At 42.0% G+C, this 137,216-nt stretch overlaps 1 protein-coding gene across 3 annotated transcripts; it reads left to right on the top strand.

The window, feature by feature from the left end:
* Positions 1-29,926: 29,926 nt before the first annotated feature.
* Positions 29,927-132,880, top strand: CDC42SE2 (CDC42 small effector 2). Of its 3 annotated transcripts, none has more exons than XM_080672899.1 (6): positions 29,927-30,004; positions 72,736-72,903; positions 94,474-94,802; positions 125,463-125,564; positions 129,228-129,338; positions 130,449-132,880. In XM_080672899.1, the coding sequence occupies exons 3-5, from the start codon at positions 94,749-94,751 to the stop codon at positions 129,324-129,326; spliced, it is 255 nt and encodes an 84-aa protein (XP_080529025.1). In that variant the 5' UTR covers positions 29,927-30,004; positions 72,736-72,903; positions 94,474-94,748; the 3' UTR covers positions 129,327-129,338; positions 130,449-132,880. The 3 variants fall into 3 exon arrangements, with proteins under 3 accessions (XP_080529025.1, XP_080529024.1, XP_080529026.1); XM_080672898.1 differs by lacking the exon at positions 29,927-30,004 and adding an exon at positions 43,979-44,111; XM_080672900.1 differs by lacking the exon at positions 29,927-30,004 and adding an exon at positions 43,979-44,111 and having other exon boundaries at positions 130,369-132,880.
* The last annotated feature ends 4,336 nt before the right edge of the window (positions 132,881-137,216 follow it).

The following is a 137,216-nucleotide window of genomic DNA, read 5'->3' as shown; positions in this document are numbered from 1 at the left end:
CTGGCCAGAGATCAAAAGGAAGGAGGATGTGTTCTTAAGCCATAAACTTAAAAACATGTAACGAGGAACTAAAACTTGTGGAACATCATTTCTTTCCTGGCCTTGGAGCACAGAAACTGCTAAGGCAGTGGTCGGCAAACTCATTAGTCAACAGAGCCAAATATCAACATTACAACGATTGAAATTTCTTTTGAGAGCCAAATTTTTTAAACTTAAACTTCTTCTAACGCCACTTCTTCAAAATAGACTCGCCCAGGCCGTGGTATTTTGTGGAAGAGCCACACTCAAGGGGCCAAAGAGCCACATGTGGCTCGCGAGCCGCAGTTTGCCGACCACGGTGCTAAGGAAATTAAAGCAGGTTGACACAACTCTTAAATCCTCACTACCTCTCCCCTCCCCCCACCAACTTAGAAGCATACAGAGGAGTTATTATACCACCCAGGGAGACATGTCAAAGGAACAAAACAGCAGAATGGAGCCTCTTCATGGCACCACTGGACCTCAGCAAAAATCCCCAGGAGTGGGATGCCCTGACTGGGCTCCAACATAAAACATTAAAAGATCTCAGAAGAGATCAGAGTCTAGGTCATCAGCAGTCTTCCTCGGCCCAGCAGGAAGTCCTCCTGCCCCATGCCCTTCAGGGTACAGAAAAAAAGGCAGAAAAGCAACTCCTATATCTCGAACTATCTGGAAAGAAATGCAAGTCCTTGATGACAAGAGAATATATAATAGAATAAGGGGGGAAAGGTGTTTTGTATACTGGAGAGAAATTTCAAAATATATGCAGCCAGTTTATAAAAGAAGCTCAAAGAATAGATAAACCAAGAATGAAATGAAAAGGCAGGAAACAAAATATACAAGGATCATAATAGACACAAAAAATAGGGAATTATTAGCACAAAGGAAAATCTGAGATACAGAAAAAGCAACAGAAAGAGATCAAGATGACTAAAGTAATTATAAGGTAACAGACATGGAAGACAGAGACTATCCAGCAAAAAGATAATCATGTTTCTGGAATGGAAAGCCTAACAGAGACAGAAAATAACTCAGTGGACTACTTAAAATAACACTTCCCCAGGTATAAAAATCTACCTGAAAATGCGCACACCCTCCTGTGATCAGGAGAATCTAATACAGAATGATGAATATTAACACAGGCTGATAGTTAATTTATGGAAACTGAGGAAAAGAGGATTCGTCAGACACAAATTGTCACCTACCAACATGGGGCCAGGTTGGGGGCCACCTCTGGCCTTATTTCTTATATAACAACTAGAGGCCCGGTGCATGAAATTCGTGTACGGGTAGGGTCCCTAGGCCTGGCCAGTGATCAGGGCCAATCGGGGCCTTCCTCCAGCTGCAGGCCGGGGGCCTCCCTTCCCCAGCTGCCGGCTGCCAGCCGGGCCTTTCTTTGTTCTGCGCCTCCCCCTGGTGGTCAGTGCACGTCATAGCAAGTGATAGAACTCCAGGTCTCCCAGTCAAACTCCTGTGGGGACACTTTGCATATTAGCCTTTTATAAATATAGATGAATGCCAGAAAAAAGTAAGTCTAGAGGATGTTTAGAGAAAAGTATGTGTTGAGAATATTATAACCTGCCAAGCTGTCATTTCAAAGATAAAGGCAACAAAAAGACATTCTCTAGCATGAAATTTCTTGGACTATAGCATCCTCTCTGAGAAAATGGAGTGTGAAAAACTCACTTAAAGAAATGCCATAACAAAAAGATGATACAACCAGGGTAATTATAATTGTGTAATAGTCACCAAGATTATAACCTTAAAATACACTCACACTAAAATCAATGAAAATCAAAGGTAAAAGCAGGAAGGGGAAGACAAAACTCATCTTTCAGAGCAGGAAGTGAATCCACTTTGTCCTAAAATTAATATACGTGGGTAAAAACAATAAAACCTCTAATCTCTCTAAGCTTTTCTTAACCTTAGTGAGATCTTTTCCTTGAAAACAACAGAAAAATAAACCTGAACTAAACCTGAAATAATGGTGATCTTCAGGTAATTTTTTAAGAATAAGAGAAATTCTCAAAAGATTAAGAAAAAGGGTTATAAATAAACATTGAAAGCTTAGAAAAATAAAAAAGGGAGGAGGAGAGTGAAGAGTATTTCTTTTACTGGCCCTATCCTGAAAGGTTGCCTCAAGCTGGCAGTGTCCCTCAAAGTTTATCTCACAATGACCTCCGCACAGTTCTTTATTTGCACGTTGGGCAGGAGCTGCCCTCCCCTCCTTAGGTCTGGGGTAGCAATAACTCATTTGCTGCTATCCATGTGGATTCCCCTTTACCCACAGTCTTGTAAATAGAATCCCTTTATAAATACACTAGAGGCCCGATGCACGAAATTCATGCAAGAGGCTCGGCCCTCGCAGCCCTGGTTGCCTCAGCTGGCCCTCACTGCCTCAGCTGGCCCTTGCAGCCCTGGCTTCATCCGGAAGGACGTCCGGAAGGTCATTCGGCTGTTCGGTCTAATAAGCATATTAGCTCTTTATTATATAGGATCTTTCTCAAACTATCATACTTTAAATGTATCATGTATTTCCTGTTGGGACTCTCACTAATCCACTGCCCTGGGGGAACTTACTTTCTACAAGTGAGAGACAAACAATAAACATAATTTAAAAGTAAATTAGGGAATCAAGATGGTGGCGTAGGTAAATGCTGGTACTTGCTGCCTCCCACAACCACATCAAAATTACAGCTAAAATATAAAACAACCATTATTCAGAAACACCTGAAAGTGGGCTGAATGGAAGTCCTACAACTAATAATTAAAAAAAAAATTTTAAACAATAGACATAAAGTACATAAAATCATGACATTGGATGAAATCACCAAGAAGCTGGTTATATATGAAGAAGAAAAATGATTTGCATTCTGGGACACGCCAGTGTTAAGCGATTAAGGAGATAACGAACAACAAGAACAAGAGACAGAAGTTTTCACTAAGGTAGGATGAAAATAAGGAGAATGTAGAGCAGACATTGGTAAACTATGGCTCACACTGGTCAAATTTGACCCATTTACTTTTTCTTTTCCTTTTTTCGTTTTTTTTTTAAGCCTCACCCGAGGATTACTTTCCATTGATTTTTAGAGAGAGTGGAAGAGAGGAGGAAAGACAGAGAGAAATATCGATGTGAGAGAAACACATCAATTGGTTGCCTCCTGCACAAGACCTGCCCTGAATCGAACCAAGGTACATGTCCTTGACCCAAATCAAACCCAAACCCGGAACCTTCAGTCCACAGGCCGAGGCCCTATCCACTGAGCCAAAGAGGCTAGGGTCCATTGCCTTTTTCTGTAAATAAATTTTTATAGGAACACTAGTGACCCTGTGCACGAAATTTGTGCACATTAAAAGGGAATTAGAGAAAATAATTTAATATTGCTATTTGCACTTTCTCTATAATAGAAGTGTTAGAGATGAAAGAAAATTAGTAAAATGTATATGAAAACCTTCCTCCTGTCAGAGTCTGGGGCACACCACGGGACCCAGAGTCAAGTCCCCACCCACCCACATGCACCCACATGCACCCACATGCACCCCGGCCACCCTCCCCCCCATTGGGTTAGATCCAGACCTGGCCAGTCCCACCCTTGTCAAGCCCTGCCGGGCAGGGTGTGTAACCTCAGGTCCCCTGACCCAGTGCCAGGATGGGGGGTGTGGCCTGAGGTCCCCCAGCCCAGACCAGGGCGGAGGGCGTGCCTTGAGGTCGTCCATCAAGCCCTGCCAGGTGGGGGACACAACCTGAGATCCCCTGTCAAGCCCTGCCAGGCAGGGGGGCGCAGCCTCAGGTCCCCGGCCCAGCACCAGGAGGGGCACAGCCTCAGGTCCCCCGTCAAGCCCCGCTGGGCGGGGGCGCGGCCTGAGTTCCCCCAACCCAGCACTGGGGGTGCACCTTGAGGTCCCCCATCAAGCCCCGCCAGGAGGGGGGTGGGATCTGAGGTCCCCCAGTCTGGTGCCAGGGTAGGGGGCGCGGCCTGAAGTCCCCTGTCAAGCCTCACCTGGTGGGGGGGCCCAGCCTGAGGTCCCCCACCCTGGCACTGGGACAGGAGGAGCAGCCTAAGGTCCCTTGCCCAGCACCAGGACAGGAAGCGCACCTTGAGGTCCCCCGTCAAGCCCTGCCGGGTGGGGGGCATGGCCTCAGATCTCCTGGCCTGGCACTGGGGTGGGGGCTGCAGCCTGAGGTCCCCCAGCCTGATGCTAGGGCAGGGGGCGCAGCCTGAGGTTCCCTATCAAGCCTTGCCAGGTGGGGGGGGGGGGGCATCGCCTGAGGTCTCCTGTCAAGCCCTGCCAGGTGGGGCGGGGGCGCGGCCTAAGGTCAAGCCCTGCTGGGTGGGGGACTCAGCCTGAGGTTCCCTGTCAAGCCCCAGGTGGGGCAGGGGAGGGCGTAGCCTCAGGTCCCTGCTGATTGCTTGTTAAGGCTCCTTATGGGAACTTGGCCTCAGCTGTGGGTGCAGCCATCTTTGTGATGGAGTGATAGTCAATTAGCATATTCCCTCTTCATTAGATAGGATTATCACACTCAATTCATTTATATATTGTCTATGGCTGCTATCACACTACCATGGCATAGTTGAGTAATTACATCAGAAACTATTCCACAAAGCCTAAAATTGCTATCTGGCTCCTTTACAGAAAAAGTTTGTGACCCCTGGTATGTGGAGTCCTGGAAGCCAAGTCAGAAAAAAGTGTTTCACTTAAGAGGCAGGGATTACATTGCAATTGTGGTTGAAATTCCAGTAGGCTTAGAAAAAATGGAGGTTTTGTCAAGAGTTTCAGTGAATGCCCTAGCTCAGCCTTGGGCAAACTACGGCCCGCGGGCCGGATCCGGCTGTTCTATCCGGTTCTCTTGCTCCCCCCTCCACTCCTTTACTTTGAATTTATATTAGTTCACACAAACACTCCATCCATGCTTTTGTTCCGGCCCTCCGGTCCAGTTTAAGAACCCATTGTGGCCCTCGAGTCAAAAAGTTTGCCCACCCCTGCCCTAGCTGGTTTGGCTCAGTGGATAGAGTGTCAGCCTATGGACTGAAGAGTCCCAGGTTCGATTCTGGTCAAGGGCACATGCCTAGGTTGCAGGCTCAATCCCCAGTGTGGGGCATGCAGGAGGTAGCCGATCAATGATTCTCTCGCATCATTGATGTTTCTATCTCTCCCTCTCCCTCTCCCTCTCTCTTCCTCTCTGAAATCAATAAAAACATTTTTTTAAAGAATTCCAGTGAAATAATTGGAGAAACATGTGCTCATGTCGATTCTACCCAAATTGATCTTTAAATTCATTCTAATTACAGTTAAAATTGTAGTAGGATTTTTTAAAGAACTAATATAATTCACACAAATGTGTGAGGATAATAAAGGTCCATAGGTAGCTGTATCAGCTATCACAAAAGAGTAAAATTGATTGTCTAATTTTAAAAAATGGAACTTTGACTCATACCTCACACCATATACAAAAATTAACTCAATATTGATCATAGACCTAAATGTAAAACCTAAAACTATAAAACTTCTTGAAGTAACAGGAAAAAATCTTTGTGACTTTGGGTTAGGCAAAGATTTCTTAGATAAGGAACCAAAAGTACAATACATTAAAAAAATTAATAAACTAGGCTTTATCAAAATGAAAAAACCCTTGCTCTGTGAAAAGTAATGAAAAGACAAGCTATAGACTTGGAGAAAGTATTTACAAATCACAAACTGCGAAAGAACTTTTATCTAGATTATATAAAGAACTTTTTTAAAAAATATATTTTATTGATTTTTTACAGAGAGGAATAGAGAGTTAGAAACATCAATGAGAGAGAAACATCGATCAGCTGCCTCCTGCACACCTCCTACTGGGGATGTGCCCGCAACCAAGGTACATGCCTTTGACCAGAATCGAACCTGGGACCTTTCAGTCCGCAGGCCGACGCTCTATCCACTGAGCCAAACCGGTTTCGGCATGACCCAATTTTTTAAATAGATAAATATTTGAACACTTTATTAAAAGAGATATACAAATGGAAAATAAGCACTCATTAGTCACTGGAAATTAAAAGGTATGAGATGCTACTGTATACCTAAAATTAGAGTGACTGACCATACCAAGTGTTGGCAAGGATGTAAAATGGCAGAACAACTTTGGAAAATGGTTCAGCAGTATCTTAAAAAGTTAAACATATACTCCACGTATACCAGACTTTCCACTCTTAGATATTTACCTAAGAGAAATAAAAGCATTTATCTATACAAAGACTTATTTATATTGCACAGTAAAAGAAACTATCAACAAAATGAAAAGGCAGCCTATAGACTGGGAGGAAATATTTGCAAATTATATATCTGATAAGGAGTTAATAACAAAAATGCATAAAGAATTCATGTGACTCAATGGCAAAACAACAACAACAAGCAATCTACTTTTAAAATGGGCAGAGAATCTGAATAGACATTTTTCCAAAGAATACATACAGATGGCCAACAAGACATGCAAAGATGCTCAACATCAGTAATCATCATGGAAATGCAAATCAAAACCACAATGAGATATCACCTCTCACCTGTTAGTATGTCTGTTATTAAAAAGATAAATGACAAGTATTAGAGAAGATATGGAAAAAAGGGAACCCTATGCACTATTGGTCGTAATGTAAATTGGTTCAGCCACCATGGAAAACAGTGTGGAGATTCCTCAAAAAAATTAAAAATAGAAGTACCTTATGATTCCACTTTGGGGTATTTATCCGAAGGTAATGGAAACACTAATTGGAAAAGATATATGTATCCCCTGTGTTCACTGCAGCATTGTTTACAATAGCCAAGATACGGAAGCAACCTAAGTGTCCATCAGTAGGATGAGTGGATAAATAAAATGTGATTACACACACACACACACACACACACACACACAGGAATATTATTCAGCGATAAAAAAAGTAAATTTTGCCATTTGCAACAACATGGGTGGACCTTAAGGGCATTCTTCTAAGTGAAATAAGTAAGACAGAGAGAGACAAGTACTGGATGATCTCATATGTGGAATCTAAAAAGAAAACAAAAAACCTGAACTTGTAGTAAAAGAACAGATATCAGTTCTACTTCCTGCTACACCCAAGTCCAAGACTCATCACCTGTTGATATGTGAGAGTTAAATTCTAAGTCCCTAGGTATTAACAGTCTATTTTCAGGTCCCTCACAGCCTCCAGAACTATCTCAGTGTCAGCCTACAGTTACATTTTACTTTGGCTTTCAGATCTCTTTTCATTCTGGCATCTGGGAATTTGCTTTATTTCTTGTGAACTCTGCCATGTAGTATAAGCCAGAATGCAAAGAAGTGCTGAAATATTATTGGGGTAATAATGAAACAGGGGTCAAATTGAGGGGGCTCTTACTGGTAAAATTTGTGACAACCTATGCATCAAAAATGATAACTATAATAAGCTAACACATTAAAGAAAATAAAGTAACCCTTAAATTCATGAAGATACTCAGAGAAAGGGAGCCTGGTTAGCGTGGCTCAGTGGTTGAGCGTCGACCAGGAGGTCCGGGTTGGATTCCTGGTCAGGGCACATGCCTGGGTTGCAGGCTCGATCCCCAGTGTGGAGCATGCAGGAGGCAGCTGATCAATGCTTCTCTGTCATCATTGATGTTTTTATCTCTCTCTCCCTCTCCCTTCCTCTCTGAAATCAATAAAAATATATATTTTTAAAAAAGAAAATGGCCCTGGCTGGTTTGGCTCAGTGGATAAAGCCTGCGGTCTGAAAGGTCCCGGGTTCGATTCCGGTCAAGAGCATGTACCTTGGTTGCGGGCACATCCCCAGTGGGAGGTGTGTAGGAGGCAGCTGATCGATGTTTCTCTCTCATCGATGTTTCTAGCTCTCTATCCTTCTCCCTTCCTCTCTGTAAAAAAATCAATAGCCGAAACCGGTTTGGCTCAGTGGATAGAGCGTCGGCCTGCGGATGAAGGGTCCCGGGTTCGATTCCGGTCAAGGGCATGTACCTTGGTTGCGGGCACATCCCCAGTGGGAGGTGTGCAGGAGGCAGCTGATCGATGTTTCTCTCTCATCGATGTTTCTGGCTCTCTATCCCTCTCCTCTCTCTTCCTCTCTGTAAAAAATTAATAAAATATATTTTTAAAAAATCAATAAAATATATATATTTTTTAAAAGAAAATGATCATAAATTACAAAATGAAAGAAGATATTTGCAATACATGTATCTGATTTATATCCAGAATATGTAAAAAATTCCTCCAAATCAATACACAAAGACTTACATTAGAAAAATGGAGATAAGACTTGATTAGACATCTCCAAAGGGGAATATCTAATTATCCAATAAACCTGTGAAAAAGGTGTTCAACTATATTATTCATCATGGAAATGGGAAATACTAGTAAAAGTGCAAGGCAATATGATGCCCACTAGAATGGCTAAAATGTAAATGACAGACAATACCAAGAGTTGGCAAGGGTGGGGATCATCAGGAATGCAAATTGGTACCATTTTGGGAACCTGTTTGACAGTATCTGCCAAAACTGGACATATGCATATCCTATCACCCAGCATTTGTACTCTGAAGTTATGGAACTATGTTTACCAAAAGACATGTACAAAAACAGTGACAGCATTACTATTTATATTAGCCCAAACTGAAAACAATCTACGAAGGTATTAGTAATGTTTTCTGTTTTGATCCAAGGGGGATTGCACAGTGTTAACTTTATAAAACTATATTGAGCTTACACACTTGTGATTTGTATGCCTTTCTCTTTATATGTATACTAGAGGCCCAATGCACGAAATTCGTGCAACGGGCTTGGCCCTCGCAGCCACGGCTTCGTCCAGAAGGTCATCCAGAAGGATGTCCGGAAGGTCGTTCGGCTGTCTGGCCTAATAAGCATATTATGATTTTATTATTATAGATTGTGCTACAATAAAACATTTTATTTTTAAAAAGTGCAATTTATATTCCATTGTTAGCTGCTGTGATCTTGGCATAGTGAGTTGAACAAAAATTACATCAGTAAGTAGTAAGCCCACAATACTGTTATCCTATATAATAAAAGCCTAATATGCTAAGTGTCCGGTCATCCGATCAGCTGTTCAACCAATCAAAGCGTAATGTGCTAATGATATGCTAAGGCCGCTCAACCACTTGCTCTGACGTGCACTGACCACCAGGGGGCAGACAGTCGACCGGTCGACCAGTTGCTATGGTGTGCACTGACCACCAGGGGGTAGATGCTCTGACTGGTAGGTTAGCTTGCTGCTGGGGTCTGGCCAATCAGGACACACCCTGGGTGGGCCAGACACACCCTGGAGCAGTCCCTTCCCGGCTGGCTAACCTCCTATGTCCCTCCCCAGCCCCAATTGTGCACCGGTGGGGTCCCTCGGCCTGGCCTGTGCCCTCTTGCAATCCAGGACTCCTCAGGGGATGTTGGAGAACCGGTTTCGGCCCAATCCCACAGGCCAGAACGAGAGACCCTACTGGCGCATGAATTCATGCACCGGGCCTCTAGTATTTTAATATTTAAAAATCATTAATTACCATTTAATTAAGTTTGGTACTAGGAAGCTTCTTGATAACAGCTTTTATTTAAATCCACATTTGTTGCTTATTCTGAATGTACTTCAGTATCTTTTTCAGAAGAATAAAATTCTGATTCTTTTTTTTTTAATCCTCACCCAAGGAGTGAGGATATTTTTTCCATTGATTTTTTAGAGACAGTGGAAGGGGAGAGAAAGAGAGAGAGAGAGATTGGTTGCCTCCCGCATGCGCCCCGACTGAGGCAGGGATTGAACCTGCAACCTAGGCATGTGCCCTTAACCAGGAAACGAACCCGAGACCTTCTGGTGCACAGGCCGACACTCTAACCACTAAGCAACACCAACCATGGCAAAATTCTGATTCTTTATACTAAAAATAAAGTCTGGCCATTTTTTCGAGGAACTGTAGCGCTTTATTATTTCCCTCCACCAGAGTGAACACATAAGACTGAAAATACAATTCAATGAGATGGGTTATTAACTATTGTACTCAGAACTGAGGCTGCTATAACGTCATTTGCAAAAACATCATTTTGTGGCTTTTATACACACACAATGCAGAAAAGAAAAGTTGTGGGTTGCCACAGCAACTGTAATGTAGGTATCTATTGGAATAAGGTTTTGATTATTTCTGCTTTTAATCACTATAATTCCTCTAAATTTTATATCAGTGTGGCTGAGTAATGGTTGATACAGGAATTACTTAGAAGTATTGAATTTCTATAAATGTAAGCTGTCAGCACTTTATGCTCTGCTCATGCACTTGCATTTAATTGTCATTTGTTTTAGGAATAATCCTGTTCTAAAAAATACTTTTGAGTTTTTTCTCAGAAAATATATTTCCAAGCAAGCAGCACATTAACACTTATTTTCATAAGCAACAGCATATTTAGCTAATGTGACCCTATGGCACCTTGGTAGAATATTCTATTATAGATGTAGGAAATGAAGTAGAATGACAGAAGATAATAAATTATTTAAGATCACAAAGCAAATCAAGGTAGAACTATTACTGGAATTGTACTCAGGATGAGTCATTCACAAAGTGGTATTTTCATGGAAGGATTGTGGTGGCCTCAGCACTTTCCTCTGTGCTTCTGCGGAGCACAGTTCTACATTATCAGGGCCTGTGAGTATTTGACTCTAATCTCCCAAGCTACACACACTTGTTTGTGTGTCTCCAAGGCCAGAATGTTTTCAGGAGTATCTCATCTGAGACTAAATTTTCTGCTTGTCCATTCTGTCACTCAGTGTGTTAGTTAGGGTTCTCCAGAGAAGCAGAACAAATAGAATATTTACATTTATTATAGGAATTGGCTCATGCTGTTTATGGAGGCCAAGAAGTTCCACAATCTGCCATCTCCAAGCTGGAGAACCAGGAAAGCCTGTGGTGTAATTCAGCCCCAGTCTGAAGGCCTGCGAGTGAGAGTGTGGGTTGGGGAGCTTGGTGGTGTCAGTCCTGCTCTGAGTCTGAAAGCCCCAGGATTGAAAGCACCAATGTCTGAGGACAAAAATGGATGTCTCAACTCAAACCAAAGGCAAATTGACCTTTCTTCCACCTTTTCGTTGTATTCAGGCCCTCAGTGGATTAGATGATGCCCATTGGTAAGGGAGATAGATGAACACGAATAATCATCTATGATAATAGCCCATTTCGGGGGAGTTTTTGTTTTATGTAGAAATTAGCATTTTTATTTGATTTACAATATTGATAAGAAAGCAGAGTGTTTGTCAGATCAATGAAAAGTCAGCTTTCCAAGATGGCATCTGTGCCCCCCTCCAGAAATCCTCCCCCACTACTCATCCTGCAGACACATGAGCAATCTCAAGAGGGGAGGTCCATGCCCAGGTACATTTAGGGAAGACAAAAAAGGAAGCAATCTTTCTGATGGTTGTTGACATTCAATTGAAGATGCTACAAATTAAATGAGAACAGAGGAAAGAAAGAATCATATGTTACTGTCAATTGGGTTCCATTTAGAACTAGAAAGAAAGAAGAAAGAAACAATTTCCTATTTTAAGTAAATGGATAGGGTAATGACGAGTCAATTAGATTAGCTAAGAAATTATGCTAGGAAGGAGAGAAAATAATCTACTATTTTTAAAAAATGGGTGGGGTGACAATTATTTGATTCCGTAAGTGAAAAAACGAGTCAGTACTTATTATACCTTTTAGGGGAAGAGGCCTGAAGACTTGAATCTGGGACAAATCTGGAAGCTTGGCAACAAGCAAAGAAACAAAGACTGGATAAGAAGTGGGATGAAGGTAAAAAATGATGTTGTCATCTGTATCTGCCTTTCTGAGGGGATCGCCAGACATGGTATGGAGAAGTTCAGGGTCCTGTGTCCATGCCAGTGCACACGTCACACTGAAACCTGCTGAGATAAAACAACTGGACGAGGAGAAGATAGTGTGTCATCTGAGGCCAAAACAGGATTGTGGGGTCCTCATCTGCAATAGACACGCACCAGAAATGGAAAGGCAAGTGCAGTGATGTGTGAGTCCTCACCTCCGTTCATTTCGTGTGTTTTAAATTCCATTTATCAATATCTCTGGTTTCTTTGATTCAGGTCATTATCAAATAATGCAAATAATAACTAGCATATTAATAACTTATAATGTGCAGACACTGTTGTTAAATAGTTAAAATGTGTCAGTTTCAAGTAGGGACAATTATTGTTCCTTTACAGATGAAGAAACGGAAGCCCAGAGAGGCTAGATAACCTGACCCTGCACACAACCTAGGCTTATAGAGGCAAAAGCCTGGGTTCTCATCTACTCTAGAATCCTCTATCTCCGGATTAGGGACTTTTGGGTTACTAAAAACTGAACTCCTTACCGATTTTATGCGTGTGTGTGAAAAGTTTGTTTTATTTTTGCATTATAAGAGTCTATACCAATACTGAAATTTTTTTTAATTCAATAAATCTTTATTGTTCAGATTATTACAATTGTTCCTCTTTTTCCCCCCATAGTCCCCCTCCACCCGGTTTCCACCCCACCCTCTGCCCTTACCTTCCCCCGACTGTCCTCATCTATAGGTGTACGATTTTTGTCCAGTCTCTTCCCGCATCCCCCACACTCCTTTCCCACAGAGAATTGTCAGTCCACTCCCCTTCTATGCCCCTGATTCTATTATATTCACCAGTTTGTTCGGTTCATCAGATTTTTTATTCACTTGATTTTTAGATTCACTTGTTGATGGACATGTATTTGTTGTTCATAATTTTTATCTTTACCTTTTTCTTCTTCTTCCTCTTCTTAAAGAATACCTTCAGCATTTCATATAATACTGGTTTGGTGGTGATGAATTCTTTAGCTTTTTCTTATCTGTGAAGCTCTTTATCTGACCTTCAATTCTGAATGATAGCTTTGCTGGGTAGAGTAATCTTGGTTGTAGGTTCTTGCTATTCATCACTTTGAAAATTTCTTGCCACTCCCGTCTGGCCTGCATAGTTTCTGTTGAGAAATCAACTGACAATCGTATGGGTGCTCCCTTGTAGGTAATTAACTGTTTTTCTCTTGCTGCTTTTAATATTCTCTCTTTGTCTTTTGCTCTTGGCATTTTAATTATGATGTGTCTTGGTGTGGTCCTCTTTGGATTCCTTTTGTTTGGGGTTCTGTGGGCTTCCTGGACTTGTAAGTCTATTTCTTTCACCAGGTTGGGGAAGTTTTCGGTCATTATTTCTTCAAATAGGTTTTCAGTATCTTGCTCTCTCTCTTCTTCTGGCACCCCATAATTCTGATGTTGGTACACTTGAGGTTGTCCCAGCGGTTTCTTATACTATCTTCATATTTTTGGATTCTTTTTTCTTTTCCGGTTGGGTATTTTTTGCTTCTTTGTATTTCAAATCTTTGACTTGATTCTTACAGTCCTCTAGTCTGCTGTTAGGTCTCTGTATAATATTTTTTATTTCAGTCAGTGTATGTTTAATTTCTAGTTGGTCCTTTTTCATATCCTTGAGGGTCTTGCTAAATTTATCGGCCTTTTCTAGAAAATTCTTGAAAAACCTTATAACTGTGGTTTTGAACTCTACATCCAGTCGTTTGCTTTCCTCCATTTCTTGCATTTGTGACCTGTTTCTTTGTCTCCACATTTTGGCTGCTTCCCTGAGTTGGTAGAGTAGCTTTGTGTGGTAGGTGTCCTATAGGGCCCAGTGGCTCAGCATCCCCCAGTTACTTGAGGTGGACAATTTTGGTGCACCCCTTTGCGGGCTGTGTGCACAGCCTTGTTGTAGTTAAGTCTTGATTGTTGTTGGTATCACTGGGAGGAACTGACCTCCAGGCCAATTGGCTGTGAGGATCAGCTGTGTCTACGCTGGGAGAACTTCTGTGCTGGAGACAACCTTTTGAGATAAGACTTGCAAAATTGCAAAAGCCTCTGTGTTCAGCTTGGATGGGGCAGAGTCTCAGGGTGGAGCAAGCAGCCTTGGCTTCCCATCAGCCCTGCCCTATGAGGCCCCTGGGTCTCAGTGTCCCATGATAATCGGTGCAAGCACCTCTGAGAGAAAGCCGCCCTCGATTTTCGCCCACTGCCAGACAGTCCAGTTTCTCCCTGAATGAGTCTGGATTCCCAGAAACTCTCACGGAACTGGAGTTCAGCATAATTGGGAGCTTTTTTCTCCCTCCCGCTTTAGAAAGCCAGTCACGCACTCAGCCGCTCTTGCACTCAGCAGTCAGTCCTTCTGCATGGATGCGCCTCTGGACTTCTACCTTTTGCAGCTCCCCTGAGTCTCAGTGTGCTTTCTCTTTTCCTGACAGTCCAGATTCCCCCCAAATGGGTCTGGGTTCCCAGAGTCTTGCCCGGGACTGGAGTTCTGCGCAGTCAGGAGCTTCTGTCTCCCTCCCACTTTAGAAAGCCAGCCGCGCACTCAGCCGCCCTTACACTCAGCCACCCGTCCTCTCCACACACGCACGTCCCGTATCTCAGCCTTTTGCAGCTCCTCTGAGTCCCAATGTGCTTTCCTCTTTCCTTCTAGTTGTAGAATTTCCTCTTTCGTTCTAGTTGTAGAATTTCCACAGCTTTCCTGTGGTTCTAGATGGTGTCCATTTTGTCTTTTAGTTGTAATTTTGATATTGTTGTGCGAGGCAGCAGTTTAGGAGTTTAACTATGCCACCATCTTGGTTTCTTCCCAATACTGAAATTTGATTAATTGAGAATTTCTTGTCTACACAGATATACTAAATAGAAAAACTTAGCTACTCTTTCTTATGACTTCAAACAATTTTTGGTAGACGTCATGCATGTGAGCATTATGTAATGATAAGTCAGAGCTGTTTGAAAGGTTTGGGAGTGATACACTGCTAATATTGCTAATTATCTTATCAATAAAGTTATAACCTTACACAATGTTTATTGTAAATATTCTTCAGGGGGAGTTTGATTATTTAAATGATTTCTGACTGTGTATTCATTCAAGTCAAGGGTGATTTGCCATGTTCTTTTCAATACTAATACTTAATAAAATATTAAATTCACATAATTCACCTACATTCCTCTTTTTTAATTTATTGATTTTCGTGATGGGTGGGTAAGAGGGAGAGAGAGAAACATCAGTCTGTTGTTCCACTTATCCATGCATTTCCTGATTGATTCTTGCATGTGCTCTGACCGGGATCAAACCCGCAACCTCAGTGCATCAGATGACGTTCCAACCAACCGAGCTACCCACCCTGTTTCCATCTCCTCCCACCCCAACTGATGGGAAGTAGGACAGAAAGAGGGCTGCAAATAGAGAAAAATGAAGAACTCATTTTTACAAGTAAGTAGAAACAGTTTCCTCTCTATTTTAGAAATTGTTTGTGAAAGTCAGAGGATATTCTGTTAGACATGAAACTTCTCTATCCTGCTAGTGTGCTCACACAAGAGAATATACACAGTGGGGTCCCAGTTCTGATTTCTTTTGTATTTTGCATTTGTACTGCTGTGCTTTGCATAGTGGAGAATGTAAATGCATATTGACTTGCCTGGGTGTGATGGTGAATTTATATGTGTCAATTTGACTGGCTAAAGGATGCCCAGATAGCTAGTTAAATATTATTCCTGGGTGTGGCTATGAGGCATCACCAGAAGAGATTAGCATTTAAATCATTAGACAGTAAAGTTGCTCCAATTGTTCCTGCTCTCTAGCCCATGATATTAATTTTTCACTCTCCATCAGCCTACAAGCATGCTATTATTTCTACTGTCTTTAATAAAATGAACAAAAAACTCCTTTTGACGTGCTCTCCCCTTCATCTACTGCATAATATCTTTACAATTAAACTCCTTAATAGCCATCATAAATTCTGTCTCCAATTTTTCCCTTCTGTCTCCTGAACCTACTCCAATAAGGCTTTTGCCCACACCATTCCACCAAAATAGTGCTTGTCGAGACCATCAAGTGACCTCATATTGATCATTACAATGGTCAGTTTTTAGACCTCCTCTTACCCGACCAGCACCATGTTATGGTATTGATCACTCTCTCCTCCTTGGTGTACTTTCTTCGCTTGGCTTCCAGTGTACTGTACTCTTTTGATTTTCCTCCCACCTCCCTGTCTCTGGCTGACCTGGTCTCCTCGCTCCAGCCTCCTATGTTGAAGGACCACAGGCTCAGTCCTGGGCCCTCTCTTATTTTCTATCCACACTTACTTGGTTGTTCACTGACACCTAGGACCAAAAGTTCCAGAGGTGTCCAGGACCGTGGCAGTACTTAATGGCCAAAGACAAGGTGGGTGTGGTTAAGGTAATGGACAGCAGAGCCAAAGTAATAACTCAGAACAAGTCGATCCATGGAGATCTTGGGTGTTGGCTAATTGCGCATGGTGTCCCCAGGTCTGAATTGGATAAGCAGTCTTCCAAAGTCTTGCTTATTTAGTATAGTAATTTAGTGTCATTTACTTTTAGTATAATTTGAATAAGCCTGAAACTCTACTCTAGTTCAGAGGAGCAGAAGTATGACTTGAATCACAATAGAGAGTCTTGACCCCTGGAACAATTCCCAGACTTGAGCCAATTCAATGAGAAAGAAACATTAATCCTCTGCCTCCTGCATGCCCCCCTACTGAGGATCAAGCCTGCAATCCGGGCATGTGCCCTGACTGGGAATAGAACCTGCGACCTCCTGGTGCATAGGACAATGCTCAACCAACTGAGTCACACTGGCCAGGCTATTATTATTATTATTCTTTTAAAATTAATTTTCTTTAATTTTTAAAATAACTTGAAAGATAATTAGTTTGCAGAAATATTTTTTATAACTAACTTTTTGAGGTTGCTTATCCTCCTCTTTATTGGGTTTTTGTGGACTGTAATCTAATCTCCTACATTTTGTCATGTTTACTGTGTATCTTGAGTGAGTGTCATTTTTTTATTGTGAACCTTGAGTGTGGAATTTTGTGTCCATTGTTGAAGTAGCATCCCTATAGAGCAGTGTTGGATTAGCTACTGCCAGGCACCCTGGGTGTTTTTCATTGGGGTCCAGCACCAGTTAATATTAATGTCTCAGCTGGACGTTCCCTCACCGTAGGGGCAGAATAAATTCAGATTCCACATCTGAGAGAGGCTTAACTTTAGGTTTTGTTACTCAGTGGGGAAGTGGGGATATCTATGCCAGAGTCTTGCTCAGCGCAAACTTCCCCAACTCCTCTGTGATTTGACAGAGTTTTTCTACTCAGAGGAGAACCCTTTCACAGGCCATTGCTTTTTATGGGAAGTACTAGTATCAGTTCCATATCTCTGCTTTGAAAGGTTCAAGACTGTAGGTTATGTTCTCCTATGATTATTAAACCCCAGTCTCAACATTTGTATTCAGTAATCTGCCTTAGTATCAGTTGAAATCACAAAACAAGTAACCTAGATTCTTGTTTACCATTCCCACTTTAGAATGGACTTAACTTTCATTTCTGGCATCTGGGGAATTTTTCTCTCTTCTGGCTTAGTTGCAGATTTTATATATTTCTTTATGTTTTATGCAACATTTTTCTGAATTTCAAACTTAATGTTATGAATTTTTGTTATGTTCTGTCTTAGCTCAGAATCTAAATTACTTTTCCATTCAATTCTTTTATTCATAAACATAGCAGTATCAGGTTTCTCTACTCCTAACGTTCCTTTGTATGTTTATTTTTCCTGGTTACTTCTCAAACTGTAAATCTAATTTTTACTGACCATTTATTTTAGGACTTTGTAAAAGCTATTAGGAAAGTGTGCATATATATATAGTGAGATGCAATCAAGCATAACTCTTAACCTTCTGTAGATAACTCTTAACTCTAGGCAAATCTTACTCAGAACTTAAGTGAGATTCTTTAAGATAAACATCCCTGTATTGTGAGATCATACCCTTGTTTACCTGTGATCTCATGTTATGCCCTCTGGTTTATAAAATTTTGAATAGCAGCAATTCCTGTTTTAACAAAATCATGGTAAAAATATTATCTATTATGTTATCTGATTTCCCTTAAACATCAAAGGGCTTATGGTAAATTTGTCCTAAAGTTAGTTCTGGAAAAGTCAATGCCCATATCAATGATTTTGTATGCATTTTTATGTCAGAAATGAACAATATATGCCATAATGTAACTCATTTTTGCCTTTTTTGCCAAGGAACATAAAATCTAAACCATGTTTATTGACAATAAAAAATTTCTGGTGCATGCTAGATAATTTCTACACGCCCTCCCCCCCCCCCCCCCGCCCCGAATTTCCTTCATTTATTTTACATTTTTTCAAGATTATAAAATTATTATCTAATTTTGCATGGCACTTCGTTTATAAGCTGTGATATTAATAACTCATTAAACATTGTCTTCCTATATTTTATCCTAAATAAGCTTGTTTTTCCATATTTCATACTTCAGCTCTCAATTTATATATTCTTAGCTTTCTATACTATGCACTTTCTTTTCTCTACTAATCACAACTATTTCTTTAGATTTTGTCATATGCCACACATGATCTAAGATTGCTAATATCATTTTCACTTTGCAGAAAAGTCAACAATTTGCAGTGCCCTTTTATTCTGAATTCATTTTTGTTTTGTTTTGTTTTGTTATTCCTCCCCCAAGGATATTTCCCATTGATTTTTTAAAAAATATATTTTATTGATTTTTTTTAAAATATATTTTATTGATTTTTTACAGAGAGGAAGGAAGAGTGATAGATAGTCAGAAACATCGATGAGAGAGAAACATCGACCAGCTGCCCCCTGCACACCTCCCACTGGGGATGTGCCCGCAACCAAGTTACATGCCCTTGACCGGAATCGAACCTGGGACCCCTCAGTCCGCAGGCTGACGCTCTATCCACTGAGCCAAACCGGCTTTGGCTATATTTTATTGATTTTTTTACAGTGAAGGAGAGAGAGGGATAGAGAGTTAGAAACATCGATGAGAGAGAAACATTGATCAGCTGCCTCCTGAACACCCCATACTGGGGATGTGCCCGCAACCAAGGTACATGCCCTTGACCTGAATCAAACCTGGGACCCTTCAGTCCACAGGCCAATGCTCTATCCACTGAGCCAAACTGGTCAGGGCCCCATTGATTTTTAAAGAGAGTGGAAGGGAAGGGGAGAGACAGAGAGAGAGAAACATCAATGTGAGAGAGACACATCAATTGGTTGCCTCCCACACACAGCTCTGGCCAGAGATGTGGTACATGCCCTTGATTGGAATCGAACCCATGTTCCTTCAGTCCATGGGCTGATGCTCTATCCACTGAGCCAAACAGGTTAGGGTACTCTGAATTCATTTTTAAGTCATTTTCTCTGATCTCAGAAAGCATATTGTCTTTTCCCTTTACAGGGCCCCTTGCCCATGTCCCTTGATCTACCCTCTTATCACCTCCCAGATCATCTCATCATTTATATCTTCTTTATTTTCAATATTTTCATGTCCACAAACATACTAAAAGCTGTCACAATACCTGAATCTTCTTCAAGAATTTCCTCAAATGTCATCTTCTCAGTAAAATCCACCTTGACCACTACCCCTTTAAAATGTTGACCCCTCTCTGCTTTCTATTCCTATTACTTTTTTCTCTTTAGCATTAATCTTTGATATATATGCATAGATATATAATCATGTTTTTTTTACTATCTCTCTACTTGACATATAGTAGGCACTCAATAAACACTTGTTGAATGAATAACATTATTGCTTTTCATTTTTCCAACGTAATGTAAGCATAATATCTTATTAGATATTCAAGTTTGATTTAACTTGAAATCCTCCCATTTATCATCACACAACTATTTTTTACTTCCTGGCATGCATTTATTTTATTTAAGTTATTTTTTCCAAAGTGAAATCTAAAGGGTGGGTCGTGGCTATGAAAAAATGTTCAGTAAACAGAATTGGCCCTAGCCGATTTGGCTCAGTGGATAGAGCGTTGGCCTGCAGATTGAAGGGTTCTGGGTTCAACTCTGGTCAAGGACATGTATTTCAGTTGCAGGCTCTGCCCCAGCCCAGGCCCTGGTCAGGGTGTGTGCAGGAGACAACCAATGAATGTGTTTCTCTCACATGGATATTTCTCTCTTTCTTTCCCTTTCTCTCTAAAAATCAATGGAAAAATATCCTTGGGTGAGGATTAAAAAAACAAACAAACAAAACAAAAACAAAAAGAAAATAGAATTGAATTCTGGATTTTTTTTCCTTCTGCCTCAATACTACCTTCTTCGAAGTGGTAATAGTTGTGGTACATAAGCCAAAATGAGTATCTTTACACTTCTTCTTGCTTATTATATAATTAGGGTAAGTTGTCTTCTGAAATTAATAGCTGAGAATTGTAAATTCATTGTTCATATATTCTTTCTTGAAAGAGTCTATATATTTTTACAAGAAGATTATCAATTTCTAAAGTTTTATGACTCATTTCTTAGCTTTCATCTTTGAGTTTCACTGCAGTACTAATGGAACAAATGGATCTATTGTGCAGAAAAATAATAGATCAGGTCAGCAAAGCAGAGTCGACCTCATGCAGGGCCAGTTTCATGGGTGAGCAACCCCTGTCATTGTGCAAAGTCCAACACTCAGAAGGACCTTAAACTTGGCTTACTGTTCAGCTATTGTTGTCTTGATATTCTTAATATTTTTTAAAACAAGAAGCTACACATTTTCAATTTGCACAGGGCAGCACAAATTATGTGGTTAATCCTGATCTTAGAACTTGGTCATTTCTAAAGCAAAGATTCTTGGTGAAATGAAGAGGTTCTGATGTCAATAAGAAGTTAGAGCTCCTCAGAAATTAAGTTTGTGTTTTGGGGTAGCCCAGGAGGCTCATAATCTCAGTCCCTGAGAAAGAGGACTTCGATCTAGAACAGTTGTTCTAAATTGTCTGCGCTGGAGTTCCTGCTTCCCAGGCTCATATCTGCAGCGTATGCCTTTAAAGGAGCCAAACATCCAGCAACAACAATAGAAGCCAGAAAACAATGGAGTTATTCAATGTGCCGACTAAAATGGCTTTCGCATTAGAATTCAACAAACTCTCATTGTTTTGAGTGGATATCTTGAAATTGAAAGCAAAAGAATGGAAAAAATTATATCATACTAACAAAAAAGGAAGCAGATGTACTTTAATAATATCAGGCTCTAATACTACTAGAGACAGAGAAACATTTTGTAATGATAAAAGGTCCCATTCCAATTCACCACTGAAATATAAATTTCAAATTTGTATGGACTTAACAGGGTCCCTTCATTTAAAAGGCAAAAATTGACTCCCTGGCCAGTGTTGCTCAGTTGGTTGAGAGTCATCCTATGTACCAAGAGGTCCCTGGTTGATTTCCAGGCAGGGCACATGCCTAGGTTGCGGGCTTGACCCCAGTAGGGGACATGCAGGAGGCAGCCAATCAATGATTTTCTTTCATCAATGTTCCTCTCTCCCTCTCTCTTCCTCTTTCTCTCTAAAGTCAATTTAAAAAACATATTTAAGGGGAGAAACCAAGATGGCGGCATAGGTAAGCACCTAAACTGCTGCCCTGCACAACAATTTCAAAACTACAACTAAAAGACAGAATGGACACCATCCAGAACCACAGGAAGGCTGGCTGAGTGGAAATTCTACAACTAGAACAGCCGTGGGCAAACTACGGCCCGCGGGCCGGATCCAGCCCGTTTGGCTGTTCTATCTGGCCCGCGGAGCTGAAAGAGCGGAGGGTTCTCTTGCTCTCCCTTCCGCTCCTTTACTTTGAATTTATATTAGTTCACACAAACACTCCATCCATGCTTTTGTTCCAGCCCTCCGGTCCAGTTTAAGAACCCATTGTGGCCCTCGAGTCAAAAAGTTTGCCCACCCCTGAACTAGAAGGAAAGAGGAAAGCTCACGGAGAAGGAGCGGCAAAGAGCTGAGGTATGGAGACACGCGCACGCAGAGAGGAAGGGCGGCGGAGTGCCTGGCTGGCTTTCCCTGGCGGGAGGGGGAAGGAAGCCCCCGACTGCACTGAACCCCAGTTCCGATTGCACTGAACCTCAGTTCTGGGCGAAACCCTGTGGACCCAGGATCATACAGGGGGAGTTTGGACTGTCAGGTAGAGAGAAAGGCACACGGAGACTCGGAGACTCAGGGGAGCCGCGGCAGCAGGGGTCTGGAGGCACGAGTGCGCACAAAGACTGACTGCGGAGGTTACCACAGGCTATCCCTAGCGGAAGGGAGTTGGAAGCTCCTGACTGCACTGAACCCCAGTTCCGGGCAAGCCCCTGGGGACCCACACTCCTATGGGGGAAATCTGGACTGTAAGGCGAAAACTTGGGAACCGCGGAAGGCAAAGGTCTGGAGACTCGCGCGCAAGGGCAGGGCTGACGGGAAGCCAAGACTGTCTGCTCCGCCCTGAGACTCCACCCCATCCAAGCTGAGCACAGAGGCTTTTGCAATCTGGCAAGACTAATCATATAAGGCTGTCTCCAGCATCAAAAATCTCCCAGTGTAGACACAGCTGATCCTCACAGCCAACTGGCCTGCAGGTCAATTCCTCCCAGTGATACCAACAACAATCAAGACTTAACTACAACAAGGCTGTACACACAGTCCACAAAGGGGTGCACCAAGAGTGTCCACCTCAGGTTAACTGGGAAGGCCGACCCACTGGACCATATAGGAAACCTAGCACACAAAGCTACCCTACCAACTTAGGGAAGCAGTGAAAAATGGGGAGATGAAGAAACAGGTCACAAATGAAAGAAACGGAGGAAAACAAATGATTGGATATAGAATTCAAAACCACGGTTATAAGACTTTTCAAGAATATCCTAGAAAAGGCCGATAAATATAACAAGACCCTCGAAGATATGAAAAAGGACCAACTAGAAATTAAACATACACTGACGGAAATAAAAAATATTATACAGAGACCCAACAGCAGACTAGAGGATCGCAAGAATCAAGTCAAAGATTTGAAATACAAAAGAAGCAAAAAACACTCAACCAGAAAAGCAAAAAAAAAGAAAAAAGAATCCAAAAAGTTGAAGATAGTGTAAGAAGACTCTGGGACAACTTCAAGCGTACCAACATCAGAATTATGGGGGTGCCAGAAGAAGAGAGAGAGCAAGATACTGAAAACCTATTTGAAGAAATAATGACCGAAAACTTCCCCAACCTGGTGAAAGAAATAGACTTACAAGTCCAGGAAGCGCAGAGAACCCCAAACAAAAGGAATCCAAAGAGGACCACACCAAGACACATCATAATTAAAATGCCAAGAGCAAAAGACAAAGAGAGAAGCCGAAACCGGTTTGGCTCAGTGGATAGAGCATCGGCCTGCGGACTGAAAGGTCCCGGGTTCGATTCCGGTCAAGGGCATGTACCTTGGTTGCGGGCACATCCCCAGTGGGAGGTGTGCAGGAGGCAGCTGATCGATGTTTCTCTCTCATCGATGTTTCTAGCTCTCTATCCCTCTCCCTTCCTCTCTGTGAAATATCAATAAAACATATTTAAAAAAAAAAAAAAGAAATTAAAAAAAAAAAAAAAGACAAAGAGAGAATATTAAAAGCAGCAAGAGAAAAACAGTTAATTACCTACAAGGGAGCACCCATACGATTGTCAGTTGATTTCTCAACAGAAACTATGCAGGCCAGATGGGAGTGGCAAGAAATATTCAAAGTGATGAATAGCAAGAACCTACAACCAAGATTACTCTACCCAGCAAAGCTATCATTCAGAATTGAAGGTCAGATAAAGAGCTTCACAGATAAGAAAAAGCTAAAGGAGTTCATCACCACCAAACCAGTATTATATGAAATGCTGAAAGGTATTCTTTAAGAAGAGGAAGAAGAAAAAAGTAAAGAGAAAAATTATGAATAACAAATACATATCTATCAACAAGTGAACCTAAAAATCAAGTGAATTAAGAATCTGAGGAACAGAATAAACTGGTGAATATAATAGAATCAGGGGCATAGAAAGGGAGTGGACTGATAATTCTCAGGGGGAAAGGGGTATGGGGGGTTCATGAAGAGACTGGACAAAAATCGTATACCTATGGATGAGGACAGTGTGGGGGAAGCTAAGGGCAAAGGGTGGGATGGGAACCGGGTGGAGGGGAGCTATGGGGGGAAAAAGGAGAAACAATTGTAATAATCTGAACAATAAAAATTTATTAAATTAAAAAATAAAATATATAAAAATAAATAAAATAAAAAACATATTTAAGAAATAAATATATAAAATGCAAAAATTAACATAAGTACAAGTAGAATTAGACAAAATTATAACCATAGTGGGTGATAAGAAGACACCTCTTTCAATATTGATATAATAAACAGACTAAAAAAATGAAAAAAGTGAAGAAGATCTAAACAATGTGATTAACAAGCTTGACTTAAAGGACATATGGTGAAAACTGTATTCACACCTGCAGAAAACACATTCATTTCAAGCACACAAAGAACTTTATTAAAAATTGAAAAGGTGTCTAAAGCCCCAGAGGGGTAAGGTCAAGGTGTCTGCTAACCCAGAAGTGAGTGGGGTGGCCACAGGTTTCTATGATCCCAAGATCAAGAGAGGCTCCTGAGGAATCTGCTCCCCGCCTGGAGAGGTTAGGTCACAGCCGCAAGATCTACTGGTCCTCAAAACCTAAAACAAGCAGGTCACCCTGCAGAACAGTGGATTCATTGGAAAAGGGAAACTTCAGGTAGTTTTCCCACCAGAAAAACAATCAAAGTGAATGTGTATTCTTTATGGCTATAAAGCTAGGGACTCAAAATTATGAGGTGGGTGGGGTGGGGTGGGCAGGGACCATAATAAGGGACAGCAGGAGCTGTTCCTATAGTGTACGGAGAAGATGTCAAAGAAAAGCCAAGATACTGGCTACCAATGGCTTAGAATTGCAACCAGCCTGATAGGCTGATACGAAAGCCTGGAATGTATCTCGCTGCTTCTGTGGAGCAAAAAAAAAAAACTACAAACAAGCAAATAGGCTGATGGGAAAAACCCAGAATGAAATACGAAAATTATGGGAACAGGAAAGAAAGGACAAGGTTTATGTCAGTTCCCAACTCCTCTTCTCCCAAGGAAGAGACCCCAAGCATCCTCAAATTTGCTGGATACCAGAGCTTATAGTAGTTATTTCTATTTGGGTTGTTTTGTGTGTGTGTGTGTGTGTGTTTATTTTCCAATGTATTTGTGTTTAGTCTGTACTGTGCTTACCGTTCTTTCATCAGTCTCCATGATTGATATGGATGCTCCAGGAGCAGGGCATGATGATTGCATTTATTCATTGTACCCTTGTGGGTGACTTCTATAACCATTAGCCAGATTTGTGGTCAAGAATAACCTGTTCTTCCCAAGATTGTACGTTGAAACAATGTGTTATACCAACATGAAGAAGAACACTTGGTTTTCTCATACAAGATTTAACATATAGATTCTTGTCCGCTGCTGTTTCCTTGTTCAACAGGCCTGACATTGGTAGAAGTCAATAGTGTTTGGTATACTTACTATGCACAACTGAGGCTTAAACAGGAGAGTAACTGTCATTAGTCTCATACTGCAGTGGTTCCTAAATTTTGCTGTATATTAGAATCACTTGGAGGGATTTATTTTATTTTATTTTTTATTTTTTTTAATATATTTTATTGATTTTTTACAGAGAGGAAGGGAGAGGGATAGAGAGTTAGAAACATCAATGAGAGAGAAACACCGATCAGCTGCCTCCTGCACACCTCCTACTGGGGATGTGCCCGCAACCAAGGTACATGCCCTTGACCGGAATCGAACCTGGGACCTTTCAGTCCTCAGGCTGATGCTCTATCCACTGAGCCAAACCGGTTAGGGCTAGAGGGATTTTTTTAAACTCCCAATACCAAATGAGTTTTCTTATATATATTATATGAGCCTTTACTTTTTTTCTTCCTGCACCAGCTTTTGTTAACAGTAAAATTTCTTTAATAACAGAACTTACGACATTTACATTTTAACCACAAACCTGATTTAATTTTGTTCTATTCTCCAAGTTAGAAGAATTTAATATTGCATACTTTGTCCTTTTGCTATAGTTTCCTCATTTATCTCTCAGTTGATTGAAAGTGAAGAACTCATGGGAATTATATTCCCTGAATTCTTCCATATTCAGAATTGTACTTATATTGCTCTTATACCTGAGAAGCAATTTACTGAGTATAAAATTCTTATGTCACACGTTCTATCCTTGAGGACTTAGAGTTCTTTGAGGACATTATTCTACTGACTTCTAATCAGGGCTATGAGGAAATATGAAATACAAACTTTGACAATCTTGTGCCTGGCCAATCAGAGTTTTCTTTCTTTATCTTTGATGCTCAGTAAGTTTCTTGCCAGGATATGTTTCATGTTGGTTAGTTCATAGTAGAGTCAAGTTACCTTTTATATGGAGAAGAAGTTTTCTTGGTTTATGTCTTTAAATATGTAAGTTGATCCTTTCTGGGGGAAGGGTTCATATGTTTGAGGACACTATTTATATTTTGGATCTACTTTCTCATCTTCCTTAATGTGATTAAGAGTTATCTGTAGATAATCTAAAACAAACATCATTTTAAAAAATTTATTGATTTTAGGGAGAGGAATGGATAGAGAGAAATATCGGTTTGTTGCTCCACATATTTATGCATATGTTGGTTGATTCTTGTATGTATGTGCCCTGACCAGGGATCGAACCCACAGCCGTGGCATATCAGGATGATGCTATAATCAACTGAATTACCCAGACAGGGCCAGCAAAAATCATTTTAAGGGGGAAAATATTAGAAGCATTCCCTATAAAAACAGAAATGAGACAAAGATTCCTCTATCATCTTTTCTATTAAACCTTACATTAAGGTCCTAACCAGTGTATAGGCATAAGGTTTGGTGAGAAGGAAATAAAATGGTCATTATTTGTGGTAGATATTGTTTACAAAGAAAACCCCAAGTAATCTACAAAGTAACAAATATCCAAATATGTCTTACAAAATATGTAAGACAAAGTCAGTTGCATTCCTATACTAACACTAAACAACTAGAAAACATAATTAAACAGAAGAAACTATTTACAATAATATTAGAAAATATCAAGCCCTTAGGAATAATCTAACATAAGATATTCAAGACTTCTTTAAAAGAAAGTTTAAAACTTTGTTAAAAATATGAATTAGAACAAATATACCACACTAATGTGAGATGTTAATAATAGGGGAACTTTGGGGTGAGGGATGAGGGCTATATGGTAATTCTCTGTATCTGCCACCCAATTTTTTGTAAACCCAAAACTATTAAAAAAAAGTCCATTAAATTAAAAAAATGTACTTCAAAAATGCATATAGATGTAATAAAACTATGTAAAAATAAGTGAAGATGCAGGGGTGGATAAAAGTAGGTTTATAGTTGATAATATGTAAAACACAGAGTTTGTTCTTATATTATTATTTATTAACTAGAGGCCCAGTGCATGAAATTCGTGCACGGGGGGGAGGGGGTGTCCCTCAGCCCAGCCTGTACCCTCTCCAATCTGGGACCCCTCAAGGGATGTCCAACTGCCTGTTTAGGCCCGATCCCATGGACATCCCTTTCACAATCCAGGACTACTGGTTCCCAACTGCTCACCTGTCTGCCTGCCTGATTGCCCCTAACTGTTTCTGCCTGCCAGCCTGATCACCCCCTAACCACTCCCCTGCCAGCCTGATCGATGCCTAACTGCTCCCCTGCCAGCCCGATTGCCCCTAACTGCCCTCCCCTGCTGGCCTGGTCACCCCTAACTGCCCTTCCCTGCAGGCCTGTTTGCCCCCAACTGCCCTCCCCTGCTGGCCCGGTCACCCCTAGCTTCCCTCCCTTGCCATCCTGGTCGCCCCTAACTGCCTTCCCCTGCCAGCCTGGGTCCCCTGCAACTGCCCTCCCCTGCAGGCCTGGTCACCCCCAACTGCCCTCCCTTGCAGGCCTGGTCCCTCCCACCTGCCCTCCCCTGCTGGCTTGATGGCCCACAACTGCCCTCTCCTGCCGGCCATCTTGTGGCAGCCATCTTGTGTCCACATGGGGGCGGTCATCTTTGACCACATGGGGGTGGCCATCTTGTGTGTAGGAGTGATGGTCAATTTGCATATTACCTCTATATTATATAGGATTATTGTAGTATATTCCATATGAACAGGGAATAACACTATAGCTATTTATCAGAATTCTTAACAAATACATGACTTACTTTAATATTTTGTATATCTGTATTATTGATTCACACTTTATCAGTTAATGGAATACAAAATTAGAATTGAAATTGTTTCTTGGTGGGCAAAAGAATATGTTGGGAAGGTCTTGCTGGAGCAAGAAACTGTAATTAGCCTCTTTAGTCCTTTTCACCTTTCTAAACCAATACGTCACTGTAGAGATCATTCTTTATACTAAAGGTAATTATTTTTAAAAAACCACACACAACAAAGCAAACGTTCATCTTTTCCCCATTTAAGAAATTCCCATTAACTTGTCAAATGATCAAAATGTTAATTTCCCCCTCCCCCAAATAAGTTAATTTTCTCTCTCTTAAGACATCTGCCTCTTCTAAGAATTTCTCATAATTTTTCTCTTTAGATTTAACCTAGAGTAGAATATGCAGTTCTATCTGTGAGAACAAGAGCAGAGAGGAAAAAAATGTCTAGGAAACAATAAATAAATAGCAGAATAAGTCATGGAATTGATATTGCTCATTGAATCTCATCTGTGTGCCATTATCCTATCGAATAAAGAGGGAATATGCTAATTGACCCTCATGCCATCGCAAAGATGGCAGCACCCACAGCCAATAAGGAGGGAATATGCTAATTGACTGCCATGCCCTCAAAGATGGCAGCGCCCACAGCCACAAGATGGCAGTGCCCCTCCCCTCAGCCCCACCAGGATGGCAGGCGCGCACCTGCCTCTCGAGTCCCCCAGTTCCTTCAGCCCCCCAGCTGCCCAGGGCCGCCTGAGGTGCAGGCAAGCCTCAGATGGCAGCTGCGCAGCCACCCATGGCCGCCCAAGGCTCAGGTAACCAGGGCCAGCTGAGGCTTGCGCTGCCGGCAGTGGCAGCAGCAGAGGTGTGATGAAGTGTCGCCTTCCCCTGATTGCCGGGTCGCCTCCTGCCTCTGAGGGCTCCCGGACTGTGAGAGGGGGCAGGCCAGGCTGAGAGACCCACCTCCAGTGCATGAATTTTCATGCGCCGGGCCTCTAGTTGTTTATAAAAAGATAATTCTAGTTAATAAAAAACTGCTCAGATCAATGAAAAATTAACTAGGAAGAAATTAACCTCTACAATACTGATGATTTCTTAAAAATAAAGAGATGAACATGAAATAATCATGTAGGTACTATATTCCATTTCCATTTTTCATATACTGCCCTTTATGGAATGAATGTCACCTGGAACTTCTCAAGGAAGTAATCGAAGCAAGAATATTTTTAAGTTCAAAGGTTATATATGATGCATTAATGATATGTCCATATAAGCTTTATTCTTAAATCAACATCATTAGTACATTTTGTCTTTCTGCCTACTTATTGTCATCTTCTAAATAAAGCCATACTCCTTAGTATGACCTAGTCTCTTCCTGCAGGTCCAGCATCATTTCCTCTCCATGCCCATGTGTACCCTTCTCCAACCCTGTACTCATCCTCCAGTTCCCTAAGGGCACCACACTCCCATTTCTCCCTGATTTCTTACATGTTCTTTAATGCCCCAAAAATTTCATCCTTCCTTTTATTTTTGGATAATTTCTCTCAAGCACCTGCTCTTTTGGGAATCCTTTTTGGATCTCCACAGGCTGAGTTAAATACCCTACCCTAGAACTATCTCTATGATAATACTCAGCAAACTGTGCCCAACTTCCTCTTCACACTAGAGTAATGCTGGAGCCGGAAGCTGTGGTGGCAGCATCTTGATTCAGCAGCTTCCTGACTAGCCCTAGAGCCAGAGCAGGGGCTGGGCTGAGTCTTGTGGCTGCATGGTAGAAGCCAGAGAATGAAACATGCATCCCAAGGCCAGGCTGGCCTGAGAACAAGGTAAGACCAAGATTTGTATTCTAAAGGGGGGTCAGAAATAGAGAAGAAGCAAGATGTTGTGGGTACAAGAGGGAGAACCTGGAAAGACTTCAGAGGCAGAGGGATGTCAGAGGTGCAAAGAGCTGCTGAAATCCTACAGCCTTGTCTTGCTGGTTTACTTGTCTTTTTACCAGTCTCCATCCCCATCCCAATAGCTTAGGTGCCTAGGTTGTAAATCTCCCCTGCCTGTGTTGGGGTCTGCCACTCGGTAGGTAAGCAGCATATATCTGTTGAGTTGAATTGAGCCCTATGAACCATACTTTAAAGACCATTCTTCAGAACCTCTCACAAAGGACATTTTTCTAGGCAACCTTCCCTCATCCCCACTAAAAGGATTCTGTTCTTATAGATATTTGTTGTATACTTTTTGGTATCTCTTTCATATCCCACCTTGTGTTACACGTTTTTGGATGTGTCCTATTTTTTTCTATCTGAGTGTATTTACCCTAGGGCCAAGATCACTGCCTGAACCATCTTTGAAGATCCCAGTAGAAGTATCACAGATTTTGTGTGAGTCTTTATGTGGCTGCTGTGCATTGCTCCTATTTCCTGCAAGTTCTGGTTTGCTTTAGTCCTAATTCTCACATAATGGAGATGTTGTCTTAGAAAGGAAAAACAAGCTTATGTAGACTCCACAAATCTAGTCCAATGTCTTCAAAGAAAAAGCAAAGGAAATAAATATATAATCCTCTACTAAAGTTACTTTAAAAACTAATGTGTATTCTTTTGTGCAAGATAGGTTTTTGTTTAACCTAGCTATCATGGTTCCTAGTATTACTTTACTTTGGCTATGTAGCTCTGATTTGTGGTATGTTGTGGAATTTGAAATTGGAAACCCATGTACCACTTATACCCTGATTCCCTAACCGAAGTGTGACTCACCGTAACTAAATGATGGTAAACAAAAGAAAACCATTTGGGTTCGGTATGTGCCAGAGAGCGGTGTGTTTGAATGTGTGTTCTCATGTATCCATAATTATCTATTTACCACCTACTTATACTTGTTTTATAATTAACAGAGAGTAAAGGAGAACGTATTGAGATATTTATTTAGAGGTCTAGTGCTGAACTGTCCAATGCCGTAGCCACTAACTACATGTTGCTCTTGAGCTCTTGAAACATGACTATATAGAACTGAGATGTGCTATAAGTATAAAAAATACAAACAATTTTGAAGGCTTAGTTATAAAAAGCAAAATATGTCAATATTATTTGATATTGATTGTATGTTGAGATGACAATATTTTGATATATTTGGGTCATGTAAAATATATTATTAAAATTTGTTTCCTGTGTTTATTTTTACTTTTTTTATATGGCTCCTAGAAAATTTTTAATTACACGTGTGGCATGCATTATATTGCTATAGGATAGCTCTGTTCCAGTATATGCTATAATTTAGTTACTTTTGCTTTAAAAACATTGCAAGGAAGCTGTGAAAACAATTCTGCGCTATTTTAGAATAAGTAGTCTGGGGCTCAGAGGAGGTTAAGAAATTTCCCACAGTCCTATCCAGTTTGGTTCAGTGGATAGAGCATTGGCCCGAGGACCGAACAGTTTTGGGTTTGATTTCCGTCAAGAGCGCATACCACAGTTGCAGGCTCAATCCCCGGCCCTGGTTGGGGCATGTGCAGGAGGCAACCAATCGATGTGTCTCTATCACATTGATGTTTCTATCTCTCTGTCTCTCCCTCTTTCTTCCACTCTTTCTTAAAAAAAAAAAAATCAATGGAAAAATATGCTTGGGTGAGGATTAACAAACATATAAAAAGAAATTTCCTACAAGCCCATGATCAGACAGCCAGCAATCTGCAGAGCATACTCATATCCACCTTATCCTAGAGATCATCCTCTTTTCACTAGAGGACACTGCCTTTCCTTTTCAGAGACTGGCACCATATGCTACCAGAAATTCTGCCACCCACAATTGTGAGGTCTCACCCATCTGTTACTTCAAACTAATGTCTATTTTCCAAAAGAAAATGTAAGTCCCTCACATATCAGAAATTCCAGTCTTTTCTCATGGTTCCCCTCCCCACAGAATCACAAACAACCCAGGCTTGTTTACTACTGCTTGAGAATTGATCCATTTGTCTTTGTGGATTGAGAAGAGTGGATGCTCAGCTACACTCGAGGCTATAGGGCCACCTCACAGCCTATCAAGAGAAGGGTTAATTCAGTGACAGTGTTTGTGTAAGTTTCCTTTTGCCGTGTAACAAGTGACTATTAGTGGCTTAAAACAACACCCATTTATTAGCTTATATTATCTATAGGTCAGAAGTCCAGCATGGTGTTGCTGAATTCAATGCTCACAGTATCACATGGCTGACATCTAGGTGCCTGGAAGTCTGAGTTCTCATCTGGAAACTGGGAGAAAAATCTGCTTCCAAGTGCAGTTTTGTTGTTGGCAGAACTCAGTTCCTTGTGGGTACAGGACTTAGGCCCCTGTTTCCTTGCTGGCTGTCGGCCAGGGGCCACTCTCTGCTTTCAGAGGCCAGCTGTAGTCCTAGTCATGTGCCCCATGCCCCATCTACAAGCCAGCAATGGCACATCAAATCCTTTTCATGCTTTAAATGTCTCTAACTTCTACTTCTGCCAACAGCCTGCAGCACAGTAGACTATCAATAGGTTGTCTCCATAGCAATAGAAAACTGTCCTTTTAAGGGCCCATGTAATGAGATCAGACCCACCCCCAGATAACTTATTTTAAGGTCAACTATGACATATAAGGTAACATAATCATGGGGATGATATGTCATCCTTTTCGCAGGTTCCAGGGGTGAGGGCATGGGATATTGGAGGGAGTGGATGGTGCATTTCAGCAATCTGCTCACTACAGTCCTAGGGATACACAGGGCATGTACCACATAGGGGCAAAGTATCAGAATCCTCCAGCTGCTTAGCTTAGCTAGTTGTGGGGACAAAAGCAGGCACTACAACACCAACTAGGGTTGCCCTAACCGGTTTGGCTCAGTGACTAGAGTGTCAGCCTTCAGACTGAAGGGTCCCAGGTTGGATTCCGGTCAAGAGCATGTACCTTGGTTGCGGGCACATCCCCAGTAGGGAGTGTGCAGGAGGCAGCTGAATCGATGTTTCTCTGTCATTGATGTTTCTAACTCTCTATCCCTCTCCCTCTGCCTTCCTCTCTGTAAAAAGTCAGTAAAATATATTTAAATAAATAAAAATAAATAAAACACCAACTAGGGGGAGGAGTGGAAGATGGGATGGGAAGAAGCCTGGTTTGTCATCTTCCCTCTCTTCCAACTTTCCCTCTGAATTTTACTCATCTTTTGCGTTCTTTGTGAAAACAACATGTAGATCTCTACGCTAGGAGGAAGTATAAAGTTTCTGTGCTGCCTGTTTACATATATTTTTATTTCAGAGAGGAAGGGGGAGAGAGATAGACATATCAATGAGAGAAAATAATTGATTGGCTGCCTCCTGCACACCCAGGAGATGGAGCTGGCAAACCAAGCATATGCCCTGACCTGGAATCGAACTGTGACCTCCTGGTTCATAGGTCGATGCTCAGCCACTGACTGGGCTGTCCTGCCTGTTTTAAGGCCTCAATGTCCAGGCACCTGGAGGTACATTGGAGCCTCCATGTTTTCTCTTGCTGGAGCCCTTGTAAATCATGGAGATGGAAGTCCTGCTGACGCCTGCTACATGGCTTCCTAACAGGACACTCGGGCCTATTCTGCTGTGACTGAAGCAGCCAAAGGTAGGAGAGGGAACCTAAGTCAAACTTGATACTTTTACCCAGAGCTGACCCTTTTCCGGTCAAGGGCATGTACCTTGGTTGCAGGCACATCCCCAGTAGGTTCCTCTGGGCCAGGGAGCTTCCTCAAGGTGCAGGGCAGAGCACCTTCCCCTTGCCTGAGGCCCAGTGCCAACTCCACTCCTCATGTTTACCTGCCTCTCGGACTCTTTCCTTTCCCTTCTCTCAGCCGTCGGCCAGTACTCAGCTCAACATCCATTGAGGCTCTTGCTCCCCCTGGGAACTCACCTGTTATGTGCCAGTTACTGAAGCTTTGCTCGCCAAGCTATGTGTTCCCTAAAGTGCCACGTCCCTTCTCTCTTTACTGCCACTACGGTTTACTTGAGAGGTTTGTTTTAGCTGACTCATATTTTTAACTTTAACTTTAAATATGAATTACCTGACACATAACTATTTAGAAAAATGAAATTCTTTTTTTTTAATATTTTATTGATATTTTACAGAGAGGAAGGGAGAGGGATAGAGAGCTAGAAACATCGATGAGAGAGAAACATCGATCAGCTGCCTCCTGCACACCTCCCACTGGGGATGCGCCCGCAACCAAGGCACATGCCCCTGACCGGAATCGAACCTGGGACCCTTACAGTCCTCAGGCCAACGCTCCATCCACTGAGCCAAACCGGTCTCGGCTAGAAAAATGAAATTCTTAATCACGGGTGGTCTGTAACCTGACATAGCAAAATGATCCTCAAAAAGGCTCCTGGTTGTGCCCAGAGGCATTTTTTTATTACAAATCCTAACTCTTTTCCTGCTTTGTTTTGTTGTTTGTTTTTTAGCTGAGGGCCTACAGTGCGATTGTATCACAGGCAATGTGTTGAAGCTAGGCAAGCTGCATGTACCCCAAGTTACCACTCTCCGTCCTTGCCCCACCTCAGCTCCTCTGAAGTGTAGCATTACCTATTACCTAAAACCATCTCTCTCACCACAAGAGGTGTGCACATCCATAGTTTAGAAAACACTGATCTGACTCCCTTCTTCCCAGAGACCCACTTCCAATTCCTCTCCAAGACACTTTTCTGATCAGTACAGACCCCCTCCACTGCATTCGCAGGGCTACGGTGTCTAATTATTCACGTGTTGCTGTGTGACATTTCATTAAGGACAAAGGCCATGCTTTATGTGAAGTTTTCCCACAGCACTTGGTATGCTACCTGGCAAACAGCAGACATTCAATGAATATTTGTGGTTTGATGAGCAGCAAGGGTCATCTCTGGGTAAAAGTATCAAGTTTGACTTAGGTTCCCTCTCCTACCTTTGGCTGCTTCAGTCACAGAAAGGGCCATGGACTACAGTTCTCTGAGTTGGTCAACCACTTGTCCAAATCATACTAGTACTTCAAGTGCTATGTGTCTCATTATCTGGTTGAATAATTAGCTAAGATACTTGGTGTTTGCCACTGGATGTTACGATGCTTCCCTGGGTCTTATACATTTTTTTTTTTTTTTGTATATTCTGTCACACTGAAAACAGACCATGTATACATAATAGATGTTCAATAGATATTTACTGTATAAATAAATGAATACATGCTGTATTATTTGTGTCTTGGAGTGCCCCTGTTACATCATCAGGAAAAAATAATGAAATCCCTAAACTATTTACATAACATTGATCAAGGGGTTTTACTTAGTTTCTTAAGTATAGAAAAACTTTGGTTTTGATTCAGAATAATAAAAATGAAATATTCTGCCTTTCTTCTTTCTTTTGGTCTGCTTGGCCAATTTATTTATTTATTTGTATTTTAAAATATTATTCTTAATTTTTCAATTACAGTTGACATGTGATATTATATTAGTTTCAGATGTATAGCATAGTGATTGGACATTTATATAACTTGCTAAATGATCACCCCGATAAGTCTAGTACCCTTCTGACACCATACATAGTTATTTCAATAATATTAACTACATTCACTATGCTGTATTTTACATCCCTATGACTATTTTTATAACTGGCAATTTGCACCTATTAATTCCTTCCCCTTTTTTACCCATCCCTCAACCCCCTCTAATCTGGCAATCATCAGTTTGTTCTCTGTGTCTATGAGTTTGTATTGTTTATTAATTTGGTTTTTAGACCCCACCTATTCCTCTTTCTGACTCACTTCACTTAGCATAATAACTTTAGGTTATCATGTTGTCCTGACGACAAGATTTCACTCTTCTTACAGCTGAACAATATTCCATTGTACCATACCTTCCTTATCCAATCATCTATTGATGGACACTTAGGTTGCTTCAGTATCTTGGCTATTTATACTAATAATAGCCTGGGTGATCATCATGCCCTCACGTCATCACAAGATGGCCATCACAAGATGGCTGCGTGCACAGCAGAGGCGGGGCCCGGCAACCGCTCCACATGGTGAGGCCTGTGGGTCCCACGGCTCCGTGCTGCATGGAGAAGGCCGGTCCTAGCGTCTCTGCTGCCTCATGCGGAGGAGGCGGGTCCAGTGGAGGAGGTGGATCGCGGTAGGGGAGGGCAGTTGTGGGTGATCATGCTGGTGGGGGAGGGCAGTTGGGGGCAATCAGGCCGGTGGGGGCGGGGAGCAGTGAGGCATCGATCAGGCCGGCAGGGGAGCAATGGTTAGGGGGTGATTAGGCAGGCAGGCAGGTGAGCAGTTAGGAGCTAGTGGTCCCAGATTGTGAGAGGGATGTCCGACTGCCACAGGAATCGGGCCTAAACCAGCAGTTGGACATCCTCCGAGGGGTCCCAGATTGGAGAGGGTGCAGGCTAGGCTGAGGGATACTCCCCTCCCATGCACGAATTTTGTGAACTGGGCCTCTAGTTAGAAATAATGCTGCAATCGCCGAAACCGGTTTGGCTCAGTGGATAGAGCGTCGGCCTGCGGACTGAGGGGTCCCAGGTTCGATTCCGGTCAAGGGCATGTACCTTGGTTGCGGGCATGTCCCCAGTAGCGGGTGTGCGGGAGGCAGCTGATCGACGTTTCTCTCTCATCGATGTTTCTAACTCTCTATCCCTCTTCCTTCCTTTCTGTAAAAAATCAATAAAATATATTTAAAAAAAAAAAGAAAGAAATAATGCTGCAATGAACATAGGGATGCACATGTGTTTTCAAATTAGTATTTTGGGTTTCTTCAGATAAATACCCAGAAATAGAATTTTGGGTCCTTTGTGATCTTTTGGTGTAGACTTTGTTTTAAAGTCTATTTTGTCTAGTATAAGTATTACTACCTCAGCTTGTTGCTTTTTTTCCATTTCCATTTGCATGAAGTATCTTTTTCCATACTTTTACTTTCAGTCTGTGTGTGTCTTTTGGTCTTTTGTAGGCAGCATATGCATGGGTCTTGTCCATTTCTTATCCTCTCAGTCAGTCTCTGTCTTTTGATTGGAGCATTTAATCTGTTTAAATGTAAAGTAATTATTGAAAGGTATATAATTAATATCATTTTATTATTCATATTTATCTGTCCTTTGATTATAAATGATAGTCTTGCTGGATAGAGTAATCTTGGTTGTAGGTCCCTGTTTTTAATCACTTTTAATATTTCATACCAATTCCTTCTGGCCTGCAAAATTTCTGTTGAGAAATTAGCAGACAGCCTTATGGAAACTCCATTGTAGGTAACTAATTACTTTTCTCTTGCTTCTTTTAAGATACTCTTTGTCTTTAACATTTGGCATTTTACTTATGATGTGTCTTGGTGTGGGCGTCTTTGGGTTCATCTTGTTTGGGACTCTCTGTACTTCTTGGACTTGTAGGTCTATTTCCTTCATCAGGTTAGGGAAGTTTTCCATCATTATTTCTTCAACTAGTTTCTCAATTCCTTGCTCTCTCTTCTACTTCTGGTACCCCTCTGATGCAAATGTTGGTGCTTTTGATTATTATCCCAGAGGTCCTTTAACCCTATTCTGTTATTTTTTAATTATTTTTTTCTTTTTGATGTTCTGACTGGGTGTTTCTGCTACCTTGTCTTCTAAATTGTTGATTCTGTCCTCTGCTTCATATTATCTACTGCTGATTGCCTCTAAGGTATTCTTTATTTCAGTTATTGTATTTTCATTTTTGACCATCCTTTTTTATTTTTTCTATCTCTATTTTTGTGTTTCCTATTTATTTGTTGAAGTTCTCACTAAGTTAATCTACTCTTCCACTAAGTTCATTGAACATCCTTAAAATCAGTGTTTTGAACTCTGCATTGATAGATTGCTTGTCTCCATTTTGTTTAGTTCTTTTTCTGGAGTTTTATTATGTTCTAACATTTGTTACGTGTTTGTCTCCTCATTTTGCCCCCCCCCTGCCCCCCGTGTTTGTTTCTGTGTATTAGGTAGAGAGCTGCTATGTCTCCCAGTCTTGATAGAATGGCACTTGGCAAATTTAAATGTTCCTTTCAAGGAGCAATTTAAGTCTCAATAGCAGTACACAGAGCTGATAATTCTTTCTCTGTACCTCAATCACTGTACACATACTTCTATCTAGAGGTGACCACATAATTAGTCATCCAAACCTGGACACATTGAGAATAAAAGGGGGCACAAATAACCATTAAGCCAGGACAAGAGGCGTCCCTGACAAACAAGAAGTATGGTCATACTACTTTAAAAATAATTGTTTACTAACTATATGTCTCTTGTCATTCAACTATAAAGCTATCCTTGGTCTTGGCCTACTTCACTTAGCTTCCTTTGCTGCCTAAAATTGTGCCTGGCACATAGTGGCAGTAGAAAAAAATGTTAGTGCCACTTAAAAAATATTCAGTTAATTGCATATTATACTATCTTGGTGTAGAACTCAAGCCATCCCATTTGTGGCCTATTATGAGCTATTTTCTCAGAATTGCAAATATAGGGCAATGAGCTTAATTATATGCTTGTGAAATGATAATGCTAGTATTTACCAGCACTTAACATGTGCCAGCGCCAGGACTAAGAACTTTGCTTGAGTTGTCTCACTGATTTCTTCCAACAATTCATGGAGGTATTATTATGGACTCATTAAGTGAGAAGAAAAGACAGGTTTAGAAACATTAAGAACCTTGCTCAGGGTCACCCAACTAATTATCCAGTAGAGTTTGAACTCTAGCCTCTGACTCCATTTACCATCTCTCCTGTATGTGAAAAGTAGCTGGTATCAAATTTTAGAAAGAAGTTTTAGTAAAATATTAATAGCATATATTTAAGAAAAAAATACATTTGCTTTAAAATTTTTGAAGGAAAATATATTTAAGTAAAAGATGAGAAAATCAGGCCAGGGTGACAGCTACATGAACTCATGAGTAGTGATAGCAGTTGGTTAGACCAACACATTGCTTACTGTTGTCCTCAGTGTTCATGTTTCCATTCTTTGTTACAATACGGATGTACCATGTTATTTTTGTGGAGGTCATTTTTTTGTTTATGAACTAGTAAATGTGCAAAACAGTTTCTTTTGTTTTATTTTATTTTTTTTAAATAAATCTGTATTGTTCAGATTATTACAATTGTTCCTCTTTTTTCCCCCCATAGCTCCCCTCCACCCAGTTCCCACCCCACCCTCTGCCCTTACCAACCCCCCCACTGTCCTCATCCATAGGTGTATGATTTTTGTCCAGTTTCTTCCTGCACCCCCACACCCCTTTCCCCCCGAGAATTGTCATCCACTCCCTTTCTATGCCCCTGATTCTATTATATTCACCAGTTTATTCTGTTCATCAGATTTTTTATTCACTTGATTTTCAGATTCACTTGTTGATAGATAAGAATTTGTTGTTCATAATTTTGATCTTTACCTTTTTCTTCTTCTTCCTCTTCTTAAAGAATACCTTTCAGCATTTCATATAATACTGGTTTGGTGGTGATGAACTCCTTTAGCTTTTTCTTATCTGTGAAGCTCTTTATCTGCCCTTCAATTCTGAATGATGGCTTTGCTGGGTAGAGTAATCTTGGTTGTAGGTTCTTGCTATTCATCACTTTGAATATTTCTTGCCATTCCCGTCTGGCCTGCATAGTTTCTGTTGAGAAATCAGCTGACAATTGTATGGGTGCTCCCTTGTAGGTAACTGTTTTTCTCTTGCTGCTTTTAATATTCTCTCTTTGTCTTTTGCTCTTGGCATTTTATTTTTATTTATTTTTTAAATACATTTTATTGATTTTTTACAGAGAGGAAGGGAGAGGGATAGAGAGCTAGAAACATCGATGAGAGAGAAACATCGATCAGCTGCCTCCTGCACACCTCCCAATGGGGATGTGCCCGCAACCAAGGTACATGCCCTTGACCGAAATCGAACCCAGGACCCTTCAGTCCGCAGGCCGATGCTCTATCCACTGAGCCAAACTGGTTTTGGCATGCTCTTGGCATTTTAATTATGATGTGTCTTGGTGTGGTCCTCTTTGGATTCCTTTTGTTTGGGGTTCTCTGCGCTTCCTGGACTTGTAAGTCTATTTCTTTCACCAGGTGGGGGAAGTTTTCTGTCATTATTTCTTCAAATAGGTTTTCAGTATCTTGCTCTTTCTCTTCTGGCACCCCCATAATTCTGATGTTGGTACGCTTGAAGTTGTCCCAGAGTCTTCTTACACTATCTTCAACTTTTTGGATTCTTTTTTCTTTTCCCGTTGAGTGTTTTTTGCTTCTTTGTATTTCAAATCTTTGACTTGATTCTTGCGATCCTCTAGTCTGCTGTTGGATCTCTGTATATTATTTTTTATTTCAGTCAGTGTATGCTTAATTTCTAGTTGGTCCTTTTTCATATCTTCAAGGGTCTCGCTAAATTTATCGGCCTTTTCTAGAAAATTCTTGGAAAACCTTATAACTGTGGTTTTGAACTCTATATTCAGTCATTTGCTTTCCTCCATTTCTTTCATTTGTGACCTGTTTCTTTGTCTCTGCATTTTGGCTGCTTCCCTGAATTGATAGAGTGGCTTTGTGTGGTAGGTGTCCTATAGGGCCCAGTGGCTCAGCCTCCCCAGTCACCTGAGGTGGACACTCTTGGTGCACCCCTTTGTGGGCTGTGTGCACAGTCTTGTTGTAGTTAAGCCTTGATTGTTGTTGGTATCACTGGGAGGAACTGACCTCCAGGCCTATTGGCTGTGAGGATCAGCTGTGTCTACACTGGGAGAACTTTGGTGCTGGAGACACCCTTATAAGACTTTCAAAAGCCTCTGTGTTCAGCTTGGATGGGGCAGAGTCTCAGGGTGGAGCAAACAGCAATGGCTTCCCGTCAGCCCTGCCCTAAGAGGCCCTGGGTCTCAGTGTCCCGTGGTAATCGCTGCAAGGAACTCTGAGAGAAAGCCGCCCTCGAGTTTCGCCCACTGCCAGACAGTCCAGTTTCTCCCCGTATGATTCTGCATCCCCAGAGTCTCGCCTGGAACTGGAGTTCAGAGCAGTCAGGAGCTTTTGTCTCCCTCCCGATTGAGAAAGCCAGCCGTATACTCAGTTGCCAGCCCTCTCCGCGCGCGCACCTCCGCATCTCTGCCTTCCGCAGCTCCTGTGAGTCTCAGTGTGCTTTTCTCTTTCCTTCTAGTTGTAGAATTTCCACTCAGCCAGCTTTCCTGTGGTTCTGGATGATGTCCATTTTGTCTTTTAGTTGTGGTTTTGAAATTGTTGTGCGAGGCAGCAGTTTAGGTGTTTACCTATGCCGCTATCTTGGTTTCTCTAAAACAGTTTCTTTTGTACTATAACAGTTGCCATGTACTTTTAGTAGCATGTTCAATGTATACTTTGTGAATAGTGTCTGTTTTTTACCCTGTCCTTTTGTAAGAAGATTTTATTTGGTAACAATTTTAAGGACAGCCCTTAAAATTGTTTCTTTCAAAGAGCAATAATTTTGACTCTGAAAAATTATTATTTTATATTATTGTAATTCATATTTTGACATTGTGAAACACATTGTCAATGTTTTTTTTTTAAACAAAAGTAGTCTATTTAATTTTATAAAAAATAATCCAAATTGTAAGGGATAATCTGTAGCCTTAAATTGTTTTAAATCATAAAGGACAAATTAAATATGTAAAGAGACTATGCTATAAATATAATACTGAGCAAATGATTATAATACAGACTTTTATATAAAAAATATCCTTCCACTAAATGAAATTGTCTTCTGAATTGATTTTTCTTTTTTTATACTGACAGGAGGGGTTATGAATAGCAACTGAAATGAGATATTATCAAGGTATTCAATTACATATGATAAGTTATACACAAAATATGAAAAATATTAAAATAAATATTTACTTAATGAATATTAACCTTTATGAATAAATAATAGGAACTTAAAGCATTCACACATGATGACTACATTTGTAATTCAAAGGAAAGTTTACAAAGACATATATCACATTCAGAATTTTCTGTTTTGTATGTACTAGGAAATTTCTAGAATTAATATAGCTTTGGGTTTCCTCTAGTTTATCACATTATTCCCACTAAGTGAAATAGAATACCAGGATATCATTGGTTAGAAAAATTTCATTAAGTGTCAAGTTATCACTGTACTCAGGACAACTAGGAAATCAATTATAATATAGGTAAGGCTTTTATGGTAAACATAGAAATTGGAACCAAGAGGAAGTTTAAAATAAAAAATTGGTTTTTGTTTGTCTGTTTTGAACTTTTTATTATCTCGAGGGACTTAAAATTTTTTCCATTTACTGTAGGCACTTGGGATACATCAATTGAACAAAACACAAAAAAATCCCTTTTCTAATTGGGAAGACAGACACTAAAAGGTAAACAGACAAAATAAATAAAAGATTGTTACAAGGTTTGAAGAGTCATGGGAAGAAAACAAAAGCAAGGATTAAGAGTTGGGGTTTGGACAGTTGCAATTTTAGATAGCGTGGTCAGGCTAAGCATTATTATTAAGGTGAGATATGTGCAAGGAGGTAGTAGAAGTGAAGGTGGACATTGGGGAAGAATGTTCCCAGCAGAGGGAATGGCTCTGGCAAAGGCCCTAAATATTAGTCTGTCTGGAATATTTCACGGACAATGAGCCGTTGGAGCTGGAGTCAGAGAGGGATAGGGAAAGGCACACCCAAGAGCTTTGTAGGACACTGTAAAGACCCTGGCTTTAGCAAGGAATGAATAGGGAGCCATTGGAGGATTTTGACTGGATGAGATGGGAGCTGACTTCTTATTAAGAGGATATGCTCACTGTTGTTTTGACAATAGACTGAACTGATGGTAGGCAGGGAGACCATAGGCTAGTGAAGGCCAGAGAAGATGGAAGTAATGCAGGTAACCGGTGGTCTGATTCTGATTTATTTTGAAGTTGCAACCACCAACAGGTTTGCTTAACAGATTGGAGGTGAAGATGAGAGAATGAGAGGAGCCAGGGATGACTGCAGTTTTTGGCCTGAGCAACTAACTATGAGGACTGTGGCATGGTCTTGAGTTGCTTTTTGTGCAAGGGAGAACTCTAAACATAGGGGAAAGAGAAAACGAATGTAGCACTGATATAGTCAATGGAGATGTGGAAGATGTACATGACTATATCCCAAGTATTGTAGGCTTGAAAACTTATAGGCATTTTAGCAAAGTCTTGGCTACTAGATGGGGGCACTCGTGTGTTTCTGATTTTGGGGATATGTAACATGTACAACTAAAGGAGTCTCAGCGATCCAGTAGACAACTAATTTCATACATTTCAAATGCCAGGTGGATGGTCTCGGCCCTAAGCCAGCTGATGACGGATTCAACGACTCTGATATTCGCTTTAAAAAAGGGGGGAAGGGGGAAGGCATGGTCCGATGATATCAGGGCATCTCTTAACTGCCACCAACTGACAGACAACTAACTAGTCGGAAGACTCAGCACCAGCCTCGCTCGCCTCGGGGAGTCCATGGCTCCGCTCTGAGCGCAGGCACCACCCCTCCGCGCGGTTCTGGGAGGGGGCGCGGGCCGCCGCCTCGGGTGGGAAAGGGCTCCCGCGCGCCCCCACCAGCCCCGGCCGCCATCTTCTGGCGCGTCCCTTCCCGCGCGTGCTCCATCCCCAGCTCCCGGCCTCGGCTCCCCTCGCCTCGGAGGGGATTCCTACCCCGCGGCGCGCCAGGGAGCGGCGCGCCGCCGGGTGCGGGCAAAGGCCACGCCCCGGGCCGGCGGGGGCGGGGCCGGCGGACAAGGGGCGGGGCCGGCGCTGCGGCAGCTGCGCGGCCCTCCGGCGGCTCTAAGAGCGCGCCCGCCCCTCGCCCCGCCCCTCGCCCTGCCTTCGCGGGAGCCCGGGCGGGGAGGGCGGGGCCAGGAAGCGGCGAGTGCGCCGGGGAGCGCAGCTGCGGGCGTGGGGGTGGTAGCAGCCGCGGAGCCGGCGCTGAGAGCGGCTGCGGCCGGAGCGGGCGGCCGAGACAAAGACGACGGTGAGTGCCGCGCGGCGCCGGTGGTGCACCGGCCCCCACGCCTCGCGGTGGCGGCCTGCTGGGCGGGGGTCCGAAGCCCCGAATCCCTGCCGCCGAGGGCTCAGGGGCGAGCGCGGCCCGGTCCTGCCCGCCGCGCGCTGCGGGCTGCGGGCTGAGCCTGCGGCTCCATTTTCAGGTCTGGGTGAGGTCCTCATGCAGCCCTTGCCTTGGGGTTTTCCTCCTTCACCTCCGGGAAGTGGTTGCTCAGTTCAGAATTCACGGCCGGCGGGCGGCTGAGGGAGCCCCCCGCCAGCCGGTGTAAAATGGAAATGAAGACCCCTCCCCCCAACTTTGCGGGTCTGGGAGTCGGGAGGGTGGAGCCGGGGGAGGGCGGAGAGGGCCGGGTGCTGCAGGTGAGGGCTGGGGAGGGGCGGGGACCCCTGCCCCGGATCTGGGACGCTCGCCTGGGGCGTCAGGCGTGTTCCGCCCGCGGGTCTCGCCGCGGCTCAGTTTTGGGCCGGAGAGAACCCGACCACCTCCCCGGAGGAGCTCGTGCTACTCGTACAGGTTGTTGTACCAGCGCTTGCTGCTTTGGTTGCGATTTTTGGTAACGTGTGTGGTAGGTAGGGCTCGCTGGATGCCGCATTAAAAGCTGAAAAGCCCCAGTGGGCTGACTTCTTGCTTGCAAGAAACAACGTTGGCATTACTCTTCAGCTGCAATTATTGTAAATGATAAGCTTTTGTAGGGGAATTTGGTGATGATGGTCAGTGCACAGAAAGTGTACAGAATTTACGCGTTTTGTGTAAAGGGCCTAGTAGATGCTCAGTAAAATATGTAAATGAATGAATGAATCTTGAAACATCAGACAAAGCTGATCTCACATCTAGGAAAATTTAGACACATATTCTCTTAACTAAGGAAAAAACCATTCGCAAACAACATGTAGTTTGTTTTATGCTTGTTTTTTGTTTTTACCCAACATATACATATTGTTGAGTGAGCGATCAGTTGTTACCACCAATATTTCAGGCGTGGAAGATGTTTGAAATGTAGAATTTTTCATCTTGAGGAAAGTTGGTAGTCATTTTCTGTTTCTTAAAAATAAGCCTTCTTTCTTTCTTTTTTTAAAGAATGTAGACGATCCAGAGGTGCTTGGATATTTTGTTATTCTTTTGAGACCCAGCTTTCAATTTCATTATGAATAAAGAAGTTCATGTGCTTTTAGAGGACCTTGGTATGATCTCGAGTTGCTTTTTGAACAAGGGAGAACTCTAAACTTAAGGGACAAAAAAAAAAAATACTGATGTTGCACTAATATAATTAAATCTCTATTTACTCAACAGATACTCATTAAGCGCCTTTTATGTACTGACACCTGTGTTGGATGCTGGGTTTCTAGGGGCAAACAAAACCCACAATTATTCTTTTTTTAAACTTGAGTGTGAAGTTCTTTCCTCATTATCGATGCTGCAAGTGGGGACTGTCTTACCCCTAGTTCCTACTGAAAGTTGGGGAAGATGACAGGTGAAGCTCCATGGAAGTGTAGATCCGTAACAGTCTGTTGGAAGGTAACTTTATAGGGCTAAGATTATTTGGTTAATTTTCATGTTATCAGTTTAATAATGTAAACCTCTCTGCAATTTAAAACGAAGGGTGGGAGAGTTTTAGCAAACTAGTATTTTTATTGTCTCTCTCCCATATTAGATGAATTTGGTACAGTGTATTGATTGAGAGAGTAATGCACTTCTGGTTCTGTTTTCTTAAATAATCTTTGCTATGGAACATTTTCTATTTTAAAATCTCCAAGGAGAAACAGTGGATTCCATGTCTATAAGAAATGTGTTTTTGTTTTGTCTTGTTTTTTATTGATTTCAGAGAGGAAGGGAGAGGGAGAGATAGAAACATCAATGATGAGAGAGAAGCATTGATTGGATGCCTCCTGCACTCCCCACGCTGGGGATGGAGCCTGCAATCCTGGCATATGCCCTGACTGGGAATCGAACCCGCGACCCCCTGGTTCATAGGTTAACGCTCAACCACTGAGCCACACGGGCTAGGCAGAAATGTTTTTAAATATTTAAAATAAAGCACCTTTTCAGAAATTTCATTTTGACCTTTTATTCACCATGTACAAATAATATAGTATTGACTTGATAATGCTGAAAAGGGAAGAACTTAATAATAATTTGTGGTTCCATAGTTGGATTTTTCCCTCCAGTATTACAAATGAAATGAAGAGAGAATGGGATTGTAGTATTTATTAATTCTGAACATATATGATTAATAAAACCTTTATTTGGCTTCAGAAGTCAAATTAATGTGCTCTAAAGTCAATCCTGATCATGATAAAATAATGTAGATTAATAATTTTTTTACAGATAGCTTTTGAATTTAGAGTGAACCCTTTTGACTTAACAATGTTTATAAGGTAATGTGTACATGCAGATATACGGTCAGATCTTTAGATTTACTGGCTGTTAGCTTTGTATGGTTGTTTCTAGGAATAATAGTAGAGGAAGTAATCCCTCAAATTTTAGTAATAGTTTTTCTTGAAATGTACATTTTTTATAGAGTTATTTGACAGTATACTCGTGATAGTCTGGTGTTGAGAAATCTATCATTTTCTTTCTTTTTTTTTTTTTTTTAAATATATTTTATTAATTTTTTACAGAGAGGAAGAGAGAGGAGAGGGATAGACAGCTAGAAACATCGATGAGAGAGAAACATTGATCAGCTGCCTCCTGCACACTCCCTACTGGGTATGTGCCCTTGACCGGAATCGAACCTGGGACCTTTCAGTCCGAAGGCCGACGCTCTATCCACTGAGCCAAACCGGTTTCGGTTCTATCATTTTCTGATGAGAAATCTAAAAGTAAATGAGAATAGTGATGGTGAAGAACAATGTAAGCAAGCTGTGATATGTTGAATAAAAAATGCTTGGCATGTTTTATTTGGATAAGAACTTCATCAGAATTCTTGACAATCAACAGCACTGGCACATGTTAGAATATCTTATCCAAGAAATTAGAACCCATGGTGACTAATTTTTTTGTACCTTAAAAAGTACCAAAAGTCTTTTTAAATTATTCCTACCTTGGAGTAGTTCATAATGTCCTCAGGCTAAATAAATTCCAGGATCCTCCTATTTTATAATTGTTTGAATATCTGAAATGTTCATCAGGGTATGTGTGAGTATTTGGGGGAGAGGTTTTTGTTTTTTGTATGTTTTGTTTGGTTTAAAATCTCCAAGGAGAAACAGTGGATTTCTTTTCTATAAGAAATGTGTTTTTGTTTTGTCTTGTTTTTTATTGATTTCAGAGAGGAAGGGAGAGGGAGAGAGAGAGAGAAACATTAATGATGAGAGAGAATTATTGACCCTCTAGATGTCTAGAATAACTTAGAAAGTATTTATTTAGTCAGATATAATAAAGTGATTACAAATGATGCTGATAATGGTACGTTGTAGCTGTGTCCAATTTGGTTGTATAGATTGTGAGAGAACATCAATTAACATTAGTATAAAACAGTTCCAAAGTGCTTTATAACTGATTTCTCACATTTATTCTACAGGATAGGTTGCTATTGTGCTTTTAGGTCCCACTTGTCTTTTTTTCCTTGTGTTTTTTTTTTTTTTTAATTTTTTATCATGAAAGTGTTTAGGTTTCTCATTTGCTTTAGGATGAATCTGAGATACTTTGTTAAGGCTTTATAAGATTTTTCTCACAATTGCAAATGCATATTGATTTTGATCTGTTACAATGTTCTTAATCTCAGTTCTCACAAAAGAAACATTTCAATATTATATTGAATATTAAATGTTAGATCTGTTTCAGAGTGGGACATTATGGGTTCCCTCTGCATTCTTGAGAGGAACTGAGTGAAACGTGCTTATCCTTAATACTTACTAGTGAGGTGAGGACATTTATTCTGATTTGTTTTTTTTCATACTACCTGAGAAAACTTGGAATTTAGCTTATTAATAATTAACTTTATCCTGCTTCTTCAGTTCAAAGCTTAAGTATACTTGAACCTTTCAGTAATACTAGCAAATAATGAACAGAGCAGGGTTTAGCTGAAACTACTCTGGGGCCCCATCCAAAGGGAGTTTCTGAACTGAAAGCCAAAGATGTAATAAATTGTCTTTATCCTGGCACTTTAAAATACTTGTAAGTGTATTTTAGTCAAAATGGATTATGGTAAAAAACAACAACTCCCTCTTTTTCCTAGAAAGCATTAGATAACTCCATGTTAAATTTAGGTGTCTTTGAACACGACTAAATGATGAGCACTGATACTTCTATGTTGTAGCTTACCCTCTTAGAAATTCATGCTAAGGTTTCTTATTAAATCTTAATGATTGAATGTTTGTAAGCATCTTCTACTAAAACAAAATCATCTTGTTTCATTTGACTTTATTTTCAGTTTTTGTTTTTCAAAGCAAAAATGAATAGTGTGTATATATATATATTATATATATTTTATATATTTTATTGATTTTTTTTACAGAGAGGAAGGGAGAGGGATAGAGCGTTAGAAACATCGATGAGAGAGAAACATCAATCAGCTGCCTCCTGCACACTCCCTACTGGGTATGTGCCTGCAACCAAGGTACATGCCCTTGACTGGAAATGAACCTGGGACCCTTAAGTCCACAGGCCGACGCTCTATCCACTGAGCCAAACCATTTAGGGCTGAGTTGTGTATATTTTGCACCTTACATGTAGTGGAAATTCGTGGATATTCGTGGAACTGGTGTGTTCAATGGGTGGAACTTGATACAAGTCCAAGCAGAAAATTTTCGACTGACTTTCTCTCACCATACCTTGGAACCCTCCCTGTAGATTAAAGTCTTTGCCTGTCTCTCAGGTTCTTAGGAAAATTAGGTAGCTTTTCTAGTTATTTTTAGGTAATAAAAAGAGTTCTGCTTAGTTGCCAATACTAGTCTTATTTTAGTCATTAGTAGTCTTATTTTAGTCATACCTCTTTTTATTTTGCCAGCTCCTCTTCAGTATGCCATCCTCACCTGTCCAGGGTTCAGCTCGTGGGGACAGGAGGTTGGGGATGTGGCTCATGCTGTCATGATCTGGTATTGGTGCCTTCAGTTGGTCAGGTTGTTCAAAGCTGACTCTTTCTCCAGGAGTGCTGGAAATGGTTTTCATGGGGACTCTATGTCTGGAAACCTCCAGCTGCAATTCCTATGATTCATTCTGCTCTAGTCCCTTAGCCTTCCAGTTTCCTTCCTCTTCAGGCTCACTTTGCTCAGGAAGAGGTTTTGCTTTAGTCTTGTAGCTCTATAGCATTAAAAAAAAAAATATATATATATATATTTATTAATTTCAGAGAGGAAGGGAGAGGGAGAGAGAGCTAGAAACATCAATGATGAGAGAAACATCAATCATTGATTGGCTGCCTCCTGCATGCCCCACACTGGGGATCAAACCATAATCTCCTGGTTCATAGGTCAGCACTCAAACCACTGGGCCATGCCAGCCAGGCTCGTTCTATAGCATTTTAACCAGACCTGCCTGTACTTTATTAAGGTTACTAGAGGCCCGGTGCATGAAATTTGTGCACGGGGGGGGGGTATCTCTCAGCCCAGCCTGCACACTCTTCAATCTGGGACCCATCGAGGGATGTCCGACTGCCCGTTTAGGCCCGATCCTAGGGCCTAAACGGGCAGTCAGACATCCCTCTCACAATCCAGGACTACTGGCTCCCAACTGCTCGCTCGCCTGCCTGCCTTCCTGATTGCTCCTAACCGCTTCTGCCTGCCAGCCTGATCACCCCCTAACCACTCCCCTGCCAGCCTGATTGATGCCTAACTGCTACCCTGCCAGCCTGTTTGCCCCTAACTGCCCTCCCCTGCAGGCCTGGTCACCCCTAACTGCCCTCCCCTACAGGCTTGGTCACCCTAACTGCCCTCCCCTGTAGGCCTGGTCCCCCCAAACTGCTCTCCCCTGCAGGCCTGAGTCCCCCCTAACTGCCCTTCTCTGCAGGCCCGGTCACCCCCAACTTCCCTCCTCTGCTGTCCTTGTCACCTGTAACAGCCCTCCCCTGCAGGCTTGATCGCCCCCAACTGCCCTCCCTTGAAGGCCCGGTCCCTCCCAACTGCCCTTCCCTGCTGGCCTGATCACCCCCAACTGCCCTCCCTTGCAGGCCTGGTCTCTCCCAACTGCCCTCCCCTGCGGGCCATCTTGTGGCGGCCAAGTTGTGTCCACATGGGGGCAGCCATCTTGTGTGTTGGAGTGACGGTCAATTTGCATATTACTCTTTTATTAGATAGGATTTCATACAACGCAGTTTCAAGCATTTCACCAGGACCTCCTCATCCAGTTTTCCAGCTCATTCTGTAAAGTATCCTACTGAATGGTACTTTCATGTTTGGGACCTACACTCCATTGCTGCTACCACCTTTTTTACTGTTCCGTGTCCACCATTATGATTTCCCCCATTTACACACCCTCAGGTCCCTGGTAGCACTTATCCTTTCATTGTACTCACCTAGCAAACTCCAATTCACCATCTAGTCTGGCCTGCACCTGTACCTGGCAGTGGAGTGTGTCTTGAGAAAAACACACCCATGCTGACCTGGTCCTCTTTTAAATTCATGACACTGGCTTCAGGAGGGCCCTTCCTGCTTCCCACAGTCTGTCCCACTCCCCGGAATGACTGCTTTAGACCTCCTCAAGCCTCCTGCACAAATTTTCTCCTCTTCATTTTCAACTGATGACCTTGTTTCCTGTGTATTAAAAATGAAAGCAATCAAAAGAAAACCTGTGCCTGTCTCCTTGCATCTGTGCCCATGCTCTGCATTTCCTGTTTTGCTGTGATCATTGCCGCAATCTGCTTTTACCCCTTCTCTTGTCAAGGACTTTGTATTGCTTCAGTATGTACCCCGTTTGCCTGCCTGCCAATGCACTGAATCATCAGTGTTTACCATTGCTACTGGATTATTCCTATCAGCATATTCTTATGCTGAAATATTGCCCATCTTTAAAAATAATGACAAAAACCTCCCCAGCACCGCATCTTTCTTCAGCTACTGCTCTCCAAAGGTGTTATTTGTGGTCACGAGTACTCCCAATCCCTTTGGGTCTCCTACAATCCCGTTTTTTCTTTTCTGCTCTACTATAACTGCTCTTGTTGAGATTACTAGTGACCTCCTTGGTGATAAATTCCCTAGTCAGCTCTCAATCCTTATCTCACTGGAATTAGCAACAGCAGCCTTTGACGTGGTTGATAATTTATCTTCTTTGAAACCTTTACTTTGCTTCCGAGACACTATGCTTATTTTCAGTTTGTTTTGCTGGTTCAATTTTGTTGCCCCAACTTAGAAAACACGAGGCTGTGTTCCAGAGCTCCATGTTTAGAGCTCTTCTCTACTTATATGTAGTCTCTGGTGAACTCATCTGTCTGTCTTCTAGCTGGAATTATCCTATTTCAGACTAAAAATGTTATTTTTAGTCTGGATCTGTTTCCTACCTCCAGACTTGTATACCCAACTACCTAATCAGCATTTCCAATTAGACATCCCAAATTTAACCTGTCAAAACTGAACTATCCTCCTTTCTTCCTCCCTCATCCCAATGATTGTTCCTTTTCCACTCTTACTCATCTTATGAAACGTCAGCTGCATCTTTCACTTTCTCTGGCTGAAACCTCATAGATACTCTTTTTTTTTAAAAATATAATTTTATTACTTTCAGAGAGGAAGGGGGAAAGAGAGAGAGAGAGAGAGAGAGAGAGAGAGAGAGAGAGAGAGGAACCAATGATGAGAGAGAATCATGGATTGGCTGCTGCCTCCTGCACACCCCACACTGGGGACCGAGCTCACAACCTGGGCATGTGCTCTCACCAGGAATCCATCCGTGACCTCCTGGTTCATAGGTAGATGCTCAACCACTGAGCCACGCTGGCCTGATTATTTTTATGTTCAGTGACTTTCCATATCATTTTTAGAGTAAAAGCTAGAATACAGCAGTGCGAACAGTGATCTGTCTCTTCTGCCTCTGTCACATGTCCTACTGACTCCTCCGTGGCTTACTCCACACCAGGCACATAGGTCTCCTTGAAGTTTCTTAAACCTACCAAACACAATCTTGTATTCATGTCCTTAGGGTAAGAACTTTGTTTTATTCACTGCAGAATCCCCAGGATTCATAAGAGTGACTGGCACATGGTAGGCATTCATATCTGCTAAATGAATGGCTGCTTATCTTGTTATTCATGTCTTTGGTAACAGCTTATATGTATGTCTCTGTAACTAGAAGTATTTCACCTAAACCATATAGTCCCATAAGAATTAAGTAAAAACATATTTAGAGGATAAGGTAAGTTTCAAATCAATTTTTGTATATGGAAAGTGAAAATACACAAGGAAAATGGTAAGGGTTGTAGGAAAGGAACACAGAGGCAAGTAAGATAATGGAATAGAGAAGAAGAAAAAAAAGCCTGATTTGTAAGTGGGGTAACAACATTTAAAAAACACACAAAAAACTATTTTTGACTTGCCCAGATTTCTTTTAGGCTATGTTTTTTGCATTCTGAGTGCCGATGGTTTACATGGACTTAAGGCACTCAAGTTGGATTATATTATACTTTTCTTTTGTCAGGGTTATGGGATCCAAAGAGATGCTATTTATTTACTGCCCCCTCAAAAAATGGGTGGCATTTATTGTATTTCTGTGGTAAGCTAGCAGCTAGCTACATTAATGTACACAAGTCTATGGAGAGTAATATATGCATGTAAATATTGTGTTCTTAAGTGAAAAATGCTTGAATATATTTAAGTGCTTTTTAAAAACTGCAATGTAAGTGTTTTTTAGGTGGGAAATCAGAGTGTAAGGGAAATTAATGATATGCAAACGTTCAGTATTTCATTCTGCTGAGACAAAATTTTTTTAAACTTTTTTTCTGAGCTATATGTCTCATTTCTTGTTGGTTAATTTAAAAAATCTTTTAAATAAATTATTGAAATAGGTGGCTTAGTAGAAGTTTCTGAATGAATACATAATTGTTTATGTGTAAGCATAAATTATTCTCTATGAACCAGTTTAAACATTTCCCTATTTTTGTGCAATATGTAGTAATTTATGTCTTGGTTGGCTTGTCCGAAGGACTTTCATGTGACCATAATGTGGACCTAATTTTCATGGCCGTCAGAGGTGTGGACATATATGTGTTTATATATATATCTTTACAGTTTATGGTATGCAAATATAATTTAAAGTTGCATATGCTTGCTATTTTATTTTCACTTCTTAAGCAATAATATTTATAAATCAGATGTAGTATATTTTTTCACTTTAAAATATGAGATTAAAATATAAAATTTTCATATTAAAACACAATGATAATTTTTAAAAAGTTTACATACCATGTGAAGTTATTTTGGATGACAACACTACAAGTGTTTGCCTATGATTTTGAATTAATCTATTTTGTACACTAATTGGGTCAAATTAATTGGAATATTTTTTTCTTATCTTTAATGGAATTTGTCATTGATCTACCTGAATTCATATTAGCATTTCACATTTAAAACACCCATCTTGGACTAATAAGATCCTTATTTCTGAGCTGACATGCAGTCCTACCACTAAGTTTATTTTAGCTATATCCATTGTGTGAGGTCTACCATACCATGCTGCTTTAACTTAATAATGTTCTAGATAGTGAGGCAACCAAAATGATCATATTGAGAAAAGTGAATTCAGTTCATAGCTGTGACCTAAGTCTCATAAGAGGTCATGAAAATAATGCGTTAAAGTATACATTCAGCCCTGGCCAGGTGGCTCAGTTGATTGGGGCATTGTCCTGCACACCAAATGGTTTCAGATTCAATGCCTAGTTAGGGCACACTAGTATACCTAGGTTGCAGGTTTGATCCCCAGTCAGGGTGCAAATAGGAGGCAACTGCAATTGGTCAATGTTTCTCTCCCTCCCCCTCTCCCCCTCTCCCCCTCTCCCCCTCTCCCCCTCTCCCCCTCTCCCCCCTCCCTTCCCCCTCCCCCTCCCCCCCTCTCCCCCCCTCTCCCTCCTCTCCCCCTCTCCCCCTCTCCCCCTTTCCCCCTTTCCCCTTCCCTCTTCTCTCTCCCCCTCACTCTCAAATCAATAAACATTTTTGGGTGAGGATTTTAAAGTATGCATTCACTCAACACATTTATCAAGCTACTCTTCCCAATCCACTCAGAATAAAATACAAACTATAGTCATCCAGAAAATAAAAATTTATAAACTTCTAGGAGTATCTCACCTTTGCTCACCACTGCTAGGCACATTCGCTGTTCAGTTTCTCAAACATGCCATGCTTGTTCTTGCACTAGGGCTTTTACACAAGTTGTTTCCGTTCCCCCAGATCTTTGAAAGGTTGGCTTCTTATCTTTAAGATCTCACCTTAAATATTACCTAATTTCTTAACACTCAGTTTATGATAGCTGCTCCCCCTACCCCCATCACCTTCATAGCATTTGTCAGTCCTTGAAATTGTGTATTTTAAATTTTTTATTGTGTCCTCAAATAGATTATAAGCTTTATGAGATCTGGGAGCTCCTTTATCTTGTTCCTTGCACCTGGCTATGGCGGGACTATTTACAGCAGGAGAATCAGCAAAAGCTACAAATGAAGGTCTTTATTCCAGAGAGGTGGCTGTTAAATATTGATTAGCCGATCCCTGTGACCATATGAAATTATTGTTTTTATGGGCAAAAAAGTCTTGAAATATTGGCAGTTTCTCATGGTTTCACCTAGTAGTTACTTACTTTCGTTTAATGATAATTTCCTCATAGAAGTTGGTGAAATTACCTCAGTGATCTCCATACCTTGTTTGTTTTTTCGAAGTCGCATTCACTTCACATCTCATGATTACTTCTAGATATATTTAATGTGTAAAAATTGGCCGTTTATGTGTTTGTATATGAATTGCTTAACTGTATACCTAATTGTTTAACTTGTTCATTCCACAGCAGGCACAGAAGACCTTGAGATGACTCTAAGGGTGTTCTTTTTTTTTTAATCCTCACCTGAGGATAGGTTTTTATTGATTTGAGAGCAAAACATCAATCTCTTGCCTCCCAAACGCACCCCAAATGGGATCAAACCCCTGACCAGGAATTGAACTTGCAACTTTGTCGTGTGCAGGACAGCGCTCCACCCAACTGAGCCATACGGCAGGGCAAAGGTGTTCCTGGTTTTGCTATTGAGTGCTATTAAGCCCATTGAAAGGTGTTCTTTTCTAGTGAAGAAAGCAGAGCTGGTTCAATGTGAGTCATATACTGATAGATACTTTTTAAAATATTCTTTTCAGAATGTTTTTTTCCATAAATACACCTGAGTTCAGTTTTGGGGGGCATGGGGTTTTTTTCTTTTCTTCTTTTGCCTGTCATTATCCTCTAAAGTGTTTACATATGCTCTCTGATCATTTACTTTCTGCTACTCTGTGATACCTTCTATTAGTCGGTGTCTCTAAGTCAGTAAAATGATTTTGTCTTGTTTCTCAACTTTATCTGAGGAAATTGTTTAAAAATTGAACTTTGTTGGCTCAGGCAATTTCATTAACATTTTTTGAGCAACATTTGCATACTGAGTAAGTGGATTTGAATTGATGACAGTACACCTAGATTTCTTTTTAAAAAAATAAATTTTATTGATTTTTTTTTTACAGAGAGGAAGGGAGAGGGATAGAGAGTTAGAAACATCAATGAGAGAGAAACATCAATCAGCTGCCTCCTGCACACCTCCCACTGGGGATGTGCCTGCAACGAGGGTACATGCCCTTGACTGGAATCGAACCTGGGACCTTTCAGTCTGCAGGCCGATGCTCTATCCACTGAGCCAAACTGGTTAGGGCTACACCTAGATTACTTATACTGTAACTCAAATTGTTCTGTCTCAGCTTGTGTTTAATGCAAAAAATCAGATAATACATTTATGCCAAAGAAAAGAAAAAAAAAATCCATAATCCCACCACCCTAAGATAACCATTGGTAATGTTTTGATGAATGTCCTTCCAGACAAATCAATGAATAAATGTGTGTGTTTTTTTGTGTTTTGTTTTTTTTTTCTTCTCACAAAAGTAAGGTCTTAGTACACATACTATAATTTCTCCTTTAGCAAATATGGTGATCATAAGAGCATTACTTTTTATCACTTCAGTTTGAAAGGATCTTATTGAAAAGTGAAAATATTTTTTGACTGAGGGTAAAGCTGTAAGTAAAGTTGTGATTAAAAACAGTGGTGTTTATGGAGAGTAGAATGTGGTAAGTCACCTCGAGACAAGAATTACTTCAGCAGTAATTTTTTCTTAAGAGCCTTCTTACCATTGCACAATAGCCTGATTGTAGTATACCAGCTAAGGAAAACAGTACATGGTTCTATGTACAGTAGAATAATCTTAATAATAGCTCCAGGGTAAAATATGGGGTTGTAGATAACTTTGCATTTTTTGGTCTACCCCAGGTCCTCCTGATACCTTAATATTAAAATAATTTTATTTTATTTAATTATTTTTTAAAAATATATTTTATTTATTTTTTACAGAGAGGAAGGGAGAGGGATAGAGAGCCAGAAACATCGATCAGCTGCCTCCTGCACACCCCCTACTGGGGATGTGCCCGCAACCAAGGTACATGCCCTTGACCGGAATCGAACCTGGGACCACTCAGTCCACAGGCCGACGTTCCATCCACTGAGCCTAACCGGTTAGGGCAGTATTAAAATAATTTTAGAAGAAAAATGTGTTTTATTGAAGGCCTTCATCTCAAATTATGACACTTTTATTAGATGCTGCTACCCTTTTTATATGTCAGAATGAGGAGTGAGGGCATTCTTGGAAAAAGAAAATTTCAGCATAAGAATTCTTGTATTAATGTTTGAGTTGATTTTTTGTTTCATGAATGTGAAAATTCTTGTGGAGAATTGCAAATATATATAGGTGTATTGCATTCTTTGGAAATCAGTCCCAATCTTGTCAAGTAGTTGGGTATTAAAATAGCAGTTTTTAAAGCTAATCAAGAGTCCTTTAAGGGTTGTGTAATTAATGAGTTAATTTATTTAATTTTATTTTTTGTTAATCCTCACCTGAGGATATTTTTCCATTGATTATTAGAGAGAGTGGAAGGGGCTGGGAGAGACAAACATTGATGTGAGAGATTGCCTTTGGTACCCCAACCTCGGCGGGGGATCTAACCTGCAACCAAGGTACCTGCACTTGACTGGAATCGAACCTCGGATCTTTTAGTTCGAAGCTGATGTTCTATCCATTGAGCCAAACTGGCTAGGGCAAGGGCTGTGTAATTTAAATAACTTCTTTTACCACAATGGTATCCAATACCTAGAATAGACTGCTGCTTTCTTGCTTTGTTTTTATTGTTCTTGACCTTGTGTTTTTCTGTGCTGTATTACTGCTTGCTCACAAGCCTCTGCAGTCTTTATCTCTTAAGTAGCTAAAGTAGCCATTTCTCTTACCCCTCATTGCTACTTCCCCGATGGTGCATATATGGCTGAACACATTTCTTGTGTGGTAAAGAAGAATAAAAAGCAATCTATATATATAAAAGGCTAATATGCTAAGTGTTCATCCAGGTAATGACGTCACATTGCAATGCCAGGCTTCCTCTCCCTGGCGACTAGTCTAGCAGTTTCTTCAGCCCAGGAACATGACTTCTCTTTATAGCCAGGTGCAAACACTTTACACTGTAACCAAATGTCTGTGAAGCGTTTTCCCATGCCTCATCTTATTTGATCCTCACAGAAGTCCTGGAGTAGGTAGATAGGAGACTTGGTGGAATCCTATTTTCTTTTCATTAGCCGGAAAATGGAGATTGAGAAAGTTTAGAAACTTGACCCAACTGAAAAGAAGTAAGAAACGGTGGACCTTGAAAATGACCAAGTTTTCTCACTGCGCAGAATATAGTCAAACACTGCTGCAGTTAAATATTTTACCCTTTGTTCTCCCTGTGTGATCTACAATAATAATCTGCTTCATGTTGATATTTACTGCTGTGTTGCTGACAATTACCTGAAAGAGAAGTTGTGGTGTTTTACTGGGCTGGAAAAAGTTTAGCTACATCAGAAAGCAGGTCTAATTAAGCAAGTTTATTCTATATATGTAAAAGGCTAAGTTGACTTGCGCATGCACGATACATATAATGCTCTCGCTGGCGCCAATTGCACATGTGTGTTTCGATCTGTCATTGTCGATCATGAATTTGGTTGACACTTCTATTATAGAGAAAGGGTGAATAGAGATATTAAAATATTTCTGCTAATTAATTTTCTTTCAGTATGCACGAATTCATGCACCAGGCCACTACTGTAGTTGATATGACCTTTTCTACTGAGAAATGATGCTGCTGTTGTCTAAAATGGAAACTGACAGCCCCTAAAAAAGGTTCTCACCTAGTGATTTCTCACATGTTTGTAAAAGGATATGCACATGCCTCTGCTAGTTGGAAGGTAAAGTGAATCTTGATATAAATTCAAGAAAAGTATTTAGAATTATTTCATACATTTTGCTCTTTTAAAAATTGGTATTTAAAAAATTTTATTTTGCAGTGAATTTTTAGCTTCCCATTTTTTTAAAATATTATTGATTTTTTACAGAGAGGAAGGAAGAGTGATAGATAGTCAGAAACATCGATGAGAGAGAAACATCGATCAGCTGCCTCCTGCACACCTCCCACTGGGGATGTGCCCGCAACCAAGGTACATGCCCTTGACCGGAATCGAACCTGGGACCCTTCAGTCCTCAGGCCGACGCTCTATCCACTGAGCCAAGCCGGTTTTGGCTAGCTTCCCATTTTTAATTATTTTGTGAATAATGGTCTTAGAGTTTTCTTACCTGCTCTAGCAAATTAATCCAATCTGAGAAGAGGGGCTAATGGGAACTCAAGAAGCACAGGTAGCAACCTGCATTTATGATTGACTTCTGAAGGGGAAGTGATGTAGTCTTGTAGGACTGAGCCCTTAACCTGTGTGGGATCTGATGCTGTCTTTAAGTGGATAGTGTCACATAATCATAATTCGCCTTTTTAAAGTACAATGGAACCTTGCTTCTTGAACGTCTCCCAGACCACAAAGGTGAATTATGATATGTGAATTACAATTTTGACACTAATTCCAATGTGTGGGACACACCAAGCCATTCTCTGACACCTGCTAGGTGTACTAAAATTCATCTCATTTCTGACACTATCCACTTAAAGATAGCATCAGATCCCACACAGGTTAAGGGCTCAGTGTATGTAGTAATGGGGGATGATGAGTATAAAATTTTAAAAACATTTTTGTATTTTTCTATACTTTTCACAGCAAGCATTTATTTCTTTTATAATCAGAGTTTAAAATAATTTTTAAATGACCATAGCTATAGTTTTATATATTACTGACATAAATTTATTAAGCCAAGAAAAGCAAGGTCATTCAGTGTTAAGCGTAGTGCTATTTTATGTTGATCTAATAACCTATAATAATCTATACTACTAATAGAGGAATATGCAAATTAGCTGGGATGCTGTCACATAACAACTATTCAGCAGGGTGAGTGCGGCTGCAGGGCCACGTGATGGGACTCTGGGTCTCGCACGATTTCGTCCTGCCCAGGCGGTCTCCCCCATGGCCCCGCAGCCGAATCCTGACGCGGACCCGGGGTTTACTAAACTTTACTGGAGCTGCTTCCCACACCTCCACCCCCTGCCCCAGGACCATGCTGTCCGCAGCAGGGTGCCCTGGCAGCCTCCTGACAGGTGGGCGGCCGGGGAGAGCCGAGTAGGGTGGGGGCGGCAGGGAGCCACGGTGGGGCGGAGTGGCTGGAGCCAAGTTCCTGGGCGTCTAAGGAGAGCGCCTGACAGGAGCCTGGACTGCAAAGAAGAAACAGGAAGCAGTCACGGGGAGCTCTTCCAATCCCCCTGCACGGACACCCTACCCCAACCCCTGCATCTCCGGGGGGTCGGGGAGGCTGACTGGACGAGAAGAAGAACGAGCCTCAGGGGTAGCCACAGCCCACACCTCTGACTCCCGATCTCTTCCCCTGCCACCCCTGCCAAGGGTGCCCACAACAATAGCACGCCGGCGACAACCCGTCAGCACCCCTGAGGCACCTGGGGCCCGAGGCCCACCGCTGCTGGGCCCCCTCTGCTGGGGCAGAGCATGCCTCTCCTCCCTACAACTCCAGACCCGGGTGGAGGCAGGCTTGAGTGACCCCCAGGGTCAGACCCATACCTCCGACAAGCAGCGCTGTCTCCACAGCAGAAGTGCGCTGAACTTCGCTGGGCACCATGGCTAAACCCGACTTCCTAGCCTGCCTGGCCCTGCCCTAGCCCAGCCCCGCTCACCCCTCCACCTCCCCGGCCCCTGCCCCACTCCAGGAGATTGGAGCCCCGCCCTGAGCACATACAGCTGCAGAATGGCCACATAAAATTTAAAGAATAGTGCCAAGTGGGGAGGTTTGACGGTTACTCCCCCTTACCCCCTAGCGCCCCCCCAGCCAGCGCCTCCAGGGATGACCACCGCTACAGGGCTGCTGGCCAGAGCCCGCCCCTCCAAGGCCTGCGGAACCCTCTGCAAAGCTTCCATAGCTACAGTCCCAGGAAATAATCATGCCCTCCTCCTCTAATCAACACCTGCTACCTGCAAGGGTACCCGTGGACTTAAAAATAACAACCCTTCCCGTTTAGACATCACTTACTTGAAACATTTCTAGATTTATTAGCTCAGAACCACCTCATGACAACCCAGTGAGGTAGGCGGAGAAGAGATTACAATTCCCATGGTATATGCGTATGTATTCAGAAATGAAGCTCAGAGAGGGGAAAGTGTCAAGCCCAGTGGTTCGGGGGGGGGGGGGAGGCAATTTGATTTTAAGTGGGACAATTTGAGAATGAGTTAACTGAATTTTTTGCATTTTTATGGTTCTAGGGGGCCTCATCTATAGCATATCCTACATAATCCTAGATAATAAAAGGTTAATATGCAAATGACCGAATGGTAGAATGACCGGTGACTATGGTTTGCACTGACCACCAGGGGGCAGACACTCAACGGAGGAGCTGCCCCCTGGTGGTCAGTGTGCTCCCACAGGGGAGCGCTGCTCAGCCAGAAGCCGGGCTCACGGCTGGGGAGCACAGCAGCAGTGGTGGGAGCCTCTCCCGCTTCCGTGGCGATGCTAAGGATGTCCGACTGATGGCTTAGTGGGCCTAAGCCTTCAGTCGTATATCCCCCAGACCTCCTGGACTGCGATAGGGCTCAGGCCAGGCTGGGGGACCCCCCCCCCCCCGCAAATGCACGAATTTCGTGGCCCAGGCCTCTAGTAAAAACATAATATGCAAATCGACCGAATAGCAGAAGGACCTTCTGGACGACCATGCGATGACACACACTGGCGCCAGGCCAGCCAAGGCGGGTGCAATGTGATTTGTCGAGGGGGCCCCGCCATCACCCCATGATCGCCCCAAAGAGGGAGGCCAGGCTACCTGGCTGGCGGTGCTGCGGTGGGTGGGCGGGGCCTTCCTCTGCACGGCAATCTATCAGGGGGCCCCGTGATCGATCGCCCCACAGAGGGAGGCCCAGGCCAGCCGAGCTATCACACCCCACGCCTGTCGCCCACAGAGGGAGACGACCGGTGGCGGGGGAAAGGGGGTTAGTGCTGCACAGATGGCAAGCAGTGGCAGCGGCAGGGGCGGGGCCAGCTGCTGGCAGCTGGGGGAAGGAAAGCCCCGATAGGCCCTGATCGCCAGCCAGGCCTAGGGACTCTACCCGAGGGGTCCCGGATTGGAGAGGGCGCAGGCCGGGCTGAGGGACACCCTCCTCCCATGCACGAATTTCATGTACTGGGCCTCTAGTTATATAAGTAAAATCATTTCAGACTACCGCTAAGATAACCTTTAATATTCACCTCAATTTTTCACATCATAATTATGTTATAGAATAGCATTAATTCATGTAATTTGACTTCTGAAGTGGGGAGGATAAATATAAGTAATGCACATTTTAAACTTAATGACCAATAATGTATCTTTTAGAGTTCATTATAAGAAGAACTAATCTAGCATTTTCAGGGAGAAAGAACAGGAAATTGGGCACTTACAAAAAATCATTGGATGGTCTAGAAGAGTCAGTTAGAGGACCATCACTGGACTAATATATTTAAGAACATTAAGACCATAGCCAAGAGGGCAGGAAGCTGAAATTGGGAACCAGCCATTGGAATACTGAATCTGGTGCCCTGTTTCTAAGAACCGTTAAATCTGGTGACTAGAGTTTGGCTACTATAGGAGCTTCTAATCATTCATTTCTTTGTGTCATTGATTACCACTTAAATCAGCAGTAGAAAGAGCTTCCAGCCTGTGCTTTCCAGATCTCATAGGAGGCCTTTTTACTGGCAGAACCTGCTTTACATTCCAAATGCTAACTATAAGGAAAAATCTGGGAAATGTAGTTGTTTTTTTTTTAATTTTGTTTTGTGTTAGCTTTCCTGCCCCTGAAGTACAGGAAGGCATGTATAGGGAGTGGTGGGAAAGAATTAATGCCAAATGCTACTTGACTAATCTAACATCTCTAACATTCAGCAGAAGCCTTCTGTTTATTAGGTGATAAAGCTTTATGTGCAGTATATTTTTAAGGTGATAAGATTAAAACCCAAGTTAGATTTGATTTGTTCAGAAATTTTTATTTTCTTTTAATGTGAGCAATTACTTTTTTGTCATTATCATAAAGCAGCATGCCAATTCTAATATTTTCTACTGTTTTACAATTCTGTTATATTCTATTCCTCTTCTGTTATTTTCATAAAGCAGCATGTCAGTTCTAATATTTTCAATTGGAAATAAACTCAAACTAATGTTTGTAGAAACTTCTTTTACAGTGTTTCTCTTCAGGTTGAATAGGTGAAATATTGCCAAAGGATGTACAGTGGAACCTTGTTTCTCGAATCACTCTCATCTCAAACAATTTGCTTCTCAACCTTTCATGATATCTGTCATGCTTCTCTCAAGTGACAAAGGAGAGGATGCACAAATATGAGTCAGTTTACCACTGTTAAAATCTCAGGATATTGTGCTATGAATAGTTTTGTGTTTTTTTTTTTTGTTTTTTTTTGCTGTTGTTGCTGCTTATTGTTAAATTTTCATTTTTTACTGTATATATCCTTTCCATTTTCATTTACATTTCATGTCCTTTTTCATTTTAAAGTGTTTGTTTATAGATTAGACAGTATAGTAGACATGTACTGTATATAAAAAGTATTAAAACAGGGAATCATCAATTAACGTTTCTAATGGGAAAAAATGATTTGGTTTTCCAACAGCCTTCCAGAGCAAATTTAGTTCAAGAAAAGATGTTCCACTGTAATTGTAAAATCATCTTACTGTTTCCCCCAATTGCTGTTTTTTTTATAGAATTGAATTAATAATTTAAGTGTTTATTTTTTTAATTCAAATATGCTACCTCAGTTTGTTATTTTGTCAACATAGGAGAAACTGTGGTAATACTGTGGTAATCTTTAAAAAGGATGTATGAGCTAGTAATTATAGCTTTCTCCTTATAATCTAGAATGAAAAGATGTATGCTTTTTTGATATTAAGCTTCCTAAAAATTTTGAGACTACTACAAGTTAGTGTACTTTTCTATCAGAAAATATTTATACCTCCCATATTTCATGTCAGACTGTTGGGTAGCTTCAGTATGGTAAGCATCTTATTAAAAAACCTTATGCTGCCCTAGCTGGTTTGGCTCAGTGGATAGAGTGTCGGCCTGGGGACTGAAGGGTCCCAGGTTCGATTCCAGTCAAGGGCACATGCTTGGGTTGTGGGCTCGATCCCCAGTGTGGGGTGTGCAGGAGGCAGCCGATCAATGATTCTCTCTCATCATTGATGTTTCTCTCTCTCCTTTTCCCTTCCTCTCTGAAATCAATAAAAATATATTAAAAAAAAAAGAAAGAAATAAGAAGTCTTATGCTGCCCTGGCTGGGTGGCTCAGCTGGTTGGAGTGTCCTCCCCTACACCAAAAGGTTGCAGGTTCAGTTCCCAGTCAGGACACATACTGAGGTTGTGGGTTTGATCCCCATTCAGGGTGTGTATGGGAGTCAGCCGAACGATATTTCTCTCTCTCTCTCTCTCTCTCTCTCTCTCTTTCCCCCTCCCCTCCTCTCTCTAAAAATCAATGAAAACATATCCTCAGGTGAGTATTTAAAAAAAAAAAATCTTTACGCTAAAAAGCTTCCAAATACTGTGACTTGGATTCGTCACTAGAAAGTTTTTGAGAGTAACTTGGGGATATAGGGTCAGTTGGCAACTGTTGTTTGCAATATAGAGTGTTAGGTTGACCTGGAAATTTAACTCTGCATTAGAGATACCTGTTGACTACTTGGAGCAAGGAATTAGGTGTTGATATAAGCCTTTTTTTGCACTGAAATTGAAGTGTTGGTCTCTATTTTTTCCTCCAGCTACTCCAAATTGATTCTTTTTAAAGAGTTGATGATACTCTGTTGCTATTCTAGTTATAGAGCACTGCTATTTCGTGTCAGCAAGTTAATGTAATCTTTAACCATTTTTGTGCATCTAAAATTTTTTTGAGGGACTTTGTACTTCCTTAGGTATTTTAGAACTGACACCTAAAATTTTTCATCTTAATTTTAAAAAGTTCCATAAAATGTAATTTCTGGAGTATTATATGTTGTGTATACTTTTAAAGAATACTAGAGGCCCAATGCATGAAATTCGTGCATGGGGCGGGCGGGAGGCAGGGTGGTCCCCTCAGCCCAGCCTGCACCCTCTCCAGTCCAGGACCCCTCTGGGAATGTCTGACTGCCCTCTAACAATCCAGGGTCACTGGCTTCTAACTAACTGCTCACCTGCCTGCCTGCCTGTTCACCCCCAACCGCCTCTGCCTGCCGGCCTGGTTGCCCCTAATTGCCCCCCCCACTGGCCTGGTTGCCCCTAACTGTGCCCACCCCCGCCAGCCTGGTCATCCCTTACTGCCCCCCCGCAGGCTTGATTGCCCCCAACTGCCCCCCTGTGCTGGCCTGGTCGCCCCTCACTGCCCTCCTCTGCCAGCTGGTCGCCCCATGCAGCCTGTTCAATCGTTTGGTTGCCCCTCACTGCCCACCCCCCTGCTGGCCTGGTCGTCCCACGCAGCCTGCTTGTTCAGTCGTTTGGTCGTCCCTCACTAATCCCCCTGCCAGCTTGGTTGCCCCATGCAGCCTGCTGTTCAGTCGTTTGGTCGTCCCTCACCAACCCCCCGCCAGCCTGGTCGCCCCACGCAGCCTGCTGTTTGGTCATTACTGTTAGGGTGTCACGGCCAATTTTCATATTACCCTTTTATTAGTATAGATCTTGCCAAAACTCTTGACCCTGTGTGTTCTGCTTATTCACCTTAATGGGAAATTTTGCTATAAAACATTTTAGTTCTCATTGTCACACTAGCCAAATTGGGTATGTAATGGTCTTTTTTAATTCTAGTAAACATGGCAACACCTGTACTGTACAACCCACTGCACAATTTCATTTCCAACTTTTAAATCTAAGATAGATTGATTGATTGGCTGATTTTGCAAGGAGTCTGGCCAGGAGTTTGTTTAGTATTTCTTACTTTGCTCCCAGGAGACTTCCTCATCTCTCCTAGTTACCCATTTGGTGCTCTGGTGTGGTGGTGTGTTTTTTTAATCCGCATTTGAGGATATTTTTTTCATTGATTTTTCTTTTTTTTTTTTTTAACCAGAAATAATACCACACTGAGTCACTCTTGTGCTGAATGAAAATGCACAGCTGGTAGAAGAAATTGCATGTTAATGATATTGTCAGTTCAAGAAGGCCACTACATACAAGGGTTCAGAGACCCAATTAAGAACCCACTATTTGGGTTAATATTCCAAAGACCATGAAACATTGTCTTTTGTCATAGAGGCTGGATTAAATTAGCCACTATTGGGTATATCACAGACTATATCAAATCTGAATCAAACTAAAATGGAACAATCTTGCCTGGCCGAAGTGGCTCAGTGATTGAGCATCGACCTATGAACTGGGAGATCACAGTTTGATTCCTGGTCAGGGCTCCTCTCTGAAATTAATAAAAATATATTTTAAAAATAATAAAATGCGACCATCTTACTTGATACAATATAGAACATTAATACAAGACAAAGAGGACAAATTACTGGTCAGTTTGGGAACTATGATTTATTTTGCCTCAAAGGGAAGGTATGTTGTATCTTTTAGTCATCACATGACATGTTTTTCTTTTGTAGGATTAAGTAAAGACATTCCATTATTCAGTAAGTACTAAGCATTAGCTATGTGTCAGGCACTTAGGTACTAGGGGTTCAGCAAACTAAAGAGATAAAAATCTGTGTTTCTGCAGAGCCTTTGTTTTGCCTGGATTATTGGGAACCAGTAAAAAGAAAGGAGTCAAGGCTGTATTAGTAGAAACCAATGTAAATTGTTTGATTCAAGGAGTGATCTTCCCTAATCAGCTGTCACTGTGTCTGACAATCATGTTATTAGAGACTCTCTACTTTGAGTTAAGGCATTGTCTTTCTAGGGGTTACCTGTTAAAATATAGATACTCCTAAAGAGAGCTAAATTTTTAATCCATTGTTGGTGGTGGTGCTGGTATTTTTAGGTCACTAGGTTTTATTCCGGAATACAGATTAAAGGGACAGATAGGAATTTGACAAAGAATATGTTTGGGAAACCTGACATTGCTGAGGAGTATGGGACCACAGAGAAACTTGAATCATCCAGGTCACTAAGCACCTAGATAAGGAGATAAGGAGAGGTGTGTGTGTGTGTGTGTGTGTGTGTGTGTGTGTGTGTGTGTAAAATGGGGATGGTGAGTTGGGAGAGCAAAGAGGTAAGTCACTAAAATGTGAATAAGAGACCATTTAAGAGGATGAAGAGCTAACTAAAGGGAAAATCTTAAAAGTATTTCAGTTATAAATTAGGGTAACAGTATAATTTATCACCTAAATCTGGACATATTGACATAGAATGGAAAATGGCTGTGATTAGTAATTACATTGTGAAAACCTGCATAAACTGGGACTATCACAAGCAAATCAGGACCAGTGGTCACTCTAGTTATAATGTACTTGTTTCACTAGTAGTGTAATAATATAGTATTAGTTTTTAGTTACCATGTACCAAGCATTGTACTAAGTAAATACTTCATACATCTTATTACATTCTCATAATAATCCTGTGAGGTAAGTAGCATTGTCTTCATTTATCTTTGTTGAAAGAATCCAAATCTCAGGAAGGTAAAATGTCTTTCCTGCAATTCTCCATGGCACTCAGAATCAGAAAGAATGAAATAGCCTAACATTGTTCATAAACAAAATCCAAGTAAACTGTTAAACACTACAGTGTACTGCGGTTGCTGTGGGTATGTGTATGTATTTAAAAACGTTCTCTGAATATTAAGGAAACTAGGAGCCCAGTGCACGAATTTGTGCACCTTGAAAGGAACTGTGGGTCTTGAGGCTGAGTGGGCACAGGTGTGGGTCTCAGTCCATCCTCTGCGCCCCTGCCTGGCCCTTCCTACCACAGCTCCTGGTCTCCTCTCTGCCGGCAGCCCCGCTCCCCTCTCTGTCAGCATCCCTGCTCCCGCTGCTGCTACTCCCACGCTCTGACAGCGCCAGCCCCGCTCACACCCGCTGACCTTGTGGAGCGATTGGGGTCGGCGCCAGCAGCGGGTGCAAGCGGGGCCGACGCTGTCAGTGGGTATGAGCGGTGGCTGCCGTCCCGATCACCCCTCAGGAGCATGGGGAGGTAGAGAAGCCCTTGGGCAATTGGGGCTAGCAGCCACCACTCCCACCTGCTGATGGTGCCAAGCGATTGGGACCGGCGCCAGGTGCTGGCAGTGGGTGCAAGTGGTGGCTCCAGCACTGGCTGCAAGTGTGAGCAGGGCCAGCGCCAGCAGTGGGTGTGAGCAGCGGCTCTGGCGCTGGCTGTGGGTGTAAGTGGGGCCGGTGCTAGCAGCAGGTGCGAGTGCTGGGTGGGACAACGGCGTGCGGGAGCAAAGAATTTTCGTAGCCACCAGAGGCTCACCCCGATGACAGCGACCGGTGTCCCGTCTTGCTCTGGTGGCCCTGCTCACCTGCTCCACCATTCTGCCATGGCCGATGCCCATCATGTTCTGTGCACACCCCCTGCTGGTCAGTGCACATCATAGCGATCAGTTGTTTGGTTGTTCCAATAGTTTCACCGTTTAGTCTATTTGCATATTAGCCTTTTATTACATAGGACTAGAGGCCCGGTGCACGAAATTTGTGCCCAGCCTGTACCCTCTCCAATCTGGGATCCCTCTCACAATCCAGGACTGCTGGCTCCAAACTCCTTGCCTGCCTGCCTTCCTGATTGCCCCTAACCGCTTCTGCCTGCCAGCCTGATCACCCCCTAAACACTCCCCTGCCAGCCTGATTGATGCCTAACTGCCCTCCCCTGCTGGCCTGGTCACCCCTAACTGCCCTCCCCTGCCGGCCTGGTCCCCCCCCCCCAACTGCCCTCCCCTGCAGGCCTAGTCCCCCCAACTGCCCTCCCCTACCAACCCGGTCACCCCTAACTGCCCTCCCCTGCCAGCCTCATCGCCCCTAACTGCTCTCCCCTGCTGGTCTGGTTCCCCCCGCAACTGCCTTCCTCTGCAGGCCTGGGTTCCCCCAAACTGCCCTCCCCTGCAGGCTTGGTCCCCCCCAACTTCCCTCCTCTGCCGCCTGGTCACCCCTAACTGCCCTCCCCTGCAGGCTTGATCGCCTCCAACTGCCCTCCCTTGCAGGCCTGGTACCCCCCCAACTGCTCTCCCCTGCAGGTCTGGGTCCCCCCCAACTGCTCTTCCCTGCAGGCCCAGTCGCCCCCAACTGCTTTCCCTTGCAGGCCTGGGACCCCCCCCCCCAATTGCCCTTCCCTGCAGGCCTGGTCACCCTCAACTTCCCTCCTCTGCCAGCCTGGTCACCCCTAACTGCCCTCCCCTGCAGGCTTGATCACCCCCAACTGCCATCCCTTGCAGGTCTGGTCCCTCTCAACTGCCCTCCCCTGCTGGCCATCTGTGGTGGCCATCTTGGGTTCACATGGGGGCAGGATCTTTGGCCACATGGGGGCAGCCACCTTGTGTGTTGGAGTGACAGTCAATTTGCATGTTACTCTTTTATTAGATAGGATAGAGGCCTGGTGTACGGGTGGGGGCCAGCTGATTTGCCCTGAAGGGTGTCCCGGATCAGAGTGGGGGTTCCCTTGGGGCATGGGGCGGCCTGGGCGAGGGGCCTGTGGTGGTTTGCAGGCCGGCCATGCCCCTTGGCAACCCAAGCGGAGGCCCTGGTATCTGGGATTTATTTATCTTCTATAATTGAAACTTTGTAGCCTTGAGTAGAGGCCAGGGCAGGCCAGGGTGGGCGGGAAGCTTGGCTTCCTCCATCGCCGGGGGCAACCCAAGCCTCCTGCTCGCTCCAGCTCCTTGGCCACCTTCATCTTTGTTGGGATTTATTTAACTTCTATAATTGAAACTTGGTAGCCTTGAGCGGAGGCCAAGGCAGGCGGGAAGCTTGGCTTCCTCCATGGCCGAGGGGATCCCAAACCTCCTGCTCGCTCCAGCTCTGTGGCTGCCGCCATCTTAGTTGGGTTAATTTGCATACTTGCTCTGATTGGCTGTGGGTGTAGCGGAGTGATGGTTAATTTGCATGTTTCTCTTTTATTAGATAGGATTATTATAATATTGCATCATATGTTAAACCTAATTTCCCTTTAGATAGCCATCCTACTTTTATTTGTTTTGTTAATCTTCACCTGAGGATATTATTTCCCCATTGATTTTTAGAAAGAGTGGACGGTGGGTAGGGAGAGAGAGAGGAACATTGATGTGAGATGGACACGTAGATTGGTTGACCCTCCTGCATATGCCCTGACTGGGGCAGGGACCAAACCTGCAGCACATGTACGTGCCCTTGACCTAAGACTCCTTGGAGAGTGGGCTGATGCTCCCAACCACTGAACCACACCAGCCAAGGTGCCATAGCCATACTTCTATAGGCTTGTTTTGTGCCAGACCATGTTGTAGGCCTTTTACATGTATTAACCTATTTTAAATTTTACAATAGCCTTATGAATTATTTGCATTTTACAGTTTAGGAAAGTGAGGCATGGTGAGTAATGACTAAAGTCAGCACATCTAGTAAGTGGCAGAACCAGAGTTTAAACTTTTGGCTCCTGAGCCTGTTTCTTAATTGCTATCATGTACTGCCTCCTCTAGCCAATTTTCTTTGTGTGGACATGTTTACATTGCTCTCTCTTTTTTTTTTTTTTTTTTTTAAAATATATTTTATTGGTTTTTTACAGAGAGGAAGGGAGAGGGATAGAGAGTTAGAAACATCGATGAGAGAGAAACATCGATCAGCTGCCTCCTGCACACCCCCTACTGGGGATGTGCCCGCAACCAAGGTACATGCCCTTGACCGGAATCGAACCTGGGACCCTTCAGTCCGCAGGCCGATGCTCTATCCACTGAGCCAAACCGGTCAGGGCTGCTCTCTCTTATTAGTGAGTTTGTTTGGGTTTCATTACCAGTCCCAAATTTGTGTGCCTGACTTTTGAAACATTTGAATTTGGAGTGAGGAAAGGTTTGTTGATCAAGAAGGCACCAGCCTTACCAGGAGTGATGTGTAGCATCCCCACCATTTTGTCTTCATTTTTCTTTTAATGAAATACTAATATTCCTCATAATATGGAACCTTGAAATTTCAAGCTACAATTATTTAAATAGTTGGGGTTATCAATTCAGCTTGGGCTTAGATTTTAGACCTATTGTGTTAAGTGGTCATATGTTTATTTGGAGGCTTGTAATTGAAGAAATACATTTTTGAGAGGTTAAAAACAGGCCTGAGGTCACACAGTTAATTGTATGTAGAAATAGAGTTCAAACCTAGGGTCCTCTGACTCCAAAGCCATTGTGGTTATCCTCATTCAAAAATATGCTATATTGTATCCTCAAGGCAAAAATATGCTTGGCTTTGATAGTAATAAATATCGCCTGTGAGCTATTATAAACTAGAGGCCCAGTGCACAGAATTAATGCACAGGGGGTGGTGTTCCTCAGCCCAGCCTGCACCCTCTCCAATCTGGGACCCCTCGGGGGATATCCCTGCGGGATTGGGCCTAAACCGGCAGTCTGACCCTCTCACAATCCAGGACCACTGGCTCCTAACCACTGACTGCTTGCCTGCCTGATCGCCCCTAACCACCTCTGCCGGCATGATCGCCACCTAACTGCCCCCCTGCCAGCCTGATGGCCCCCAACTGCCCTCCCCTGCCTGCCTGATGGCCCCCAACTGCCTTCCCCTGCCGGCCTGATGGCCCCCAACTGCCCTACCCTGCCGAACTGATGGCCCCCAACTGCCCTGCCTTGCCTGCCTTGATGGCCCTCAAGTGCCCTGCCCTGCCTGCTTGATGGCCCCTAACTGCCCTCCCCGGCCAGCCTCATGGCCCCCAACTACCCTCCCCTGTCGGCCTCATGGCCCCCAACTGCCCTCCCCTGCCAGCCTGATTGCCCCTAACCGCCTCTTCCTCGGCCCCCACCACTGTGGCTTTGTCCGGAAGGAAGTCGGACATCTGGAAGATGGCCACGTTCGGTTACCCGGTTTAATTAGCATATTACCTTTTATTAGTATAGATAAGTATCAGTGTTTGCAAGTTCAACAGGGCCAGATAGATAACTGAGCTGGGTATGTGTGAGAGAGTAATGACACCTGTGGAGCTCTGCAAAACCATGTCCTATCTGAAGATTAGCTACTAATCATCAACAGATTGTTACCATGTGCAAATGTGGGCCTCATATTGTCTGGACTGCTGTTTTTTGTTTGTTTTCAAGAGACTTCAGAAATCATGATTTTTATGTTATCTTTTGATATACAAATGTAGGCAGCTATCTTTTTTTCACACTGTGTAGGCCAGCCTTGTGTGGGTCCACTAAACAAACGTGTGTTGGGTTCTGCCCAGTGGGGAACCTTTGGTAAGAGCTGCACCTGGCCCTGGTTGATGTGGCTCAGTTAGTCGAGCATTGTCCACTGCACCAAGACGTTGCTGGTGCAATTCCAGGTCAAAACACATGTCCAGTTTGCGGGTTTGATTCTCAGTTGGGGTGAGTGTGGGAGGCAACCAGTCACTGTTTTTCTCTCACATCAATGTTTCTCTTTCTTCCTCTCTAAAATCAATAAAAATATATTTTTAAAAAAGAACACCTGGTATACTGTGGACATTATGATCAGTTTATATGATGGGAAAGGGTGGTAACTGTAATAAGTACATTACAACCTTTGAAATAAAGGTTGCTTAGTTTGAACATGTTGCTTAGTGAATCTGGTGTTTAACTTCAATTTTCATATGAATCAGTTAATCATAGGTAGGGGAGGGGAGAATTGCTCGCTGTAACATTTTTTAAAAAATGTATTTTTATTGATTTCAGAGAGAAAAGGAGAGGGGGAGAGAGAGAGAAACATCAGTGATGAGAGAGACCCACCAATTGGCTGCCTTCTGCACCCCGGCATGAGCTCTGACTGGGAATCTAACCAGGACCTCCTAGTTCATTGGTCAACACTCAACCACTGAGCCACACTGGCTGGGCATCCCTGCAACATTTTGCCTCCTAATTGTTTGCTTTCATTTGCAGATAGGTCCTGTTGTGAGTCTGTGGATTTTTGAGTGAAACTTCAACCCAAGTGAGAAGAAACCTTCAAGGAACAACTACTGACCGTGAGCCTGCAGTCATCTCTATGCATAACATGGAATGTTTTCGATCCAGAGAGAGCTACGTGGATGACTCTGTTGACAAGGAGTGGTGAGTCTGAATATCCCTGCTGATAACTTAAATCTTTTCCTTAAAAAGAGGATTCCTCATCCTACATTCTTACCATTTACTGACTGTTAAATAGTAAGTTAACTTTTGTATGATAATGACAGCAGTCCAGTTTAAGAATTCTTTGCTTCTAACAGTGTGTTTATGATTGCAGTTTCACTTTCTTCTTCAATTAGGTACATCTCTTCTTTTGCCTCTGTTTTTCTTTTTTATTTCTTCCACCAGTCCAAATGATGCCTTCCTCCAAGGCCTGTCTTCCTTGAAATAATATGTTGCGTGTTGGTCCCATTTAAGGCTTCTCGGTTCAGTGCATTTCGAAGATGAAATGGGTTAAATAGACCAAGCCCTGCCATATATATATATATTTCTCACTCGAGGATATGCGGGAGGGGGGGGGGGGAGAGAGAGAGAGAGAGAGAGAGAGAGAGAGAGAGAGAGAGAGAGAGAGAGAGAGAAAGAAACAGAGAGAGAAACATCAACATGAGAGAGACACATGGATTGGTTGTCTTCTGCACCAGCCCCGACTGGGGCTGGGGATGGAACCTGCAACCAAGCCACGTGCCTATGACCAGGAATTGAACCCATGACTCCTCAGTCCATGGGCCAATGCTCTAACCAATGTACCAAACCAGCCAGTGCACCCCTGCCATCTTTTTACTGCATGGTTTGCAGATGACTTATAGCACTACATTTTCTCTTTACCTTGCTTGATCAATCTGAGGATTGAAACAAGAATGTTTCCCATAAATCTTCCTTTGCATCCTCTTCAAAAAAAAAATTGGTGTCAATCAATCCACCAAAAGTTTTATGTTAGAAACTTCTGCTTTATTTATTGGAACTACTTTTAATTCCTCATTTCTCAACTCTGAATTTCCTCAATTCTTAACTCATGTGGTATTACACTGAATATAGTAGCTGCATCATTGAAGGCACACAAAAGACCATGCAGCAGGTCACCAACTTGGCAAATAACAGATGACTAAAAAAACCCCGAATCATCTTTAAAGATGCAGGATGGCTGAGCACACAAAAAAATAACATTCCCACCTAATGGTCCCCAAGGTCCCCAACAACTATCCCTGTCACCTGCCAACCCACCAACAGGTCTATCGTACCATGCACATCTTGGATTGATCACGGAGGAAGAATCCTAGACCGATCACCAGACTCCGTCCTTAGACTTTTGAGAACCAATAGTTGAAGAAGTTACCACAGAAGAAATGACTCTACGTGTTGCATGAACAATGAGGAAAAGAAATAATGAACTGCCTGACAGCCCATCAAGTGATGGGGAACATGCCATCCACAACAAATCTATCTCGATAGTAGGGTGGTTGGGGAGGAAGATGAAGGATCTACATGCAAACATGGGCACTCAGTTGAAGCTTCTTGATGCCAAGATGACACTACTAGGGACCAAGGTTGACAAAATCCAGAGAGATGTTTCTTGTATGTACTTATGATCAATGCATATATACAAGGAACCCCACCAAAGCATGCCTTCTACCCAAGTGTGGTAACAGATGAAACTAGGCCTTCTCCTTCTGTAGCTGCCTCTGCTATATTACCTCAGAATACAGAGGAAGATTTCTACAAAATCTAGAAAGAATGGTTCACATAACATATGCACTAGGCCAGCAACTGTGTTCTGCAGCAAAATACTCTATGAACAAACTCTTTATGCTTGGAGGACTTATCCTTATTACGGCCATTGTGCCCTGTAGACGACATCAACAACAGAAAATGAAGTGATGGTCATGATAGTTACCAGCATCCATTCTGAACTTGGTTATGGTAGGTCTCATTGCCTTGGATGTGATTATTTTAGGAATGGGCATGAGACCAAGTTTTAGCCAATTGAAAATAAAAGGGAAGTCTGCAAGGGACTTCTGGAAGGAATTTTATTTTACTTTTGAGAAGGAAGTGAGAGAAAGAGATGGTCCCTCTTCTCCCTACAGCTTGTTTTATCAGGTTGTAACATCTGTAACTGCTGTATTCATCTTGGCTACTAGCCTGAAGGAGATGCCCTTCTGTAAAGGAGAGCAGAGGCAAGACAATTCCACAGACTAGAACTGAAACCCCATTTAATAGAACCTCCCTAATTGTGGGTTCCTTGTTATGTGAGAACAAATTTCCTTATTGTTTAAGTAATTTTGCCCTTCGATGCTCTGTTACTTGCTGTGGAAATCATCCTGATTTATTTGATTTCTCCCCTTTTTGATTACCTATAATCTTTTTGTGCCTCATTGCATTTCTACTTGATTATGTCCTGTGCTTTCTGGTAATTTATGCTTGTGTATATTGCCTTTGTAGCACATTATACACTTTGTGAAGTCAAGGGCTATGTTTATATCCTTACTGTGTCTAACACTAGTACGTTCTTAATAAAGCCACCAGTGCCTATTTACTGAATTGAATTATTTGAATAGTATTTGAGAAACCAATCCACAGAATTAAATTATTATAGAGATTTTCTTCTAATTCACAGTCTTATCTTTAACTACACTGCTTCCTTCTAGGATTATGAGTGAAGTTAGTTTGGCTTTTGATTTAAGATGACTGGTGTGTAACACGTTTTCAAGTGATTAGTTCTACTCTAAAAATGTTGCTTGAATTTAGCCTTTTGTGTTTGTTCAATTTTACCATGAAAATCAGCTCCTGTCCTATATATTTGAGTGTTAGCTTTCAGTCTAATAAATTTTGCATTCTTCTCTGTTGTAAAAACAGAATAATTTGCCTTCTATTTTCTTTCTTTCTTTTTTTTAATATATTTTATTGATATTTTACAGAGAGAGGAAGGGAGAGGGATAGAGAGCCAGAAACATCGATGAGAGAGAAACATCGATCAGCTGCCTCCTGCACACCTCCCACTGGGGATGTGCCCGAAACCAAGGTACATGCCCCTGACCGGAATCGAACCCGGGACCCTTCAGTCCACAGGGCGACGCTCTATCCACTGAGCCAAACCAGTTTCGGCTTGCCTTCTATTTTCTGTGCTAATTATAGGAATGAAGGACACGGCTTGTAAGAAGAATGATCAGGATTAATTTGTTTGTTTGGCTTTGGAATGTGCATTTGCAAAAAACTCCCTAAAGTGTGCATCTCTGCTTTGTTCTTAGGACCTAATTGTGAGAGTGTGTGTGTGGAGGCAGGGTGACAGGAAGTGGGAGACTTGGGGACAGGGCAGGTTTGGTGATGGTCAGTATATGGTGAGAGGAGTCTTGAAGTACAGGATGGATTATTTTTTTTTTATTTTAATAAATCTTTATTCAGATTATTACAATTGTTTCTCCTTTTTCCCCCCATAGCTCCCCTCCACCCAGTTCCCACCCCACCTTCTGCCCTTACCTCCCCACCACTGTCCTCATCCATAGGTGTATGATTTTTGTCCAGTCTCTTCCTGCACCCCCCCTTACCCCTTTCCCCCTGAGAATTGTCAGTCCACTCCCTTTTTATGCCCCTGATTCTATTATATTCACCAGATTATTCTGTTCCTCAGGTTTTTAATTCAGTTGATTTTTTAGGTTCACTTGTTGGTAGATATGTATTTGTTGTTCATAATTTTTTTTTTTTTTTTTTTTGTTTTTTTCAAATTTTTATTAAGGTATTATATGTGTACATATCTTACCATTGCCCCCCACCCCCACCCCACTCCCATACATGCCCTCACCCCCCAATGTTTTGCATCCGTTGGTTACTCTTATATACATGCATATAAGTCCTTCAGTTGATCTCTTATTTCCCCCACCTCTCCCTAACCTTACCACTGTAATTTGACAGTCTGTTTGATGCTTTCCTGCCTCTGTAACTATCTTTTTGTTCATCAGTTTATAATGTTTTTCATTATCCCCAAATGAGTGGGATCATGTGGTATTTTTCTTTCATTGACTGGCTTATTTCACTTAGCATAATGTTCTCTAATTCCATCCAAGTGCCTACAAATGGTAGTAATTCCTTCTTTTTTACGGCAGCATAGTATTCCATTGTGTAGATGTACCATAGTTTTCTGATCCAGTCATCTGCTGATGGGCACCTAGGCTGTTTCCAAATCTTAGCTATTGTAAATTGTGCTGCTATGAACATAGGGGTGCATATATCCTTTCTGATTGGTGTTTCTGGTTTCTTAGGATATATTCCTAGGAGTGGGATTACTGGGTCAAATGGGAGTTCCATTTTCAGTTTTTTGAGGAAACTCCATACTGTTCTCCACAGTGGCTGCACCAGTCTGCATTCCCACCAGCAGTGCACGAGGGTTCCTTTTTCTCCGCATCCTCGCCAACACTTGTCGTTTGTTGATTTGTTGATGATAGCCATTCTGACAGGTGTGAGATGGTATCGCATTGTTGTTTTGATTTGCATCTCTCGGATAATTAGTGACTTTGAGCATGTTTTCATGTGTCTCTTGGCCTTCCTTCTGTCTTCTTTCGAAAAGCTTCTATTTAGGTCCATTGCCCATTTTTTTATTGGATCATTTATCTTCCTTTTATTAAGTTGTATAAGCTGCCTGTAGATGTTGGAAATTAAACCTTTATCAGTGATACCATTTGCAAATATGTTCTCCCATACAGTGGGGTTTCTTGTTGTTTTGTTGATGGTTTCTTTTGCTGTGCAAAAGCTTTTTATTTTGATGTAGTCCCATTTGTTTATTTTCTGTTTGGCTTCCATTGCCCTAGGGGCAGTATCACTGAAAAAGTTCTTTTGGCATATGTCTGAGATTTTGCTGCCTGTGGATGCCTCTAGTATTTTTATGGTTTCCCGTCTTATATTTAAGTCCTGTACCCATTTTGAGTTTATTTTTGTGTATGGTGTAAGTTGGTGATCTAGTTTCATTTTTTTGCATGTATCTGTCCAATTTTCCCAACACCATTTATTAAAGAGACTGTCTTGACTCCATTGTATGCTCATGCCTCCTTTGTCAAATATTAAATGCGCATATTGGTTTGGGTCGATATCTGGATTCTCTATTCTGTTCCATTGATCTATATGTCTGTTCTTGTGCCAGTACCAGGCTGTTTTGATGACAGTGGCTTTGTAATACAGCTTGAAATCTGGTATTGAGATCCCTCCTACTTTATTCTTCTTTCTCAGGATTGCTGTGGCTATTCGGGGTCTTTTTTTATTCCAGATGAATTTTTGGAGAGTTCTTTCTAGGTCTGTGAAATACGCCGTTGGTATTTTAATGGGGAGTGCATTGAATCTATAGATTGCTTTGGGTAGTATGGACATTTTGATGATGTTGATTCTACCAATCCATGAACATGGTATGTTCTTCCATCTGTTTACATCTTCCTCTATCTCTTTTTTCAGTGTCCTGTAGTTTTCCGCATATAGGTCTTTTACCTCCTTGGTTAGGTTTATTCCTAAGTATCTTAATTTTTTTGGTGCGATGGAAAATGGGATTGCTTTTTTAGTCTCTCTTTCTGTAAGTTCATTGTTGGTGTATAGAAATGCCATAGATTTCTTGGTGTTAATTTTGTATCCTGCTACATTGCCGAATTCATTTATTAAGTCTGTTAGTTTTTTGATGGAGTCTTTCGGGTTTTTTATGTACAATATCATGTCATCTGCAAATAAGGACAGCTTTACTTCTTCTTTTCCAATTTGGATGCCTTTTATTTCTTCTTCTTGTCTAATTGCAGTGGCTAATACTTCCAGTACTATGTCAAACAGGAGTGGTGACAGTGGGCATCCCTGTCTTGTTCCTGTTCTTAGGGGAAATGGTTTTAGTTTTTGCCCATTGAGTATGATGTTAGCTGTGGGTTTATCATATATAGCTTTTATGATGTTGAGGTATGATCCTTCTATTCCCACCTTGTTGAGAGTTTTTATCAAGAAAGGGTGTTGGATTTTGTCAAATGCTTTTTCTGCATCAATTGATATGACTATGTGATTTTTATCTCTCAATTTGTTTATGTGATGTATCACATTTATTGATTTGCAGATATTGAACCATCCTTGCATTCCTGGGATAAACCCTACTTGGTCATGGTGTATGATCTTTCTGATGTACTGCTGGATCCTATTTGCTAGAATTTTGTTGAGGATTTTGGCATCTACATTCATGAGGGATATTGGCCTGTAATTCTCTTTCATTGTGTTGTCTTTATCTGGTTTTGGTATTAGGGTGATGCTGGCTTCATAGAAGGAGCTTGGAAGTGTTCCTTCCTCTTGAATTTTTTGGAATAGTCTGAGGAGGATAGGTTTTAGTTCTTCCTTGAATGTTTGGTAGAACTCTCCTGTGAAGCCGTCTGGCCCCGGGCTTTTGTTTGCCGGAAGCTCTTTGATGACTGCTTCAATTTCTTCCATAGTTACTGGCATGTTGAGCTGTTTAGATTCTTCCTGATTGAGTTTTGGAAGGTTATATTTTTCTAGGAATATGTCCATTTCCTCCAGGTTGTCCAGTTTGTTGGAATAGAGTTGTTCGTAGTATTTTTTAACAATCCTTTGTATTTCAGCGGGATCTGTTGTTATTTCACCTCTTTCATTTCTGATCTTGTTTATTTGGGTCCTCTCCCTTTGCTTCTTGGTGAGCCTGGCTAGAGGTTCATCAATCTTGTTTATCCTTTCAAAGAACCAGCTCTTGGTTTTGTTGATCTTTTGTATTGTTTCTTTGGTCTCTATGTCGTTTATCTGTGCTCTGATCTTTATTATTTCCTTCCTTCTGCTTACACTGGGCTTTTCTTGTTGCTCTTTTTCTAACTCTTTGAGTTGTTGGGTTAGGTAATTTATTACCCCTGTTTCTTGTTTTTTGCAGTAGGCTTGTAGAGCTATGAACTTCCCTCTCAAGACTGCTTTCGCTGTGTCCCATAGATTTTGGATTGTAGTGTTTTCATTGTCATTTGTTGTCATGATGTTTTTTATTTCTTCTTTGATCTCTCTGGTAACCCAGTCATGGTTTAATAGCATGCTGTTTAGTCTCCATGTGTTTGATTTCTTTGGGTTGTTTTTATTGTAGTTGATTTCCAGTTTTATGCCACTGTGGTCTGAGAAGATGCTTGATATGATTTCTATCTTCTTGAATTTGAAGAGACTTTGCCTATGTCCCAACATATGGTCTATCTTTGAAAATGACCCATGTGCACTTGAGAAGAATGTATATTCTGTGGCTTTGGGGTGAAATGTTCTGAAGATGTCAATTAATTCCATCTGGTCTAGTGAGTCATTTAGGATTGATGTTTCTTTGCTGATGTTTTGTTTAGAGGATTTGTCCAATGGTGATAGTGGGGTATTAAAGTCTCCTACTATGATTGTATTGCTGTCAATGTCTCCCTTGATATCTTCCAGGAGTTTTTTTATGTATTTGGGTGCTCCTGTATTGGGTGCATATATGTTTACCAGAGTTATTTCTTCTTGTTGGATTGCTCCCTTTAGTATTATGAAATGGCCTTCCTTATCTCTTGTTATGTCCTTCAGTTTGAGATCTAATTTGTCAGAAATAAGTATTGCTACCCCAGCTTTTTTTTCAGTTCCATTTGCCTGGAAAACCTTTTTCCATCCCTTCACCCTCAGTCTGTGTGCGTCTTTTTTTCTGAGGTGGGTTTCTTGTAGACAGCAGATATATGGGTCGTGTTTTCTTATCCAATCTGTTACCCTATGTCTTTTGATTGGGGCATTTAATCCATTTACATTTAAAGTTATTATTGATAGGTACTTATTTGTCGCCATTCCTATTCTTTATCCCTGTGTTACTTCTTCGCTTCCTGTTTCTTTCTTTCTTTCTTTTTTTTTTTTTTTTACAGTAGACCCTTTAGCATTTCTTGCATTGCTGGTTTGGTGGTAATAAATTCCCTTAGTCCTTTTTTGTCTGTGAAGCTCCTGATTTCACCTTCAATTTTGATTGACAGCCTTGCTGGGTACAGTATTCTTGGATTCAGCCCCTTCCTTTGCATGACTTTGTATATTTCATTCCATTCCCTTCTGGCCTGATGAGTTTCTGTTGAGAAATCAGTTGCTAGTCTGATGGGGGTTCCTTTGTATGTAACTTTCTGTCTCTCTCTTGCTGCTTTTAAGATTCTTACTTTGTCGTTGGTGTTTGCCAATTTAATTATAATGTGCCTTGGCGTCGGTCTTTTGGGGTTCATTTTGCTTGGGACTCTGTGAGCTTCTTGGATTTGTGTGGGTTTTTTCTTCCCTATATCTGGGAAATTTTCTGTCATTATTTCTTCAAAGAGGTTTTCTATTCCTTGCTCAGCTTCCTTTCCTTCTGGAACCCCTATTATGCGGATGTTGTTTTGTTTCGTGTTGTCCCAAAGTTCCCTTAGACTCTCCTCCTGCCTTTTAATTTTTTTTTCTAGAAGTTGCTTTTCTTGGGTATTTTTTTCCATCTTGTCTTCTAGCTCACTGATGCGGTCCTCTGCTTCTTCTAGTCTACTCTTGATGCTTTCTATTGAGTTCTTTACAGCAGCGATGTCATTTTTCATTTCTTCTTGGTTCTTCTTCATTTCCTCTTGGTTCTTGCTCATATTGTCGAATTTGTCTTCCATTCTTTTCAGCCACCTTATGACCATTTCTCTGAATTCTTTTTCTGGAAGGTTGCTTGCCTCCATTTCGTTTACTTCCTTTTCTGGTGATGCCTGCTTTTCTTTCATATGCGGGCTGCTTCTTTGTCTCCCCATGGTCTCTCTTCTCTGGGTGTCTGGTTATGTAGTTCTCTCTCTCCTGGGTTGATTTAAAGGCACAAAATACAGCACTACCAGGTACAACTCACAAGGCACTGAACAGGAATGTATTCACGATATTAATAACCTCCAATAAAGGTGACCACCAGAGAAAGGCAAATTAGGTGATAGAAGAGAAAGAAGAAGAGGAAAAAAGAAAGAAAGAAAGAAAAAAAGAAAAAAGGAGTGTGAAAATGAAATTGGGAAAAGGGAAAGTAAAGAGAAAAAAAAAAGTAAGAGAGACAAGAAATTGACTAAGAGAGAAAGGGGAACAGACTATATATATTGGGGATAAAACTCCAATAGAACAATCACTAATCCCAGCAAATGCCAGCAACAAGTGCCTGGGGATTAGTACAAACTACAACACCAACTAATATGGAGTGAGGCAAGGGAAAGCTGAAGCACAAAACAAACAAAAAAATAAATAAAAGAAGAATAAGCAAAACAATCTCACAAAAAAAGCATAAAAATTGGATATAATCTACATTCAAGCAAACAACAACAAAAGGACAGAGATAAGGACAAGTTTATGGATAACTCAGACAGCGAAGGGAAAGGTGTATGTGGACTTGGAGCAGGGGATTGGAGATTAGATATGTAAGTAGGGTGAAATTTTAACAAGGGGTAAACAGAAAGAATAGGGAAAATCTAAAGCAGTAAAAGGGTAAGACAAACAGGACACTGAAAAGGGGGAGGTTAGGAAGAGAGTGATGGCCTAAAGGTAGAGTTGAGATAGAGTAAAACGATGCTAAAGGAAAGATAAAAAATAGAATGTAGAACCCTAATCCCAAAATAAAATGAAGAGAAAATAAAATGACACTTTAAAAAAAAAAAAAAAAGATAAAATAGCAGTAGTAATAATACGGATTGAAAATAAAAATGTAATCATTAAAAAGGTAAAATCAAGTGATGAAAAAAGAAAAAAAAGTTTCTTGATTAAAAGATGCAAAAAATGAAAATTTTAAAAAAATAAAAAAATAAAAAAAAATAAAAGGTAAAAATAAAATGTGGAGTAGTGAAGGTCATTCACTTCCTCTGTTTTTCTGTTTGGCACGCCTGTTTCTCAGTCCAGACAGTATTGCAGTTCCCTGCGTTCCACTGCTCTTCGGTGTTGTAAGCCAGTCCTGATTTTAAGCAGGCGGTGTGTCTTAATTTCTCGTATTCCTTTATTTTTGATTACACAAGAGTCAATTTGTGATTCAGCCCCTGGGTGGCAGTGTTTCTGGATTGACTTCCGGGTCTATCTATGGCCTCTCTAGGCAGTGTTAGAGCCTTCTTTCCCTGTGGCACTCGCCACGGGCCTGTGGGAGTGGGCTGCCTCAGAGCTGGCTCTCTGATGGTCACTCCCCGCTCCGATCCCCAGGTTCCAGAAAAACAACCTTCCCCTGCAGTCTCCCAGGGTGTCCCCAACTGGGTGATCCTATGTATTGGGCTTAGTAATCAGATGCAAGGATTTGAAGAGGAAAAAGCCCAAGTGTGCGAATTCCGGGACTGCGAGTAAGCCCAGGCACCCAGGGAGCGCACGGGCTGCGCGTAAGTCTGGACTGCCTGAAATTCTTAGGGTGTCCCTGCACTTCAGATCAAAATGGGTTGCTTTTTAGAGTGCCCTTCTCTTAGCAGCTCTGAGGACCCCTTTCCACAGTCACAGATCACGCCAGCCCCTACAGCCACGGATTTTTCTAGGCACAGACTTCCCTGGTCCTCCAGCTCCCGCAAAACGCGCGTTCCTCTCTCCCGCCGGGACCAGAGACCTCACCTTATCCCAGGCGAAATCTGACCTTTCCGTGGTGGAGTGTAGAGCTTCTCTGAACCCGTGTGCTTGCGCCAGTTGGGGAGCGTTGTTCTGGGGCTCGCAGCTGTTCCTGGGGTGCCGCAGTTGTGGATTCTCAGGCTTCAGATAAGCTCCACTTTCCGGATCAAGATGGCGCAGACTCCGCGTCCAAGCCCGCAGCTCCGGGAGGGGACCCAGCCGCAGTTCGTGCTGCCAGGTCAGGGGAACCCCGTTCAGCAGTCCCTGTTGTTCATAATTTTTATCTTTACTTTTTTCTTCTTCCTCTTCTTAAAGAATACCTTTCAGCATTTCAGCCTTGCCCTTGCGCGCGTGCGCGCCTGCAGACCTTTGCCTTCCCCAGCTCCCGAGTCTCTGCCCGAGAGTCCAGATTCCCCACACAAGAGTGTGGGTCCCCAGGGGCTCCCCTGGAACTGGGGTTCAGTGCAGTCAGAACTGGGGCTCAGTGCAGTCAGGAGCCTCTGACTCCCTTCCACTAGGGAAAGCCTGTGGCAACCTCCGCAGCCTTTGTGCGCACTGGCATGTGCGCGCCCCCAGACCTTTGCCTTCCCCGGCTCCCGAGTCTCCGCCCGAGAGTCCAGATTCCCCCTGTAAGAGCGTGGGTCCCCAGGGGCTCGCCTGGAACTGGGGTTCAGTGCGGTCAGGGGCTTCCTTCCCCCTTCCGCCAGAGAAAGTCAGCCAGGCTCTCAGCCGCCCTTCCTCTCTGCGCGCACAAAGACCCTTTGCCGTACCTCCAATTCTCTGTGAGCTTTTCTCTTTCCTTCTAGTTGTAGAATTTTCACTCAGCCAGCTTTCCTGTGGTTCTGGATGGTGTCCGTTCTGTCTTTTAGTTGTAGTTTTGAAATTGTTGTGTGAGGCAGCAGTTTAGGTGCTTACCTATGCCGCCATCTTGGTTTTCTCCCAGGATGGATTATTTAGCTGCTTGTATTTCAAAGCTCTATGAAACAGAACATACATTTATTTATTTATTTTGCCTAACTCAAGACATCTATATTCTTTTCTGTTTTCTTTACATTCTGTTGTTATAATCTTGGAAAAGTGGTATAAGAGCCTATTTTTCTTCCTGTGTTGCTTTCAGTTCTGTTAATCATAAAACTGCATTGTAAGCTGGTAGAACTTTCTGAATCCTTCAAAAAGTGATTCACATTCAGGGAAGGATTTACTTTTTTTTTTTTTTTTTGTCTTGATGGGTTATGCTTAAAATTGGGGGAATAACTTTATGAAGATGGAGAAAGTTATATGTTGTGCTTGACCCATCAGTTTTCATTTGGTAATACCATTATTTAGTAATATCAAAGGTTTAAATCACTAAGATCAGCTTTAATGTGTTGTCTTTAATGGATGTTTTGAAGAGATTATAGGAATGGAACATGTGTCTTAACCTAAGGCCATCATGGCAAGCATGTGATCTAAGCCAGATCAATCAGAATGAGATGTTGGGACTTTCGCTAGAAATGCTGGGATAAAGGCACTTATTTTCTTAAGCTGAATTTCAGCCTGAAAATGCAGTTATTAAGTTCCTGGAAGCTGTGTTCTGACTATAAGAGAAAAGTCAGTTGAATAAGAAGCCAACACAGGAGGAGGAGTGCAGAGGAAAAGCATACCCTAGTCAGCTCAGTTGGACTGCTAGATCAAGTCTTCCCCCATTCCTTATTTAATCCAGCTGGCTTTGGATTTTATCTCACATGTGTATGAAAATATCCTAACAGATACGTCCTTATTACCAACCATTCAACACTCTGACCGCTGAGCACACCAGCCAGGGCAGTGAGATTGTTTTTTAGTTTCTCTTCCTGCGTGTTCATTATTGGTGTATAAAAAGGCCATCAGTTTCTGGATGTTGTATCCTGCTACATTTGTTAAATCTAGCAGTTTTTTGGTGGAGTCTTGATGGTTTTCTGTGTATAGTATCATGTCATCTGTGAATAATGACAGTTTTACTTTCTCCTTTCAATTCGTATGCCTTTTATTTTTTTCTTCTTGTCTGATTGCTATGCCTAGGACTTCTAGTATTATCTATCTATATAAAAGGCTAACATGCTAAGTATCCTTCCCACCTTCTGACCGGTAGCTATGACATTCACTGACCACCAGGGGGCAGACGCTCAGCGCACAGGCATGGAAACATGGAACAGACTGATGAATCTCAGAGGGAAGGTGGGAGGGGGGAGGGCAAAAAGAATATTAACCAAAGATCTTATATGCATACTAGAGACCCTTGGCCTGGCCTGCGGGGATCGGGCCGAAACTGGCAGTCTGATATCCCCTAAGGGGTCCCGGATTGTGAGAGGGCGCAGGCCAGGCCAAGGGACCCCACCGGTGCATGAGTCCATGCACTGGGCCTCTAGTATAACTAAATTAGGCTTACTTTTTGCCCTGACTGGTTTGGCTCAGTGGATAGAGCGTCGGCCTGCGGACTGAAAGGTCCCAGGTTCGATTCCGGTCAAGGGCATGTACCTTGGTTGCGGGCACATCCCCAGTAGGAGGTGTGCAGCAGGCAGCTGATCGATGTTTCTCTCTCATCAATGTTTCTAACTCTCTATCCTTCTCCCTTCCTCTCTGTAAAAAAATCAATAAAATATATTTAAAAAAATAAAAAAATAAATTAGGCTTACTTTTTTCTGCATTTGTTTTTTTCTCTTTTCACTGTACACCCAAAGAATAGGATACCTATGTAGCTTTAGAGTCAACCATGTGAAGACCTAAGCAACCGCTGACAAAACAATTTATATGTTTAACTGAGCTCCAAAGCTTACATTAATTGTACAGTCTGGTTAATCTTTAGCAGTGGGCATGCATTTGTCACAGGTTTGTCATTGTTTATCTTTAACTTACTAATGAAATATATAAGTAAAATAAAAGCTTTTTTGTTTATGCACCTCACTTGCGCCTGGAACTTAAAAGACACTGTTTATATATGTAATTCTTAGAGCTAAAGGTTTTTTCTTTAGATATTAGTTTCTTTTGCAAGAAGAACTTTGAACCATTTTAAAATTAGAGCACATTTTGTATCAGGTGCTAGAGTCTATCTGTTGTTTGATGTCTGACTTGAGAGAAAACTTGATAACCTAATAACAAGTCATCTCTAACCTTCTGCCAGGTATGATATTAGACACTTTGGTGATACAATTTTTGTGGCCATGTTGGGGTGAAGAGCTTTTTAAATAATATTGATATAGTTCTGTTGTCAGCAAATTAATTTTTTTGTATTAGTTTCTCCCAGCCAAAAAATCAGTGGCAGCTGATATATCTAATTTATTTGGAGCAAATATCAAGTTAACAAAAAGTTCTAAAGCATTTCTCACAAAGCAGCTAGGAATCAAATGTAAATCACAGTGATATTTTTCCTCTCTTGGGATGCATCTGAAACACAGTATCAAAGACTGCTGTCCACTTTACCTGGCTCCACATCCAGATAAGGGACTGTAGTTTGTATTCAGTTGACTTTCATGTCCCCTAGAGATTGATAGGGGATTCCAGTCCTGACCAAGAAGCACAAATTACACATACTTCTCATTCTTTAGGCCTTTTAATTACCTCTCCTCATCCTTTATTTTGCAAAACACACTTGGCAGCCAGTTCAGGCAGTAATTAGGTATTGAGCTAACATTCCTTTCAAAGGAAAATTTAATCCTTTGATGTCCAAGGCCTTCTAGTCTAAGAAGAGAAAACCTGACTAAAACAATGTATGATATGAAGATATGAATTTTTATAATTAATAACTAATGGCTGAACTAAGTTAGAATTACTTATTTAGCTATCCACTGAAAATCATTATATTGCTAATTTTACTGTACGCATTAATGTACAAATTATATATACATTTAAATTTGCTTTTGAGGAAAATATGCCATTGTTGTCAAGGGGATTAATTTAATTGGCTTAAGTAAGTTTTATTTTCTTGACTATACCTTAATACTTCCCTTATTTCACTTTTCCTTTTACCTAAATTATAATAAATAGACTTAGGTATTTTTGTATGTGTGCTGCTCCATCTAAGAAAAGGAAGTTGACTATAAAAATTTTTGTCCATTTGCTCAGGTAAGCATCAAGGAAGCTTGTCTCTGCTCAGTTCTCTGGGTAACAGAGTATTAACATTTCTTTAAACTTGTGTGCCAAGCACTATTCGAAGCAATTTAAGTTTGCTCAGTTAATCCTCACATAAAATTTTGAAGTAGGTATAATTACAAACTCCATTTTATAGAACAGCAAAGTGAGACACGCAGAGATTGAGTAATTTGCTCAAGGTCATATAGTTAGTGAGTGAAGGAATCAAGGATCCAAACTTAGGCTGACTAGTTCAGTCTACATTCTAAACCATAGCATCTTTGCAAGCTTGTACCTACATGCCATTGTGCAATATAAATGTGTACTATCCATGTGGTATGAGAATCTAAGACAAGGAATTAAATTAAAACTTACACTTGAATTTGTGAACTTTACCTTGTGATTACCTGAGGACTAGCAAATACAAACTGCTCTTAGTGGCAGTATAGCCAAATATATATTTTTAAAACCTGAAATACGTCAACTCAGTTGAGGTATTAAGCATGCTTAATTTGTGTGAAACAGAATCAAAAGTTTACAATTTACTAGTATACTTTAAAATAAAAGTTCTGTGGCAGTTAGTACTTCTTTAATTTTTAGAAATTTAGCTTGGGCAAGTGACAAGCTCTCTCACCAGTTATAAAATACTAGGGGCCCAGTGCACGAATTCGTGCACCTTGAAAGGAACTGTGGGCTGCGAGGGTGCGGTGGGCATAGAGGCGGTTCTCGGCCCATCCTCTGCACCCCTGCCAGGCCTCAGGAGCAGGGGGAGGTGGAGAAGCCCTGAGATATAATAGGCGCCGGCAGCTGCTACTGGCACCTGCTGACGGCGCCGAGTGATCAGGGCCGGTGCCAGCAGCGGTGCGAGCGCTGCACGGGACCAAAGAGTTTTCAGTAACCACCAGAGGCTCACCCCGATGACAGTGACCGGTGCCCCGCCTTGGTCTAGCACCCCTGCTCACCTGCTTCACCATCCCGCTGCGGCCAACGCCCAGCATGTTCCGCGCGCACCCCCTGGTGGTCAGCACACATCATAGCGACCGGTTGTTCCGCCACTCGGTTTATCTGCATATTGGGGTTTTATTTTATATAGATAATGCTACACTGTCAGTGTCACATTCTGCACATAAATAAGGGCTCAGACTGGCTAAAGGTATGCATCATTGTCCTGCTTTTCAAATCAAGGCTTTATTATTGCTTCTTTAGACGTTGGCCTAAAAAAACAGTTTTATTAAATTGTGGGTAGGATGTTGGAACATAAATTCTTTAAATTGTTAGTAACACAACCGTTCATACCAGTATAAATACCTGCAACATTTGATTTAGGTGCAGAAGGTGCGGAGGGAAGGAAGCTGATGGTGGCGAGTATTTTATTTTTGACACAAGGTACTACTACTACACTCTTTCACTCATGCCTGTCAAGGAAGCTCTGCCAGTCATTAAGTGGCTTGATAACTCTCTTCAAGCTTTGCTCAAATCTTACGTCTAAAAACCTATGCGTTTGTGAAATCCTCTGTGGTGCAGTAGACCAGTCTGAGTTCTTATTTATGTGTGGAATGTGCTGAGCTGTGTTAAAGCCAAGTTCAGATGTTGATGTTGCAAAGAAACACTGCTTTAATTATCTTAAGATTTTAAAAAGTACCAAGTTTTCAATATGGATATATTTTAAGCGACTTTCAGTTGAAGAAGTATATTAGTGGCAGTGTTGGAATTCTTCGTTTTGAATTCAATACTTCTCTAAAGGTGTTTATATATTAATGTTTTTAAGTATTTACACTTGTGAAAAAAATTCTAAAAAGTTTTTTAGAAAAGCAGTAAGATGGAAAACGTATTGTTTGACAGTCTGTGGCATGTCTGAAACATCTTAAGGTTTATATATTTACTTAATAAAAACAGGGGAGTTACAAACACCCCCTTGGTGTTTGAATATACATTTCAGCAGATCTATTTTCTAGGTGGAAATACTTAACTAAAGCTGTATATCCTTTCTGTCTCATCTATGAAAATAGAAGCACAAATTATTGTACTTTAAACAGTCATTCTTACATTAACCATTAAGAAAGAGGAAATACTGTGAATGTCCTTTTCATAGTACATGGAGTAGGGAAAAACTGTTTTATTTAAAATTCTCAAAATAAGGGATAGCGTCACTCTAATTGGGAAGGAAATATGAATTTGGGAAAATGTGGGGTGACAAAGGATTACATATGGATTATAAATTAGGAAGCCATTTATTTTAAGTATTAGAAGAAATATATTTTTTAAAAAGAAAATACACCTTCCAATGGTAAAATTAATTTTTAAAGGTGATTTCTGGCAAAGATAATTTATAAGTAAAAAGGAAATTGTCTAGCTTTATATGTAGATGAGAAAATATGATGGGAATAATCAAACAATACATCAGAGTAGCTCCATATCTCTCTAGAACATCAGATTTCAAATACAGTAGATTTGGAAACCTCAGAGTAGCTCCCTATCTGTCTGTGCTACAACAATGATGAGTATAAAGAATTTTCAGTTTCAAAACAAAGGCATATTTGTTCTCATAGAATTGCTTAAAGGAGATTTTATTTCACAATGAATTATTAATGGCCAAGGTCTTTGATTCAGGTTGGAATTAAACTTGTCAAATAGCAATACTGAAATGATATTTGTGATACTGTGAATTTAGCCTTTTGCTCTTACATTCTTTCTAGGAAGGAAATATATGAAACATACTGTTCTTTTAAGCTTATAAACTTTCACAGTATTTTCCTAATTCAGTGGACAAAGCCAGTTTCAAGACAGCCACTTCCTAGTTTGGAGTTTAGGTGAGATGAGGAATGTTCATCCCTGCTTGAAAATAAATTTTAACTATGGCAAGAATATAAATTTTCTTCCTTCTGATTTTCCTCCTTGAACATATGCTTAAAATTTAACATGTCATTTTTGTGTGAACATAAATTTTATTTCACTTAATGCTCAGGGTTTTGTGATCCTGTAATATACCTATTACTGATAATAGAGTTGGCATAGCTTATAAATGAATGACAGCTCTTTCAAACATTTATAAATATGTGATTGATAGTTTACCACTTGGGGCAAAAATGTTTACTTTGAATAATCAAATTAATACATCTTCGATCTTTTCAAGGATGGCTTTTTTTCCCTTCCTCTACCTCCTACCCTGTATTTTAAAAGTTAAAATCCAGTATTCTTGCAAACATTTTCTACACGTGACCTCTGCTTCTCTCCCTTCACTCACTTCTCAAACCACTCTAATTTGATTTCTGCCCATACTACTTCCCTAAAACTGCCATCGCCAGGCCACGAGTGTCTGCATCACATTTCTCCGTCTTTGTTGTCACTGAGGCAGCTAATACTGGCAGCACTTCCTTTTGTTTGTTTGGCTGGTTGGTTTTTTGTTAAACTTTACCAGAGGATAGTTTTCCCATTATTTTTCAGAGAAATGGGAGGGAGGGAAAGAAACAGAAAGAAACATTGATGTGAGAGACACATCAACTGGTTGCCTTCTGTACCTGACCTGACCGGGGGTGGGGGAAGGGGGAGCAAACCTGCAACCCTTTGGTGTGAGGTCGGTGCTCTAAGCACTTAGTCACCGGCCAGGCCTCAGTTCCTTCTTAAACATGATCCGGTGACACTACATTAGCTAGTTCTCGTCCTCTTTCTTTCTGATAGCACCCAGTCCTCCTTTGTAAACTTCCCTTTCTCTAATCATCCTTTAAATGCTGCTATTCCTTAGAGTCTCTTGGCTTCTCATGATAGTGCTTTCCCCAGAATTTGGCATTCATTGCTTCAGTTATAATCTGCTGATGATTCCAAAGCTGCTTCTTGGCTACAGAGCTGTATGTCCAGCTGTGTACTGGACATCTTCACTTGCTGGTTATAGTAGCCTGCAAGTGACATAAACCCGCTTCAGGCTTTAGAGGGAAAACTGTTGCTTTACAACATCAAACATCAGGTGTACAGGTCAAACTGGTCTTAGAGATGACTGGAAATAGACTTTCTCCTTTCTTTTGTTGCTGCATTATAATCTCAGTCATCTTCTGCATGAAATTTGGAACATGGTTGGCTAAGGTCAACCTTCAAGTCTACAAATTGTCAGTTACAAAGAAAAGATAGGCTTTCTCCGTCCAATTCCAGACAAGATAGCCGGACATGGGTTCTGATAGATGCAGTTTGGTTGGCTACCTCAGGATGTACCAGGTGTACTGGTTAATAATGCGAATTTTGTAATCAAAGAAAACATGATAATTTCAAGAGAAACACAAAAGTGCTTTATTCACAGTAATGTCCATCACTAGCTACACATTTCCCCCATCTTTCAGGTAATTTGTGGATACCGTCCCAATAGAACTTTTCTTGTTTTCAGGCTGCTCAGAAAGTGCATGTGCCATCGATCAGAACAAGTGGTAATCTGAAGGAGCAAGGTCTGATGAATACAGGGGGTGGGTTAATACTTCCCAGGCAAGATCTTTTAACGTGTCTTTAACTGTTTTTGAAGTGTGTGATGGTGCATTATCATGAAGCAAAATTACTTTTCCATGTTTTCTGGCCCATTCTGGTCATTTTACGATCAAAATGTGGTTCAAATTGATTATTTGTTGTTGGTAGCGATCAATATTAACGGTTTCACCTGGTTTTAGAAGCTCATAATACACCACACCTTCCTGATCCCACCAAATGCAGAGCATTGTCTTCTTTCCGAAGCGATTTGGCCTTGCAGTCGATGTTGATGGTTGACCTGGATCAACCCATGATTTTGTGCGTTTGGGATTCTCAAAATCCACTTTTCATCGCCAGTCACAATTCAATGCAAAAAAAAAAAAAAAGACTTTCTTTTATGCCGTTGAAGCAACATTTTACTGATGACTTTTTGGTTTTCCATTTGTCTTTCGTTCAGTTGATGTGGCACCCATTTTCCTTCTTTTAAAATCTTTCCCATTGCTTGTAAACGATCGGAAATTGTTTGCTGAGCGATGTTAAATCTTTCTGCAAGTTGTTTTTGAGTTTGACATGCATCTTCATCCAATAATGCAGGGGTCCTCAAACTTTTAAAACAGGGGGGCCAGTTCACTGTCCCTGAGACCGTTGGAGGGCCGGACTATAGCTTAAAAAAAAAAAACTATGAACAAATTCCTATGCGCACTGCAGGCCCGGGACGAGTCGGCTGCTAAGCAGGACAGGCAGCGGCACCCAGTGGGCCAGATACATGTCCTTGGCGGGCTGCATGTGGCCCGCGGGCCGTAGTTTGAGGACCCCTGCTGAATAATGCTTGTAATTGTTGGTCTTCAAACTTTTTCGGTTGACCTGGACTTTCTTTGTCTTTCACATCGAAATCATCACTTTTAAAGCGTTTAAACCCGCATTCACAAGTATCTTGAGATGGAGCATGTTCACCATAAGCTTCCCAAAGTATACTATAACTTTTTCTTCAAAATAAAGTAATGAATTAAAACTTCCCACAAATGTTTTTTTTTTTGGCATGAAATTCGACATTTTTAAGTGTAAAAATATATATGATGTTAACACCTTCAGCGAATTTGACATATGAAGTTTTGAAGCTTGCTGTCAATACAACAAAATAGCATACATATCAAATCACATATATATTAACATATGTGTAATTCCATCTATTGAAAAAAATCTGCATTATTAACTGGTACACCTAATAGACTGGTTTGACTGACACTCATTCTGATGATGGTGGGAACAGGATCCTAATGTCTTGATTCAAAATGCAGTCTAACCTAACTCTTGATCATCTCTCATGTACAATTCTAATTTCAATGGAGAAGGTGATAATTTTTTTTATAATTATTGATGAGTTATAGCTGCTTGAATATCTAAAAAAGGTAATTGCTATGCTACTTACTATCTGGGTTATCTTTGAGAAGAAAGGACTCAATTGAAGAAACCTTTAGGAAAATGATCGGTATTTCTTTTTGGAATTAGAAACTATTATATGGTATTGAATTAGTGATTTTAAAAAACTTATTAGAACAATTTATACTTTTATAGTCATAAAATAGAGTGCTCTGGGAGGGCAAGGATTTCTGTCTTCTTTCACTACTATATCCCTAATAACCTGATACTCAAAAAAGACTTGAAAAGATTTGTTGAATGAATATCAGTTTATTAAAATCTTGAATTTTTTTCAGTGTTTACTTTTTGGGGAAATATTTATTCTTAATTTTATCACAGATTTAAGAAATAAAAGTGGTGGTGGGGGGATGAGGAGAGAGAAACCAAAGAACTTATATACTTACTAGAGGGCCCGGTGCACAAAATTCGTGCACTGGAGGGGGGAGGTGTCCCTCGGCACAACCTGCACCCTCTCCAATCTGGGACATCCCTCTTACAATCTGGGACCGCTAGCTATCAACCACTCACCTGCCTGCCAGCCTGATCACCCCCTAACCACTCCCCTGCCAGCCTGATCGACGCCTAACTGCTCCCCTGTTGGCCTGATTGCCCCCAACTGCCCTCCCCTGCAGACCCTGTCACCCCCAACTGCCCTCCCTGCTGGCCTGGTCGCCCCCAACCGCCCTCCCCTGCAGGCCTGGTCGCCCCCAACTGCCCTCCCCTGCAGGCCCAGTCACCCCTAACTGCCCTCCCCTGCCAGCCTGGTTGCCCCTAACTGCCCTCCCCTGCAGGCCTGGTCCCCTCCAACTACCCTCCCTCCCCTGCAGGCCCAGTTGCCCCCAACTGCCCTCCCCTGCTGGCCTAGTCACCCCCAGCTGCTCTCTCCTGCTGGCCTGGTCGCTCCCAACTGCCTTGGCCTGCTGGCCTGATCACCCACAACTACCCTCCCCTACTGGCCATCTTTGACCACATGGAGCTGGCCATCTTGTGCGAGGGTGTGAGGGTCAATTTGCATATTACCTCTTTTTTTATATAGGATATGCATAACCCATGGACACGGACAATAGGATGGTAAGGATATGGGGGGTGGGAGACATGTGTAATAATACTGCCAACAATAAAAAAAATGAAAGAAATAAAAGCTCCTACAAATAAGTAAAGTAACTTGTTTTCTTTACTTTTTTTTTCTAGACTACCTGAGCCAAGACAACATTTATACCTTCCTGGTGGTTCAGAAACGAGTCTCTGTAGAACCACAAGCAAAGAAAGGAAACATTCTGTCTTTTTCTTAATTAATTTGACTACATAAGATACTTGACTTCCAGGAACAAAAACACAGAGAAGTATTAAAATTATTATTTTGACATCATTGGACATCCATCATACTGAGGAGTGTGCTTTGTGAAGCTTCCCGAGGAGAGATTTGGAAACTTCCTTGGTGCTCATTTATACTTTGGACTGTAAGCATGAGTGAATTCTGGTTGTGTTTCAACTGCTGTATTGCAGAACAGCCTCAACCTGTAAGTATGAAGTAATATGCGTACAGATTGGGTGGGTGCTTATGAAACCCTAGAGGCCCGGTGCACGAAAATTGTGCACTGGAAGGGGGGGGTGGTCTCCCAGCCCAGCCGGCGCTCTCCTGCAGTCCAGGACCCCTCGGGGGATGTCCGACTGCCAGCTTGTGGCTGGATGGCCTGCTGCTGCTGCATGGCCTGCTGCTTGAGCTTCAGCAGCTGCTGCATGTGCATGGGCTGGGCCACCGCGGTCTGTCCTGCGAACACCATCGAGTGGGTGAGTCAAGCACGGAGGCAGGCTCACTCTGAGTTTCCTGTGCTTCCCTGAGTCACTGAGTTGTTCAGACTGACTGCCTTCTACAGAGAATGGCACTGGTATTGGGCCTAAGCTGGCAGTCGGACATCCCTCTCGCAGTCCGGGACCCCTTGGGGGATGTAGCAGTGCGCCAAGTGGCAGGTGGCCAGGGAGGAGCCCGAATCAGGGCCGGGCGCCGTGCCTCTCATGCTCATCCCAGCCCGCTGCTCCTGTTGCCACCGCTCGGTAGTGCTGCCGCGGAGTCGGGAGAGGCTCCTGCCAGGGCAGCAGTGCTTGCCAGCCAAGAGCCCGGCTTCTGGCTGAGCGGCGCATCATAGTGACAGGTTGTTCCAGTCGTTCCACCATAAAGGTTGCTTAGGCTTTTATTATATAGACTAGAGGCCCGGTGCACGAAATTCGTGCACGAGGGGGTGTGTCCCTCAGCCCAGCCTGCACCCTCTCTAATCTGTGACCCCTCGAGGGATGTCCGACTGCCTGTTTAGGACCGATCCCACTGGCCTAAACAGGCAGTCGGACATCCCTCTCACAATCCAGGACTGCTGGCTCCCAACCGCTTGCCTGCCTGCCTGCCTGATTGCCCCTAACCGCTTCTGCCTGCCAGCCTGATCACCCCCTAACCATTCCCCTGCCAGCCTGATTGACGCCTAACTGCTCCCCTGCCGGCCTGATTGACGCCTAACTGCACTCCCCTGCCTGGGTCCCCTCCAACTGCCCTCCTCTGCCTGGGTCCCCTCCAATTGCCCTCCTCTGCCTGGGTCCCCTCCACCTGCCCTCCTCTGCCGGCCTGGTCACCCCTAACTGCCCTCTCCTACAGGCCTGATTGCCCCCAACTGCCCTCCCCTGCTGGCCTGATCACCCACAACTGCCCTCCCCTGCCGGCTATCTTGTGGCGACCATCTTGTGTGTTGGAGTGATGGTCAATTTGCATATTACCTCTTTATTAGATGGGATACTGCTGGTGCTCAAGTTGAGAATCAGGACCCTAGCAGTAATTGCAGGGCAGTTCTAAGGAGTGTCACAGAGAGTAGTTCAATGTATCTCTGAAAATCTGGTTAAAAAGCAGGGAGGGGGGCGGGGGGTGAAAAATAAATTAATGTTCTTTTGAGTAAATGTTGTCAAAAACTGTGCTAGACCATTGTACATGACTGGGAAGGCTGTGCTCTTTCACCAAGTAGATAACTTCTGGAGGAAAAGTGAGAGAACGAGGTAAAACAGCTCAGTCAGCCTTGGAAATCAGGGGTGCAAGATGTGACAGCCAGACCAGATTGTACTCACATTTTTTTCAACTTACCATCTCATTTTCCTCACAGAAACCCTTGGAGGAAGATACCATTATCCTTATTTTCCAGTTGAAATAGATCCAGTTTTTTGCTCAAAGTCATATTAGGTAGTAAGTGGTCTTGGCTGACTTCTTTTTGGCACATGCCCCATGTTTTTGTGCCTTCTAAACTATGCACATATTTTTACCTCTACCGTAATCCTGCCCTCCAACCTCCCATTTTCTGTTCATCTAGATCAGTGGTCAGCAAACTGGCTCGCGAGCCACATGCGGCTTGCAAGCCACTGTTTGCCGCTCTATTGACTAATGAGTTTGCCGACCACTGACCTAGACTCTCGATTCCAATAATTACAGGCTGTTGTTGTTCCTTGTGATTAAGCCCCTATCCCAGTGGTCGGCAAACTCATTAGTCAACAGAGCGGCAAACCGCGGCTCGTGAGCCACGTGTGGCTCACGAGCCACAGTTTGCCGACCACTGATCTAGATCAAAAGTCACCTCTACAAAATCTTCCCCAGCTATCTCCTGACTTAGCAAATACTTATCTGCATTCCCACTAGCTCTTTACTTCATTTTTCTATTATGGCATGGAACTTCTTACATAGTAATAATTGTTCTCTAGTCTCTCCCACCACATTTTTAATTCTGTAGGGGCCCTGACCATATTTACTTTGTATCTAAAGGGTCAAATCTAATACCTTGGAGACTCTATTACATGCTGGGTGGCTGGCTGAATAAGTGAGTTTATGTCTTATTGTTTGTTTGTGATAGCCTCAAAGGACAAATGAGGTATAATCTTAAGATATTTTCTAAGCCTTTCCCTGGGTATGCACAGTCAATTTCGAATTTTCCTCATATATGCAGCTGTTTTTGAATGTCTTAGTCTGTTATGTCTAGCTCCCCAAAGGGTAAAACATGAAAAATGAAGGGTGGGGGAAGGAGAATGGGTTGTTGACTTTTTAAAAATATGTATATATTTTTACTGATTTCAGAGTGAGGAAGGGAGAGAGAGAAACATTAGTGATGAGAGAGAATCACTGATCAATTGCCTGCTGCACACCCCTTACTGGGGATCCAGCCTGGAACCCGGGCATGTGCCCTGACTGGGAATCACACCCTGACCTCCTGGTTCCCTGGTTCTTCATGGGTTGATGCTCAAGCACTGAGCCACACCAGCGGGCAGGTGCTAGCTTTGTAAATCCCCTGGAAGTCACTGCAGCCAGACAAGGAGTGGCTTGCAACTGTGTGGGGAGGTGTTCCGACACTGGCTGCCTCTCTCTTTCTTCTCTGTGATCAGAAGTGGAGATATTTGGAGGACCGGGTCCTTTTTGCCTACTCTGACTACCATAGCTGTGTGTGAGCTGCTCTAGGAACACAGCAAGAGTTGGCTGATTGGTAATGCTGCTGTGCTAAGGGCTGATAGTGACTGAAATTAACTGTGGTTTACCTTGCAAGCCTTCTGCTGGTGGTTGTAAGCCTTGAACAGACTCCATCAGGCTGATTCTGCCCCTGCGGTTGTTGGGTGGTAATGCACATTCCTGGTGTTACTTGTCCACTATCTTCCTGTTCACTACTTTTATAATTTTGGTTTTTATTTATTTATTTATTTATTTTATTTTTAAATAAATCTTTATTCAGATTATTACAATTGTTTCTCCTTTTTCCCCCCATAGCTCCCCTCCACCTGGTTCCCACCCCACCTTCTGCCCTTACCTTCCCCCCCCCCACTGTCCTCATCCATAGGTGTATGATTTTTGTCCAGTCTCTTCATGAACCCCCCATACCCCTTTCCCCCTGAGAATTATCAGTCCACTCCCTTTCTATGCCCCTGTTTCTATAATATTCACCAGATTATTCTGTTCCTCAGGTTTTTAATTCACTTGATTTTTAGGTTCGCTTGTTGATAGATATGTATTTGTGGTTCATAATTTTTATCTTTACTTTTTTCTTCTTCCTCTTCTTTAAGAATACCTTTCAGCATTTCATATAATACTGGTTTGGTGGTGATGAACTCCTTTAGCTTTTTCTTATCTGTGAAGCTCTTTATCTGCCCTTCAATTCTGAATGATAGCTTTGCTGGGTAGAGTAATCTTGGTTGTAGGTTCTTGCTATTCATCACTTTGAAAATTTCTTGCCACTCCCGTCTGGCCTGCATAGTTTCTGTTGAGAAATCAGCTGACAATCGTATGGGTACTCCCTTGTAGGTAAATAACTGTTTTTCTCTTGCTGCTTTTAATATTCTCTCTTTGTCTTTTGCTCTTGGCATTTTAATTATGATGTGTCTTGGTGTGGTCCTCTTTGGATTCCTTTTGTTTGGGGTTCTCTGCGCTTCCTGGACTTGTGAGTCTATTTCTTTCACCAGGTGGGGGAAGTTTTCAGTCATTATTTCTTCAAATAGGTTTTCAGTATCTTGCTCTCTCTCTTCTTCTGGCACCCCCATAATTCTGATGTTGGTACGCTTGAAGTTGTCCCAGAGTCTTCTTACACTGTCTTCAACTTTTTGGATTTTTTTTTCTTTTTGCTTTTTCGGTTGAGTGTTTTTTTGCTTCTTTGTATTTCAATTCTTTGACTTGATTCTTGTGTTCCTTTAGTCTGTTGTTGGGTCTCTGTATAATATTTTTAATTTCAGTCAGTGTATGTTTAATTTCTAGTTGGTCCTTTTTCATATCTTTGAGGGTCTCATTATATTTATCGGCCTTTTCTAGGATATTCTTGAAAAGCCTTATAACCGTGGTTTTGAATTCTATATCCAGTCGTTTGTTTTCCTCCATTTCTTTCGTTTGTGATCTGTTTCTTCATCTCCCCATTTTTCACTGCTTCCCTGAGTTGGTAGGGTAGCTTTGTGTGCTAGGTTTCCTATATGGTCCAGTGGGTCGGCCTCCCCAGTTAACCTGAGGTGGACACTCTTGGTGCACCCCTTTGTGGACTGTGTGTACAGCCTTGTTGTAGTTAAGTCTTGATTGTTGTTGGTATCACTGGGAGGAATTGACCTCCAGGCCAGTTGGCTGTAAGGATCAGCTGTGTCTACACTGGGAGAAGTTCGGTGTTGGAGACAGCGTTATAGGATTAGACTTGCCAAATTGCAATAGCCTCTGTGCTCAGCTTGGATGGGGTGGAGTCTCAGGGTGGAGCAGACAGTCTTGGCTTCCAGTCAGCTTTGCCCTTGCGCGCGTGCGCGCCTGCAGACCTTTGCCTTCCCCGGCTCCCGAGTCTCCGCCCGAGAGTCCAGATTCCCCCCACAAGAGTGTGGGTCCCCAGGGGCTCGCCTGGAACTGGGGTTCAGTGCAGTCAGAACTGGGGCTCAGTGCAGTCAGGAGCTTCTGACTCCCTTCCACTAGGGAAAGCCTGTGGCAACCTCCACAGCCTTTGTGCGCACTGGAATGCGCGCGCGCCACCGGAACCCTGCCCACCGGGGCTCCCCCGGGTCTCCAAGTCTCCAGGTGTCTTTCTCTCTACCTGACAGTCCAGACTCCCCCTGTATGAGCCTGGGTCCACGGGGTTTCGCCCGGGACTGGGGTTCAGTGCAGTCAGAACTGGGGTTCAGTGCAGTTGGGGGCTTCCTTCCCCCTTCCGCCGGAGAAAGTCAGCCAGGCTCTCAGCCGCCCTTCCCTCTGCGCGCACAAAGACCCTTTGCCGTACCTCCAATTCTCTGTGAGCTTTTCTCTTTCCTTCTAGTTGTAGAATTTTCACTCAGCCAGCTTTCCTGTGGTTCTGGATGGTGTCCGTTCTGTCTTTTAGTTGCAGTTTTGAAATTGTTGTGTGAGGCAGCAGTGTAGGTGCTTACCTATGCCACCATCTTGGTTTCTCCTATAATTTTGGTTTTTATATTTAGCGCTTTGATCTGTGAAGTGTGGAAGATTGGTTGATTTGTGTGGTGTGAGGTGGGGGTTTAACTATTCTTTCATGCTAATCAGCTATCTAAAGACAGTCATTAAATAGCCAATCTTTTTATTAGTAATTTGAAATGTCACCTTTATTATATACTTTGGTACATATACTACCATATTGTTTTAATTGCTGCTGTTAGTGTATTTTGCTGCTTCATAGAAGAGATCACTTTCATAGATCTTTTTCAACTATATTGGTAATGTCTCTTTTTTTAAGCTCGATTATTATTTGAGCCCTTATTATTTTCTTCATGTTTTTATTTGTATGAGATAGTTCATAATGCATATTTTTATAGGTGTTTAATTTAGGATTGCATTAAATTTAGAGTAAGGTGTGAGAATTGACGTAATCTCATTGAGAAACATGGCATGTGTCTTAATTTGTATAGACCTTTTCATGTAATTTTTGCACATTTCTTGTTAAATTTGTTTTTAGATATTTTATGGTTTTTATATTACTATTCTGCATGAAATTCTGTTTGTCTTTTAATGTGTAGGCAACCAATAATTTTATGTACCAATTTTTTATGCAGACACCTTACTGAACACTTTATATTTTCTGAATATGTCGACATAGTGACATTTTTAAACCTTTTTCTGATACATAAACCTTTTGTGTTGTTGGTATCTTACAGCATTGACGGAGAACTCCAGTATGATGATGTTGAGTAGTGTCATTAAGGGTTGAGCATCCTTGCTTCTATATTGTCTTTAATATTCCTTGTCATTTTTTGTTGGAAATTAGACATGATAATACTGGGTAAAAGGAAGTGAGGTAAATAGGCCTTTATTATGAGGTTTTATATTTATTTGGATAGGGGTTAGGCCATACTGTTTGCTGTAGCTATAGGTGAGGGTAAAATTCCCTTCAGTGTCCTTGTATGTGTTTTAAGTTTCCCTAGAGACTTCTTAAATATTCCCCTATTCTATAGGAGCCATGTTACAGATGATGGTGAGGTGGTGGGGAAGGGGAAACTTTATGTACTGCTGTGCTTAGATTTCAGTCTTAGTGAGTCTGCCCTGGGCTGTGATGAACACAAGTACTTCTCAGTTTTGTTTTGGTTTTTACTTAGTTCATGCAAAAAGGCTAGAGGGGTCTGGAGTTGGGTGTTTCTTTTTCCCTATGTGGAAGGCTGGTGTGGGCTAGAGTGGGATAATTGTCTTCCCCAGAGCTGGTTAGTTTCTGGTAAAACCCGTTGATTGGGCTCTGTCTGGTAAAGTAGTTTCTCTTCAGGACAGGCTTTGTGATGAACAGAATGCTCTGGGTTGTGTAAAAATGGCTCCCATTCCCCACTCATTGCTGAAAAACACTGGAGGTTTTTCTCTGATCTGCACTTGAAGAACATGGTAGAGTTCCTGGAGGCAAAACTCACAGAAGTGTGGGGTCCCCCTAAGACTGGACCCGTGGAGTTTTTCCTCTCAAACTTGTCTACGCTAATCCTCCAGCAGTTCATCAGTTACGGGTTATACGCTGGTCCTGGATACCTGGAGGTTTTTCCTCATGGTAACTTGTGATTTTTTTATATCTGCCTGTCTCTCCAATTTTGGGGGCAGTGGTTCTCTCTGTGATACCAGTTCTCGAATGGCTGTAAGAATTGTTGGTTTTCACTTTGTTAACTTTTTCCTGTTGTGTGGATGGGAATGACACTTTCCTAACTCTTACATGACAGACCACAAACCAGAAATCATATTGCCATGTGTTTTTTTTTAAAGATTGATTACTTTATTGCTGGTATTCATAATGTATATAACAAAGTGAATCCTGTTCCAGCTAGGTACTCATAAATAGCTAAAATAGCAAGGCATAGGTTAGAAATTTAAATATCAGGAGCATACAGCCTTGGAATTATAAATGAAACATTGGAAATACATTTTTTGCTGTACAAAGGATATGCAGCGTGAGTTTTTTTTGCACACATATAACATGTCAGCATTGTGTTATTGTTTAATAATACATATTTGTATTCCACAGGAATTCCATGGGCATCTGATTCCTTAGTCTTTTGGACTTGCTGAGAAATATGACACAAAACTGAACAGGGCATTGTGGTTACTGAGTGGAAGAATAGCTTGTTTGTTGGCACTTAATGGCTTCACTGACAATTATATGTATGTTTACAGTCTACAAAAACATATCCTTGCCATTCCATTAGGCAGTATCAAGAGTGCCTTATTTGAAAGCTGCTTAGTCATCTAAAGTTTTCTGAAGTATTTACTGAAATTAAGTGCCGCATGCCATCTCTCCCACTTGTTCCTTTCCACCCCTGCTCTTGCACATTCCATGTGTGAAAAAGGAGTAACCCAACATTGGGAAGAACATAGACTTTATTTTTCTGTGTAGTAGCATAAGAATCATACTTTTTCTTCTGACTCCTTCATTTTAGGAGAGTATAATACAATCCCATTTTTTTTAGCGGTAGTAATCCAAACCTCTTTAATTGATGGTAGTATAAATGCTATAGTTGCTGTTGCTAGATATAGCTAAGGCTGTACATTTAAAATTGGATGGTGCCTTACAACACAATTTTTTTTAAAATGGAAAGGTTCATAAGCTGTTTACAGGACTGTAGTGAATTCTTGACCTACTTATTGTTGTGCATTGGAGTACAGGTGGGATTCTTTGCTCCTAGCTTATTGAGGAATTATTGGTATACAAAACTTCACATAATTAATGTGAGTTTGGGCATATATATATATACACACACAGTCCTGTTATGACCACCACAATCAAGGACATAAACTTCTAAGGTATCCTCAAAAAAACAATGAATATTGATTTACACCCCCCCTTCTATTCATCTATTCATGTTACACGCCTCCCCCATTTAATGTTTTTGCCACATGGTATTGATAATTTATGATGCTATTTGTCTCTGAAATGTGTTATTTTAATTGGACATGTACAGTCACCATTATTAGTGCATACAATAACACTGCTATTTCTACAGTTGGCCAGGTACTGACACAATAACAGTGAACAAAATAGACATTGTCTCTGCCATCATGGCTTTCACTCCAGTGGCAGAGATATGTAATAAATAAATAAGTGTATATTATATCAGGTGATGATAACTGTTCTTTGGAAAAAGCAGGAAAATAATATAGAGAAGGAGAAATGGCGGTATTAAGGTTGTATAGGGCAGGCCTCTGATAAAGCAATTTTTAAAAACATATTTTTATTGATTTTAGAGAGGAAGGGGTGGGGAGAGAGAGAGAGAGAGAGACATTAATGATAAGAGAGAATCATTAATCGACTGCCTCCTGCACACCCCTCTACTGGGATTGAGCCCACAACCTGGGCATGTGCCCTGACTGGGAATGGAACTGTGACCTCCTGGTTCATAGGTCAACACTCAGCCCCTGAGCCACCCTGGCCGTGTGAAGTGATATTTAAGTAAGGGATTAAGAAAAAGGCACACATATACCTAGGGGTTTTAGTCAGAGGGACTAGACTGTGCAGTGGCTCTGGAATACTGAGGTTGTATGTTAACACGTTAAGCGCCAAGCCTGCTTTGTCTTCCTTGCCGTTTAGCCCGCGATATCCGATTTCACTGATACGCTGGCGGCCCGAGACTGACGAGGTCCAAACAGAAAGTATAGTGTCAGTCACCGGTGACTGACATGGCGCTTAACGTGTTAAGAGGAACCTGAAGGCAGAGTGGCTGTGAGTCAAGGGGACAGTGGCAGGAAAGAGCCATAGAGGTAGCTAAGAGCCAGATTGTGTATGGCCTTTCAGGCCATGAAACAACTTTGGATTTTATTCTTTGTGAAATGGAAACTCATTGACTGGTTTTGAGCAAAAACCCAAGTGGAAGAACATATTCTTTCTCCAGTGGTTTGAATGGTACTGAAACTCAGAGTTTGCACCGACTGACCGTACTGTTCACTCTATGCTATTGAGTTACCTTCGCCCCTTCCTGCACTCAGCCAGCGAGTCCTGATCAGCCTTTAATGTGTTCAGTGGAGAGTTAAGGGTTGCTAGAAGACCTTAGATACTCTTAAAAGCTTCAGAGCCAGCACTGCAGCCTGAGAGGATGACCTAACAATACTCTGAAAGGTGGCTAGAGGAAATTTGAGCTGAGGGCATTCTGTGATTTTAGGGAATGTATGTAAAATGGAAGAGAGCTCACTCAAGTGTGGTGCATCTCCATAGGTTATGTTATATGAACTCAAATGGCAAAGATTTTATTTAGAACTTCTGTGTTCAAGAACCACATTCCATATACCCTCAATGAGGTGTGAATATAGTAGAAATACCCTCTTTTTTCCTTCTTCTAAAAACACAAAAATGCATTATCTTGATTTGTTGAATTTTACACAAGATCACATTTAACCACTATCATCTCAAAACACTTAACAGATGAATTTACTTAATAAAATTCACTTAATAAAAATAGAAAATTGTCTATCAGTTGAGAAATGAAAAATAGTCCTATTTTTAGAAAAGCATCGTAGAGGACTGATTCAAATGTTTTAACTGTATTGCTAAAGCTAGAAATTCCCAAAACTCTTTTATACACTGGAACTGCCTAAACTGCTTCAGGAGTGGCTATGGTTTCCTCACAGGTAGTCAGCTGCTTTGGGGTGTGGTGCATGGTATTCTTTGTATACTTAGTATCTTGTCGAGAAAGTTGGAATTGTCTGTCTGTGCTTGAAAAACAACTAGAGAGCGAGCCAAGAGGGCAGCAGGTAACCAACTGCCAGTACTCACCACCTCCCACAACCACATCAAAATTACAACTAAAATACAGAACAACCATCATTCAGAACCACCTGAAATCTGGCTGAATGGAAGTCTTAAACTAGAGAAGTAAAGAAAAAACCCACGTTGAGCCTGGTAGGAGAGGCGGAGGTGCAGAATGGGCTGGCCCAACACCCATGTTGGGCATTTTTTTAATTGGGAGGGATGTCTCCAAGGCCTCCTGTGAGAAGCAGAGGATCCCAGAGCCCCACTAAAGCAAGTCCTGCACCATAGGGGGTCTCTGCACAGCAGCTTTCCCACCGTAGACACAGCGGGTCCTTACAGCCACTTGGCCTGAAGGTCGATTCATCCCAGTGACACCAACACCAATCAAGGCTCAACTGCAATAAGACTGTGAATACAGCCCACACAGGGGCACAGAGTACCCAGCTCAGGTGACTGGGGAGACTGAGCCACTGGGCCCTATGGAACACCTAATAGGCTACCCGACCAATTCCAGGAGACCTAACAGCTCTACCTAATACACAGGAACAAACACAGGGAAGCAGCCAAAATGTAGAGACAAACAAGTTACAAATGAAAGAAATGGAAGCAAGCAAACTGTTGGATACAGAGTTCAAAATAATGGTTTTAAGGTTACTCAAGGATCTTAATGAGCGCTTCAGAGGCCTTAATGAGAGCATCAAGGGACTTAGTGAGACTTTCAAGGGTCTTAGGGAAAATGTCAAAGACATATGAAAAAGGACCAGTCAGAAAGTAAGCACACACTAACTGAAAGAAAGAATAATTTATAGGGATTCAATAGTAGAGTAGAGGATTCCAAGAATCAAATCAATGATTTGGAATATGTGGAAGCAAAAAACACCCAATCAGAAGAGCAAAAAGAATCATAAATATGAAGATAGTGTAAGGAGCCTCTGGGACAACTTCAAGCGCACCAACATTTGCATCATGGTGGTGCCAAAAGGAGAAGAGAGAGAGCAAGATATTGAAAACCTATTTGAAGAAATAGTGATGGAAAACTTCCCTACCTAGTGAAAGAAGTAGACTTGCCAAGTCCAGGAAGCATAGAGAGTCCCAGACAAGAGGAACCTAAAGAGACCCACACAAGACACATCATAATTAAAATGCCAAGAGTTAAAGACAAAAATAATCTTAAAAGTATCAAGAGAAAAGCAATTAGTTACCTATAAAGGAGCACCCATACAACTGTCAGCTGATTTTCAACAGAAACTTTGCAGGCCAGAAGATCATGGCAAGAAATACTCAAAGTGATGAACAGCAAGGACCTACAACCAAGATTATTTTACCCAACAAAGCTCTCATTTAGAATTGAGAGTTAGATAAAGAGCTTCACAGACAAGAAAAAGTTATAGGAGTTCATCACCACCAAACCAGTATTACAAGGAATGTTGAAGGGTATTTTTTAAGAAGAGGAAGAAGAAAAAATTAAAAATATGAACAATAAAATGGCAATAAGTATATCAATTGTATCTAAAAATATAAAAAAACAAGAAATCTAAGGAAAAAAATAAGCTGATTAATAAAATAGAATCAGAGGTGTGGAAATATGGAACAGACTGACGAATCTCAGAAGGGGGAGTGGAGGGAAGGGGAGGAAAGAGCAAAGATCTTATATGCATACTAGAGGCCTGGTGCATGGATTCATATACCGGTGGGGTCCCTCAGCCTGGCTTGTGGGGATCAGTGGACCTCTGCGCCACCACAGCCCAGCCTTACCTGCCAGCTCGTCAGGCTCCAGCCTGCTGTCCGCGTTGATCCCTAGCCCGGGCTGGATGCCACGCTGCTCCCGCTCATCCCAGCCCGGCTGCGCCTGCTGCTGCCACTTGGGCGTGCAGGGGGTGTGTCTGTGGGAGAGGCTCACGCCGCTGCAGCTGTGCTTGCCAGCCATGAGCCTGGCATCGGGCACCTGCCAGCTGAGTGGCATTCCCGCTCTGGGAGTGCACTGACCACCAGGGAGCAGCTCCTGTGTTGAGTGTCTGCCCCCCTGGTGGTCAATGCATCTCATAGCTACCGGCTGGTCATCTGTTCGCTTAGGCTTTTTTATATAGACTAGAGGCCTGGTGCACGTGCACTGGGTGTGGGGTCCCTCAGCCTAGCCTGCTCCTTCTTACAGTCCCGGAGCCCTCAGGGGATGTCCTACTGATGGCTTAGCCGCAGTCTGGCCTCCCTCTTCGGGAGGCGACCGGGCTCATCAAGGGGAGGCACCTCCCCCATCACCCTGCTGCTGGTGCCACTACTGGCCTCTGCAGCCGCTGGCCCTCGGCCCTCGCTTTTAGTGCTGGCCCTGTCCGCCGCCCACTGGTGGGTGGGGGGTGATTTGGGGCCAGGCCGGCTGTGGGAGGGGCTGAGGGAGGTTGAGGCACAGCAGGTCGCACCCTGTCTAGCCTCTGCGGAGGCTGGCGCTGGGAACAGGCCCGCGCCACTGCCTCTGTGGCTGCCTCTGCGGAACGGGCAGCACTGGGACCGGACCGCGCAGCCCCCTCTCCCACTGCCTCTGTGGAAGGGGCCGTGGCGCTGGACCGGCCCGATCGGAGGCCTCTCCCGTAGTGGTGGTGGCAGCTGCAGCACCTCCCTCCTGCGGCTGGGGCAGCAGCGCCCCATCTCCTGTGGCCTCTGCGAAAGGGACTGTGGCGCTGGACTGGCTGCACCGCCGCCTGTCCCATGGCGTGGGCCCTCTCAGTAGCTGTGGCTTTGTCCGGAAGACGTCCGGTCTAATTAGCATACCACCCTTTTGTTAGTGTAGAGATGCATTACCTATGGACACAGACAATAGGGTAGCGAAGGCCTGGGGTGGGGCGGGAACCGGATGGAGGGGTCAGTGGGGAGAAGGGGGGTTACCTGTAATACTCTCAATACTAAAGATTTAAGAAAACAAATTAGAGAGGAGCTTGGCATAAGGGTGGAGTGGAAGGGTCTTGGTGTTCCTATCATGTTGTTTTATGCCCTTAACCAGTCGGGAAGAGTTGGTAACCTGTCGTCCATATCATTTCAAATGAGTTTACGTTGAGGAAGGGCGTAAGAAGGAAATAGAAAGTCATTTATTTTCAGAAACTAGAATGCTTTTCTAAGTTATCGATGTCAGAGAGGAAATATGTGCGTTAATGCTTTTCTTACATTGGTTTTATTCAGTTTAGAGTAGCATGTTATTACAGACCTTACGATGAAGCAGGCCATTTCTTAGCAAGCCAAGTTGCTGCTCTTTTTAGTTACTTAAAATGTGACATCAGCAAAAATAATAATTCAAAAGTAGATGATATGATGATGAATCCCATGTACCCATTCCTCAGCTCAATCATTATACTTTATCTGATAATTATTTGTCTCATTCCATTCCTTTTCCCCTTTCTTGTATTATTTTGAAGCCAAATCCCAAGAATTATATAATTTTATCCATAAATACATATGTCAATATTTATCCCTAAATGATGACTCTTTTATAACATAACCACAATATCATTATACCAAAAATATTAATAAGTTATAAGTTTGTTTTACATGTAAGGTCTAATAATTATGAAGCAAATATTACTCAAATTAAGAAACAGGGCATTGCCAACACCTCAAAAGCCTCCTAGTGTGCTTTCCCATTACACCCTTGCTCCAACACAAACAAAAAGAACCAGAAGCATGGATACATGAAACAGACTGACAGCTGTCAGAGCGGAGCTTTGGAAGCGGGGAGGACTGGATGGAAGAAGGTGAAGAAATTAGCCAAATAACATGCTTAATCCATAGACACAGACAACAGTGTGGTGATGGCCAGAGGGAAAGGGGCGTGAGGGCTGGATGGAGGTGGGCAAAGAAGGTGAAAATGGGGACATCTGTAATAGTGTCAACAGTGAAAATAAAGGGAAATCTGGGTTAACAGTGTGGTCCTAGGTATTATGAGCAAAGCTCTTTTATGCCTTGTGTGTATGTTTATTCTAGGGCAGTGGTTCTGGTCTAGACTAAATGTTACCGTGTAGTTAGAAGCTGTGAGGATTAGGCAATTGTGGCATATTGTGTGCAAAGAGGTAAAGGGTAGTATATGACAGTGGTCGGCAAACTCATTAGTCAACAGAGCGGCAAACCGAGGCTCGTGAGCCGCAGTTTGCCAACCACTGTTCTAGGGTATATACCTAGGAGTGAAATTACTGGCTTTAAAGTCTTAGGACATTCACTTTTACTGTGGGAGAGCACATTGTTTTAAATTTGCTGTTACTAATTTACATTTCCATCAGCAGTTTGAGTGTCCCAGCCATTGTTCCATATTCTCATCAACACATGGTGTTTTCAGACTTTTAGATTTTTATCAGCCTGGGAGGAAAGTATGGCATCTCTTTGATGTTTGACCTTGCATTTTAATATAATGAGAGTGAAAAGTAACATGACTTTTTAAAAAAATTTTTTAAGTACATTTTATTGATTTTTTTACAGGGAGGAAGGGAGAGGGATAGAGAGAAACATCGATGAGAGAGAAACATCCATCAGCTGCCTTCTGCACACTCGCTACTGGTTATGTGCCTGCAACAAAGGTACATACCCTTGACTGGAATTAAGAAACGGGGCATTGCCAACACCTCAAAAGCCTCCTAGTGTGCTTTCCCATTACACCCTTGCTCCAACACAAACAAAATAGAACCTGTATTATTTTAACATTTTAGTTTAGTTTAGTTTTAACATTTTAAAAGACCCTTGAGTCCGCAGGCCGACGCTCTAGCCACTGAGCCAAACCAGTTAGGGCGTAACATGACTTTTTGGACCATTAGGTTGTCTCAATAACTCAGAGATTTCTTGAAATAAAATTCCCCAATTCAGCTCTGCTACACTTTTGTTCATCAGCATTCCCATTTATATACTACCATGAGGTCATTTCTTTCAGAGTACAAAAAAAGCCACATTTAGATAAATTGAAACATTAAGTTAGGGCATTATACTGTAGCAGCTTTCATTTTTATAGTTAGTTTTAAGTACGCTTAAGCATTTATCTACTATTTACTGTTTCTAGGAACTACTGAAGAAATAAATGCAGTCAATAGCCACCAGGTATTTATGTCACCCATATACTAAATAAAGTAGAGCTTAATTGAAAAAAAAGATGAAAGATAAAAACAGAAGTTCTAGTATTTTCCTTTCACATCCCATGACCTCTTGGGAGAGCATATCTCACATGACAGACCATTGAATACAGAACAAGTTAGACCATGGAGCTCTGAAGTCCAAAAATAATATGATTTTTAATTGTGATACAAATAATTACCACTAAAAGAAACCCAGGGGGGAGGTTTTTTTTTGTTTGTTTTTTTTTTTAACTGGAAGAAAACTCATGTGATCAAGTAACTAAAAAATACACATATGTCGCAAATAAGCCCCAATGAAATTTTTTCCCTATATGATCATTAGAAAATACTGTCTGTCCTCGTGTTTCTAAAGACAATCTTCCTCAGCTGGGAGGTCATGTTAAGTAGTCAGTGTGTGCTCCTGTTAACTGGCCACTTCTATGAATGTTGAAACATTTCTTAAAAGGTCTATTGTTTGCAAGTCATCTGACTCATCTGTGAGATTGTTATGTTTAGAAAACAGTCTTTAATGACGAGTTCTGTCATTCCTGTAATTGATATGAAAGTCTGCATCTTTTAATGAGGCGGGGAATTTTCAAAATGCCTAAAATAAAATTGCTTCTCTCATACACCAATAGCATTAAGCTTTGTTTTACTGACTATTGGGTTTTATAAACCTAGAAACAGCAAGAATGAAGGGGAGTAGCCGTTATTTATCTAGAGTTAGTGTGGAATGGGTTCTTACCTCACATGGTGTAGTATGTACAAATATGAAAGAAAGTAATACTCTTAAGGAACTCAAACTGTATTATTTTTGAAATCAGAAGAAAAAAATCAATACTAGGCAGGTAAAGTTTAGGTAATAAACTAGTCATTGTAGGAAAATTAAATGGTTATGCAAATTTTACATAATCTGTGACTGAAGAGAAATTAGAATTTAAATAATTTCTTGGGACTGATGGTATAGTGATATTTTAATTATCTGGGCCTGATTTTTATGATGTCTATGATATATTGAACATTTTCAGAAACACTTTTTAAGAATCTGTTTATCAGTGATGTAAATATATGGTAAAAAAATTCTGTTTTCAGAATTTGTATCTGCCTTAAACTTGTAGAATGGGTAGATAATATTACAGATCAATTTTATTAGTGGTCCTCTCATATGCAAGACAAATTCTATGATCTTAGCTATGTCTCCTTAAGTACCATGTACTCTAAAGACTTGCCTGGTTTCTTATCATCTTTGTACATAATAAACATTCTTCTGATTTTTTTTAGATAAGCTATTTCTTTTGCTTATGTTCCATTTATGTTTGTAGATTGAACTTTTATTTCCTTGAAAAGCAATTTCTTATTTCTCCATTTTAGTAGTTGGGACATTATTTATTTTGTTTTCATTTGTGATTTGTTTTCTGTTTTCATTGTGAACTGGAATTTTTCATACAGTCATAAAATTTTAGTTCTTAAAGGCATCTAAGCAAACATCTGTGTAAAATGCATGTACATACACACATGCAGATTTGGAAACTATATTAGAAAGTTAGCAAGTAAATTAAGACTAATGAATCAAAACTAGTTAAAGACTGGTGTTTTTTTCTACTTTGTGTTTTGGTAAATTTTATCCAAATGAAAAGGAATATACCTATTGGATATGAAATTGAATTATAAGACTATGCCAATATACAACACTAGTTTTGATGAGGTGAAACCAGCAGTTTTAACATTTTAGTTTAGTTTAGTTTTAACATTTTAAAAGGCTCTCCTTGCCACCAAATGTTAATTATTAATCTGACTTAAATTTTTTTTTATTGATTTCAGAGAGGAAGGGAGAGGGAGAGAGATATAGAAACATCAATGATGAGAGAGAATTGTTGATCAGCTGCCTCCTGCATGTCCCCCATTGGAGATTGAACCTGCAACCTGAGCTTGTGCCCTGACTGGGAGTCAAACAGTGATCTCCTGGTTCAGTGATCTCGATGCTCAACCACTGAGCCACGCCAGCGCCATGCTGGCTAGGCTTATCTGACATTTATAGACCTTCTTAGTCCAATACTTTCATATACATTAACTTAATGGTATGCATATCTATCATCTTAACTCACTTTCTCCCCTCTCCCTATCTCTCTGTTTTGTATGGTTTGGATTTTGGTTTTATTTTATTTGTTCTTGCTGTATCTACCTGACATCTTAACATACATAAATACTTCTTTTGCATGTCTCTATTATGTACATATGCATATACTAACAATTCATTAAGATACTAGAAACAGTGTTAGCTGTCTGTGAGTCTGGCTCATAGAATAAGTAAACCGAACCTCCTCTAAGAAAAGCAATTACTAGATGCCATTTTCTTGCCTATCTTAAGAACAGGTAAAATTAGTAAGAAACATAAGACAAATGTTCTTTCAGTGGCATTTAGCTATGGGAAATTTATCTCATTTTTAGGAGCTCCAAAGTTAAGGGTAATTATGAAAAACTAAATTTTTTCCTCTTTTTTCTCCTCTTCATATGAGATCTGGTTTTTTATGGGTTTTAGAAACTCAGGTATGGGTTTGAATTTTAGTGCCAATACTTATTTACTGTTTGACCTTGAGTAGATTAATTAAATCTTTGCAAACAGGAATAATGATAAGAAAAATAGAAGTGATAATTTTGTTTCATAGGATTCAGTATATTAAAGTAGATAATAGATTAGGTATTTTAAATGAGATGATTTATGTAAAGTGCTCCCTAGTCCTTGCTATATACTAAGTGCTCCTATTACACATGTTGAATTGATAAATTGTTTCCTCTCTTTTTAAATAATGTGGGTTTTGACTTTATTTTGTTTTTATCTCAATTAGTTATTTTCAAGTACATTTTATTTGAAATGAACAGAGGTGGTTTTGTTTTGTTTTTAGTTACCAGGAAGAGAGATCCAATTGTCTAATATAAGAGAGGATGTTGGACTGAGCACACACACAGCCTCTCTCTCGGAAACCCCACTTTACATGACATTAAAGAAATTTTTTTAAAAAAATGTAGCTCTGGCTGGTGTGGCTCAGTGAATGAGCATCATCCCATACACTGAAGGTCGGTGGTTAGATTCCCATTCAGGACACATACCCAGGTTTCAGGTTTGATCCCTGGTCAGAGTTCATACTTGAGGCAACAGATCAATGTTTCTCTTCCTCTCTCTAAAATCAATTTTAATAAAAGGTTTTTTTAAAAAAAGAATTTGCTTAAAAAAAAAAAAAAAAGGCCTCTGCTGAATGAAAAACAAAACAAAAGGCATGGACATGCTCCCAGGAACAAGCTGGAATTACAACTGAAATAAGGAAAGGCTTCCTGAATAATCCATGGAAAACTCACAGGAGAGAACCCTGATACCCAAGGACCGAAGGTGGAGATGGCATAGAGACTGGTAGGAGGGGCAGGGGCGCAAAAGAGCTGGCTGGGCACCCACAGACGGCAACTGAAGTCCTGGAGAGATAGCTCAGCTCTGGAGGGGTGCCACTGGGATCTAATCCCGAAGCTGGGCTCCCCATCAGAGAGCATCAAACTGAGGAGGGTACCCACATAACATCTAGCTGTGAAAAGTGGTGGGGTGCTGTCTGCCAGGCAGTGGCAGCTGAAAGTTCGGGCACCCTCTTATGGGGCCAACACACAAAAATTCCCTGTGGAGCCACCCACCTTGTGCTCTGGCAGAGGGAGAGTGAAGTGGACTGGAGCTGTGAGAGCAGAACCCAGGACTGGGGACTCAGGGGATAGAACTCAGAAGGCAGACACCCCAAGTTTCCTGGGCTGAGTCATTCCCTCACACAGCAGAGGACATCTTTCCCACATAGACATCTGCCTTGCCTGGGGGGACACAGTCGACACACCCTATGGGAAAACATCTTGCCCTGAGGCCACTTAAGAGATTAAAAGTAACAATGAGCCTCCAGGCAGAAGCAACTGCCCCACCCTGTTGAGAAAAGTCTTGCCACACCTGAGGATGACTGCCTGGGGGCAATTCAACTTGGAATCCTATTAGTCTGTAGACAGAGGCAGTCTCTGGAGGCTTTCAGTCTTTGCCTGATCCAATTAGTCAGAAACAGCCTTTAACACTGTCCTGAACTAGAGATTGAGAGGTATAGAGGATCTACCTAAAACACAGTCACAAACCCAGACAACCAAAATGAGGAAACAAAGAAACAACCCCCAAATGAAAGAACTAGCAAATTCTCCAGAAGAAGAGATAAATGAAGCAGAGATAAGAAATTTATCTGAAACAGAGTTCAGAGTAATGATGTTAAAAATGCTCAACAGTATGAAAAAAGATGTAGTAACTATGGAAAAAGAACAGTCTGAGATAAAGAATGATATTACACAAATAAAGGACACATTGGAAGGAATACACAGCAGATTAGGGGAAGCTGAGGAACGAATCAGGGAATTAGAAGACAGAGTTGAAAACATCATTCAATTAGAAAACCAAAAAGAAAAACAATTAAAAATCAGGAGAACAGCTTAAGGGAGCTGTGGGACAATGTGAAATGTATCAATATTAGGACAGTAGGTGTGCCAGAAGAGGCAGAAAGGGAGAAAGGAATAGAGAAGGTGTTTGAAGAAATAATGGTAGAAAACTTCCCTAACCGGGTAAAGAAAAGTCACACAAGTTCAGGAGACACAGAGAACCCCAGACAAGAAGAACCCAAACAGGCCCACACCCAGACACATCATAATTAAAATCCCAACAATTAAAGACAAAGAGAGAATCTTAAAGGCAGCAAGAGAAAAGAAAACTGGTACCTACAAAGGAGTTCCCATAAGGCTGACACCTGATTTCTCGTCAGAAACTCTACAGGCCAGAAGGGAATGGCATGGAGTACTCAAGATAATGAAAAGCAAGGATCTGAGACCAAGATTACTATATCCAGCAAGTCTTTCATTCAAAATAGATGGTCAAATAAAGAGCTTCCCAGACTAAAAAAAAAAAAAAAGGCTAAAGGAGTTCATCACCACCAAGCCAGCATTACAAGAAATGCTAAAGAGATTGCTGTGAGGGATTGCTGAGAAGAAGAAACAGAGTGAGAAACCTAGCCATACAGAATTAAAATGGCTATAAATAAGTACCTCTCAATAATAACCCTAAATGTAAATGGATTGAATGCTCCAATCAAAAGGTGTAGGGTAGCTGAATGGATACAAAAACATGACCCAACTATATGCTATCTACAAGAGACCCACCTTAAAACAAAAGACACACACAGGATGAAAGTGAAGGGATGGAAAAAATTTTTCCATGCAAATGGAAAAGAAAAAGAAAAAAAGCTGGAGTAGCATTACTCACATCTAACAAAATAGACTTTAAAAGCATCATGTTAAGTGAAATAACCCAGTCGGAGAAAGATAAATATCATAATGATCTCACTTATTTGTGGAATATAATGAACAACATAAACTGATGAACAGAAATAGAGCCAGAGGGGGAAAATATATACTAGAACATAATAGAAGTAATCCTGTTACTTGCAGATTTTTAATATTTCCTACAACTTTTATGATATTCTGTGTTAGTACAGTTTTGGTAATATTATACTTAAAATCCTTTTATTGTTGAAGTATTAATGTTTATTCCATGTAATATATGTAAGATGATTTTTCTTGAATAATTGGTGTCTGTTGTATGCAACATCATATTTAAAATCGTTTTTCTTGAGATATTAAAGTTTATTGCATGTAAAACTTGTAAACAAACCAAAAAAAAATGTCTAAAAAGGTAAAGCCCACAAAGAAAAAGAGAATGGAGAGAGGAGATAAAACCCTGGATGAGAGATACTTTTTAAAATGGATGATAGAAAATTTACTAAATGCATCAACAACCTAATTGCCTGAAGAGGGGATACTGACGAGAAGCAAGCCAGCATTTTTAAACCACCTTATTCTTAGAGTGCTTTCAACCAGTCTCCAATTCCTAAGATTGGCCTTCAGGCAATTACTTCTCTAGGTTCTACGTAAAAGACCTGGTAATGTCTGCAGTTGTGGGCTCCCCAAGGAAAAAGTCAGCTTGCCATCTTACTGCCTTTCATTGAACCCACCAGTTAGCATGCTGGATGCACACATGTAAGCCTCATTTGGACAGTCCATCATCACCATGTTACCGTCCAAAGTCTGTGTGCCAGATGCTTCAAAAGTCCAAAACTCAAACGTCAGAGTTTGAAGTAAGGAAAAGTTTATTGACCAATGAGATCCCAGCTGAGAAGATAGGAGCCTAGTGATACCTCAGATTCACCTTAAGACCGAGTTTAGGCTTCTTCTTTTATGTCAAGGGAAGGGGAAATGGGAGGGGCTGTTTTTGGAATTCCTCTAATGATTAACATGTCTACATGCAAGACAAAGCAGGTGCTGTTAGCCAGAAGGCCATGGGACCCACACAGTCTTGAACAAGATGGAGCCAGAGAGACTGCGAATTTCCCTGTTACAGCCAGATATGAAGGAAGCTCAAATAAATGAACTTAGTAAAAGAACCTGGAGGAAGTACATGCTAATGGGTTGGAAAAGAACTAGAATCAAACAACATGAATATTCCTCAGATGATTAAGATACTGGACTCATTAAAAACAATGTGCATGTAAAGGAAAGAGAAAGAACAAATCAGGAGGACAGTGTTCAAAAATGATAGAATAGCTGAAATGAAGAAGTCCAGCAGAAGGGCTGGAAAGTAAAGAAATCTTTCAGAAAGTGAAACAAATTGAGATATAGAAAGTACAAGGGAAAAGTTAAAAAAAATTAGGTGATCGATCCAGGAGTTCAAAATCTGCCCAATTAGAATCCCACAAAGGAGAGGACAGAGACATTTGAGGAGAATAAATTATCAATGTAAGAATACTGGGACAACACAAGAGTTTCTTGGTTAAAGGCCTCTGTTGAATGAAAAAAAATTTACCCAGAACATTAGTGAAAATTCAGACTCTATGAACTAATCAGCTATTTAACCAGTTGTACTGCAAGGTGTTTGTGGACAGTGTTGGAACAATTAATGTTTTATATTAAGTTAAGCAAACAAAAAGAAGCAATTCAACACAAAACAGTACAAGAAAGGAAATTATAAAACACTGCTTGGCTTAATTAGGAACAATTTGATCTTTCTCTATTTTACATAGTAAATGTTTTGGGGGAATTATATGACTTTTTTTTTAATATACACAAAAATGTTTATTTTAGAGTAACTGTCAGTGCAGTGGTGTGAAGGAAAGAACAGTGGACAGGAAAGACTCAGACCTATTATAGTCACTGGGGACCTTGGCAAGTAGTGTGATCTTTTTAGGTACATTGGTTTTCTATTGCTGCTGAAACAGATTATCACAAATGTATCATCTTACAGTGCAAGAGGTCAGAGTCCAGTATAGGTCTCCCAGTACTAAAATAAATGTAGGCCGTCGTATTACATGAGGTTTTCCTTGTGCAATATGCAAGTGTTCACCAGCCCCTTACAAGCTAGCTGTTGTAGCATGCACACACGTACCATGCACAGAAACAACCCCAGGTGGAACCGTGGCGGAAGAAATCTCCCATGTCGTAGAGGCTTTAACACTCAAAAGCATTGAAATCCGTATCATTAGTTCTTTAAGCTATTTCAGGTGAGTTTTTTTAAAACTTACTTTGTACTTCAGTTTTCATACTTGTAATACGTGACTTAAACCAGATACTAACTTGAAATAGGAGAAAAAGAACTCCCTGTGTTGCTTTAGGTTTCTCACTGAGATGAGAACAGCTAGTTCCTTCTGTTTTGCTTTTAGCAATTTTGCCCTTGAAAAGGTCACTATAAACTTGCTTAGCTATTTCTTTTAAAAGCAAATATGGGGGCCTCCTGCAAACTTCTCATCTGTCACCAGCTTCAAAATTTATACTACCTGGGGAGAAGTTAGTTAACCTACTACATTCTAAAGCGCTGCACTTAGAATTGAGTTGTTGTTTTTTTTGGGGGGGGCGGGGGTTGCATTTTTTTTCTTTATTGATTAAGGTATTACATATGTGTCCTTATCGCCCCATTGCCCCCCTACCCCCCACTCATGCCCTCACCCTCCTGTTGTCTATGTCCATTGGTTAGACTTATATGCATGCATACAAGTCCTTTGATCTCTAGAATTGAGTTTTAAATGCATTATCAGCAACCCACCTATTTTTAATATTTCCAGCAAGAAATATCTTGTCTTTATGGACTTTAACTTAGATAATTAACTGCTTGTAACTCTAGCTGGGTGTTTTGATTCCTCTGTGGTGACCTAAGGTGTGGCTCTCATCTTTTATAGAAATGGCTCCTCATAGAAGCCCTTTTATGTGAGGACCCTGCTGGCATTCCAGTGAGTGCACAGGGCTCTGGAAGCCCGAGGAGAATGGTCGTTATTGTTCCCAGAGTGGAAGATGCAGTACGAGTGGGTATCCTGGAAAGGCTCATTATTTCCTCAAGTCTTGTGGCCTGAAAGTCCCAGCTTTTTGTCCCTCCCCTAGGTGGAAGGCACTTTGTTCATTCACTCACAGTTTCTAGGACTACTTCAGGATGTACTATCCCATTACCCTGGGGTCCTGGCCTTAATTTGCTCCTCAGTGGCATGTGTTTGCACACTAAGCTGCCCAGAGAATACTTTAGAGGAAGTTTTAACTTTTACGTGATTAGGCAATCACTGTTTTTTCTGGAAGCTGTACTTGATCATTATTCTAAAAATGTGAGGGAGGTGGGCTATTGATATTGCTACAAAAAAGTGTTTGGAAAATTAAGTCCTAAACACTACGTAAATGTAACATTTATACATTCATAAATTGATTCATTCAAAAAAAGTATGTTGATGAATTGCTGTGGCCATGTATGGTGCTGGCCCTGGTGGGTTCACATTTGTCTGTCTGTATAGGAGCATGCCTTCCGTCCAGCGGACGGTTTGAGTTTGGTGAAGGTGTAACTTTTTCTTTGGTAGTGGTGACTGCAGGTGCTCTGGGAGCGCAGAGAAGGAGCATCCAAGCCCAGACTGGAGGGTGTAGAGAAGGAAGGCCTGCCTCAGGCTAAGGAGCAGGAAGGAATCCTCCAGGCAGAGGCAGAGAAGTGAGAGCATGTTTAGGGAACTGCAAGTAGCAGATGAAAGCCCAGAGTGCAGGGAGCGAAGTAGTAAAAGATGAGGTAGGCGCGATTAACAGGACTTCGTAGGCTGTGTGGCGTTTTGAACTTATCCTCAAAGTTTTTGAAAGCCACTGAGTGTTTTTAAATGGGTGAGTGACATATGATCGGTTTTGTTCTTTAGAAAGGTGCATTTAGGTAACGGTGAAGAATATTGGGAGGAGGCAGAAGGTTCTAAAAGGGAAAGCAGTTAAGTTAGGGGACAGCTGCAGCGATAGGGACTTGACCAAGGCTGTGGCAGCGATGGGGCGGTAAAGGTTAGCATCCACAGATGCTGATTTGATGTGCTAGTCTGAGGGGGGAAGAGGGACAGCCTTCAAACATGGCTTGAAGAACTGGGAGAAGTGTTTACCAAAATAGGGAATGAAGAGGAGGTAAGGAGTTACAGAATTAAGATTATGCGTTCAGTTTTGGACATAGGAAGTTTGAGTATCCTCTAGTCACATGGTGGTGTATGGTAAGCAGTTGAATACGTAGTTTAACCCCAGGAAAGAGAAAAGAGATTTACTAATCATCAGCATATAGTTGATAAAGTGAACACATGGAAGAGGGAAGAAAAGGGACCTAGGATATGCTGGAGAATCTATAACAACAAAAGTGTAATATGCTAATTAGACCAGACAGCAGGATGTCCTTCCAGACCAAGCCGCGGGGGCTGAGGCAGAGGTGGTTAGGGGCGATCAGGGGCAATCACGCAGGCAGATGAGCAGTTAGGGGTGATCAGGCAGGCAGGCAGGCAGAGTGGTTAGGGGTGATTGGGCAGGCAGGTAAGCAGTTAGGGGCTATCAGGCAGGCAGGCTAGCGGTTAGGAGCCAGCAGTCCCAGATTGCGAGAGTGATGTCCCGGATTGTGAGAGGTTGCAGGCCAGGCTGAGGGACACCCTCCTCCCCCTGCATGAATTTCGGGCACTGGGTCTCTAGTTCAATATAAAAACAAAAAAAGCAGATAAATTAATAAGGAACCAGAGAAGGAGCTTTTAGAAGAATAGCCACAGAATAAACCTCTCTCTGAATTTTACATTCCAAGTTTTAAAAATATTTGCCTAGTAATTTTTAAATATTAACATAGTTGTCTTGATGGACATTATTGTAACCACAGCATCCGTTCTGCATTACCCCCACCTCCTTCCCATTGCATAGGAGCCACAAGGTATGAGCAGAGGACCCCTGTGCTCATGGTGATCCCTGATTAGGCTCTGTGCCAGCCATGGGAGTCTCCTCTCCTTGTGCAGTAATTGGGTTCAAGAGCTTGGCCCAAGTAAGACATCCTGTGGGTGAAAGGGGTTGGTTAAAGGCTGGGCATAGGACTCAGATGCCAGAGGAAGTTCAATGGAGACCGCAGGGGAAATTTGCCTTGTTTTCAGTAAAGGGATGCCTCTGTGTGTCATTGTACAAAGGAAAGGCTTGTACTTGCAGCAGCAATGCTGCTACCAGCCAGAGACCAAAGTTCACACGAGGAGGGCGAGGGCAGGGCTGAGGGAGAAATGGAGTGGGACCCCTGAGGGCACTGAACCCCTTGCTACTGGACTGTATTATTTAAGCCATTTTTTGGGGGGCAGAGGGGGGTTGTTTTATTTTCAAAGAAGGAACTTGTGAGTGCATGAATGAATACATAAGCCAAATTGATATTGTAGCTAGCTGTATGATTATTAGTTGCTCTGCAGTATATTTTTTAAAACTTAAAGTATACCTTCTAATCGTTTTGGGAGGAGAGCAGGAAATGGGTAGGGAATAATTTTAGAATTGTAAGGCATTAGAAAGAATGAGGAGAAAATGATTAAGTTCTGATGGAACTAGGACATGAAAATGTAAGAGTAGGAGGAAACTAAATGAATTAACAGGTCTGTTAAGAAACTTCTTTTAGGAAAATTAGCAAATACACCCAAACAGAGGGATGAGAAGTGCCCCCTCTCCCACCCAAATGTACGTAGCACGAGCTTCAACAGTAATCGATGGGGCCATCTTGTTTCACCTATTACTGCCCCCGCCCCCCAAAAAATTGGGGAATTTAAAACACATTAAAAACATTTCAGTATGTATCTCTAAGATGTAAACAGCTTTAATGAGGCATGACTGACATATAATAAGTGGCACATATTTAAAGTGTACAGTTTGGTAAGTTGGCAGATGTGTCCTTAAAGCCACCACCACAATTGAGATAGTGGGCATATCCATATACCTCCAAAAGTTTCCAGGTATCTTTGTAATCTGTCTCTTCCTCGTCCCCATGCAGCCACTGATGTGCTTTCTGTCAACATATACTAGTTTACATTTCCTTAAAATGTACCTTTGTGCCGTTTCACTCAGCATAATTATTTTGAGATTCATTCATGCTGTAGTATATATATATTCATTTATTTTTATTGCTGAAGACACACTATGGTATTATTACCATACCCCAAAGTAAATTTAAAGTAGTTCCTTATTGCCCTAGCTGGTTTTGCTCAGTGGATAGAGCGTTGGCCTGCAAACTGAAGGGTCCCGGGTTCAGTTTTAGTCAAGGGCACATGCCTGGGTTGTGGGCTTGATCCCCAGTGGGGGGACATGCAGGAGGTGGCCGATGAGTGATTCTCTCTCATCATTGATGTTTCTATCTCCCTTTCCTTCCTCTCTGAAATCAATAAAAACATATTAAAAGATAGTTCCTTATCATCTAATATCCAATCAGTTTTTTAATTTCCCCATTGTCCCATAGCGTGCTTTTATGGTTAGTCTGTTCGCATGAGGATGCAAACATGTCCACACAGGGGCACTTACCTTTTTAATCCCTTTCCTGCATCTACCCCAAGTTATTAGGTCATTATCTTTAATAATGATTTCACTGTGATGGCAAGTAATTATGTAGAAATGTCACAGGAAGGGACATTTTCCCTAACCCCCTCCACCCTAACACAGCTGTTCATTTTTGTGTACCTCTAGTTCTTGACGTTATGCAGAATAACAGTTAACATTTTAAGGATGGCAAGAATTAGTTGACATTCTTAATAAAGTTCCCTATAAAGAATAAAGTGTATTTCCAGGAAATCGGTGGCGCTGCTCCTGACAGCAGTTAGCACAGATGACACAGCGGAGCGCGCCACTTCCTGTTTTCTCTGCAGAGGCCGACTCTGGAATTCCCCTCGTGTGCCCATGATTTAAACCTTGTCTCTCTCTTGTCTTCTTAACCCACCACACCGAGAAAAGTGTGCCATTCTCTAAATGTCTACATGTGCCTGGAAAATAGTATTTGTATTTTAAAGTATTTTATGTACAACACCTAGACTTTTGATTCATTGGGAATGTTCTAGGGAACATGTTGGCCTGCCTGGGCCCCATCCTCTCAGCCTTCTCCGTCACATTATAACGCTGCTCACCCTTTCGTTTTCGTTACCTCGTCTCTTCTCTTTGATTGGATCTGCCTCCTCAGAAATGAAGCACAATTTCTCATCTTCAAGAAAAACTTTCAGTCTGACCTCATTTCCTCTTCTCCCTTCAGCTCCCACCGTCTTTCTTCTCCCCGTCCAGACGCAGACTTCTCTCCGGTGTCTGATCTCTGCTGTCTCTGCTCCTCTTACACGCATTGAGGTTGCCTTCTCCCTCATGACACTTCCAGAAGACGCACCTGGTTCTCCTCCTCACGTCAGGATGTTGCTTTTGGCCTTCTGTGAAGGTTTATTTTCCTCTGTCCAGCCTTGCATGGGCGCCTCGGTGCGTGTCCTAGGCCAGTGGTCAGCAAACTGCGGCTCGCGAGCCACGGTTTGCCGCTCTGTTGACTAATGAGTTTGCCGGCCACTGTCCTAGGCAGTCATTCACTGGCAGCTTTATTACGCCGTGACCTTCGGTTCCTCACCTCCAGGTTAGCCTTTTGCTGAATTGTGTATCCTTATATCCACCGGCACTCTGGGTAAATGGGGTGCCTCACTGGTGCCTGAAACTCAGAGTGTCTGAGACTGAGCCTTTCATCTTCTTAGAGCCTGGTCCTCTTCCAGGATGGCCTAACCGGGAGCTGCACGTGCTCCTCAGATCTGAGACTGCGGCTCCCTGCCCTACCCTTCCTTCCCGTCCCAACCGTCCCAAGTCCAGCAACAGCCAAGCGCTGTCGATTTTATCCACTGAACACCTCTCGACTCTCTCCACCTCTTTCCATCTCTGCTATTAGTTGAATCTAATCTTTTTCACCAACATTATAATTTCTTTTGGGCCCTCCAACCTGCTGCCCACCTGTAACTCATGGAGCAGCCTTTTTAAAAAAGAAATACGTTTTTACTGATTTCCGAGAGAGGAAGGAAGAGCGAGAGATAGAAACATTGACGAGAGAGCATCAATTGGCTGCCTCCTGTTAGGGATCGAGCCCGAACCTGGCATGTGCCCTGACCAGGAATCAAACCCGGCACTTCCTGGTATATGGGATGACTCTCAGCCACCTGAGCCACACCGGCTGGGTGAGCCTTTTAAAACCAGTTTGATCATTGCCCCGCTTTAAGAGCTGTGCTCCTTCTAGCCTTTGGGAAGGAAGGACTGGAAGCTCTCATTTTTATACCTTAAAATCGGTGTGATTAGAGAGCATGAACAACCTCCCAACACTGAAGGAAAGGTCTCACTCTCAACTCAGTAAAGGTCAAGTTTAAAAATACTGTTTCAGGTTCATAAATTAATTACCTAACGTAATCATTATGGTACAAGTTGAAGTCTTCTGGCCTTTGCCTTTCCGTGGGAGAGTAGTCTCCTGAATCCGTGTTTAGTCATCTGCTTTTGAACATCCTCAGTATTGAGAATGTTATTTTAATTTCTTCTTGGATCTCTTTGGTAACCCAATCATTGTTTAATAGCATGCTATTCAGCTCCCAAGTGTTTGAATGTTTTTGATTGTTTTTATTGTAGTTTATTTGTGGTCTGAGAAGATGCTTGATATGATTTCAATCTTCTTGAATTTGGAGAGACAGCCTGTGACCCAATAGTGTTATTTTAATATTGTTCTTCCATAAGCGTGTCAGTTCACAATCGTATCCACTCATTAATTCTTTCAAGAAACATTTCAGGGTGAGATGGGTGGTGGCGTGAGCGCACCAGGGTGACTTCTCTCCCAGCATCTTCCTGCAGTGATTCAACGTTTAGAAAAACCCCTGGAGATGTGGGCTAAGCTCCAGACACCCTTCCGGAGGAAATGCTGCTGCTGTGTGTTCACAGAGCAAGGGATGGTCAGAACCCTAGTGGCCTGGAGTAGGTCTTATTCTTTGAGAAGGGCCTCGGGCTGAGCCAGGTGGCCCACGCACTTCAGGAAGGCTCTGGGAAAAGTGCAGTCAGCAGACACCATTGGGAATCTGATCTGCAGCAACAAAAGCGAGAGGACAGTAAACAGTGCATACTGGCTTCTAAAATTAATGTGTGAACTTTCTGCTTTTGTGGTTTTGTGAAACTCCTGCGAATCCTGAGAAGCTGTCTCCTGGGTCTGTTGTGATACGTATTTAGGATCTGTCAGATCCTACCAGCATTTCAGTGGATACAGACATAAATATGTTCAAAGGCAACCCAATCCAACAAGTTCATGCATATCTTGTCTTAGTTTTGAGGCAAACTGCAATTTCAGGAGGATACTGTTGAAAGGGGTGAGCCGAGCTGGTATTAGGACACTAACCAGCAATGCCAGTGGCCCCCCAGTTAGGCCACAGCATCTCTAGTCATGGAAAACTTGGGACTGTTTCAACATCACTGAAAAGTTGGACTCAGAACGAGGACAATAGAGAACGTTGTATTCAAATCTCAATGTATTTGCTAACAATGGTTAGTGATGATAACTTTATATGTGTCTCACTTTTTAAAAAATAGAATAAAACTTAAATGTTTATTATATTAATGTGGCGATGGCCAAAGCTAGACCAAATCATCTTTTTAAAGTTCTAAATAATAACCTATTATTTTGCTTCATCAATCCTTTTAAGTAGTTGTGGTAGTCCAAGATTCAGGTATTTTTGTGTCCTGGGCAATTTTTTTTTTTTTTAATCCTCACTTGAGGACATTTTTAAAATTGATTTTAGAGAGAGGAAGGGACCGGGAGGGGGAGAGAGAGAGAGAGAGAAACATTGATGTGAGAAACATCGATCAGTTGCTTCCCTTACACACCTTGACCAGGAATTGAACCCACAACCTTTCCAGTATGGGATGATGCTCCAACCAACTGAGCCACACCAGCCAGGGCCCCTGAGCAAATTTATTGTATTATTAAACAGAGCCATTCATCCATAGTATGTATATCCATCAGAATAAGCTTTTTGGTAATAAGATCATTTTCTTTGTTCTCATATTTTAGAAAAGGCGTCGTCGGATTGACCGAAGTATGATTGGAGAACCAACAAACTTTGTACACACAGCTCATGTAGGATCAGGAGACCTGTTCAGTGGAATGAATTCAGTAAGTATGTTGGTGGAACATGCAGATGAGGCCTTGAGACACAGGTGTATGTTTTTAATGTTACACTAGTAGATGCCTTTGTAGACATCGAATATAAACACATAATGTCAGCATAGAAGAGAATAAAGTGACCAATGAAAAATTATTGTCACCTAATTTGCCAAGTACTTCATTCTATTTCCAGTACTAAACTCTTCATAACTGAATATGTACTTTAAAGGATTTGGCAACAAGCTAGGAAGAATCAGAGGTAAAAATAAAAGTTCTTTTGGCTGTCTTTTCTAGAGATTTCAGTGAATTTCAGAATAGAATTTCGATTTAATCAGCTGAACTCTCTTATTCCTTAATTTTATCTTCGAGAAAAACAGTGCAGGATAATAGATGCGCCACCAAATGAGGGAGTTTTTAAATCAGCTCTGCCTCACTTTCGCCCTGAGACAAGCCATTATCGAGGGTCTCTCCCCGGTGTCTACAGTAAACAGATGTCTCAGTGATCTTCAACGCGTTTAGACCCTGAAAGTCAGTGGGCTTTTATAAACACAGAATTATCTGTATACACTCATTCACTGGGCAGCGTTAACAAAGGCTTAACAAGAGAACAGCTTTAAAATAGGTAGATCATTGTCCTGGATACAGCAAACAAGCCTGGCGGTTCAGTTACTAGGTGAGCGAAGGGATGATTTGTATCTTCTGTGAAAGGAAGCAGCTTGTCTGTGGCAGGTGGGTAGGAAAAGGGCTCTGTCACTCGGCTGCTGCCCACGTGTCATCAGCGGCTTTGTTTCTCAGGTCAGCGTGTGTGAAGACTTAAGGGGAACCTCTGACTTGTTAATAGAACGCATAGCTTGAAACTTATTATATGTGATGAATTTTAATTTCTTATCTACAAATGTCTTCACCACTTCAGGTTTTTAAACTCTACATAAGACACATTAAGTGTTTAGTTTGTGGTATTTACTTTTAAATCTTGTTTATGCACAGTTCAGAATTCCCTAGGACTGCCATCTGCATTTGGTCTCCACGAAGGGCTTGTCCCTCTTGCCCTGTTGCGGGCAGAGCTGGGGACTGTCCGTGTGGAGCTTCCCGGTCCGCCTCCTCAGCTGAGGCGCAGGGTCAGCGGGCCCTCAGGGAGGCTCTGCCCTGCGGTCTCCCGGAAGCCTTCTCTGCTTACTGAAGTGGAATTTTCATGAAGTGTTTTGGCTCTTTAGAACTAGATAAGCCTCTTGTAGCCATTGCTTATACTAGCTTGCTGCCGTCTTTAAAGCCATAGGCCGCCCCCACAACCCAGCACTCGCCTCCCCCAGCTCTGTTCTCACTGCAGGCTGGGTATTGTGAAATCCGTTTCCTGAACGATCAGCAATAGTTCTAACTTGCAGAAGCCTGAGTCCATGAGGAAATTCCGTTCTCCTGGGCAATAATAGTGCAAATAAGGCAAAACTACAGACATGCTGTTTATCCAAGGAAGTGTTTCAGGTTTGTCCATCCCCAAACCTGAGCAGCTGGAATTAGGGCCTAGGCTTGGTGTGTGTGGAGCGGCCACACTGGATTATTGGATGGTCAGTGACTTGTAGTTTTTTTTCCTAAACACACTGTTCTTCCCAAAGACTGCCTTTCATACTAGCTTCTTGCTGGAAAAGGATTCTGTGACTCTTTCTATAATGTAGCTCTATTGTGTTAAAATACTATATGTCCACATCACCCTAACATATCCAGTCCACGTCCTTTAGTTTGAAATTGAAGGAAAAGGACTCTACCTGGAATCATCCTATATAATAAAAGGCTAACATGCAAATCGACCAGGCAGCAGAACAACCGGTTGCTATGGCACGCACTGACTACCAGGGGGCAGACACTGATAGTTGTAGCTGCCCCTGGTGGTCAGTGTGTTCCCACAGGGGAAACGCCGCTCAGCCAGAAGCCCTGAGCTGGGCTCACTGCTGGCAAGTGCAGCGGTGGTGGCAGGAGCCTCTCCCGTGGGGAGCGGGCCTAAGCCGTCAGTTGGACATCCGAGGGCTCCCAGACTGCGAGAGGGCACGGGCCGGGCTGAGGACCCCCCCCCCACCCACCCAGGGCACGAATTTTGTGCACCGGGCCTCCAGTGTACAAATAAAAAGTGCGCTTGTAGCAGGCGTGCTGACGCTTCACTGTCGGTCATCACCCCCTCGTTGCTTCATTTGCTAGCAGTCTGGCCGGACTCTCTTATTCTTTGCTTCCAAACTGCTTCTAGTTGGTGTAAAATTGGAATAATGACACACTAAGAGTACTTCACAGTGTGCAAATAACCTGCCTTTTTTTCAGCAGAAAAAGAAAATATCCCAATATTTATATATCCCAGTCTATCAGAAAGTAGCCCAATAAAGTACTAGTAGTTAGGAGAGATTATCATGTTAACCATTTTACCGGTAAGAAGCCTGATATTCTGAGAAGATAGAGTACACCAGAGTTCCAATAGGAATAAATAAATCTGGACCCTCCATGTCCAAATCTTTGGATTCTTAGACTTTTTAGTTTATCAGACTATATTAAGACTGTATCAGGGATGTAAATTTTACCACATGGACTTTTACAATTTATCTTGGGTTGGTCCAATTTCTGTTTTCTTTTTGTTTCAGATTCTAGTATAAGTAATTGAGATAATCATCTGTGTGAGATGCATGTAAATTAAGGTATTTAAGGTGGAGGAAATGAAAGCTGATTTGTATACTTTTAAAATATTTTTTTATTGATTTCACAGAGGAAGAGAGAGGGAAATAGAGAAACATCAGTGATGAGAATCATTGGTAGGCTGCCTTCTGCACACCCCCTTACTGGGGATTGAGCCTACAACCTGGGCAGGTGCCCTGACTGGGAATGGAACCGTGACTTCCTAGTTTGAGTCATACGTCAACCCTCAACCACTGAGCCGCACTGGCTGGGCTGATTTGTATACTTAATTTTTTTTTTTTTTAATTTTAAAGAGAAAGGGAGAGGGAAAGAGGGAAGCATCAATTGGATGCCTCCCATATGCACCCCAACCTGGGATTGAACCCAAAACATGGATTTGTGCCCACCCAACAGAGCCACACTGGCCAGGGCTGATTTGTATCCTTTTGACTTCTTTTGGAATGTTACCAAGTGCCTCAAGAATTGCAAAAATGATTTTTTGTATTAGCGAAGTAGAGAAGGTAGGGGGAAAGGGAGTTGTAGCAAAAAAAATGTTTCAGTTACTAGCCTCACTATCTGTCCTCCTAATCAGAAAAATGTTAAGTCTTTAAGAATTCTTTTATTTTATTCTAAAACTAGAGGCCCGGTGGGGTCCCTTGGCCTGGCTGGCGATTGGGGCGATCAGGGCCGACTTGCCCAGTCTCGATTGGGGCGGCCAGCTGGGGTGGGGGGAGGGACCGAGGGAGGTTGGCTGTGGGAGTGTACTGACCAACAGGGGGCAGCTCCTGCGTTAAGCATCTGCCCCCTGGTGGTCATTGCACGTCATAGCTACCTGCTGGTTGTCCATTCATAAGGGTCACTTAGGCTTTTATAGAGAGAGATTTTATGTCTTTAAAAATCTTTTACAGCTTTTTTACTATAAAAAAGTACTCTTCTAAAAAAAGTAACCAAAATGTTGAGCTAAGAATCACTTAGTTGCACTTCCTTAGTTCCTGACTTGTGTCCTGTTTTGTCTTGTTGTAGGTTAGCTCCATTCAGAACCAAATGCAGTCCAAGGGAGGCTACGGGGGTGGCATGTCTGCCGGGGTGCAGATGCAGCTCGTGGACACGAAGGCAGGATAGCCCGCCCTTCCCGTGAGTACTCCAGGCTCAGACATGGCCGGCCCCGGCTGGCGAATAGACAGCCTTCATTAAATCGGGGTTAAAAGATACGTACAGTTGACCCTTGAACAACACGGGTTTGAACTGCACAGTTCCACTTGTACATGGATTGGTTGTCTTTTTTTCAATAAATACTGTAAATGTATTTTCCCTAGCTAACTTTATTGTAAGAATACACTATATAATAATACATATACAAACTATGTGTCAGTCAACTTATTGGTAAGGCTTCTGGTCAATATAATTGTAGGCTATAACAGTAGGCTATTACTAGTATTTAAGTTTTGGGGGAAGTCAAAGTTATACACAGACTTTCAACGGTGCTGGGGGATGAGTGGGGGAACTGCCCCAATCCCTACGTTCTTCAAGGGTCAGCTGTATTTTGTTTTTTCTCTTTTTTTAAAAATTCTGAACAAAAGGCAAAAATATTTTACTTGGCTAAATGTTAACACATTGTGGATGGATCATGAGAATTCTCTCTTCATATTACATAGTGTTTTACAAAGTATCATACTTTAAAAAGATATTAGCTTGTAAAAAAATGTAATAACTTCATAATGCAATGGGTATTTAATTTTAAAGCGTGCCTTTGACATTTATGTAAAACTTTTTTTGTGCTCGTTCAATAGAAACTTACCTGGCCACTGGGTAAAGCTAGCAATAAAACTACTGGTCCGCAATGTGTTAAGTGATGGTAATAGGCACTGCTGCAGTTTGAATATTAATTGTAGGTTCCTCTTTTCCTCGTGAAGAACTTTAAGTGCATTAAGACATCTGGTTGGGGAGGCTTGAAGATTCTGGTGGCAAGACGAAACTCAGGTGTCCTTTAAACAAGAGTGAAGTTACTATTTTGAGCATTGATACTGCACAGAATCCCATGTGAAGTAATTTTATATTTAAAATTTATCAACTGTGCTGTTGATAAATCTTTCATTATCAACTTTTTAAAAGGATGCATCTCAAAAGTGTAAAAATAACTTGGATGTTTCTTTTGGTTTTGTAGGTATTGTGAATTTCTGTGTGTTCTCCTTCTTCTATTCTTTAATTTTTGTGATTGCTTTTCTTTTCAATGACAAAATGAAGTGTGATGGCGTCTTGTCCATCCTCTTGTGACCCTCCAGTGAGACGTACTGTTCCGCCGAAGAAGCTACTGTCGGATGAATCCTGCATTTCCTTCAGCTGGCCGCATGCCTTTGACTCCTGGACAGAGTTTCTTAGATTGTGGCTTAAATTTTATTTTTTATCAACATGGATCTGACCGTAGCATGATCTTTTCTGTGAATGCTAGCACTGTTTTGCATTTTTTCCCATTTTAACGTTTCTCTTTCCGCCTGCCTTATGATTTTATTAGTAAGGACCTGCTACTATTTGTTAACTTGTCACCATTTATGTATATTTTGGAAGGTATGAGACCCACAAGCACAATGATCATTGTTAGTCACTTGAAACTTCAGCAGAATGGATGTCTGCATGCTCGATGAAGCTGCTGCGTGTGGGAGCCCCCGGGCTGGCGATACTGCTGCTATTAGAGAGGTTAGCTGTGGTGCCAAGTCACACCCGTGTCACACAAATGGTAACTGGTAGCTCATTAGAAATACGACGTTTGGTCTGTTCAGTGAGAATTCTAGTACAAGGCAAGTTTGCGTTTGTAAGGCCTTCATTCTGTTGTAAACGTTCACTATTTATTTGGGAGCGAGGACCTGGAGGGAGCAGAACGGCTGTGCACCCCGCGTTGTGCTGACGCCTCCATTGGGCTCTGAGCAGCAGCCGCTCAGCTCTCTGCGCTCACTCTGTTGGTCCTTGTTTTAATGTCTTGTCGTCCAGTAGAGGGTGTTGAACTCTGGCCTCTGCTGGAAGTTGCCACTGAAAACAACCTGTCTGGTGACTTGATGGAATTGGTGAGAAAACCTTTGCTTTGGTTGCAGAATATGTTCATTCTTCCACAAACTGTATTTCAGATGAATCTGTAAATGCTGCTTCTTCCCCACAAGGGCATAGCATTCAGCCAGTTGGTGGTTTGTGTCTGCTAACATGTAAGTCCTGTGTCTGGTTCAGCTCTAACTACATGTGGTCAGATTAACATTTCACGCGGCGAATGGGGTTCATTGAAAACTTAGCCCTAAGGAATTGGGTAATTGAAAGTGATCATCTTCTCTTCTTTTTTTATCCTCTTTCCTTCCCCTTAGTCCCAACTCCTTGTGAAATGTAACTGAATAAATATTAGGTTTGTGAGACAAAACATGAAAGCATTCCTCCCCCCCACCCCCGCTTTCCCACCCCAGGGGGTGCCAGATACTCAGTCCTTGTGCTCCTGTGGCTTTCCGCCTTCACAGTGCCAGTCTCCAGCAGAGAGGATCTGTCAAGGAAAAACATTTATGCTTAGTAACAAAAATACGTATTTTGCAGTTTAATAACTTTTAAACTATACTTCATCTGGTCTCACTAATTCACAGGGGATACTGCATTCTGCAAAATGCCAGAGCCTGTGTGTCCTGCCACTGACATGGCTGTGTGCTGCTTTTTAAGACGGACTGGATTTTCCTGACATTGCCCCACTGGTGCCATTTAGTCTACTTCTACCTGGACTTCAGAAATTTTTAGTACAATTTTTATACTTGTCATAGAACGCATGGAACAACAGTACAGGGAGCCATGGTCCCTCTTCCCTGACTCATGATTTGCTTTGCTTTTCCAATTGCTATTTTTTTCTGCTTCTCCAAGGACCAAAATACTCCGTGTGCCCTGGAGTGTGTCTGCATGGGGGGCCGCAGGCTGCACTGTGCAGGCCACGGGCATCACAGTGGCCACACTGTGTGCAAGGGCACATGCTAAGGAAGGTGCCAGTGAATCAAGGAGAAAATTACCAAAAATTCTAAGCTAGGAACCTTGAACACATCTTTTAGGAAGGCTTGAAGATATTTGAGAGTGTGGAGGAAGCAGTGTCCCCACATTCATAGGTGGGGTTGTAAATTTTGGAGGTCATTTGGTCCCCATAGCAACGTATCTCATTTGAAATTGAAGCTAATTAAATAGGATAGACTGTTAGTACTTTGTTGAAATACGTGCTAATAACTGTTAAGCAAGGGAAAATGAATGAAGGTTTAACTAACGACATGGATTCTGTTATCAGTGACCTGCATTCTGTAAATCAGGTGCTTTCTCGTGATCTAGGCATGAAACGGTGCCAATAAGCATAGAGTGGAAATGTTAGCTCTGGTGGTCAGATTCAGCATTTCCAATGCAGCAGCATCCCTGGCCTTTAGAAATACTGAGCGTATACTAGCTTTCATTTTGTTATTAAATTATAGCAGTTTCATTATAGAGAACAAGTTTGCCTTGATTTTGTTTAAAATGACTTCTGCTCAGCACCCAAAAGATAAAATTGACATATTTTTATAATATAAGTACACTTTTTCTTGTACATTGTGTTCATTCTTGAATAAAGTGAGTTCAGTGTTGGCTTGTAGATATTAAAAAGAAAGTATTGATTCAATAAATGTTTTCTTTCAATCCTGGTTTGGATTTTCCTTTGTTTCGTTTTTTTTCTTTCAAGGAATTATTTACAGAATTCACTTAGAGCAGTGGTCACCAACCGGTGGTCCGTGAGGTCCGAAAGGTTGGCGACTGCTGACTTAGAGCACCTTCGTAGCATTCTTACATTTTCAGTTAAGTCTATTCTCATGCAGAAATAATTTATCATTCTCTTTAACTTCACCTTATAATTTAACAAACACCTAGTCAAAATGAGCATAAACGTTTGGAAATAGGACTTAGGACTTGTTATTGAAATATCCCTTTTCTCCAAATTTTCATTGCCTGGGAACATCACAGATGGCTCTTAACAAAGGAGGCAAGCCCTGGCTGGTTTGGCTCAGTGGATAGAGCATTGGTCTGTGGACTGAAGGGTCCCAGGTTCAATTCCAGTCAAGGGCACATGCCCCGGGTTGTGGGCTCCATCCCCAGTAGGGGCCGTGCAGGAAGCAGCCGATCAATGATTTTCTCTCATCGATGTTTCTGTCTGTCTCTCCTCTTCTCCTTTCCTCTCTCAAATCAATAAAAAAAAAATTAAAAAAGGAGTCAGATGCCTATTCAGTTTCCCATGCTGAAGCATTTTGTCCTCAGTTATGCAGGATTTAAATAAGAATTTTCTTTCTTAGCCATACTACCAGCTACCATTATGAGCAGTTTTGTCCCCAGGGAGCGTTGGGCAGTGTCTGGAATGTTTTTGGTCGTCACAATTTGAGGAAGGGGTGCTGCCGCCTGGTGGGGGTAGAAACCAGGGAGGTTGCTCAATCCCCATGGCACACAGGACAACCCCCACAACAAGGGTCTATCCAGCCCTAAATGCCATGGCAGCCACAGCCAGGAAACCCTGGATCTAGAGCAAAGATCTGTGTGCGCACCACATACATCCTGGTTAGTTGGTCAGATACTGAGACCAGCTCAGTAGGTCTATGTTACGAGAATTGCCACACAATGTTCTAAAATATAAAAATGGATGAGAAAAATATTAGAAAAGAGTATTTCAAAAACCTTTGATAATTGTAGTTCTCATCTTGTGGCCAAAGACTCAAAGGAAATTGGATTAAGATGATGTTCCTTTTAAGATAGAACACTGACATCCAGTACGTCACCCCAGTTAAGATGGACAGGAAGTACCGAAGAAGCCCATGATTGTGCATCAGCTCTGCTGGGCACTTTTTCAAGGATGCACATAAAATGCGGAAGGAAGGGCGCATCAGATAAGCACAAAAAGTAGGACCAATCTATAAAAAGTGTCAGAGACAGCACCTGGAATTGGCTAAAATTTGTGAAAATGCAAAACCCTACAAAATTTACACAGACAGGAAAGAAATTCTGTCCTCTTGTTATGACAGGTTTTCAGCAGACTGCAAAGAAAATGGCTGAAATTTTACCTTCAGTTTATTGTCTCCATCCAGAATGGTTCACCAAGAGAACTTAGACCATTAAATGGCTCCGTTTTAGCACATTAACATTTAGTTTTTATGAAGTTCCCAGACTACGCAGTTTTGTTTTTAAGTACTTTCTACCAGACACATGCAACCTCCGGGCTCCTTTTGATCTCTGCCCGTATCCTTTTAATCTCTCCGTCTTAGAAGTTTTCTGTCTGGCCCGCCTTTGATGCCTAGAAGAAAAAAACCAGGTGTACTAGAAAAAAGTTACTTCCTGAATAAGAAGATCCAGAAGTTTGGCCTGGGACCTCCCAGCAGGTGCTGAGGGCTGGGACCTGGGTACTGAAAGGAGGATAATTTCCCTCATTGGAAGGTGAGGGCAGGACAATCAAGACAACGCCTGAAACTATTGAACACGGAAATTGGGACTCAAACATTTTTTGTTATTATACGTTTACTTCTAGTCTGCAGAGGCAAGATTTTTTAAAGGAAAGAAATGGGGAAAAAAATAGATACAGAGGCAAAGAAGCATTGAATAGACTGTCAAACTACAGCAGGAAGGCAGAGGAGGTTGGGGGGGGGCTGTAAGAGATCAACCGAAGGACTTGTACGCATGCATATAAGCCTAACCAATGGATACAAGACACTGGGGTGGGGGGGCAGGCAGGTAAAGGCATGTACTGGGGGGAAGGGGAGGCCGGGGGAAGGTCAATGGGGGAAAAAAAAAGACATATGTACTATTTGTAATACTTCAAACAATTAAAAATAAATTTTAAAAAAAAAGAAAAAGACAACGCCTGATTCTAACCCCCCGTTTCCCCTGGTAAATCCGAGCTCCTGAGTCCACCAGAGCTTTTGCAGTTTGCAGATCTCATGTGCTCAGTGGCCTTGGACAGGTGAATGCACGGACGGCCTTGGGGCCCCGAAGGGATTCCCAGGCACAGGGTTTTATTAAAATACATTTTATTGATTTTTTACAGAGAGGAAGGGAGAGGGATAGAGAGTCAGAAACATTGATGAGAGAAACATCAATCAGCTGCCTCCTGCACACCTCCTACTGGGGATGTACCCACAACCAAGGTACTTGCCCTTGACCGGAATCGAACCTGGGACCCTTCAGTCTGCAGGCTGACGCTCTATCCATTGAGCCAGACAGGTCAGGGCATCACAGGGTTTTATTTTTGCTCCTCGAAGGGAATAGCAAATGAGATACTCCTTTAAAATCTTAAGAGCTTCACCCTTTTCTTAATGTTTTTCGTTTCATCCATCTAAACAATTCAACCTTTGTACATCATGCCTTTTGAATGTTTGGATGAGTCCTTCACCTCAGCCCCTCGTTCTGTGCCCCGAGCTCCCCAGGGCCTGTCTGCCGATGCGCCTGGAGCGCTTTACCTGCTGGTGCAGCATGCTCGGCATTGTCGCTCTATCCACTAAGCCAGACCGGCTGGGGCCAAAATAACATTTTAAACAATGTTAGGTGACGACATCCAGACAGCTGACTAGGCCCTTGTTTCCCCCACAGAAACACCCAATAAACAACAATATGTGGACCATTAACGCTTTGTCAGAAATTTAGAAACCAGTTGAGAAGCTGCAAGAACCAAGCAATGCATAAACAAGGAAAAGCCACCCTGAGGCGGCGGGTGGACTGAGGCGGCGGGTGGACTGAGGCGGCGGGTGGACTGAGGGTGCTGGTGGATGGAGGCGGCGGGTGGACTGAGGCGGCGGGTGGAGTGGTTTGCCTGTCCCGATCAGGGATGGGGATGCTGGCTGATCCGGACGCCAGGCCCGGGGCTGCTGGGAACAGGCTGGTGCAGCCGCATGTTAGAGTTGCAGGTGGTCTGCAGGCCCGTGATGCCGGGTGGGAGAGTACACAGGCAGAGGGATACAACAGACGCAAGGCTTCTGAGCACAAGCGGGAATGAGACGCTCGTGTAAATGGAGGCATTTAGAAGCAGCTGGGTTTAGGGGACTGGGTGGAAGCGCACCTGCAGTCCCAGGGGCCACGCACACCCAGAAAGGGCCGAGAGGACCATGAGCCTTGAAGTTGGGCTCATTAGGGAAGGTCTCCCCTTGCGGCGTGAGGCCACTCAGTAAAGACGGAGAGGGGACTTGTTTCAAATACCTAAATCTCAACCAAAAACTGTCTCAAATATGCTCAGTGAGTAAATGAGAAACGGACAGACTAAACAACATCAACAAAAAGATTTTCAAAAAATGAGAATATCAACAGGGATAGAAATTATAAAACAAAATACTGGAAGCCAGAGCAGTTAGTCAAGAAAAAGAAAAGGCATCCAAAATGCAAAAAAAATTATCTCTGTTCACAGACAACGTACCTGACATGTGAAAGCCTTAAAGACTTAACTCACCCACACACAGAACTAACAAATGAATTCAGCAAAGTTGCAAGGTACAAAATCAACACACAAAAATCAGGTGTTTCTATCCACTAACAACAATCTGAAAAAAATTTAAAATGTCCACTTACAATTGCATCTAAATACAATACTTAGGAATAAATTTAAGGAGGCAAAAGAATGGTCCAACTGAAAACTACAAAATATTAGTGGAAGAAATTAAAGAAAATAGAAATAAATGGAAAGACATTGTGTATTCATTCACGTCCCAAGACCTAATGTCAAGGTGTCAGGACAGTCCAAGGTGATCCACAGATTTAATTCAATCTCTATCCAAATCCCAATGGTGTTTTTTTCCATTCATATAGAATATCAAGGGACCCTGAAGAGCCAAAATAATCTTGAAAGACAAAGTTGGAGGTACTGTACTTGATTTCAAAACTTATAAATCTACAGTAATTAAACAGTGTGATACTGGCATAAAAACAGGCATATAGACCAATGGAATAGAATGGAGCATCCAGACATAAACTCTGTATGGTGAAATGATTTTCAACAAGGATGCCAAGGTCACTTAA

This window comes from Plecotus auritus (genome assembly GCF_963455305.1).
Source record: "Plecotus auritus genome assembly, chromosome: 6".
NCBI lineage: Eukaryota > Metazoa > Chordata > Mammalia > Chiroptera > Vespertilionidae > Plecotus > Plecotus auritus.
This window is presented reverse-complemented; position numbering and strand designations above follow the sequence as displayed.

Coding starts and splice junctions, on each gene's coding strand:
- CDC42SE2 (XM_080672899.1), top strand. CDS start 94,749: ATGAGTGAATTCTGGTTGTGTTTCAACTGCTGTATTGCAGAACAGCCT. Junction 94,803..125,462: donor TTGCAGAACAGCCTCAACCT/GTAAGTATGAAG, acceptor CTCATATTTTAG/AAAAGGCGTCGTCGGATTGA. Junction 125,565..129,227: donor TGTTCAGTGGAATGAATTCA/GTAAGTATGTTG, acceptor GTCTTGTTGTAG/GTTAGCTCCATTCAGAACCA.